Source organism: Populus trichocarpa, chromosome 2, assembly GCF_000002775.5.
Source record: "Populus trichocarpa isolate Nisqually-1 chromosome 2, P.trichocarpa_v4.1, whole genome shotgun sequence".
Taxonomy (NCBI): domain Eukaryota; kingdom Viridiplantae; phylum Streptophyta; class Magnoliopsida; order Malpighiales; family Salicaceae; genus Populus; species Populus trichocarpa.
Window position 1 is genome coordinate 22,920,087 of NC_037286.2, and position 101,473 is coordinate 23,021,559.

Sequence of the window (101,473 nt, forward strand, 5' to 3'; positions counted from 1 at the left end):
AATGGATTTCCAGAGTAATCGCTATGATTTATCTTAACTTGTACTATCCACCGGTTCAGTTTTTATCACTGTTGTGCTTTTGAGATGAAGGAGCTCCATCATGGCAAATAAAACGAAGAATACTTCATGTTTTTCAGACTCAGTTGATCACCGTGTCAATCTAAAGTTGATCATTTTATATGTTGTTTCATTTGAAAAAAGTTCCTTAAACTTGACCATGTTTTGTCTCACCGGGGTTCTACCGGGTTGATCAAGTCGCGGGTTAATGACGGTCATTTGGATTTGAGCAGGTTAATATTTAAAACAATTTTGAAGTGAAACTTAGCCTAAGAGCTATAATTATGCCATGTAGCCCTAAACAAGACACACAGGAGGTAAAAAAAAACAAAACCACAACTGGTTTGCACATTTCCAGTTCAATAAAGTAAGATTTCTATGGAGTTTTATGTACCAGTTCAAAGCAATGAGAAGGATTCCAGGGATAACAACAGAAGGTTGGCAAAGAGTTGTTGGGGCGTTGTTAATGGAGGAGACTTTTCATGCTGTAAATCTTGATTCTATCCACATACTTACTGAAATGATCATCTCAGATTCTTGCATAGCTAGGTTTGAAAGATATGTATCGTTTGAAATGGGCATAAGCCTCCAAAACCATGCTTTCAGATGGGAACTTGGTGTTCCTAAGAAGCTAGCCATACTGTCATCATTCTTAGGGCTCACAAATATTTTCGAGGAAATGATGTGACGGATTTCCTGTGCCCTACGGTGCCCGAAGTTTCTTCATAAAATATCAATTGCTTGGGCCATACGTAGTCTCTCTAGACTCATTATTTGAACCCACCATTTTGGACGTTCTTCAAAACAAATTAAGTTTTTGTAGTTAAAGTTTGAAAATACAAGTTTTAATAATAAAAATTAAGTAACTTTTGAATTTATATTTAGCCTAAAAACATATTTAATTGTATCGTATTATAAAGTAAAACGAAGGATAAGAACAAAAAGATCATGAAAACTACAGTATAACTTTTTTTTAAATGAAAAATACAAATTTAAAACATGTTTTCTTTTCTCTAACACAAATGAAGGATCATCATCATCTTCAAGGGGTCGCTGGCTTAATGAGCATTTCAATTCGAACATGAAAATTGACAAGGTTTAGCACAAGTGATTAGAACTTGTTCAAAGATACTCAAAGGCCCTAATTGAGTTCAGATTGTGTTAATTTAGCCTTGTACCTTGATGAACAATACACATTAGATTGTTTTTTAGGGTTTTATTTTTTTTTAATTAACATGGATGTCCGGGCCAGTTTGCGCACACTTCGACTAATCTCACGGGCCCTGAAGTTAACGATCATGTAAGCTTCCAGTGGCTATTATATTAGCAACCACATGGCTCGAACTTGAGATCACAAAAGAAGTAAATCTCTTGATCCCAAACTCTTACTACTAGACCACCTGCTAGATGGTTTATATATATGTAAGCATGAGAATTGCTAAAATCATGATGATAATGATAATGATGGAAAAAAAATTATGATACCCAAATTATAATTAATAATATTCACGACATCAGAAATAAACATGAAAAAAAAGAAATAAATAAGAAAAAATCACATATAATTCCAAAAAAAAAATTAAGAAGTTTAGTAATAGTTATAGCTTTAATATCATAGAATTTATCAATGATGAGGGGGGGTGTTCATTGATTCAAACAATGGTATGATTTAACACCAACTACTATGATATATAGAATAATTACTTTTGATATTTTATTGTGAAAGGGAAAGAAAATTCAAGCTCAACACGTGAATTATATTGTGAAATCTTCTTCGTTTCATCACCCATATTATCAACATCAAATCTATTTTCAGTAGGCCTCTTTTTTATATATATAAAATATTTAGGATTGCAGTACTGCAAACCATGTTTTTTAAATGTTTAAAAAAAATTGCTAAAAATTAATATTTTTTAATGTTTTGGATCGTTTTAATGCGTTGATCTCAAAAATAATTTTTAAAAAATAAAAAAAAATATCATTTTGATACATTCTAGGTACAAAAAACACTTTGAAAAGCAACCGCAACCATACTCCAAGCACTTGAAAGCAACCGCAACCATACTTCCAAGCAAATGATGCAAGGTTCTTTCAAGCCATTATATTTGACCAATTATATTAAAATTAATTATATCAAATGTATTATCATCAAAATCCTTCAAGAAATCCCATGTATATTGAGTGTTTTGATCTTAAGATATAACAGATATCATAAATTCAATGGTTATAGTTTATTTTTTTCCATGGGACTAATACTTTAAGATATATAAAAGTTAACGAGTAGCCTTGAAATTCCGGTTGAACATTATCCAAAAACATTTAATATAGACTCAATTTTCATTATATTAAGTTAAAAAAAAAAAGAATATCCAATATCAAAATAAATTTTTATCGCAAAACAGATAATTGTAAAGATGGATTTGGAGCATTGAGTGATTATTAAGTTAAACATACTAGTGGTTTAATTAAGAGTGTTTAAATAACTTTGAAGGATGTAACTCAACGGTTAGGTTCTGAATTTGTTTTTTAAAAATTATTAGTTCGAGTTCCATAAAATTCAGGGTCACTAGAAGCTTGCATGGTCATTAACTTTAGGGTTTGTAGGATTAGTCGAGATACATGTAAACTAGTCCGGATATTTTTTTAAAAAAAAAAAGTATTTAAATAATAACCTAGACATTAATACTTTAATGCCTTAATTTTATCTGCAGAACCCGGGATCGTAAAGTATTCCGGAGCAGGAATAAATGATAATTAATGAGTGATTTGCCCTTTGATTCTCAGTGGACATCACGAGACTGAAATGAAGAAAATAATTGAGGAAATGAAAAGCAGGGATCGATCGTGACAAGAAAAATAATAGGCGTTGAAAAATATTTTTGGCTAGCTAGCTGTTTTTGTTGCTTGTAAACATTTTCTGCTACCTATTGCCCTATATATCCTATAATTATATATATAGATATCTGATTCTCTTACTGGATTATTTGGAAGTTGTGGAAGAAGCCAAGCTTGAATTGCAGCTGTCTATATATATATATATATATATATATATTATCAATTTTAAATTAGTGTGTGGTAGATGGATAGATTAGTAGATGTTATGACGTTGGTTTTGCATACATTATATCCACCTAAGTGCTAAAATAATAGTTATAAAATTCGGCTCGGTATCATGGGTAACTCATGGATTTGAAGTTAGTGTTCGATATTGAAATAACAATTATGTTTTTAAAGTGTTTTTTATTTAGAAATAATATTTTTTAAATTTATTTTAATATTTATTTAGACAAAACAACTATATAAAATTACTCTGGAAAGATGAACAAACTTGGAGAAGTTATTATAATAAATTTAAAGACATGACATGGTTAAACATTTTTTTTTTCTTTGCCCCATTTTACTTGTTATAAGGAGCGGTGCTCGGTGTTTTAGATTATAGTTATTACATTCAGTTCGGCTTTATTTATCAATCTAGTGATTCATTAACCTCGAGTCTAGTTTAAGTTGTTTTTTTCAAACCAGTTTGAATATTGATTTAGTTAAATTTTAATGACCTAGTAGATTAATCTATGACCTGGCTAAGCACGAGTGATACCTAACCAAGTTAATTTTAAAATATTTTTTTTATTTTTATTCAAAACAATATCATTTTATTAAAATAACATAAATTTGAAACCAAAACTTTGATTATTCCTGTGTAGGGTTATGATGATTAGTAACCATTGGATAAAGGGTAACGGTAACAACATTAATTGAATCTTGGAAGGTTAATCCAATATTTACGAATTTTTTTACATACTAATTATTGTCACTTTTTATGTGAAAATCTTTATCAAAGCATTAAAAAAATCGAAAATATAGAAGAAAAAAAATTGAAAAACACTTAAATGTAAAAGTGTGAATAATCGGGTCCTGGGGACACCTCGGCCCTGCCTTCCAATTTTTCTATTAATTAATTCCTTTTTTCTAATTTTTATATGGTTGCATTGCAATCCATATTTTATGGATAGAATATTCACATTCGACAAATGACTATCTCATGAGGATTTTATTATTATTATTATTATTATTATTATTATTATTATTATTATACCTTACTTTGTATGTTAAACTTTAAACAACAATTTTTTCCTTCAATTTTTTTAAAGAGCTGGAGTACTGTCCATTATAGTTATCATAACCATTGTTTTAAAACCCATCCTGTTAAGCTGGCTCAGGGGTATAACCGGGTCGGGTGTAAAAAAAAGGTTCAAACTAATATTGATCATTCAAGATCCGGTCAAAAACTCGGTTACAACTCATTAACTATTTTTTATAATAAAAACAATGTCATTTTAATTTATAAAAAAAAAATGAGGGTCGACCCAGGATGACCTGGTGACCCAAGCCTCGGGTCGACCCAGGATGACCTAGTGATCCGAGCCTCGGGCCGAGTCAACCACCATGCCAAGTTTATAACTGACATGCAGATTGATCTAAAAAAGAACTTGAACGGGTGGTTGTTGGGTTAACATTTTTTAAAATTAAAATAATAATATCTTATTTGTTTTTATAAGACATTGACTTAGTCGAGTTTCATCGAATTATTAAAAACTTAGATAGACCAACTCGATTTAGTTGAATCAATTTTTTTTCGATTCAACTAGAAATCTAAATTAGACCAAGCTTCAAATGCTGGATTTATTTAATACTTCCGGTAACCTATTTTTTAATAACAATGTCATCCATGAAAGTTATTTGATAAAATTATTTGTACATGTTTGAAATCAAATTGTTATTGATCATCAATTATTCAAATAAAATAAAAGGTTCAAGATTTATTTATTTATTTATTTATTTGAAACACATAAAGAATGTGTTGAGAATATGTTGGTGGGGGCCAAGCTAACTTCCATGGTGAATATGATGTCCCGTGATGATGATGTTGCGATTTGTTTTAGCTTTGAGATCATAGGGCCAGTAGGAGTCGTCACGCGTCTGCTGTGACAGACGGTCCAATTATAAACGGATATCTTTCAAATTCAAAGGGGCCCACCAACCATGAATAATGTGGATGTTGGCCCTACCCAAACCTAGCTAATCAGCAGCACCGCTCATAGTTGTTAAAAAATTAGAATGGGTTAAAAATATTTTTTAAAAAATATATTAAAATAATATATTTTTATTTTTAATTTTTTTTTAATTAAATAGCGTAGAAAAACAACTTAAAAAATTAATTTAAAATTAAAAGAACTTAAAAAAATAAAGTATAATTGAACGTCAATATTAAACATCATAAATAAAAATTATTATATAAAATCTGACTTGAATTGAATTTTAAATTGAATAAAAAAATATTAATCCGATAAAAAAATAATTAATCTGTAGCCTGGTTGATTGTGAAAAAACAAGCTACCCCAAATTACTTAACTTAGCATAAAGTTATTAATTTCAATCCATTTGCTCAAGACTTGAATTTTAGGGTAAGTAAATTAACTCGAGTTAATAAAAGTAATATTATTTTATTTAAAATAAAATAAGGTAACATCATTTTGAAATTAAACAAAAAATCAAACTGAGTTTTGACCGGATCACGGTTTAACCCATCAGATAAACTTTATGTTATTTTATTTTATATTTAGTTTGGATTATAGAATTTGAATCGACCCATTAAACTGATCACCGAATCTCAGAGGATCTTTGCTTCAAAACGAGCATAAATGCTCCTTTTATTATTGATTTGATTTTTTTTATTAAACTGTTTTGTTGCCTATATGCCTAACTTTTATAATTGAGGTGGGCGCATCAACTTTACTTTAAATTTATATTCCACGATACCGTCTAATTTACTTTACATGGGAATTAATTGTGACCAAAGAAGAATAAGTGGAATGTTTTATAGTATTATTTGTTTTTTTAAATTAAATCGTTAACATAATTAAAGATCCTCAGCTGCCTCCAGCATTAAGCCAACAACACAATCTCCCATTGGGGTTGGCACATTCCCATGGAGCTTTAAGAGCATTATCATGAATGTCAAATCATTAATTGTAAACAGTTGGCGTTGATTTGATGTAAATATTCTTTCTTTTTCTTTTTCTTTTTTTTTTATTAATGTGTGGGTGTGCATGTCAGCTTGGACGTATCTCGACTAATCCCCACGAGTCTTGTAATTAATAATCAGGTAAGTCTCTAGTAGCCATCAATATTAGCAAGTATAAGGCACAAACCTGAAACCACAGAAGAAGCAAATTTCTTTGTCTAAAACTCTTACCATTAGACCACCTACTAGATGGTTATTTTTTTTTAATCATTAAAGACTCAAATGTTAGTCATGTTTTTGAGTAATTCTCAAATAAATGAATTAATTTTAAAAAAATTAAAAAAAAAACTAAAACAATATCTTTAAAAATAGTTGGCCGAAATATATTTTCTTTTAACAAACTCTTCTAATTATAAACAACCATTCAAAAGTTTAAAAAGTTACATAAAACAAATGAGTTCTTAGAATTTAATTTTAATTTAAAATTTAAAATTCATTTTAAAATCTTCTAAATGTAATGATATGTGACAAGTATTGAGTGGACGGAAAGCTTCTAAGACCTATGTATGCGAAGATTTAGAGAAGATTTAGGTTGCTCAATTTCTCAATGTTGGACCGTCTTCTTGGATAATATCTCCATGATTAGAGTCCCTCTAGGCTAGGTTTTGTAATCTACCTTTACTTTTTCTATATAACGGTAAATTGAATTTGACATTGCATGGTAAGGTCACGAGACCTATAGTAAGCTAGCTAGTGTTAATACAAGATATATAGGGTCATAATTAGTAGAAACTTCATCGGAAAAACTCATTTTCCACGCCAATATAAATAATACAGCTACTAGCTTATATTATAAGAATTTGTTTGAAAATATAATACAAACCATGTTTTTTTAAAATTTAATTTTTTTTTATTTAAAATAAATTTTTTTATATATTTTTATATTATTTTGATATGCTGATGTCAAAATAATTTTAAAAAAATAAAAAAATTTAATTTGATGTATTTCTAAATGAAAAGTACTTTGAATCGCCATCACTATCACAATTACAGACACACTTTAAGTTAATAATATAAATAAATAAAACAAGAAAGACACACCTAAACATTTTCTTCTAAAAATATAATTATAAGACTTGATTTGAAATATTTTCTATTCAATTATCATGTGAATTTAAAAATCATCACATTAAATTGATTAATTATTTTTATTAAAACGAGAATGCTTTATTTTTTTTATTTTTTTTGACTTGGTTGAGTTTAATCCCGTCACTATTTTTATCTAATTCAATTAAAAATTTAATTTTAATTTTTTAAAGTTAATTTAACAATTAAAATTGTGATGAAAAATACCCGACGTTGTCGTAGAGACATTGGAAACGAGAGGCGATAGTTACTTATGTATTCAAACGGTGCCGTTTTAGTAGTAACATGAATCCAGCTTCAGAGCTGCTTGTCATGGCCGGAGTGAAATAAATCAGAGCGTGGGTGGCTAAGATTTTACCAGGTGCTACGTGGCAAGATCAGGACGGGCAAGTGCAGCACAAAACAATGGTGGTCCCTGATGAGGACAACTGCTCTTTATTCTCCCATACCACACCTGGCTGGCATCCACCGCCGGTCTTTTCTAATCACAACCAAAGGGCCCTGCCCCTTGTTCAATGGAACAAAATCATTGAACATGTTTTTTTTTTTTTACTTAGTGAGTAGTGAAAATAAATAATTCTTCATTTCACGGATCTTTAAATTAAAAAATAATTATAATTTAATAAATTCTGAATATTAGTTATTCTAATATTATTGTTAGTGCTTGTTACTGCAAGAAGTGTTTTTGTAAAAAAATTAATTTTTTTTATTTTAAATTAACATGTTTTTTTATGTTTTTAGATTATTTTGATGTGCGAATGGTAAAAATAATTTTTAAAAAATAAAAAAAAATATTATTTTAATGTGTTTTAAAATGAAAAACATTTTGAAAAACAACTATTATCACACTCTCAAACATCTAAGCTAAACTAACTTAACTAGTATAAATCAAAACTAAACAAATAACTCTAATCTAACTAGGAAATCAATTTAAAAATAACATCAGAATTTCAAACCATTAACTTCTAAATCTAATTTGAATAAGAAAACAATTTCAACTAGTTATTACTAACTAATTAATTATCGAATCAGACTTATACAACTCACACCAATATTTTTTATTTGATAATATGTTAGAAATTGTTTTTTAAAGTGTTTTTTTAGAAATATATAATAATAAAAATCATAAATAAAAATTAATATGAAACAAAAACAAAATTCAAAATTCTTTTAAAACGTTTTTTAAATAGAAAAATAAACACAGCGAAAATCGATGTACAGAGTTTCTATGCTAAAAGCCAGAAAAGTTGCCAAAATGCTACACTATTGGCATGCTCAAAAACAAAAGCTTCCAGCTTGGGATTGTGTGCTAAGCTGGCACCAGCTTTGGGTCTTTAGCTCCCCCAGTAATTGCCAACGCGTCCCCTCACCTCCCCGTCTCTTCTTCTCTCACAAGCAAAACTCCTCTCTCTCTCTCTCTCTCTATATATATATATATATACATGTAGCTTTCCACATAAACCCTATCACCACCGCTCACAACACTCGCATCAAACACTTGTCTCCTCTCCCCTTTGTCTCTCCCTCTCTCGAGTCTTGATATAACTAAGAAATGGGGCTGTTCTGCAATGGATTCTCTCTGTTTCTGATAGTTTGCTCCATGGTGGTGGTTGCTTCTGGTAGTTTCTATCAGGATTTTGACTTGACATGGGGCGACCACCGTGCAAAGATATTCAACGGAGGACAGCTCCTCTCCCTGTCTCTAGACAAGGTTTCTGGGTCTGGATTCCAGTCCAAGAAGGAATACTTGTTTGGGAGGATTGATATGCAGCTCAAACTTGTTGCCGGCAACTCTGCTGGCACTGTAACAGCCTACTACGTACGTATATGATTACAAGCAAAAGAAAAAAGAATAGCTTAACCCTTAATTTCTTAATATATTATATATATAAGTAAACTATACCATATACAGTCACATTCAAACTAGAATGAATTTGAAAGCAACTTGCTACGAAGTAGTGTTCATTGCCTTCAGCTAACGCATAGAATAGGTCACGAGAATGATACACATAGGAATGTTTGTTTTTATGTTTTATTTTTATTTTAAATTAACATTATTTTTAATATTTTTAGATATTTTAATGTGCTAATAACAAAAATATTATTTCCCAGTAAAAAATATTTAAAAAATAATTATTGCTACGAAAAACTCCCATTAACGTGGGAAAGAAAAAGGTCACACACACATCCATTTTTTCGAGAAAAAATGCCTTCACTATAGAGGGGCCGGGGAAACATCAAAGGCATTAACTTTACGTCAACAACTTGTTTAAATAACCAATTCATTTTACATATGCAGTTCACTGCAGAGGGGAAAGAAAAGGGTCATCCACACCAAATACTTGTAAAAATAGGGCATAGTTTTTAAAACCAGAAGAGAATTGTTTTTTAAATTGTTTGGATGTGATTAAAATGGTTGAATTGGATTTTACAAGCAAAAGGGATAGATTGAATAGATTGATATTCATGATTTATGATTTTAATTTATATTAAACGTCTAACTGGTAGTATTTTATTTGTGTTTTTTGTTTTTTTTTTTCATGCAGTTGTCTTCTCAAGGAGCAACACATGACGAGATCGACTTCGAGTTCTTGGGGAACCTCAGCGGCGACCCTTACATTTTGCACACTAATGTGTTCACTCAGGGGAAGGGAAACAGAGAGCAGCAATTCTATCTCTGGTTTGACCCCACAAGAAACTTCCACACTTACTCCATCATCTGGAGCCAACAACACATCATGTAAGTAATATTCAATCGCCTCTTCGATCTGGCTGTTTCTACTGTTCTTGAGTTCTTGATCGGCTGTCATCGTCTCTTTTCAGTTTCTTGGTGGATAATTTTCCCATAAGGGTGTTCAAGAATGCCGAATCAATTGGAGTTCCTTTCCCCAAGAGCCAGCCCATGAGGATTTACTCCAGCCTCTGGAACGCCGATGACTGGGCTACAAGAGGCGGGTTGGTGAAGACGGACTGGACGAAGGCACCCTTTACAGCTTACTACAGAAACTTCAAAGCTGATGCCTGTACTTGGTCCTATGGCACTTCTTCCTGTGGTTCCAGGTCTTCCAGTTCTTTCTCTGATCGTGCATGGCATACCAACGCCCTCGATGCTCCAAGCAGAAGAAGACTGAGATGGGTCCAGAAATACTTCATGATTTACAACTACTGCGCTGACCTAAAACGCTTCCCTCAAGGTCTCCCTCCTGAGTGCAGACGCTCAAGATTCTGAGAGGTTCATGGATCATGAAACCTTTCTTGAAATTTATGATATCCGAGCCCATGGTTGAAGATACATTGCATATACCCTGCACTCCACGCTACAGTTGGCCTGATTCAAGGCCAAAATAAAATCCAATTCTTTTGTTTTTGTTTTTATAATTACCTACCTTTTTCATGTTGTTGATGGCTGTAAATTCTACCCCAGATAATAAAGCTTCTTGTTTGAGTTTAGTTTTTCTAAATATCAGTTGTTATATGTGTTATTTTCTTTCCAAAAAAAATAGTTCACTTAAAAGTTGAAGGAATTAAATGTTTCCTCAAGAAAAAATTTGGACTGTCAGATTGGTGCATGAACGTAACCACTGTATGTTACATGTCAATTACAGAACAGGAGGTTGGCAGGTTGCTCTGAACAAGAAGAGAATGGCAGAAGAAAGTTATTTCCCGTTACAGGAAAAAAAAAAAAAAAAATTCGTTCTGAAACATGTCTGTCCAACATTATCTTGTTTCGTTGATAGTAGCATCTCTAACATAATTCAGTGCACCGCTCACTCGCCTGTATCTCTGTTGAGCAGCCTTTCTGCAGAGCATCTAATAGGAATGGCCAAACTGACATTCACATCCGATTAATTTAGTTATAAAGGTGGAGGTGAATCGAATTTATATATATATATATATATATATATATATATATATATATATATATATATATATATAATTTATGATATTTTTAACTCTTAATAAATATCTAGAAATAATTTGGACAAAATCAACTTCCGGACCTAGATCAGGCTCTAGGTTAACAACTATGCATAAATCGAACAGTTCTGTTCCACGAAAATTCCTGTGCTGTTTTATCCGGAAAGAAACGAACGCCAAGGTGAACTTCACATTGACTGTTGCTGGAAAATCACAAAATCTACTACGTACACAACAAAAGAATAGAAATCCCCTGAACAAATTATATTTTCTTATTTTCATTCTCTTGGGATCAAACTTGAAAAACTGAAGCTGCTGTGTACAACTCACTGAGTAACATCTTTAAGCAACTGTTAAACGCATCTCTGCAAAAAATTTGTAGCAAACAACAAATTTGATCTGTCTGTGATGTACTCAGGAGGCAGGCATAAGGGCAAAAATACACCAAACCAAACAATCATAATCATACAAAGTGCATCATTTGTCTTGATTAGGCTTTGCTTCAAACGTCTGCATGTGGAATGACTCTTTCGTCCACTCCATTTGCGAAACTAACTCGTGGTCGCTCTCCACACTGCGTGGAAATAACAAGAATCACAGTTATTATACAGTAATATCTTCCTAGGAAGAGCATCAGAGAAGAACAAGTTTAAATGCTTGTAATGCTATCCAGTACTTACTGTGATTCTGCAGTGGATGCTGAGATCATAATTCATTCCTTTAAGCCGTGTTTTTGCTAGTTCTTCTGCTTCAGATGCTTTCCTGCAGGCTTCTTTCACCTGAATCAAGAAATGATAAAATTTAGAACACATGTTCCATGTGTTCGAGTAAAATGCAATGGAAGGAAAAATAACAGGGAAATTCAACATCAGAACGTCTGTATTCTTAACTGTAAGCAACATATAGGAAGTGGCAACACGATCTAAACCTAAGGTGAACACCCTTGTAAAACATGCAGCCACGCAAGTAATGCTGCTGCAACTACCTCAGCTTATTTAGATAAAATAGTCAAGAGGAAACTAGATTACAGCACAAGTAAAGACTGGATTACAGCTCAAGTAGTGAAGAGTAAAGCAAGTCCAATGATGCTTGATCGGCCATAAAACAACGTTTAATAATTTTAACACTTCATAACTTTTTTCCCAGTTTCTTTTTTTCCAGCATGTTCAGTAGCTCGACAGATACCGACTCTACTGATGCTGCACCGGTGGCTACCAATTTTAAAACCAGGATGCATCTAGCAGTATTGGAGCGCCCACTAACATCACTTAAATAAAGAACAAACCACTCGTGGAATAAATATCGTTATTATGGGGACAGGGTAGCTAGGACCATCCCCAGTGCTAAAGAAAGTTGAGATTTTTCCTCAAGGATTAAGAAACTATAATGAGAAGAAAGTGACTGTCCACAGCATTGTTCTGAATGTAAAAGGACAAACCAGCTGATCTATTCGCTTAAATATAATCACAAATGGACCAATCAAGCAGGCCTACTGGTTTGTCATCCCTTTGATGAGTTCACCTTACCAGTATAATCTTAACCCATAGAGTTTGTATTTTGAACAATTAACTTGTAGAAGCTCAATCATCTTTCTATTGCTGTATTGCTTAATTCCATAAACAAAAGCAAGAAAGCCACTTAATTAGGAAGACGCTCAATAGATCATCCTCGTTACATGGACAGAATATTAAGAAAAAACTTCAAATTCGACAGACTTGAAACAAATGCGGCTCAGCAAGTGACTACCATATATTAAATCATAGATCCTTCACGTTTACTGTGAAGCAGGCCTCTTATAAAATACATGTGCACCACTGCCATATATAAATGATATTGTTCTAAGACATGATAATTAGATATGACTGCAACAAATCTTAAAACTCCTGAGAAGGACACTTCTAGCCATCGAGTAAGGTTTCTGCCTTTTTTCTTTCCTTCTTTTTAGAAAAAAGCAACACGGTAAGGTCACAGGCAATGTTAAAGTGGAAAACCCTGTAATTCTCAATGACATAGATTTCCATTCGAGATGATTTCTCAATTTTGTTTTAAGTTGATGTGGTCTGGTAAAAATGGAAATATGTTTATAGTTTGAGCATAACAAAGTGATATCATAGGATCTAGCAAACGCCTAAATGTACTCATCACAAGGTTTAGGAGATAGACTCTGTTAAAGCATTTAGAGCAAAGAGATCAAAATATTTTACAGTATATTACTTGTTATTGTAGATAGAAAGAGTGGGAAGAATGACTCAAAGCATATTGAGCTCATTCAGTATTTACCTGATCAGTACAGACAGCAAGGTGATCATCGGAACCAGATGTTGATTTCTCCAGTAAAGTCCTCAGGTGAGAGAGTTCATTGATCAAATCATAGGCCACTTCTTCAGCATCTTGCATCTGATTTTTTGAGAACTCAAATGCCCTTTCTGCATGGAGGCGAAAGGAAGCACAGTTTAAGCATTCGCAACTTCCTCTGCATCCTCTTGGATTTCTCTTAAGAATACTCCTCTTGGGTCCAAGAGGAGGAATTCCCGAGGGATCGGAGACTTCAACTTGGGATGAGTCTGCTTCCTCTGGCTTTGCACAATTAGTTAGTTTCAATACTGATGCCATACAGCCCCCTTCATTAACGACAGGTAATTCAGGTGCCCCTGAGTTCAGGCTACATTCAGAGACAAAACATAATGACATAGGTGGTGAGCAGCTTCCATGAACTGAAGGCACAATATCAAGGACAGCCTCTAACTGCTTATCTTTATCTGATATAACATCTGCTGTAATCTCCTTTTCTGGTGAGCCAAGTGATACTGGAGTTTTGGAGTTGTGTTCAGCAGATGTTGAATCTGGTTGAGCATCATTATATGCATCATTGGTAGCTGTCACAGCGATTTGCCCAGTACGTGAAGGGCCAGAATCACATTTCACAAGATAACATTCTCCATCAGACTTCTCAATGGGATTCTCATTACGGTAAGAAGTTGATAGTTGTGAGAGTAGAGAGACTGGATATTCTTCTGAGCGCTTCTCAAGTTTTGGATAATGAACATTTCCCAAAGCACCTGAGCAAATTATTTTCAAGAATGGTTAGCTTAGTGATATTTAAGCCCCAAATGAACTCCCGCGATCTTCTGATGCAATTAACCATATAACCGTTGGCATAAAGGAGAGAGATTACCAGAACTGTCTTTGGTGATATCCATCAGATATGGAAGCAATCTTCTATAGCTGAATGAGCTTGGAGTCTTAAATAGCTTCAGCTGTGAGCATGGATTTAAACCCTATTCCAATGTGAAATGCAGCTTACATTAGTGAAGAAAAAAAGAGGAATGAGAAGATTTGCGACTATGACACAGCATCATTAGTCAACTTGTATAATTAGAGAATTTATGACAGTCTCGTACAATCAAATATCAAACAACATATACACTTATTATGCCTGCAAATAAGCTATCCTCAAGGGCTCCTCATGATAAATTACCAATTTTCTTTTAGAAATCTTGGAGTCCATTATGTTATCACCAGCAAATCTATTGCTTCTGGGGGTTGTTTCATCCAATGGCCTCCCAATAACTCGATCAACTCTCTTTGAGACACATTTAACTCTGCTATTCACATTGGTGTAGGCCTCTGGTTTATCAAAAATATCACTATCCCGTGGAGTGACTGGGGTCAGCTGGATAGACTCTTCATTTGAGTCATCACTTTTTTCCAAAACACCACCTTTAAGATCAACTTCCTTCTTCGTGTGACAAGTCCTGCTGATTCTTTCAGTATCGAACAAATCAGGGCCTATATGATTTAGACCAACAGCTTCAGAAGGATGCATCGTGTCAATTTCTTCTACACCTACAGTGTCATATGCTGTAGTATGATCAAAATGTCGACCATCTTCATCACTTTCATTTAATTGGTGCTTCTCCTTGATCAACGAGAAGCTCTGCCTTGCATCCATAACATCTTGATAATAACAAGAAATCCCAACATCAGTTCTTTCCATCTCTTCGCTATTAACAGGATTTGTATCAGTAGAACAACCAACAAAACAAGAAGCGTGCACAGTTAAAGATGCCCCTATCTCAATTTTTCCGTTCTCTTCATTCACAAGAGGCTTCGAACAACAATCATCGTTCACTGAGTTGTGGCTATTAAAACTCACGCAACAATCCTTCTCTGAACTAAGTTGTTCAAGAGATGTTACATTTAAGTCACTGGCACCAGATGAGCCATTGACAAGAAATTGTACACAATGTGGCTGAGTATCAGAATCACCAGCATTACCCTCCAAGGAACTGTCTCTCTGGGAGTGATGCATCGATATTCCTGGACCACCCTCTGTGTTTGGGCAGTTAGTTTTCTTGGGAGCACCTATGGAAACCAATCATAATGAAATTTAACGTTATAGTTTGGTTAACAATATACTTATCAGTTATCTCCAATGATTCTACAAACAGGTGGAAAATAGAGAAGAGTAGAGAAGTTACAAGAGTCATTTTTGACCATATCCATCAGATATGGAAGCAATCTTCTATAGCTTATTGAACCTGGGGCCTTGAATACCTTAAGCCGAGACCACGGCCTATGGACCTATTCCAGAAATCCAACACTAGCTTAAATTAACAAGACGTCATGATAGACTAATCACCACAAAATCATTCGAAACAAGAAAAAACAAAATCATGTTCAAGTAAATGAAGATTTCAAAGGGCCACTTACAACTTTGGTTGCAGAATTACTGTCAATGTCCTTCTTCTCAGACCCCCTTTTCAGCACCCTTCCGATAGATAGCTCCTGAGAAGCTTGTCCCGTTTCCTTCGAATTTCTGCCTTCATTTTCAGCGAATCCATAACTCAACATCTCTGCATCAGGAGGTGTTCCTTTCATACATTCTTCATTCAAAATCTCACCATTGGAAATATTGATGTCATCCTCCATGATCTGCTCTTTGCAGGAATACCCCACGTCTTCTTTCACGTCCAAAGAATCAGCAAGTTTTGTACTTGGGAAATTCTGGGAATCACAAAGAATCCCCTGATTTTCCTCCTTATCAGATCCCTTTATGCCTTGTTTGTCAACAGCGCTTGGGACTGGAGAGAAAACCCTTCTGGTGCGAAGATCTTTCATTAAAATGGAAGACCAGTCATCTGTATCGGCAGAATCACCATTTCTTGTCCTTCGGGACCTCTTGTTAAGCGATTGCGACAGTACCCCGTGGTGTTTACTGTCAGTGCAGATCCCTATCCCCATGTAGGGAGGGGATGGGTCACTTCGTTTGTTGGGGATGAGCTTTGGAGCTTCTTCTTCTGTCATGGCTGAGGGATTCAGGGATAGGGTAGGAGAGGAAGCTATTGAGAGATTCTGTAGAGAGCGGGAGATGGAATTGGGCGGGATTAGACGGGTTATATATATATTGACGGCGGGAAAGTAACGAGTTGTGGCGGGAAATGAGATCGGGTCGGATCTTTATTGAGAACATGCTTTCAAGTCTTCTGGGCCGGTGGGCTGTTCTAGATATGACATCTACATTCGGATAGGGTTTTTAATTAAATATATTGATTTGAATGAATTTTTAGTGATTTAATTGATTAATACTAACAAAATTAAATTTAATAAAATAAAAATATTTAATTTTTATTTGTTTAGTTTAAAAAATTTTATGATTAAAAATTTTACTTTGTGGCTTTTTCATGGTTATCTTTCTATAGAGTAATCATGTTTATTAGCTTGACAAGTCTTTCTTGTTTTTTTTTCAATTTTATCATTTGATTTTTGGTTATTGGGCATTAAGCTTCGTTATTTGTTTCACTTTCCTTTTTATAGATTATTTTGATCTCATATCCTAGGTAATAAATTAGTTAAGTTAATTCGGGTTGACTCATATTTTTTTCTTGATGTTTTTATTTTATGAAATTGATTTTTTTTATTTTATCATGGGGGATTAAATCATTGGTCCTTGATCTTTTGTTATTTTTATGCTTTCCTTTCCATGGGGTTATCCCAAGTGTAGTTTAGTCAAGTTAACTTGAGTTGACTCGTTTTTTTTTTTCTAGTGTTTTTTTATGTAACTTTGGTCTTTTTTATGTTCTTTTTTAATTTTAATTTCATTTTTTATCCATACCTTACATCGCAAGTAATGAGCTAGTTAAGTTAACCCAGGTTGACTCAACTTTTTTTCTTTTACGTTTCTTTTTTTGAAATTGATTTTTTTTTTAACTTCATCATTTGACATTGGATTATTGGATCTTGAACTTTATAATTTTTTTTTACTTTCTTTTATGTTGGGTTAACCCAATTTCATATATCAAAACATGTGTTAGTTAAGTTAACATTGATTTACTTGAATTATCATTATCTAGACATATTTTTTTATGTTAGGAAAAAAATAACTTGACCCGCGAGAAATCATGAGCCATCATTCAAGTAGTTGTTAAACATGGTAAGGCATAATGGATCCATCTTGGAAAATCGAGATTCGAAACCTAAATAAAGTAGTGGTTCTAGTTGAATCAAACCAGACATTAACTTGATGAAACAAGGCTGATCCACCCAGTTTTTAATAATCTATCTGACCATATTAAACCCGATCAAGTCAGCATTAATATTTAAAAAACTAAACTATATTATCTTTTTAATAAAAATAATTGACTTGAGTTAATCCATTAACTTTTGAGTTGATGGTAATCCTTTCCTCTTTAAATCAAATCTGACAACTATGCTGAAGTCAAGTTGCTAGACAAATATTTTACAGGTTTCATTCTATTGATGACCATTGGCCTTTATTGTTACATTAATCATTTTAATTTTTGAATTAAAATGAATTTTTATTTTATTTGATGCAATATGATATGTATTAATTCCCTAGCATAATACTAGTTTATTGCACGCACTTTCACCGTGGGTTGGACAAAAAATAATATTTAGACCATAATAATTTTTTTAGCATTGTTATTAATCTCAGTACAATGATTCCAATGTAAAAACCATTGACCTAACTATTTGTTAAGCTCGGGTTTTAAATTAAATCCCGTGGGAGTTGTCATGATATGACATTGCCAGCTAGAAAAGTCCAAATGAGAAATATCAAAGGAAAGAAAAGAAACAGGTTGGGCTAGCCATAGTCAGTCCGTCAAACCTGTGACTCGAGTTATGAATTTCATTAGGTTGAGTTATTATTATTTATTCTACTATACTATAAAGTATAAAAATTAATTTACCATTAACCCAATACTTAAGAATAAGATTAAATAAAAAAATTGAAAAAAAAATATTAAGAAAAAGGGGCAAAAAAACCAAGAAAAAAATAATAAAAAATCCCACATTAAAGGATTACGTTGGGAAAAAAACCCAAAAAAATAATAAAAAAAAATAAACCCAAATGAAGAATAAAAAAATCCTAGTGGCTTAACATAACAAAACCAAGTCTCATGGGTCTAAGAGAAACCCAACAAGTCTGGGATACTTTAAAAATATAAAAGAGATAAATGACAAGTTATCTATCTTTTTCAAAAAAAAAAAAAAAAACTATATGACTTTTGAAAACAAACATTGTGACCAACCTCGAACCTGCGACCTCATCTTCACTTAGCTAGCATCAACCAACTAGGTGAGCGTTTGGAAACGCGGTTGTACTCGTGCTTTCAATTTGTTTTTTGTTAAAAATTATTTGTTTGTATGTTTTGGATCGTTTTGATGCGCTGATCTCAAAAATAATTTTTAAAAAATAAAAAAAAATATCATTTTGAAGCATTTCGGTACGAAAAGTTCTTTAAAAAATAACCACAACCACAATCTCAAACAGACCCTAAACTACAACATAATTTGTTATAAACCGACTAAATACCATATTAGGTTAATTAACTATTCATAATATGAACACAGTTAAATTGAACCCATGCATTTTTTAGCTGTATTGATAATGCAAATAGGAAAATAATTGTAGGATAATAGTTTTAAATTCATGAATTGCATTTCAACAACAACTCATTCTTATGATTACTAATGATTTTGCATGCACCCATCAATTTGTTTTTTTTATATCCTCAAATTCGAAGAAACATTGATTAAATAAATCAAAGAAACAAGAAGAAACAAACAAGCATAGCACTAATCTAATTGATGATTCCTTATATTCATGTTTTAATTTTTTTTAATGTTAATATTAATATCCGTGTGTGTTGTATGGGCGCTGGTTATTTGGTTTCTACTTCAATACAAGCCACAAAGTACACATCAACAAGTCTATTATTATAACAATTAACTAATCTACGAGCCTCTTATCATAACCCATTATTTTATGCAAAATCATCCCCAATATTCAAAAGTCTTAATAAAAATACAAAAGAATAATAATAATAAATAAATAAATATCAATCGTGACAGAACGCATCTGAGCTTGCAGTATCATCCTTTTTAAATTTAGCTCCTCACACATAGCGACGTAAACATGTTACATCAGGATTAAAACAGGTTTGTTTTTAATATTTTGTATTTAAAAATATATTTAAAAAATATTTTTATTAAATTTTAAAATTTATTTTTCATATTAATACATTAAAACAATTTAAAAATAATTAAAAATAATTAAAAATTAAAAAAATCAAAATTCTTTAAAAAAACTCTTAAAAAGAATCTCTAAGGAATACAATTCGCAGCCACTGCTCCTAATCGTCACTGCAAACGTCACCTTTCCTTCTACTTATATTATTTAAGGAAGCATTCCCGTGTACGCAGGTGCTTGTAGTTAGTCTTACTAGTAGCTTGAGCAAACAAAACCATTTGCTGATCACTCCATCTAGTCAAACTCACCAGACTCCAGTCTTCCGCCGCCACAGAAGCAATCACCATGGCGGTGCAACCTCACTTCCTTCTGTTAACCTATCCCGCACAAGGCCACATAAATCCTGCCCTCCAATTCGCCAAGGGTCTGACACGTATTGGTGCTCTCGTCACCCTTGTTACCTCTCTCTCTGCCGGCCGCCGCATGTCCAAAACTTTGTTTCCTGACGGTTTGTCATTCGTTACCTTTTCAGATGGATATGACGACGGGTTTAAACCTGAAGATGACAGAGATCATTTCACGTCTGAGCTCAAACGTCGAGGCTCACAGACTCTCAATGAGCTTATCGTAGATAGTGCAAAAGAAGGAAAGCCCGTCACTTGTTTGGTTTACACGATGCTTCTACATTGGGCATCTGAGGTGGCACGCGCACAGCATCTCCCAGCAGCACTTCTTTGGATCCAGCCTGCAACTGTCTTTGACATCTATTACTATTACTTCAATGGTTATGGTGATATCTTCAATAATTGCAAGGACACTTCGTATGCTATTGAATTACCAGGGCTCCCACCACTTGCTAGCCGTGACCTTCCCTCGTTTGTACTTCCTTCAAATACTTATACTTTTGCACTCCAGATGTTTCAAGAGCAGCTGGAGCAGCTCAGCCAAGAAACCAACCCAAAAGTGCTTGTCAACTCTTTCGATGCATTGGAATTGGGAGCTATGAATGCCACTGAAAAGTTCAACTTGATTGGAATCGGGCCATTGATCCCATCTGCTTTCTTGGATGGAAAAGATCCGTTGGATAAATCCTTTGGAGGGGATATTTTCCACGGCTCCGAGGATTACACTGAATGGTTGAACTCAAAGACTAAATCATCAGTTGTTTATGTATCTTTTGGGAGCATTTTGGTGTTATCGAAGCGACAAATTGAGGAGATTGCTCGTGGATTGGTAGATAGTGGTCTTACATTCCTGTGGGTCATAAGGGATGAACAGAAGAAGAACGAAGTGAAAGAAGAAGAAGAAGAAGAAGAAGAGGATCATCTGAGGGCCTGTAGAGAGGCGATATTGGAAAGGCAAGGGATGATAGTGCCATGGTGTTGTCAAGTGGAGGTTTTGTCCCATCCTTCGATAGGATGTTTTGTGACACACTGTGGGTGGAACTCAACTCTGGAGAGCTTGGTTTGTGAGGTTCCAGTTGTGGCATTTCCTCACTGGACAGATCAAGGAACAAATGCCAAGCTGATTGCAGACGTGTGGAAGACAGGAGTGAGGGTGGTGGCTAACGAAGAAGGGATAGTCGAAGGCGATGAGATTAAGAGGTGCTTGGATCTGGTTATGGCACATGGAAAGACGGGAGAAGACATCAGAAAGAACGCCAAGAAATGGAAAGATCTAGCAAGAGATGCTGTCAAGGAAGGAGGTTCCTCGGATAAGAATCTAAAGGCTTTTGTGCAGGATGTTGGCGAGGGCTGTTTCTAGCTTGCCAGTGCCCTTCAGGCCACCATAAGCACCATCTTGGATGGGTCCTTTCTAATTCTGCTGCCATCAATTCGATGATTACGTCGTGAATTTGAGATGATGTGATTGTTTTGAGACAGACAAAAAACAGTTGTAAGAAAGAGATACGTCTCTTATGTCTTAAACAATAAAAATTCACTTGTTTTAATAATCTTTTTTTTTTTGTTTTTATTTATTTATTATTCTTCAACTAACATTTATTTTTATTATTTCTGTATTTATCCATTCTATTTTAAAATATTAATCAAACACAGCCCATTAATTAAAGAACAAAGTACGAGGCATAGAGTTAACGAAGTCTCTCTTTTGAATAAAACAATCGGAGGTGTTGAAAACAGTCGTCTATCTATGATATTTGTATTACATGATATATTTATGCTATCTAACATAACTTAGGATAATATATATATTGTAAGTCGTTGCGAGTCAAAAATTTTAAAACACGATTAAGACAGCCTTACTTATATAATTTATATTTTTTTATCTTTATATTTAATAATTCATAAATTAAGTATTTATTTTTATTTTATTTAAAAATATCTCAAGTTCAAAGTTTTATTAGAAGGTTTCTATTAAATTTCTTTTCCATAATAAAATTTTTGTTTATTTTCTAGAGAGAAAGGAAGATAAGTACTATGATATAAAATATAAAAATCATGAATCATCATTCAAGTAGTTGTTAAACATGGTTAGGTATAATGGATCCATCTTGAAAAATCAAGGTTTGAAACCTGAGTGGTTCTAGTTAAATCAACCCAAACATTAACTTAATGAAATAAGACTGATCTGTCCAGGTTTTAATAATCTATTTGACCATATCAAACTTGATCAAGTCAATATTAATATTTAAAAAACTTATTTATTTATTTTTTTTAATAAAAATAATTACCTGAATTAATCTTTTAACTCTTGAGTTGATCTAATGACATGGGAAACCAAGTTTTTTCCAAGCAAGTCTTTGAATCAAATTTGACAACTATGCTCGAGTGAAGTTGCTAGACAAATTTTTTACAGGTTTTATTCTATTAACGACCACTGGCCTTTATTATTACATTAATCATTTTAATTTTTGGATTAAAATTATTTTATTTTATTTTATGCAATATGATATTGATTTGTATTAATTCTCTAGCATAATACTACTTTATTACACACACTTTCACCGTGGGTTGGATAAAAAATAATATTTAGACCATAAGAACTTTTTTAGCGTGGTTATTAAATTCAGTACAATGGTTCCAACGTAAAAATCATTAACCCAATTGTTTGCTAAGCTCGGATTTTAAATTAAATCTCGTGGAGTTTACCATGATATGACCTTGTCAGCTGAGAAAGTCCAAATGAAAAATATCAAGGAAAAGAAAAGAAATAAGTTGGGCTACCTCTAGTCAGCCAGTCAAACCTGCGAATTAGGTTACAAACTTCACTAAGTTGAATTATTATTATTTATTTTATTATATGATAAAAGTACAAAAATTAATTTACCATCAACCCAATACTTAAGAATAAGATTAAATAAAAATTCTATATTAAATAATAGAATTGAAAAAAAAAAGATTATGAAAAGGGGGAAAAAACCAAGAAAAAACAATAAAAAATCCCATATTAGAGGATTAAGTTGGAAAAAAAACCCAAAAGATTAAAAAATAAAAGAATTTAAAAAAGTCAAATGACCAATAAAAAAAAGCTTTAGCGGCTTAACATAACAAAACCAAGGCTCATGGATCTAAAAAAAACTCGTAAGTCTAGGCTACTTTTTTTAAAAAAATAAAAGATAAATGACAGGTTATCTATTTTTTTTAAAAAAAAAAAAATCATACGACTTTTGAAAACAAACATTGTGACTAATCTCAAACCCGCGACCTCATTTTTACTCGGCTAATGTGAACCAACTAAACTACAACACAATTTGTTATAAAACGACTAAATACCATATTGGGTTAATTAATTATTCATAACATGAACATAGTTAAATTGAACCCATGTAATTTTTTTTTTTTTTTGTAATTTTTAGTTGTATTGATAATGCAAATAGGAAAATAATTGTAGAATAATAGTTTTAAATTCATGAATTGCATTTCAACAACAACTCATTCTTACTATTACTAATGATTTTGCATGCACCCATCAATTTGTTTTTTTTTTTTGAATGATTTTTTAAAGGTGTCTTAATAAATTTTCTTAAATATTGATTTTAAGATTTAAACTTAAAATATAAAACTTGTACACTAAATCATTAACCCGCGATACGTTACGAGTCAAGTCAATTTTTTCTTGAACGTAAGAATAATATTCAAACGTTGCTATTTTTTTTCTGTTGGAAAAAAATTTAATAATGCAAGTGTTGACTCGATATAACCAGGTTCACTTTACAGGTCCAAAATTAACTCGGACGACCTATAAAAATATAATTTGACTAAAAAAATTCAAGATGACATCTTTTTTTTAATATTAAGCTAATAACATATTAGATTGCATTGGATCAATATGTCAAATCCGTGACTCGGGTTATAAGACTATGATAACTCTATGAAAAACAAATCAAAACAAATTATAAAGCCCAATTCTCAATCAACCCAATGTGAAAGGATGAAATTGAGAAAAAAAATCAATTAAAAAAATAACTTAAAAAAATGACTCGAGTTAACCCAACAAACATTTGACATAAGTCATAAAATTAAGATAACCATATAGAAAGTAAATCGAAGTAAATTACGAATTTCAATTCTCAATAAGCCTAGTGTTGAGGAATGAGATTTAAAAAAGGAAATCAAATAAGAAAAGAGCATAAAAACAACATGAATTAATCCACCAAACTCATGACTCAAGTTATAAGACAAAGATAACTTCGTATAAAAAAAATAAAAACAACAACCTGATTTAACCAGGGTTAGCTTGCCGAATCCACGAGTCTAGTTGTGAAATTGAAATAACTCTATAGAAAACAAATCAAAACAAATTATGAAACTCAATTTTCAATTAACCCTGTCCGACGCAATGTTGAACGATGTAATTTATAAAAAAATTTAATTAAAAAAGACAAAAAAAAAACATGCTGAGTCAACATGGGTTAACTCGTTAAGCATTATTGTTTGGTTATGAGACTGAGATAACCTAATAAAAAGCAAATTAAAATAGATCATGAAGTCTAGTTTTCAATCAAACACAATATTAAAAGATGAAATTGGGACGGACGGAAGTAATTTTTTTAAAAAAAACCGTGTCCATTAGGTTAACCTGCAACTTGGGTCTAGGGAACAATCCAAAAAAAACAAATTCAATGTTGAAGGATTCATGACCCGGGTCATGAGACCGAAATAACATTTTAGAAAAAAAATTAAAAAAAATAATCTGATTTAACCAGGTTTAAAATGTCAAAACCTGCGACCCTAGTCGCGAGACGAATATATTCTCATAGAAAACAAATCAAAACAAATTACAAAGGTCAATTCCCAACAAATCCAATGTTAAATGATGAAATTGAAAAAAAAATCAATTGAAAAAAAGACACAAAAAATAACTCAAGTCAACTCAGGTTAACCCGTTAAGCCCTATTCTAGGGTTATGAGGCCCGAATAATCTAATAAAAAACAAAAAAAATCATGAAACCTAATTCTCAATCAACCCAATATTAAATGATGAGATTGATAAAAAAAAAGTTAATTAAAAAAAACATGAGTCAACCGAGTTAACCCTCTAAACCCGTGATCCGTATCATGAAAATAAAATAAGTTAACAAAGAATAAATTTAATATTAAATGATGTAATTAATCAAATAAACATTGATTAAAAAAATCAAGGAAACAAAAAGAAACAAACAAGCATAGCACTAATCTAATTCATGATTCCCTATATTCATCTTTTAATTTTTTTTAATGTTAATATTAATATCCATGTGTGCTGTGTGGGCGCTGGTTATTTGGTTTCTACTTCAATACAAGCCATAAAGTACACATCAACAAGTCTATTATTATAACAATTAACTAATCTAAATTGTGCTAGCAAGTAGCAACCACTTCACATCGACCAGCCTCTTATCATAACCATTATTTTATGCAAAATCATCCCTAATATTCAAAACTGTTAATAAAAATACAAAAAAATAACAATAATAAATAAATAAATATCAATCGAGACAGAACACATCTGAGCTTGCCGTTTCATCCTTTTAAAATTCAGCTCCACGTACATTGCGTCATAAACATGTCACATCAAAATTAAAGCTTTTTTGTTTTTGCATTTAAAAAAAAATTAAAAAAATTAAATTTTTTTATTTTTTTTAAATTAATATTTTTTATGTTTTCAAGTAATTTTGATGTGCTGATATCAAAAATAATTTTTTAAAAATAAAAAAAATATTATTTTAATACATTTATAAGTAAAAAACACTTTAAAAAATAACAACAACCATATTTTCAAACACGCTCTAAAACATGTTTGTTCTTCGTGATCTAATAATTATTGTTTTTTAAAGATTTTTTATTTAAAAATATATTAAAATAATATTTTTTATTAAAATTTAAAATTTATTTTTATATTAACAAAACAAAACAATCTAAAAATATTAAAAAATAATAATTTAAAATTAAAAAGTCTTTTTAAACACAAAAATAAAGAATCTTCGCAGCTACTGCTCCCAATCGTCACTACAAACGTCACCTTTCGCTCCTACTTCTATTATTTAAGGAAGCCTACGCAAGTGCTTGTAGTTAGTCTTACACTAGTAGCCTTTTCCCTCGTAATTTCTGGCTAGAGCAAACAAAACCATTTGCTGATCACTCCATCTAGTCAAACTCACCACCCCAGTCTTCCGCCGCCACAGAAGCAATCACCATGGCGGTGCAACCTCACTTCCTTCTGTTAACCTATCCCGCACAAGGCCACATAAATCCTGCCCTCCAATTCGCCAAGGGTCTGACACGTATTGGTGCTCTCGTCACCCTTGTTACCTCTCTCTCTGCCGGCCGCCGCATGTCCAAAACTTTGTTTCCTGACGGTTTGTCATTCGTTACCTTTTCAGATGGATATGACGACGGGCTTAAACCTGAAGATGACAGAGAACATTTCAAGTCTGAGCTCAAACGTCGAGGCTCACAGACTCTCAATGAGCTTATCGTAGATAGTGCAAAAGAAGGAAAGCCCGTCACTTGTTTGGTTTACACGATGTTTCTACATTGGGCAGCTGAGGTGGCACGCGCACAGCATCTCCCAGCAGCACTTCTTTGGATTCAGCTTGCAACTGTCTTTGACATCTATTACTATTACTTCAATGGTTATGGTGATATCTTCAATAATTGCAAGGACACTTCGTATGCTATTGAATTACCAGGGCTCCCACCACTTGCTAGCCGTGACCTTCCCTCGTTGGTACTTCCTTCAAATACTTATGCTTGGGCACTCCAGATGTTTCAAGAGCAGCTGGAGCAGCTCAGCCAAGAAGCCAACCCAAAAGTGCTTGTCAACTCTTTCGATGCATTGGAATTGGGAGCTATGAATGCCACTGAAAAGTTCAACTTGACTGGAATCGGGCCATTGATCCCATCTGCTTTCTTGGATGGAAAAGATCCGTTGGATAAATCCTTTGGAGGGGATATTTTCCACGGCTCCGAGGATTACACTGAATGGTTGAACTCAAAGACTAAATCATCAGTGGTTTATGTATCTTTTGGGAGCATTTTGGTGTTATCGAAGCGACAAATGGAGGAGATTGCTCGTGGATTGGTAGATAGTGATCTTCCATTCCTGTGGGTCATAAGGGATGAACAGAATAAGAACGAAGTGAAAGAAGAAGAAGAAGAGGATCATCTGAGGGCCTGTAGAGAGGCGATATTGGAAAGGCAAGGGATGATAGTGCCATGGTGTTGTCAAGTGGGGGTTTTGTCCCATCCTTCGATAGGATGTTTTGTGACACACTGTGGGTGGAACTCAACTCTGGAGAGCTTGGTTTGTGAGGTTCCAGTTGTGGCATTTCCTCACTGGACAGATCAAGGAACAAATGCCAAGCTGATTGCAGACGTGTGGAAGACAGGAGTGAGGGTGGTGGCTAACGAAGAAGGGATAGTCGAAGGCGATGAGATTAAGAGGTGCTTGGATCTGGTTATGGCACATGGAAAGACGGGAGAAGACATCAGAAAGAACGCCAAGAAATGGAAAGATCTAGCAAGAGATGCTGTCAAGGAAGGAGGTTCCTCGGATAAGAATCTAAAGGCTTTTGTGCAGGATGTTGGCGAGGGCTGTTTCTAGCTTGCCAGTGCCCTTCAGGCCACCATAAGCACCATCTTGGATGGGTCCTTTCTAATTCTGCTGCGATCAATTCGATGATTACGTGACTTTGAGATAATGTAATTGTTTTGAGACAGACAAAAAACAGTTGTAAGAAAGAGACACGTCTCTTATGTCTTAAACAATAAAAATTCACTTGTTTAAATAATATTTTTTTTTGTTTTTATATCTTTGTTTTTTTTTTTCTTCAACTAACATTTATTTTTATTATTTCTGTACTTATCCATTCTATTTTAAAATATTAAGCATACACAACCCATTGATTAGGAACAAAGTAAACGAAGTTTCTCTTGAATTAAACAATTATATGTGTTGAAAACAATCATCTATCTATAATATTTGTATTACATGATATATTTATGCTATCTAACATAACTTAATATAATATGTATATTATAAGTTGTTGCGAGTCAAGATTTTTTAACAGGATATACACAATCTTACTTAATTTATAAATTAAGTATTTACTTTTATTTTTTTTAGAAATATCTTACCTATATACTTTATATTTTTATATTTAATAATTTATAAATTAAGTATTTGCTTTTATTTTATTTAGAAATATTTCGGTTTTAAAATTCTTTTTTTTTTATTAACATGGGTATCCGAGTCAGGGTGAGCGCACATCGACTAATCTCACGGGCCCTGAAGTTAACGACTATACAAGCCGTCAATGACCATCATATTAGCAACCACAAGACTCGAACCTGAAATCACAAGAGAAATAAACCTCTTGATCTCAAGCTCTTACCACGAGTATCAGTTTTAAAATTCATAATAGGAGGTAGATTTCTATTAAATTTCTTTTACATAATAAAAAAAGATTTATCCATTTCATAAAGGAAGGAAAGTAAGTTCTATTGTGATATAAGATATAAAAATTAAACTTAACATTAATTATACAACCGCCTCTAAAAACAAATTCATGGAATTTAGCAATATAAATCAACCAATAAATAAATTTAATCCGCTTGAGTTCAAAAAAAATTAAATAAATAACGTTTATAACTTGTAAAAATATCAAAAATTAATTTAAATACAATTATAAACTAAAACTCAACCCAACTACATTCATCAACACAGTTAAAAAAAAAAAAAAAAAAAAAAGACTAAGCTCCTTCTCTGCATTCTAAAACAACTTGTTTTCTTTCTTCCCACTACAGGGAAAAAAAAAAAAAAAAAACCTTCCACTCTACAACAACATTTGTAAATGCTGTAGATCAAAAGAATCATCCAATACAAAATCCAACTTCCTAGCCAATCTATTTTTGTTTGATGTAAGTTGGCAAATCTGGAAGCGAATAAACCAAAGTTACAACAGGACGCAGAAGCAGCATAACGTGTGAGATCGTGAGCCCTAATACAATCCATGAATGAAAAAATAACAGCTTCTAATAATTAACAGCTCATTATCCCATCAATAACTCGGAGCCAATAATTCTCAACCTAGAGAAGTCTCAGATGTGCAGTATCATTCAGGCCTTTAATCTGCCAACCTGTTTTCCAAGAGTGCTGCAACACAGTCACTGAAGAATCTTCTATGCAGATCTTGTGCATCATTACTGGGCTGCACCCCAGGAGGCCTGTGAGCAGACACTTGATAGGAATTGAATGCGTGAAAACGCCCACGCATGAAGAGACTGCGGAGGATGAGTTCCTGTTATTCAAATCAGGGAGCAAATGTTGGTGGCTGGCTTCCCTAAGAGAGACCTCATCCTCACCCTCGTGATTGCCTGTAGAAGTCACATGTTGTAGCCTACTCTTACCAGACTTTTTCCTTGTGAGGCCCTGTCGGTGCCTATGAAGCATATCCCAATGAGAAGGCAGTGGTAGAAGAGGCCCATCTCTGTCATGAGAGAACCCTTGGCTCTCAGTTTGATGGTGCATCAACAAATCTGATCTCAGCTTTTCAGGCAGTCCCAGGACTGTTCCATTTAGGAACTGAACCATCCTAAATTCGACTTGCCTAAGTGATTCTCCAGATGGTGCACAGAAGTCAGGCCGAAAATTTTCGAGCAGGCTCTGAACTTCAGGTGTATATATTTCTGAGCGGGAGCAACCCTCCCAAAGCCCCATACTCATCTCCATTAGTGCATCTGCTGGTCGTATTTGCTCCTCGGCAAAATTCATTTCCTGAAAGATTTTTATATATGGACAATTCACTCAACTGCATAACACAAGCTGTAGAGGAAAATATTCCTAGTGATATCAAAGCTGCTTTGAGATTAGATGTAGAAGGCCCGTCTTAAACAGAGTTCCTCTTGAATGAAACAACTCAATATAAGAAAATAAAAATCTTCCTAGCCAATCTATTGGTCACAACTCACAAACCAATGATGAGGGGATGCATTATCATTGACAAGCAAACAAATACATTCTATAACTACAATTTATCCCTTTCATATTTCAAAATCAGATATAAAAGGATTGGCAGTTTGAGAAACGTGAGTGAAGATGCAAAGGAAAAAAATTCTAGTATTTCACAGCTGATGTACCTAGAAACAAAAACGAGATACATTATGAAAATCATAAGTGAACAAACACAATCAAAATTTCTAACTTTTTTCTTTCTCTATTTTTCTGGGTTTTGTTTTTTTTTTTTTGGTGAACAAAATCTCATCATTTCTGTCCAAATTTGATGCAGGAGCATTCCTAATAATAGAAAAAAAAAATATTATGAAAAACAAATGAGGGATAAATGGTGCTGAATAAGATTCAGGACAGATGAAAATTCTCATAACAGGCTCCGATTTTAGGATTAACTTAAAAGGCAGAACATTATTAATTCTGCAGAAAACACTAGGCAATCCATATATGAATTGAAGGCTACGCGAATCTGGTTTCCAATGCTTCAAACAGTGTGAATCAGAACTTCGTAGAGGGAGTGATCACATTTAACTCCCTGGTGTGCAGGCAGTTGGGAAATCCGAAATCTCTCCCAAACATTAACCTTAACTCGCATAATTCTATCTTTTATCTCAACAACCAGCGCATGAAACTTTGACAATTAAGCAGAATATCACATCAATTCTTGCCTAGTTTGAATGGTCAGAGTTTGCTTCAATAAAATCAACATCTAGGACTAGAAACAAATGATGACAGCCTTGGTAGAAAATCTGCCACCTTGAAGATTATATCACCTTCTAGTCACTGGCTAGTTTAAATTTCATGTCTAGATGAGATGTGTATGTTCTGTTATTTTCATAGCTTAGAGGTTTTGCTCCAAGTATAAATATCATGCTTGTTTACATCATTGTAGAGAGAGTTGAAGTTGAATAAAATCAAATTGAGCTTGTTCAGCTTGGATGTTAGCTTTGCATCTCTTTGCTGGATTCCATTAAGTTGTGAGCTATCTTGAACTCTAAATTCTAAGGTGTGGGATTTCCCTGTCCTCCGACTTTGCGAGTATAACCCTATTTATTCTCTAGAGTGGTGATTTTCTTTATCACTAACAGAGTGGAATATCCATCCTACAAACTAACCAGAATCTTCTTGAAATCCTCCCCCACCCCCACCAAAAACAGCATCGGTGCTTAATTCATTCTAAGTGGTGTTTGAATTCCATCCTCAGCACCTCCATTCCATCCATCCCCATCATCTAAACTAACCAGAATGTCATTAGAACATAGCCTCCGTAGTTTTCCGGTACCAAAATCATTACTAGTTTAATCACTGATCAAAGACGTAAATCTCAACCATTAAGTGCCTCTCTTTCTCTCTTCGGAAAACCTTCCTCAATCAGTGACGGATTCCTCTAGGAATCAGCTCCAGTCTGGATCCCTCACTCGAAATAAATGAAAAACTAACCCTTTATTTCTCCTAAAATTACACATTTCACTATAATATTCCTAAGAAATATTCCGCTAAATTTTGAAAGGAATTTGATTGACAAATGATCACATGCAAGAACAAGCAATCAATCATGCTTTCAACGACTATTAATTACATTTGATGCAATCCCTTTTTACCATTAGAATCTTAATACAATGTTACCAATACCATTTACCCTTTGTTTGTCAGTAAGTATAATGGACAAACGTTGACACCCATTACCATACTTCTAGCTCTGATAATATTTACCTGGCAGATGGAGACAGCCATTGATCTAGCACGATTCAAGGGCGATGAATAAACGGAATGGAAGCTGACCCTTTGAGAGTTGAAGAAGACAGCAAGAGCCCTGGCTTGTCGCTGCCCTTTGGGAGTCAATTCAGCCACGTGGCACCTTCCACCGACTAAATCAGGCCTCAGATCGAGCTCGCACTCTCCATGACTGATCAAAAACACCTCCAAAACACCAACCTCGTCATCGGAGGAGAAAGGAGGCGGGGGCGGGGGAGGGAGCGGCGCGAGGACGTTGTAAGGGTCCCACACCTTGATAGAAGGACCGAGCTTTGGGGTGCCTAGAGATGAGAGTTGAGGGGAGAGAGGCGATGCTGATGCGTAACAGGGCAGCATCTCTGGCTCTTGTTGTAGAACCTTGTTGTGTAAATTATTGTTGTTTTCGATGATTCCTCTATCGTTAGGCTGTTCCAGCTCTTCTTCTTCGTCCTCCTCGTCTTTCTCTTCTTCTTCTTCTTCGCTTGCTTCTTCTTCCTCGTCATCATCTTGAGTTGCATGTGTGGACTGGGTGGAACCCATGATTATATGTGATTCAATTCAATGGACTCAGGGGTGATTTCGATTTGGATTTCGGAAATGCATTATTACAGAAACGAGTGAGTGAGTGAGAGACAGAGATCGATGATATGATGACATGGTGATGTTTAAGTGCTATTTTATGTAAGAAGCAATGAAAGTGATGCAAGAAGATTTTCAAGTAAAATTATTTATTTTTATTCTATTTAGTTTTATTTTTTTATTTAATTTAATAAATTAAATATTATATTTGATAATTTTATTATTTATTTAATTTAAAAATCCTATAGTAACTCTATAATTATTTATTAGTATTTTTTTTACCTACAGGACATAGCTAAGACTAATATTAATATGATTGTTTAACATATATTTTAGTTTATGACTTGGAGAGAAAATATTCAATGAAAAAAATTAAAATTAAAGTTTTTATATAGTGTTCATATTCAACAATATTATGTATCCCGTTTGTTTGCTGGAAAGTAATTTTTTTTTTGCAAAATGAATTCCGGAAAAAGTAAATTCCGGGAAAGTATTTTTCGATGTTTGGTAGTGTAATGGAAAATAAGTTGGAAAATATTTTCTAGTGTTTGGTAATGTTATGAAAATGAGCTGGAAAATAACTTATTAATGTTTTATTTTTTTCAAGTTTACTAAAATAATGAGGAACAAATCTTATAAATTGTTGAATAAGAATGAAATTGAAAAACAATATAATTTTATAAATTATCTCAAATAAAATAAATAATAATCAAAATAATAAAGATCAAATAAAAAATAAAAAAATTGAAAGATGAAGAAATTAAAATAATAATAATTAATATTTCATAAATTATTTCAAATAAAATAAGTAGCAATTAAAAGAATGAGGACCTTGATAGATAACAAATTTTAATTAAAAAATAATAAGGGAAAAGCAAAATAAAAATGAGGACCAAAATTAATATAAAAATTAAATTATAAGGGATGAAATTGAAAAACAAATATTCAAAATATATATATATATTAGCAATCAAAAGTTTGATGACCAAATTTGATATAATCGGCAAATAATATGACATTTCTAAATTTTTCACAACTTCCGGAAAGTGTTTTCTGTCCAAAATAAAAGGAAAACACTTTCCTGGAAATCAAACTAAATTTTTCTTTAACTGGAAAGTGTTTTCCGTTGATCAACTTTTCTAATGACAAGCAAACACAGGAAAGTTTGAAAAATAGTTTCTTGAAAACCACTTTCTAAAAAACAAACACCCATTTCTCACTATCTTTTCAAGTTGTTTTCATTTGCATTGATTGATGTTAAAGTTAAATGATTAATGCTTTGTATTTAAATAACCATGATTGAAAAAAAAATGACATAGAAATATGTGTTCTGTATAAAAAATGAAGATATCTATTTTTAGAAAAGAAATATTAAAGAAATAGTAATATAAGACATGCAAAAACAGGTAGTAAAATTAATTTAGTTTATAGATGTGAAAACTCTAAAAAATTATATGAGGAGTTATCACGAATTCATATAATATTAGCATTGGGATAGCTTCTTGATTGAAATGGGTACCAGAAAAATTTTAGCGATCCTATTTATGATGAGATAAACATAACTTGGTATTCTCTGCTAATTTATGATATTTTTATTTTGATGATAATCATGTTAATAATGATAGCATAATATCAATAGTGTTTTCATTGATAAATTAGAGATTAAGTGCAAATACAATATAGAAAATGCTCAACAACAAAAAATTAATTTGGGTTATATTGATACTTTTGATTACGAATTTATTACTATCATAAAGATAAATTTGTTTAAGAATTATAAAGATATAATACATATTAATGAAACAGGTTTGAAGTTTGCGGTTTATTATCCTGGAAATAAATGGAATAAAAATAACCTATCAATTATTGTTTTTTTATGCAAATTTTAATATAAATGGATTGAAGTTAATATCTAATTTTTTTATGCATTTAAAGCAGGGTAAGAAAAGAGGCTGGAGAGTCTTAATTTCCATGAGATTGAAGCAAGAACAATTTGATATCGAAAACGAGTTATTTCCAGCCTAGGAAACTGATGCAAAATGATTTTTATAAAAAAAATATTTGTTTTTTTTTTTATCCTTACCTGGTCTAGGAAAAAAATTCTCATGTATGATGTTTTTAGGTTTTTTTTATTTAGTTTGAGAGATTAGATATTGTGCTTGGTAATTTTATTTTTTCATAGGAATCTCCAGAATAACACTTTAACTATTTATTAGGATTTTTTCTCTGACTAGTATAAACAGGATTCTTTAATTTGTATTTCAGCAAATTATTTTTGAAGAGAAAATTTTTAATAATAAAATATTGAGTTTAAATTTTCGTGTCTTGGCAATATTTTTTCTTATATTATTTCTATATACATCATAAAAATAGTTGTTATATTTTATTCAGGAATTAACTTGAGAAAAGACACATGTCACTGGATTATTATATAAATCCACGGGTTACAGCTCAAACCAAGTAAGATATTTTTATTAACCCGTGTTGTTTAATTCTTTTAAAAAATCATTGGAATTGATGCGGTCGAGTTTGGATGAGTATAACCAGGCTAACTAAATTTCATCGATCAATTTTTTTTTAGTTGAATCAATTTAAAATTTGATTCAAATCAAATTATGAATAACAAATTTCTTGTTCAGGTTTAGAACTACCACAGTAGATCTCTTGAGTATATATAATCTGATTTGTTTTTTTCTTCTCTTTTTTTTTTTTTTTTAATTGGATTTCCAGGAAACAGAACACAATCCTCATTCCTCTCTATTTCATGGCTGACATGGGCCTCTAAATCATTTCTTCTCATGATCCATTCATCCAAATGAAACTTCACACCTTAGGCCTTCGTTGGTTTGGGCTGTACGGTGTTATGGTTCGGAACCGAACGGCACCGCATTTAAGGACAGTGGTTAGTTATAACTCAGTCCTTGCAGTTTTTTAGAACTAATTAACCAGTCCCCATAGCAGTGTTAGAAATAATTGAAGAGTTCCTTGACTTATGTTGACCATCCTTAAGTTTGTAGTTTTTTTTTTTTTTTCAAAAATACCTCTTTTTTTGGTAGTAGAAATTTTCAGTTTTACCTAATTCTCTGTTTTTTAAGAAAGAAAAAAAGAAAACAAGTTAAAAATAAAAATAAAAATAATAAAATGGATAAATTAAATAAATTTAAAGTTACACATATTAAATACATAATTTTAAAAACTATAAAGATTAATTAATTGTTTTTGTTAAACTAAATGGTCAAAATTATAATTTACTGTTTAAAATATTATAAAAAAAGTAAAGTGACCTACTCAATCTAGTTTTATCTAGTCAATATCGTGTCCAAATCAATTAAAAAAAGAATTTAAATTAAGTTTCGAGTATTAGATTTTCTGAGTCAACTCATGAAAGCAAAGTCGAGCTAACACCACTATAATATTATTCAAATCAAATTCATCCACTATCAAAACACAAACAAAAAGTCATATAAAATTTGGGATCTTTTTAATCCTTCAGCACCGTTATTTGGAAAGCTGCCTCTATGTTCATAAAAAGTAGTATTAAATAAACATAGATTAATGATTAAAGCAATTAATTATCAACAATATACTTATAATTACCATCAGCGTGAAGCTACCTTAATGATCTAAGAATATTAATAATTAATACATCTACATGGAATTTTATATGCTTAGGATCATCGAGTTGTCTCCACAATCTTAATAAGATGACAACCTAGTTATTTCTCTAATGACCCAATTATTTGTAATTATGACTTAGTTTAATAATAATATTATCCTTTTTTCCCTCTTTCCATGGCCTTGTCTTGAATTTTTTAGGTTAGGTGAGCTTCCATTGATAATAACAGTTGATGCACATCAAGACCCACTACCACAAAAATTTGTGATTCGCAAGCTGGACATCTAGATGGTGATCTAGTGGTAAAAACTTGAAACTAAGAGATTTGCTCCCTCTATGGTCTTAGGTTCGAGCCCTGTGGTTGCTCATATGATGGCCACTGGAGGCTTACATGGTTGTTAACTTTAGGGCCCGTGGGATTAGTCGAGATACGCGCAAGCTGGCCTGGACACCCACGTTAAACTAAAAAAAAAAATTGTAATCCTGGTTTTCTTCTTAATTTTCCAATTGCTATTGTTTTGTAGTTGCAGATTTTTTTTAAAAAAAATTAAAATTTATGATTGGTATTGAATGTTTTTTTTACACCCAACTCAAGTTAAAAAACGAGTCAGCCAAATCCAAAACTGGCCATTAAATTAGGTTGGGTTTAGTAGAAGTGCTCCAGTTTATTGGAGGGTGTTTGAAAGTGTGGTTGCGGTTGTTTTTCAAAATATTTTTTACTCGGAAAAACATCAAAATAATATTTTTTTTATTTTTAAAAGATTATTTTTGACATTAGCGCATCAAAATGATCTTAAAACACCAAAAAATATTAATCTAAAATAAAAAAATAATTTTTTTTAATTTTTTTTAAAAACACTTTAAAAACACAAAAATAAACATGATTTAAATAAACATATCCACCATCACCAGCAATCATGGAGTGCAAGTCTTGGAAAGGAAGCATTGAACGTTAGGATAGGAAGTATTAGTAAATATAATAACATATTTCCATTATTTAGAGCTTGTAATGTTTTTTTAATTAATATGGATGTTCAAATCAACTTACACGCATCTCGATTAATTTTACAGGTCCTGAAGTTAACAATCATGTAAATCTCTAATAACCTTGAGATTTGTAAAACTCGAATTAGTAATTTTTAGAAAACAAACCTAGAACTCTATACTTATTTAAAGCTTGGATTTTTGCTTTTGGCCATCTTTGAATTATATATATTCTTTGTACTCTAAACCCAACAAATTGAGACGAAATATTTCCTTATATATATATAAAAATAAAATAAAATAAAATAGAGACGGAATTGACAGGAATGCTTATTTAATTACTTGTACTTTTCGTTCAAATTTGAATCATAAAAGAGGTACGTAGTAAAAATATAATTTCCATGGATATATTAATTTAATTCAAATGTAGATGACTTTATTTAGGATCCGATCACTAAAGAATTTAGTTTTGTATTCAAAATATAATTTAATTAAAAATATAATGTTGAAAAGCACCCTTATATAGTTGAATAAATAAAATAAATTTAGAAAAGAGCTCCTAGGGCAGAGGCTATGGGGTAGTCTTTTTAAAAGTCCACTTTCACATAAAATCTGATCCAAAGGATAATAAATAAATATGATCGAAATGCATGGTCGGTCCAGCAATCAAGATTTCGTGAGAATCCGAATCATGTTGATGGCACTACTCCCTTTCACATTTATTATTATTATTATTATTATTATTATTATTATTACTGTTTACTCAGATTCATTTCCACAGTGCTACAGCTGGCTTGAAATTTCTTTTTACAACAATTGTTTTTGAAATTAATATAATTAAGTTTCATCTCTACTTAGCTAGATTAATTGAGTTTGATTATGTTAATTTTTAAATCAATTTAAAATAAAACTCGATTTAAATTAAGTTTTAAATTAACAAATTACTAGATTTATCTCCGTTATAAAAACATGTTAATTTTTAGGATAAACAAAACTCAATCCCCAACCTATATAGTAAATCACAAATCAATCCTCAACTTTCAACATTATGTAGAATTTGGCTCAAAATTCATTAGGAGAACTCATTAATTCATCCCTTAGTTTAGCACTAAAATTCCATTATTTAATTAATTTCATTATTTAATTATGCTAGCTGAAATTTTAGATTCAGCTCACTTCATTTTCTTACAAAATTTAAATTCCCAACAACACAATTAAAATGAGATATAGAAGATAGCAATCTCGACATTTCCTTCACCATTCTAATGCCACTATTATAAAACTCGAATGATTTTGATAGGTCAATTCAGAACTTGGTTGACTTGAAATCTCGATCAATTTATACTTAACAAAAAATAAAAAAATAAATTGATTTGAATAACTTGGTTAAAATTAATTAATTTTTTTCAAAATAATATGATTTTAACTTATTTTTTTATTTAAAAAAATAATCTGGGTCAAGCCTACAATGCAAAAGTTGTTGCCCGTTACCACATTTGTTTTATAACATGTGATTCCAACTTTATCCAGACTCGATCTTGAATAAAGTTTAATAACTATGAAAAAAACCTTCATCACTAAAACAAATGGAAAAAAAAAAAAAAAACTGTACACAATGAGCCTTCCTGACAAAATAGCATCTTAAATAAAAAGTTTCTTCTAGAATCTGAATGTCCATTAAAAATAATGTCCATTAAAAAATATGGTTAATATGGTAATTTTCAAAGAATGATGTTTTGATATTGAAGTCCTTCTCAATCATTTTTCAGAGATTTGTTTTTCATAAATTATAAAATGTCAATATTGTACACAAATTTTTTTTTTTTTTTGGAATAAATCCGCGATGAATTTGTATTTATCCCTTGTTTTCTATTCGGGAAATGATGCAACTAACACGAAATTAACACAAAGGAGCCATAGCTTCCTTCCATTGGAGAATCATTAAATAAGACAGGTCATAGTGCCGTAAGCCATGTTCATACTCTCTCTCTCTCTCTCTCTCTCTGCATGGAAATGTGTCTGATATAACCACAACAACGGTTAATTTGCCTCCTCTCCCACTTAAACACCAAGCCTTTCGATAGATCCATCAAAGCCTCCTTCTCTACGTCCAAGGTCTGTGCTGCAGACATGCCCAGATCCTATTTAGCCAGGTAATTAATTTGCTGTTTTATCCAAAACATCTGCTTCTTCATGAGCGCTAGCATGCCCATAAACATTACTAGCCATGCCATTTTATCCCCTCGTTTTCTAATTATCTTCTGCTGAAAACTATAGAGGGCTCAAGTTTATTGCTGATGATGTGTTGAGGAAGCAAGGAAGAAATTATTATTCAACTGGTGGTTGCAGAAGGTAAGTTCATCATCTTCCCAGCTAGCTTATTTATAGATCACTCATGACTCTAAATTGGAGTTGCAAGTGATGTTTTCTTGATTCATACCATTTGTGTATATATACATGGTTGATGTTAAACCAAATTTAAAGCTTAATTTTCTGGATGAGTTTCTAAGAATTCTTGGTTGAATCATCCCAGGATTCATGCCTGATCATCACCTTGATTAGTTAATTAGCTAGGCTCACGAGTAATGCTATTTTTTAAAAAAATTCCTTTTGAATTTCTCGTGGGAAGATTTCCGCCATTGAATATATTCTGCTGAATGGGATTTGATTTAAAAAAAAACGTATTTATTGGATGTGTATGAATCTTATAATAAAAAAGAATTTCTTGAAATGATTTCGAAAAACTCTGTAGTAAAATTGATTAATTCCTTGCTCTGATTCCTCAGTTTATGTGTGTGGATGAATTGACACCGTTTGGGAATACGGGTGTAAATCTCGTTTCTAAAACAATTTAATTTATTTTGCTAAAATTTAATATATTTTATATGTTTTAAATCGTTGTAATATCCTGATATCAAAAATAATTTTAAAAAAATAAAATAAAAATTATTGACATGTATTTCAGCGTGAAAAATTATTTAAAAAGGAATCACAACTACAACCACACTGTAAACAAAATTAATAAATCCTAAACCTCCTTTTACTCAACCTAGTTCATATAAAAAGTTAATTGTTGCAATTTTCAGTCTTATCTTATTAATTGATTTTTTTTTTTATTAACGCTACCAGTCTAGGTATCCCGGTGAGGACGTGAGAAATATTTTAAAAATTATGAATAATTTATTCACGAGTCACCTTCAAGTTATAAAAACAAAACAGAGTTGACTAACAGCCTCCACCACGCGGGCAAGCTTTTGCAACGTGATGTTTGCTCAGAAAATTGCCATAAATGTTGCATCCTTCCATGTTCTCATTCCGCTGATCTAGCTAGGCCACCACTTTTACAACTCTTATGGCCAAAATGCCTGCCTATTCTTGTTCACAAATCCTTTCAAGAGTACTGGTGGGCAAATTAGATGCAACCTTGTTTTGATGGACATTTTTCTGCGCAAATATATATATTTTCTGATGGGCAAAAAAAATAAAATAAAATATATATATATATATATATATATATATATATATATATATATATATATATATATATTCATTAGACAAATCGATCTAACTTTGTAGGTTAACCCGAGAACTTGTTGATCCAAAACTTGACATGAATATCTAACCGATCTAACTTTATAGGTCAACTCGAGAATTTGTTTACCCAAAACTTGACATGGGTTGGAGTTGTGATTGAACTGGATTGATAATTAACCTATGTAAACTCAAAAATGATCTGATAAGGATTAGATTAATACAATCAAACCGGATTCAAATCTGGTCGAAACCCAATTAATTACTTATTTTATTTTTTATTTTTTTATATTTAAAATAATATAATCATCTTTAAGATGTAATTAGATTGATTCACCTATTTTCTAAATTGAAAAGACGTACGTCAATATCAAAGCAATATTCAGTACAAAACACAAATTTGTATTAGCATATTGTTTATTGAGCTTTGCGCGCACACATCTTTTATCTCCGAGCAGGCTAGAAGGCAAGGTGGCTTTAATAACAGGAGGTGCGAGTGGCATTGGCAAGACCGCAGCCCACGAATTCATCAAGCATGGAGCACAAGTCATAATCGCTGACATGGATTCACAAATTGGTCCACAAGCTGCCAAAGAGCTGGGTCCTGCAGCCCACTTTGTCCAGTGCGACGTCACAGTGGAGGCTCAGCTGGAAAAGGCAGTGATGATTGCCATGACAGACTATGGGAAACTTGACATAATGTACAACAACGCAGGGGTAGCAGGGCCATCTTTTCCACCGAGCATTGCAGACCTTGATCTAGATGAATTTGACAAGGTCATGCAAGTCAATGTCAGAGGCACGGTGGCGGGGATAAAGCACGCCGCACGAGCGATGATGCCTGCAGGCTCAGGGTGTATTCTCTGCACATCTAGTATCAGTGGACTCATTGGCGGGGCTGGCTCGCATTCCTACTCAGTGTCAAAATCTACAGTCCCTGGGATTGTCAAGTCTGTGGCCAGCGAGCTATGCAGGAATGGGATTAGGATCAACTGCATTTCACCGGGTCCGATTCCGACCCCACTCTCCTTGGCTCAGATAGGCCTGATTTATCCACGCGCCACCCAAGAACAGTTGGTTGAGATCGTGAATGGGCTAGGGCAGCTGAAGGGGGCTAAGTGTGAAGAAGCAGATGTGGCCGAAGCTGCACTGTATTTGGCATCAGATGAAGCAAAGTACGTAACTGGGCATAACCTTGTTGTGGATGGAGGGTTCACCTGCTTTAAAGATCTTCCATTCCCTTCTCCTCATGAGATTCTGTAACTGATATTTTCCATTTTCACACCTTTTGGCTTGATCATCAATCACTTTGAGGTGTTTTTTTTTTTTTAAATATGAGTGTTTGAATTAATTTATATAAACTTTGATTAATTTTCCAGACTCTAAAATTAACCAATATATAAACCTTCAAAATTTATATTACTCGAACTTATTTCTTGTGAACCTTAAAAAACAACTGCATGAAAACCCATAAAGGCCATAATATAATATAAATTTATAGGGAGTGCGGTGAGATTTGCTATTTAAAATGTTTTAAATTTAAAAATATATTAAAATAATATTTATTTTTATTTTTTAAAAATTATTTATAACATCACTTAATTAAAAAAAAATATTTTAAACAAAAAAAAATAGATTTTTTTATCCTAAATACTGCTATTGGTAGCATACCAAAAACCATTCATGCTAAAAGTTCAAACCATTAATTATCATGACATTCCAGGACATCGTTATATATTACTAGCTTACAAGTGTTAAATTTCGTTTTCTTGGCATTTTCTTAATGATATAGAGAGATCCATAGAATCAGAAAATATTGGTAGTTTGGTATTATATTGCTGTAGGAGTTAGTTTTTCAAATTATTATTTGTTTTAAAATATATTAAAATAATATTTTTTATTTTTAAAATTTATTTTTAATATCAATACATTTAAACAATTTAAAAATATATATATTTTTTAATTTTTAAAAAGAACAGCAAAAACAAATGGTTTAATCTCTAGGGTAGGGGTGATCATTTTCGGTTTGGTTCGGTTTTTATAAAAAAAAACCAAACCGATTTTTTTTTTTAAAAAAACCAAAATCGGTTCAAACAGACCGGTTTCGGTTCGGTTTTTTAGGACAAAAATCAGTTCAAACTGGTTTGGCTCAGTTTTGGCTAGGTTTTTTCCGGTTTGGCTCGGTTTTGACTCGGTTTGGCTCGGTTTTTTTTCAGTTTGGATTCGATTTGATTCAGTTTTTTTGGTTTCAGGCTTCTAAAACCGAACCGGTTGATTTTTTTAAAATTTTAATCGGTTTTTTTTCACAGTTAGGTTTTTTCAGTTTTTTTTTTTAGTTTTCTCAGTTTTTTGGTTTTTTTGCTCACCCTCGTGTGTGAGTGGAACTCATGATTTTAAAAACTACCTGAAAAAAAAAGGGTTTTTTTTATAAATTATACTTACTTATCCTTAAATCATCAAACATACAAAATTGATTTAATTATCAGGCTATCCTTTGTTTCATGAGAAATTTGTTTTGCAAAATCATCGAAGACTCATATTTTATTAGTTAGAAAAATTCATTTTTGTTTGAAGTTTTCCACGACTTCATATTATATATATATAATTTATTAAATAATATAATAAATCATGATATATATTATATACAACCAAACATTATATTATAAATTTAATAAAGTCCAAAGCATAACCCATTGGCTATTCGAAGAGCTTTTCCTTGTTTGCAAGAGAGGAATTGTCGGCCTTGGTAGCCTTGACCGACATCGAGGTCCACGTGGGAAATATTTTTTTCAACCCCTTAGACTTTGAAAAGCAACCAGGACGCTCTAAACAAACTCTATTGGCACAGTTGATTTTCATGACAGGATCTTTCTCTACCGTTTGATTTATCCTACAGGATCTAACGTGAGGAATTTATTAACACGGTTTACAATCCCCGCCATCGGATTCAGCTGAAACCACGGGAGGGTTCTAAAATTAATAGAGTAAATTACTCTTTCAGTCCTTCAGTTTTTGACTCGGTTACAACTCAGTTCTTCTTACCTGAAAACATGTAACCCAATCCCCTAGACTCACTCTTGATTATTTTTTTTATTTTTGAAATCTCAATTTGACAATTTAAATGGAAAAAATTATTATCCACCTGGTCTCTTCACACATACATAACCTAGTCTTATGTAACTTGTTTGGGATTATAGTAATATTGGCGGTTCAAAATATTTTTCGCTTAGAAATACATCAAAATAATATTTTTTTATTTTTAAAATTTATTTTTGAGATTAGCACATCAAAACGATTTAAAAATATAATTTTTTTTTAAAATTTTAAAAAACATAATTTGCACCACATCAACCGACTAGCTTTTGTTGGTGCTTCTTGCTAGCAGCAATTTCTCCTCCTTTTTTATAATCTTAAATTAAAGTATTTTTTATTCTTCGTGTCATTAAAAAATAATTATTTAAAAAAATAATTTTGTCAAAGTTTTAACTATTTATTGTAATTATTTGTTGTTTTATCTTTTCTTTTTTTAATATATTGACTTTTTAAATGATTAAATGAGATTGACATAAATCATAATATTATAATTCATTTATTTAAATAGTTAAATTATTTAGTATCCGTTTATTTATGCTGGCAATCATTGTTGGCCGCAAAAACAGACAAGCACTTTAGTCCAAGGTTTAGAGAAAATTGAAAATGAGTAAAAAGGACTAATTTATAACTTTTCAAATATGAAGCATTGAATTTAATACTATATTAATTAAAAATGAAAAAAAGGTAAAGACCAGACCGAGATTGAGGGAAAGAAAGAAGGAAAGGCGCCGCCGTGCTGGTTTTCGTTTAAATTTTTCGAATCGCATTTTGCTTCCTCTGGCGCCGCCTTCGTGCTGGTTCTCGTTTTCGATTTGTCTTTTTCTGCCTCTGGCGTTCCTGCGCAGCTCGAAAGTTTTCTACCTTTCGCTTTCATTTCTTCTCTAGATCTCTCTAGAGCAATCCATCCATCGGCTTTCTCATTCATTTCTAGCATTGCTACTACGTTTCTCTCTCGAAGGTACTTGTTTCTCTGCTCGTATTGTTATCGATCTTGTCGTCCTTTTGATCATCAATCTGTCTTCTGCTAGATTTTTCCCCGAAATGATCGATTGACTCGGTAAATAATTCGTTCTTTTTGCTTGCTAGATAGATACCGTTGCAACACAGGAAAGTTCTCTTATTTGTCGACTCGAAACTGCAACGCTAACACACTATTATGGCAAACGCATTGCAATTTTCGGCGACCGTACAAGCTGCCTCCCCTGTTTTCTCCAAGAGGATGCATGGCCAATCTTTACGGCACAGGCCGTCGCCGCCGCTTAATTATAATTTAGTGGCTACAAGTTTGGTACTGTCAAAAAGAAGTCGTAGAGCCTTTAAAGTGAGCTGTGAGGCAGCCAGTGTTGATCTACTTGAAACGAACAAAATCGATAATGAAGCCGAGAAGAAAATAACATGCGTAATGAAGTTCGGTGGTTCTTCGGTGGCGTCTGCCGAGAGAATGAGAGAAGTGGCTGAACTTATACTTAGCTTTCCAAATGAGAGCCCTGTCATTGTACTTTCTGCCATGGGAAAGACCACTAACAAACTTTTGCTGGTATGCCTGCCTGCCTGCCTGTACTTTGATTTTCTGTTGTTTTATTTATTTTTCGAGGGGAATTTTTTTTTAATATGGTCAACTTAATTATAGGCTGGAGAGAAGGCTGTTAGTTGCGGTGTTACTAATGTAGATAGTATTGAAGAGCTGAGTTTCATAAAGGAATTGCATAACCGGTGAGGATTTTGATTTTTGCTTCTTTTTTACTTTTATTATTGTTCCATGAACCATAAAATTCAATTGATATTATTCTATCATATCAGGACCGTGAAGGAACTGGAAGTAGACGAGTCGGTTATTGCAAGTGAGTATCTGTTGGCACTCATTTGTTTTTAATGCTTCAAACTTGGTCTGCAGCCGAAAAGTATTATGAAGTTCTTCTACTTTTTAGATAGATAGTATTGTAGCTGTAATTTATAAACTATTATAGAGGCAGGGAGGGGGAATCGTAGAATCAAGTTGTTCTTGTAATTACAAAGCCAGCGATGCTAGGACTCATACTATTTCCTTTATCAATTCTTTAGCCTCATGGACAAGTGGAAACCTCTCATGCTGCTCCTTTTGCAGAACACTTGGAGGAATTAGAGCAGCTGTTGAAGGGAATTGCTATGATGAAAGAGTTGACTCCACGCACTAGAGATTACCTTGTTTCTTTTGGGGAGTGCATGTCCACAAGGATTTTTGCTGCATATATGAATAAAATTGGTGCTAAAGCTCGCCAAGTACGCAGTTCTCTTCTTCTCTCCCCTTTTCCTTTTTTAAACCATCTTAATCTGAATGATTGTTGTCATTGCTTGTAAAGATTTCTTGCTAAGCTGCTTATTGAATCCACATGCCTACAACGACAACTAGATATTTTAAATCAAACATCTGTTGATCTCCATTTTCTGTAATTGCTTATACAGTAATCATTCAACCACGCTGAAAAACAGCAGCAGAACAATTTGTTTGGAGTCTACTCATACTTGGTTCCACTTTCTTTCAATTATAAATGTAGTGTAAGGTTTCGGATAGAGAACTTGGAGAGAGAAGAGGGAGACAGACAGACAGCTTGATAGGAATTTTATATGTTTTATGGATCAAATGGATGGTATTATCTATCATAAACTAAGGGGGTGCATGGGCAAAATATAAGATTTTCTCAGATTGTGTCATTTGACTATATGATTGGAAAGGTTTTAACAATCACGTGTTTAATGTGAATTCTTAATCCAGTATAATAAATTACCAATCATGGTAGCCTCATATTTCAACACAAATAAAAAGATGTAAAATCAATAACAATTAAAAGTTTCAAGGGTTTGCCATGTAATATGTTTATACTATTCAGTGATTAAATTTTAATAGAATGAAATAAACCTTATATCTTTTGTTTCTTATTGGAACAATTGTACGTAGCAGTAATCAAGATAAAGAATCACCTGGACTATGGTAACTAGTTTTGGAAGAGGAGTGCAGCTATTGCTCAAAGCTGCTTAAAAACTTTTCTGATCTACTCAGATTTGTGGTATTATTATGCCACGAAAAATATCCAAATTGTTAATATATGATACTAAAGATGGATCAAAGATGACAGTAGACCTATAGTTTCCTCTCATGAAGATTTGGTGTATTTTAGATGGAGAAAAGTGAAGATAAAAGTGCATTGCAGTACTGCAGTCATTTTATAAATAACAAGACGCCCATGGTGTTACTATTTTGGGATTTTACTGTGACATGAACACTATCCTGATGACAGCACTATAATATGTTGTATTTTCCCCTTCTGTTTTGCAGTATGATGCTTTCGAAATTGGTTTTATCACCACAGATGACTTCACAAATGCAGACATTCTTGAAGCAACTTATCCGGCTGTTGCAAAGAGTTTGCATGGAGACTGGATTAGTGATCCTGCAATTCCTATTGTTACCGGCTTCCTTGGAAAGGTCTTTCCCCTAGCTAATTGCTCAGCAGGACACCTTGTTTGTGAAATTAATGAACTCAGTTTTAGTGAGAGTTTCTGGATAGCTCATCATAGTGTTTTTTTATATTTCTAATTGCAGGGATGGAGATCCTGTGCTATTACTACATTAGGTCGTGGTGGTAGTGATTTGACAGCCACAACCATTGGAAAAGCATTAGGTTTGAGTGAGATTCAGGTAATTGCAGACACTGGAAGTTTGCAGTACATAGTGCAGCTCCAAGGAATTTTTCCATAACTTCCCCTCCCAAATACAACAAATCGCATCAATATTAAGTCCTCCATTTGTTTATTTAGTCAGATTTTATTAATTAATATAAAAAGCTAAAGAGAAAGCTGACCATTAAAAACACAAGATCCAGTAACCTGAACAACATCACAAGTCTGTTCATCTAGGAGACAAGTGATGGCTGAACTCACTAAAGCACCATTACCTCAAGCACCACAGGAAAGAAAGCCCAAAACCCAAGAATAAACTCTGGTGTCTGCCACAAGAAATCATAGCAAAAAGCAAGATCATTCCCCCCCCCCCCTCCCCCACTCCAGCTGCTGTCATTATCCTCTTGTCACTCAGCCTTAATTCCCGCAGCTCTAGTTTTCTTAAAATGCCAATACAACTATCCATCCAAACCACCAACACTACCATCTCCTTTGGCACCAACATCAGCACTACCTCAATACTGCAGCCTAATCTACCAGCGAACACAAACACCAATACACCCACACCACTTTGCAGTTAGTCAATACCACCACCTAAGTCCTCATAGCCTAGCCCTCCAAAACCATAAAACCACCAATCTAAACAACACCACCACTCCCAAACCACCAGCACCACCACTCAATCCTCAATGACTGCTGCCCATCATATTCAGCAACACAAGAAATCACACCACCTTCTCCACAACCCGAGACCATTGACTCCACCAGCCTTACCGCCACCTCACTACCAGTCAAAATACCAAAGCACTAACACCTCCAGTGAAACCCAAATGTAAAGCATAAAATGCCATAGATGGTTTTAATTTCAAGCAAGAGAGGGAAGAAAAGGAGGACAGGAAACCTAGATCCAAGAACAAGGATAGGAAACTCAGATCTGAAGACTATCAAAATTATGAAAAAAGTGAGAGAGAAGAGAATAGAGACAGAAGGAGAGGAACCAACTAGAACTAATATTCACTGTTTTTCCATAATCCATACAGATATTGGGAAAAGATGGCCGTGTCTCAACTGCATGCACATGCTTGACATTATTCCTGTTTCTTATATTTTCTGTGACTATCTTTCTTCATTCATGAGTGCATTTACAAATGAAATGTAAGCATGCAAGAGAATGCTTTTTCTGGAAAATATAGAACTGTGCTGAATTTGATGGAAGCCTCTTGAATCTATTTCTGTAGAAATTACATTTTTTTTTTATTGAAATCAGATTAATACTTTTATCTATTATAGGTGTGGAAGGATGTTGATGGTGTTTTGACATGTGATCCTAATATATATCCACATGCTGAACCTGTGCCATACTTGACATTTGATGAGGCAGCAGAACTAGCATATTTTGGCGCGCAGGTATCATAATTTAAATGTCCTATCCAACCATACATGAGGACTTTACATTTCCCTTTTTTTGGCTTTGGGGGGGGGGGGGGGGTGGATGAGCAAATTCTAGCGGAAGTAGAAACAGACAGCCTAAGCAAGCATGTCTTCTCTAACCTTTTTGTTTGTACATTTCTGCAGGTCTTGCATCCGCAATCCATGAGGCCTGCCAGGGAGGCTGATATTCCTGTTAGGGTTAAAAATTCTTACAATCCGAATGCTCCTGGAACTCTTATCACCAGAGCACGAGATATGAGTAAGGTTTGTATTTGATGATTTTAAATGATTGTAATGTGAAGAACTTAGAATAAAATTAATCTTTCTTTGTCCTAATTTCAGGCAGTACTAACTAGCATTGTTTTGAAACGGAATGTTACTATGTTGGATATTGCTAGCACCCGCATGCTTGGCCAATTTGGTTTTCTTGCTAAGGTTAGCAGCTAAAATTGGATTCTGATCCCTCTTTCCCTCAAATATGCCAGCTGTTGGTTTATGCTTCTCATTGCTATAAATTTTATCCTTTCAGGTGTTTTCAACCTTTGAAGATTTGGGAATATCAGTGGATGTTGTAGCTACCAGCGAAGTCAGTATCTCCTTGACACTCGATCCATCAAAGCTTTGGAGTAGAGAGCTGATTCAGCAGGCAAGCGTATGGTGTCTTTATTTTAGTTATGATTTATATATTGGTATTATTCTCCAGCATGATATATTATTCGTGTCTACTCTTGGCATTCAATCTCATCTGTTGTTGTATTCCTTAAACAGGAACTCGACCATGTTGTTGAGGAGCTTGAGAAAATTGCTGTAGTCAATCTCCTGCAGCGTAGATCAATAATCTCTCTCATTGGGAATGTCCAGAGGTCCTCTCTGATATTAGAGAAGGTGCTCCATTGCACTTTTCTTCTTGGTTTTTGATGAGATGTGTCTTTTGAAAACTTGTTTCTGCTTTGGGTGAAAAAAGGATTCTTTTTTTTTTCCTCCTGTCCTCTAACTACAAATCTATTCAAGTATCATCTAGATTGCTTTTGTTCGGTGATGAGAATCCTGTCTCTTCTTTTGGATCTTTTAGTTTTTGTCCCCCTCATTCTCTTGAAGTCTAACATGTTGGGTTAGTGAATCATGGTAAATGCTTTGTTAAAATTGATAAAACCGAACCAGCAGCAACTTCAAAATGATGAAGTGGGATAGATAGATTTTTTTAAAAAATGCTTTTCAGTCATTTTTTTTTTTTAAAAAATCATAGCTCAGCATAAATCTTACATGACCTGGAAGGAAGTTTCAAAGGACACTTGGTTGTTATATTGAAGCATAGTCTTATGCTACAACTTTTTTCTTAATATATTTTACAGCAGTGTTAGGAATGCTGTGGTGAAGGGTTTGAACCTCATCTTTCTATTTATTTGCCTCTTCATTTCTGTTAATTATTGGATTGATGTCATGGCAGGCCTTCCATGTTCTTCGTACTCTTGGAGTCAATGTTCAGATGATATCACAGGGTGCTTCGAAGGTATCACATCTCGACTATGATTTCCTTTGCATGTCTTTTTTAGTATGTAATGCACATTTTACAGCTTTAGAACCCAAGAATAGGCTTGTGAGCACCTCTCATGCACATTATATTCCTTCAAAGGATCCAGGAGCCGCCTTAAATGGGGGCATCCGGCTCATTAAGCGTGGAGCTCGAATGCTTCTAAGCGATTTGATGATTGTCGTGATCAAGTAACTCGCCATTTTGGTTTTTTCTTACCAGGTTAATATCTCATTAATTGTGAATGACGATGAAGCAGAGCAGTGTGTCAAGAGTCTCCACAAAGCTTTCTTTGAAACTGACATCTCTGAATTAGAGTGGGAGTGTGTATCTGGTAATGGTTCTGCCTCAACATGATGAAGTCGTCATTGATTCTTTTTTCAATTAGATTTCTTAATTACAATGAGAATGTGTTGGCAATGTCTGTCTCAACGTGATCATGATCATTGATTTTCCTGTTTTAATCCTTTTGACCTAGATATTCATTCAATATCTGATTTTACATAGATCAGGGAATTGTTTCCCTCCTAAGATTAAGATGTAGCCAATTTTGTACGTTGAATCCCTCCAGGGTTGATCTAGCCAAGTTTGGACTGATCGAGTGGATCAATTAGACTTGATTTGATTAATATTTTTTTTGGATCAAATTAAAACTCGGATTGGATCGGACTCTAAATTATGAATTTTTTGGGTCACTTTACTGGTCCGGACCGAGTTTAATAACTATTTCAAAATATATAAAATATCTGCAAGAACGGCATTCTGGATTTTATTTGCTTTTGTGATAGCCATCTAGTTGTTCTAGAATAGAAGGAAATTTTTTTTAAGATGTTTTAATTATATCAATAGTTTATTTTGTTATTTTTAATTAATTGTAAAATAACTTTTAGTCTTTACATAGATGATATATCATTGATGAAAAGAGATTATGCCTTAATATGGCATATTTTAGATTTTAAAAAGCATTTATTTTATTTTAAAATATTTCTATTTATTGAAAATAATCATATTTTAGAAGGTACTTTTACTAAAAAGCCGCAAATTTTATTTATATTTAAATTCATTTTGAGTTTGTAGGTTAGAAGTGGAGTTATTGAGGAGGTTTCTATGGTTTTTTTTTCAGGTGTTTTTAGGTGAAAAATAGGTTCAAAGTTGGGTTTTCGGATCCAAATTTCCCAGGCCCTAATTTTTTCGATCATTGAATATAGTCGAAATTTGTTTTAATAGAGTAAACATTACCTGTCTAAATAGACGACGTGTTATTTATTTGTTTGCTTTTAAAAAGAAGCAAACAAACAATGTCGTCTGCTTGAGTTAAAAAAACACACGCGGACTTGGACTTTTGAGTTCATGGGCGCGCTTAGACTCTTACCTTTTTAGGGTCAGGCCATGGGCCTCATCGTCTAAGAAAGCTCAAGAGCCTAGGCTTGACAATGTTGGCTTTTCCTTTCTCTTTCTTTCTCCTAAATTAATTTTTTTTGGAATATCTTTTATATTTTTTTAACATTCTAAATTAAATCCTTTTTGTAATAAAGCAATTACAATGATAGTTTAAAAATCACATGATGATACCTTGCTTTTCAAATAAGTAAGTTCGAAGGTTTTAATAGTAATGTTAATAATTATTTTATAAATAATTATATGTGAAACTAATATGTATATTTTTTTTAAAAAATCTCTCATAAATATTTAATGATACTTAAATAACTTTTTTTTTTATTTTAAAATATTTATTTATTTTTTTTAAAATTAACTATTCCTTTACTTTCATATTCAGTACCATAAATTTATCAAAATATAATTTTTAATTTCTTTTCTATTCGAACTTATTTTTCAAATCAGGATAAGTCTTTATAAAAAACCATACTATTAATAAAAAAATAATTATATATATATATTAAAAAAGAAACACTTAAACAAAAACAAATTTAGCTAGAGGAACTTTTTGAAAAGATTTATAGAAAAAAATAGTTTAATCGAATTGGCCTCAACAATTTCTTGAAAAAAATTAATTATAACTTTTTTGAAACTTTTTCATGTCAAAAATGCATTGTTTCTTAATTTGTTATGAAAATAATTATGTCTTCATGTATCATATAAATTGACTTATGTACACATACCAAAGTTTTATTTTATAATACAAAATTTAAAATTAAAGAAATAAAAATTAATAGCATAAATACTACCGTGGGAATAACAAGAAACAACTTCTATATTATGGTATCTCGGACATCACTTAGAATCAAGATTGTCAATTCTGTTTTTGATAAGTATTTTTATTTATTAATTGAAACGAAATGTTTCAATTTTAAAACATTTCAGCATGTCATTTCAAGATTGTAATATATATATTAATTTCAGCTATTACATCAATGCGATTATTAAAGTAAAATGGAACTTGAACATCACAGATGCCAATCAAGATCACTGGCCCAATCAAGTCAATCATAAAGTATAAACAGTGTATTCTCCATGTGTGTGTGTGTGTGTGTAATTGACTGGTAAGCTCATGGCTTGCAAATACAAGGACATAGGTCAGAGTCTTGTAGGCACCCGCTTCATCAGGAAGAAAATATAATGAAAGAAATGATGAAGTGAGGAATTCAATTGCCCGCTCCTTCAATACCATTTTAGAAGGTTCAAGATAGTTTCATGAACTAATAATCTCAAACTGAAGACTTCAACCACCGTGCTATGCAATAACATCCAGACATGTAACCACAGTATAGTTATTCCACCACTTTTATCAATACAATTGTTAATTATACTTGATCATAAAGTTCATGAACAAGCCAATTTACCTTAGATTGCTAATCCTAGAGACTATAGAATCCGAACTGTGGTTGGAATGTGACTTCAGTGATGGTGATAGTGCTGGTAATCATTATGATGAACATATAGATATGCTCAAGTTCCGATCAAAGACCGCACAAGGGAATGGAATTACGAGCAGAGATTTTTCAAATTGAATTAAAAATTTAAAACCACTCGTACCTTGAGGATCTGAGTATTTATGGTCTATGCAGAAAGTTCAATACTGTTGAACTTCCAAGACGCTAGAATAAAGATACTGGAAAGTTCAATGCATCTAGAAAGAAGGTTCCAGATAGCTTTGTAACAGAAGCCGTTTTAATTCCGTACTTCGAACCATGATCAAAATACACTGCATCTAAGAACTTCTTTCAACTCTAAGATGAACTGAAATACCACTCTAAATCAATTCTTGCACACACCTCCTTAAGAAAGCTTAGATTACTAGATCAAAGTTCCAAGATTGTACCTTATAAAGAACAGACAAGAGCCAGGGATGGAAGGCGGAAGGTGATGTTGCGGCAGTGCAGCATGCAAGACAGCAAGAGAGAAGAGGGAAGATTGGAGGGGGAGGTTGTGAAAGACAAGATGCTGATTGTAATTGTTTTGGTTGGGAACTTGAGATGAGACTGTGCGAGGAAGAGAAATTAGGGATTGGTTTTTGGTACAGACTTCAAACTTGAGAGAAGAAGAGCTTTTATACGTAGGTGGTTTAGTTAATGAAATCGAACTTTAAGCCCGAAACGGTATATATGGAAGGAGACTGGAAAGTTCTGCCTGAAATTTGTCTGGAAATTTCTGGAATAAGAGACCGAGATTTTAAGTGAGGTGAAAATTATTCTGTTTTGTTTCATTTCTTGAACTGGTACGAGATGTTCCGGTCATTCCGGCCGAAATGGAACGAATTTATAAAGAATTCGTTTCAGACAACCCGATCTCATAAATATCCAAACCCGAATCCGCCCCGTTTTATAAAATATCCAAACCCGTAACCTCCCCGGCTAAAGTATAAAAACCAAAACACACCACATTTTCTCATTAGGGTTTCAGAAAAAAAAAACAAACAGCAGCCATGGCTTGCACGATAGACTTACGCTTCCTTGACGAAGGCTTCGGCGGCAAGACCTACAAGCGTAAACGCGAACATGAAGCGCTTCAACTAATCACCACCGAAACCACAACCGCCGATGCATCGATGGAGATCGACGCACCACCGGCAAAGCGATCGGCAATACCTTCAACGGATAATCCAGACAAACCGGTAGCCGTGGGAAAGCCAACATACGATGGGGTCATCGCAGGGAAGGTGTCTGGACGGAACTGGAAGCAACCGAGGAAACAGAGAGCGTCGGCGAAGCAAGTGAGCAAGAGGGGCACGAATTTCGAGGAGAGGCAGAAGGAGAAGGAGATAAAGAAAGCATACAGAGAGAGGAAGAATGAGTTGAAGGAGGAGATTAGGAAGAATAAGGTGGAGAAGAGGAAGATGAGAGAAGAAAGAGAGAAGAGGAAGCAGGAGAATATATTGAGGTCTGGTACTAAGTTGCAGAAGATCACTAACCCTAAAACTCTCAAGAAGATTGCTAAGTCTAAGGATAGGAAGATGCTTAAGGTTGTGCCTGATGAGCTTGTTAACAACAACAAGAAGAAGAATGCTAACAAGAAGGATTAGGGTTATTTTTTTCTTCTGGGTTTTATGCTAATCTTTTCCTACTGTTTATGTTTTTATCTTAGATTCACTGCAAGAATCTTTTTTTTGTTTTTTCTGGAGAGTTTTGGTGTTCAAATCTAATGTGGGCATTCAATGGAAATGCTTACTGTATCCTAAAGATTTGGAAATGGCAACACAGTCAAATTCTTGCTTGCTTCAATGGTTTTCTTTAGGTTTTTTACTGTGGAGAACAATGCATAGAGAGTTAAGGATGACAGAATTCTGTATACAATTGAATTAACAATGTTTCCAGTCCATGAAAAGAGAGTGAGTGTAAAAGAAGGCGAGGTTCGAGCCCGTGCTGGCGTTTTTCTGGTTTAACAACATTACATGATAAGAGAGTGAGTGAGAAGGCAGCATCAAGCACAATTATGCAGGAAGGCCGATTCTTGGTTGGCAAACTCGGTGGGTTTCAATGGGGTCGGTTCCCAATTTCCCCTCGATTGTGCACCTGGGCCTAGTGGCCCTGTGATTGCCAAAAAATAGGCCGGCAACATCAGTTGTCGTCACGACATCAGCTCAGGTTGTCGGTCCTTTCTGAATGCTGACTTTCTTCAATACAACGTAATAGATAGCAAATCCTGTGTTCGTATGTATAATCCATTTCTTCTTTCTCAAAAGAGGCTGCAAGGATTGGTAAAAAGCAACGCGATAGAGATGGATTTTTTGCCAAGAGTTGCACCTTCCAGAAGAATCTGTTCACTCTTCAGCTATAACATTGCTCGTGCAATCTTGGAGAAAGGAAAGTAGAGCCTCCCTAAGTTAACGCCCTCAGCATTCACCAATAATCCCCGCAGGAGCAAGACCCATCTCTAAAATGATGGAACCTGTTTGAATCCCTGACTGTAATTTCCCTTCCAACGATTTTTGAGATCACCTTGATCGCAGCATGGCAGTCTGTACAAGCTCGCAAGTTCTTCATCACTAGGATTGGTGATCCCTCTGGAGTATTGATTAGTGCGAATGCTATTGCTAAGCGTTCACTGTGATATTTAAGAGAGTCAATTTTGCTTTCTTTATCCACGTTCTGGTGGGCACAACTGATATCAGGATCGTACCCTTCCTTTTCCATTTGCTCTGCCAACATTTCAATCTTTCGTAGGATTTCCAACTGCTGTGGGTGTTTGTCATCATTTGCAGAAAAAACATGGACCTTATGTTTAATTTCAACCCAACTATATGCGGGAAGCTTACGGACTCCTCGATCCCTCATTGCCTTCTTCACTTTAACTACACTGTCCCATTGACCAGCTTCTGCAAAGATATTGGACATGGTGACATAAGGGGCAGCATCTCTAAGCACCTTCATATTAAAAAGTTGACCAGCTGCTTTTCTAGCCAGCGCGTAGTTCTTATGAATCCTACACGAGTTCAAAACAGATGTCCACACGATCTCATCCAGTTCAAATGGCATCTGACCCATGAGCTTCTCTGCTTCATCAAATCGTCCACTCCGACACAATGCATCGACCATGGCCGTGTAGTGTTCTCTCTTAGGAGCTAGATTATAGACACCACTCATGTCATTGAAGTATTTCAATCCTTCTTCAACTAATCTGCAGTGGCTGCAAGCAGTTAAAATGCACAGGAAGCTAACTGAATCAGGTTGATAACCTGACATAATCATCTCTTCGAAAGATTTAAGTGTGCCCTTGCCATCTCCATTTTGTGCATATGCCGACAATAAAGCGTTCCAAGTAACTACGTTCCTTTCTGACATTTCTTCAAAAGTTTTAATTGCATCTTTAATAGAGGCACAGTTTGCATACATGTCCACCAGCGCACATCCTGAATAAACATTCATGAAACCTGATCTGATTACGCAAGAATGTAACTGTTTCCCCAGTAAAATTGAAGCCAGATTAGCAGAGGCTTTTAAGACACAGGCAAAAGTAGCCTGGTCAGCACTTACATTAGCTCTGCGCATCTCATAAAACAGTTTCAGGCCATTTTCATGGAGTCCTCTCTGAACATTAGCTGAAATCATGGCTGTCCATGGAACCGTGCTTCTACTGCTCAGTCTCAAAAATATCCTGTCAGCTTCCTCAAATTTGCCACACTTAGCATACATGTCAACCAAAGAATTTGAAATACGAAAATCTGGATCAGCCATTGAAACAACGACCTGGGCATGAAGTTGCCGACCCATTTGCAAATCTAATGAACTTGCAGCTATGCTTAACATGGTTGGAAAAGGGAAATTCTTGCGATCAAAAGTTGTAAACTGAAGTTCCTGAAAAAGATCAATTGATTCTTTTACTTTTCCGACCCAAGCATATGCTGTGATGATCACGTTGTAAGAAACACCATCCAACTCCGGCATCTCATTAAAAAGCTTCCTCACTTCATTCACACAATCATGTTTTGAGTAAAAATCAAGGAACGCATTCCCCACAAACACATTCCTAATAAAACTGGTCTTCACAACAAAACCATGGATTTGTTGCCCAAATGCTGTGTCATCTAACCCTACACTGGCACTTATAACTGCTGCAAAAGTAAAATCGGAAGGCTTGAAACCTAAATTTTGCATTTCCACAAAAAGCTCAATCGCTTCTTCATTCAACCCATTGTTTGCATACCCTGTTATCATCACATTAAAAGAAACAGAATCCCATCCACACATTTCCAAAAAGAGCCGACGAGCTGAATCTAGGCCACCTGTTTTAAAATAAGAATCAAGCAATGTATTGCAAACTCTATGGTTCAGATGGTGACCAAGTTTGACAATCTGGGCATGAGCCTGATATAATTCTTTGGCCACTTCGAGGTCATTGCACCCAGTTAAAAGAGTTATATAGGTGACATAATCAGGCTGAGAACCGGACCTATGCATCTCGGCAAAAAGCTTAAACGCATCTCCAAAACGATTACTCTTCGAATACGCACCAATCATAGTTGTCCATGCGACTACAGTGCGTTCGTCCGTATCGTCAAAAATTCTTCTAGCAACTGTAAGATTGCCCGATTTGACGTATCCAGAAATAATAATGTCTATAGAGAATGAGTTTCTGTTAGGCATTTGATCAAGCAATTGGCGTGCTTGACATAACTGCCCTCTTTCGGAAAGATCCTTGATCATGAAATTGAAGCGGCTCGTGATGGGGTCGAAACCCGTTTTAACGATTCTGGCATCGATGCAGGTCTGGAGAGTTTGACGTGAAGAGGCTCCATGTAGGGTTTTGAGTTGATTTGCCCTGAATGGTGGTGCTTTCACTTTCATGGAAGAACAAAAGAAGAAGAAGAAGAAAAGAAAAGTTATTCGCGCCGTGGCCTCTTAATTTAACCGTTGCAAGGGATTATTTCATTCAGAAATTAACATTAAAATTAAATGAAATTAAATTGAAAAAAACAAACTAATGGATACTTGCATGGTGAATTGATAAATTTGCCTTTCATTAACAAAGCTAAATCACTTGATTTAGGGGAATATAGTCTTTTACACATGTACTTTTTCATTTTTTTTTAATTTTCTTAATTTATTTGAGTTTTTTCAATTTATTCTCAATATTTTATTTTATTTTATTTTTATATTAATTTTATTTTTAATTAATATTTTTAATCCTTTGATTTATTTATTTTTCTTCATTTTTTCCTTCAATATTTTATTTAATCTAATATCCAATTTTAATTCTTATTTTTTTTTTATCATTTTCTTAATTTGTTTTCCATTTAAACTCTAATTATTTTCTTTCATTTATTTTTTGTAAAATGTTTAGTCCTTATTGTTTTAATTGTCAATTTTTTCTAATTAAAAATTTCACTTTGTTATTTTTTCATGTTTATATTTTATGGAGTAATTTTAATATGATGACCCAAGCCACTAGTTTCAAAAATTAATCTGGTTTAAGTTTGTTTTTTTTTAATTCTTTTTAAAAATATATTAATTTTTAATTTTATTAATAGACATTGATTTGTTGGGTCTTAAGTTTTATAATTTGTTCAGCTTTTCTTTTCATGGAGTTATTATTTTTATTTCGTATATCATATTGCAAGTTAATCGAGTTAGTAACTCGAGTTTTTTTTTTATGAAATTGGCTTCATTTTTTTAATTTTATTCTCTACTATTAAATTAATTTTTCACTTCTCATCATAACACATTTATACCTTACTAAATTGCAAGCACTACTAAATAATAGTTTGCTAAAGAATATAGATATTTTGAAGGCATGACTTAGAAAATTCACGATTCAAAGCTTCGATTTTAAGTTGAATTAAAAAAAATATTAACTCTATGAAACCTAATTGTTTCAATTAGAATTTTAAAAATTTAATTTACCCAACTAAATTCATTCCTAATTTAATTAGTTCAATTCCAATAATTTTTTTTTTAAATACTAATTTAATATAAATTATTACTTTAGACCGATTCGTAATTCAGAAACTCTAAAAAAGATTTCCATGAGACCCCGAACTAGTTGACCAACTAAAGCTCAAAACAAAAGTCTTCAAATGGCTTGGTTTTGCTGCTGATGGTTGCTTGTTTCTCTTGAAATGTCTGTCACAGCCCGATCCCAAAATCAGTAGAGGAAGAAGAAGAAGAGAAGAGAGAATGGGAGGAGGTGTATTTTACTACATATTCTCATCAGCAGCACTGATAACACTAGCACTCTACCATCTCATCTCCACCACCACCGCCTACCTCAAATCTCCACACGCTTACATCGCCAAACCCTACTACCCTTTCTCCTCCTCCCATCGCTTTAAATACCTCCAGCTTTACCTCCTAATCCTCTGCCTCCTCGTTGCCTTCGCTCACCAAACCCTAGTTTCCTCCGACTCCGACCCTCTACTCAAGGGGAGTACACCTGTCCACCGCTTCACCTCTCTCCAATCCGCCGCCGTCCTCTTCCTCTTCCTCATCCTCTCCCTTTCTCTCCTCATCTCCGACTCCACTTCCCTCCTCCCTCTCCCTTCCGATCTCTTCTTCGCCCTCGCCTCCGCCGTCTTCTTCCTCCAGTCCTCATCCTCCGCCTCCTCCGCCTCTGTCCAGACCTCCGATCTCCAAGCCAAATGCGACTCCGTCTCCGCCCAAATCTCCGCCCTCGCCGCCCTCCTCTGCCTGATCCTCGCTTGCCAGCCTAGAATGTTCGTTGCGGATGTGGGATTGGGCGGGGCTGTTTGCTTGCAGGGACTCTGGATGCTCCAGACCGGACTCTCGCTTTACGTGGACGCGTTTATTCCGGATGGTTGCCACAAATTGCTGGATGTGGTGAGTGGTGTGGAGGGATCGACGAAGTGTGAGTTGGAGGATTCTAGATTGAGAGCGGTGGCTATTTTGGATCTGGTTTTTGTGGTTCATGTCATGTTTGTGGTGCTCATTGTTATGGTTACTTATGGTGTTATTGCTAAGAGTTATGGGGTTCGAAGATTAGGAGGATCTTACGAGGCTTTGCCTACTGCTGCTTCTTCAGTTGCTGATTCTTCTTCTAATCATATTCAAATGAAGGCCTTGACAGGCACGCAGGCCTGATCTTTGGTTAGTTCATTCTTTCTTTCCTTCTATTTTGATATGAGACGATGATGATGGTTATGCTACGTGGGAATTGAAGAAGAAAGAAAGTTACTGTATCACTTCTTTTTACATTTTACGTTGAGTGATTGAATGAGACATTGTAACCTCCTGAAACTTGACCAGTTTTTGTGTATACAAACCCTTTTGCTTTTTTATTCGGTAGCTCTGTTTCTTTATATCCAATTGTGTTGATTTTTGAATATTTGTGTGTGTTTCTTGATTTCTTACTTGGTTAGCATGCCTTTCAATGACTATACTCAATTCTTCTTCAGTAGATTTTACTAGGTGTTTTGAGGTTCGAGTAAGGTGAAACTTGTTTCTGTTATCCAGATATCCAGCTGTTGCTCCTGCATTTTTCTTTTCCTGCCCAAGATTGCATTTTGTAACAATGAGTAAGCTGATAGGCACACTATTCAGATTTTGAGATTTGTGGTTGCCAGATTATGAACTATGTTGTATCCCTTGAATGTAACTTTATAGAGAAGGCAATGCACAATGAAATACTTGGGATGACGCATTGATAATTGATGCTGCTGCCTTCCTACACTCCTTTTGTGCCTGGCATCTTAAATTTAACGCCATGATATAAAAGAACTATGACTTGTTGGCTTCTCAAGAGTATCTACTAGGTTTGTTATATGGTCATTACAGAATTTTATTGTCCCAGGATCAACATAGGTGTGTCAAAAAGTCTTTCAGGAAAGTGATAGAATTCTCATGCTGGTGTGGTGGTTTCTAGGTTGTGATCAGGGCAAAGATTTTCAAGGCTGAATACAAAGGCAATAGATTATATAATATCAACTTGTAGTGAGTACTAGCGTTTCCTTGGGATATTGACCCTGTTAAAGGACTGTTGAATTGGTTGTCTTTCTATGTTTCCCTCTACGGCCATCATTATTTTTAAAGGCAAGGTCGTTTTCTTGTTGCTATGTTTGCTCTCTGAGTTGAATGCGCCAAGCCTCAATCATTCTCTTTTGGAGTACATTCTTGGTGCTTCCTTGGGGCCACCTGATGGATAGCTACCTTCCCCGGGATGTCTTTGAGGTTGTCTATAGTTAGACTTGTTATTTTTATTTTTGGAAGCACTTAGACTCTTGAATTTGTTGAAGGTCTTTGGGTGTTCTATCATCATATGATCCAGATTACCAACTGGTGAACAGTTCACTTTTGGCGGAACTAGCTGAATCAATTTATCCTTCTAGAGAGTCAATAGAATGAGGAGAACGTTTAAGTTTTTTGAGTGACTTGTCTAATTTCTCTATGATGTCTTGCTTCCTCATACTTTAATTTGTCCAGTGGACAAATTGGGCAGTTAGCATAGAAAATTAAAAAAATTCTCCAATTAACATGGCAGCAAAAAGATTTGACGAAGTAGTATACTTTTGAATGTCGTGATCTTAAACCACAACATTAATTGATGTCACACAACCGTGAAATATACAAAAACTTAATTGATGTCTTGTTCTAAACCACCGACATCAATTAAGTTCCCCAGTAAACAACTATTGAAGAAAGAGCTGGAGTGTTTAGTTATGGGAAAGAGATGCTGGTCTGAATTTATGAGGGGTAAGAGAGGGTAGAGGTCGGGGCAGGGACAATTCTCATGAACATGTGGAGTGTGGAGTAAATGCTGGTTTGTAAATAATGTCTAAAGGATGTTGATTTCTGTCACCACCACACAAAGAAAAGTAGAGGCAGAGAAGAGTTCATCATATATCATTCTAATCATCCTCTGTGTAGAAAACGTGTTGGGTATGAGAATGGTTAGAAGCGTGGGCTTGTTATTTTTTGAGAGAGAAGAGGGTTGAAAACCATTCCACTTATCCGCCAAAAACTAATTGAAGAATAGGATGTAATAACTTGCACGAGGAAGAAAGTCAAATGAGGATTTGATAATTTAGGTAATCTGTGAGTGAGAAGACAAATCAAGGATGAAAATTTATGAAAATTTAATTGATTTTGAGTTTAGAATTGTGATTTCAATTAAATTTTTTGTTGATGTTTTGAATAGTAATATTTATTATGTATTTTTTTTTTAAATCATGATATTTAGTAAAATTCATGTTTATGTTTATCAAACGTGCAAGGTGAAAATATATTATTTCATTAATTTTTTTAAAAAATAATGTTATTTTTACAAAAAAATTTAATTATTGTGTTAATTAAAAAAAAAACCTTAGTTTGTTTAATTTCCTCGCAAGGTAACGAGATAAAAATTTAACATGTTTGGTCAGCATAAACGGAGACGACGAAACTTAATTTTGTCTGTCCCCGACACATACAGAAATTGCTTATATAATTTCTAAAATTACAAGTCATGTCCATCAAGGTCATCGATTCTGCACGGATTGTTTTTTACCATTGTATTTGATGAAACAAAAATAGGATAAAACACCTTTGAAAGTATAGAAATATTCAGATATTTTCAATGATTCTTTTAATAGAAAAAATTTAAATCATGTAAGGATTGATTTTATGTAATTCAATCGACTTGATAAGTTTAAAGGTAACTTGGACAATCAGTAAAAATATATTTTAATTAAAAATATCAATTAAAAAAAAAATCGGGTCAGCTTAGGTCAACTTGTTAAATTCACGACTTGAGTTATCAGACAAAGTATATCAAAATAAATTATATATGAAGGTCAATTTTCAATTAACTCAAAATTAAAGAATGAAATTGAAAAAAATAATCAATAAAAAAAATAAAAAAAAATAAGTTAACTCTGAGTTAATTTGTCAAATTCATTACTTGAGTTATGAGATTGTGATAACTCTATAAAAAATAAATTGAAACAAATTATAAAGCTCAATTTTCAATTAATCTAATGTTAAATGATGAAATTGAGAAAAAAAAAACAATGAAAAAAAAGACACAAAAAACAACATGAGTCAACTCAAATTAACTCACCAAACCTATGATCTGGGTTAAAGAAATAATTAGAAAATAAAACAGCAACTACAAAAATGAGTAATAACCCCCAGTAAAGACTGCTATGATTCAATTCAACGTTTTGTTCGTTTGAGTTTGATTGTGTCATAGCTTTATAATTAATATTAATTCAGATTAGGTTATTGGTTGGTGAACTGCATTGTTGATATTGACTCCAAAATAAAAATGGTAGGTACAACTAGTCCGTGAATAGCAAGCCATCGTACTCTAAAAATTAGATAAGTTTGATCTATAGTCATTGGGCCCTCCTAACCTAAAAAGATCAATTAAATTCATCAAGTTGTTCCAAAGGATCAAAACGACCGGTTATTAAGGGAATTTCTTATTAGCTCTCTATAAAATATTCATTTGGACGAGGGCTTCCAAATACATCATAAGCTAAACCTGTGCTGACGAATACCAACCTGCAATGAACAGGGAAGGTATGGTAATGGTATGAATGACCCAATATCGAATGTTGGTAATAATATCAGCAAAAGAACGTTCTCCTGTGCTTCTAGACATGAGACCGAGATAAACTCATAAAAAGCAAATAAAAAAAATGTGTTAACGCGTCTATTCGACTTTCCTCACTACAGGTTGACTAATTGTTTTTCTAACGCAGAATGTGTTGGTGTTATTAACGTGTTTTTTGATATTGAGTAAAAAATATAATCGTGAATCAAAAAGTCGATGTTAGAATGTGTAGGTGTTATTAACACGTTTTTAGATATTGAGTAAAAATTATAATTATGAATTAAAAAGTCGATATTTGCATATAATCAACTATAGTAAAAATTATATGCGTTAATAAATACATGTAAGATCTTAAACTAATTTTTAATGTAGCAAAAGAATAGAACACTGTTGTAATTATTACAATGAAACATCATTTTCTTAGTCGTTGTATAATATGTTTTTTAAAAAAAGTGTAAAGAAAAAAAAATTACAAAAAATGAAGATAAGAAAAAAAATGGTGATAAATAGGTTAAGTATAAAATGATAAAAATATCAAATATAAAGAGAGAAAAAAAAACTTGTTTTCTAAAAAAAATAAAAATGATAATGATAATTTTTCCATCACTACAGTAAAAAATTTATCAAAATTTATAATTATACTATTTCTACACAAAAAATCCTTTTTCTTTATAATAAATGAATAATTTATGCGTCGATTAATTAGTTTATAAATTATTTTTAAATTTAGATTTATGTGTAGCCTTGCTGCGCGCACCTACACGCCTAGGTTGTCCACGAGGAAACTGGAGCTCACAATATCAAATTAGATAATGACAACATTTATGTTTCCATAGAACACAACAGATACTCGACAAAGTGATTGATTAAGATGTCGTTTAGTTATTAGAAACGAAGAATTTTAATTTCAATATTATGTTTTCGAATAGTAATTGGATGAAATTTAAAAATAAATAATTATTAAAATATCGATATAATCAACCATGATTGTAATAAAAATAATAAGAGTGAATAATAATAATAATATAATTTTCTTGATAGAATTTATAAATTTCAAGAACGTTTTTTATTTATGGAAAAAAAATAACAATTTAGTAAAACTTTATTTTTCTATAGTGGGTTGTCTTTGATCGTTGAGAAAACAAATTCAATTTAGTTCTTGAATCTCATTCTTAAAGTTTTCTATTTTTATATTTTTAGTCCTTGTAATTTTAAAATTTTATGTTTTAATCCTAAATTTTATTTTTTTATATTTTAATCTCTAGATATTGAGATGAAAAAGATAAAGTTGCTAAAAATAAAGAGAAAAAGGTTTTAGACATTCACATTTTAACTAAAAATAATATTGATCTTGATGTTAACTGTTTTAAAAAAGTTCAATTAAGGTGATTTTTACCCTTTAATCATGTTAAAAAAATAAATTAAGGTCCATGATCTTTGTTTATTTTGTTTGGCTTTTTATTTAAACTGATTAAAGATTATTTTGGGAGTGTAAATGAGCTTATTATAGTATTTATGATTTTTTGGAGTTTCTTTTTTTGTTAAAACAAGTTGAAATTTAAGTTTTAGCTGTTGAAAATTCATGTTATTAATAAAAAAATTCATCAAAACAAGAAAAAAAAATGCATAAATAAGAAATGAGGATTTTGACTAAATAAATAAATTATTTTCTCCAAAATCTTAATCTTTTAAACTCTTTCAAATATTTATTTTAATTGCTTCAAAATTAAATAAAAATTAACTTTGAAAATAGTTGCCATGCCTCTATTTTTTCCTTCTATTTAATAGTTTATTGCATATATATTATCATGAACTAGCAAGATACTTTGTAATCAAAACTTATAAAACTTTTTAATATATATCTATCTTTTACTTTTTACTAAATAAATCAATTTTCACTCTAGTCTTTAATTAACATTAATATTTTTTTTATATAATTTATTAATTTATATATTTTTTAATTTTTTATATTAAACGTATGCACTATTTTTTCACTTCTTAATTAAAAACAAATTATGATATAAAAAAACACATTCGTAACTTCAGTATCTACCCTTTTTTTTATATATTAAAAATTAACTTTAAATACCGCTGAACTTTTTCAAAGGGACAAAGGATTTCTGAAAGGAATATAATGTTTCGCTAAATCACCTGTAAACAACAACGAAACCATCCATCCTTGTATCTTGCATTTCTCAAAAATACATGCTAAGATGTAGTTAATACCATTAATGATTCCTTATGCACCCACCAGGTTCTGCAAAACAATAGGGAAGCTTCTTCGAGGTAATGGCATGGAAAATGAGCAGAGTTCTATCCCCTTGCTGAATTCATATTGTTCATCTTGGTCATGCTGAACGGATGGTATGATACTTGTCATCATTGCCGATACGTTGTGTCTTCTCTGTGAGAAAACTGCTCTTTGTATCGGCGAGAACAGCTAAATCCAACCATTATATCCTGCAAAATCAAAGCTGGTCAAGAACAGTGATGATTTGCGCAAGAAAAAACAGCTTCTGTGACTCACCTTGACATAACAGTACCTCAGTACAATCCCAACCACCTGCCATGACTTGGATATAATACAGCTTCTGTGACTCACCTTGACATAACAGTACCTCAGTACAATCCCAACCACCTGCCATGACTTGGATATAATACAGCTTCTGCAACCGAGCGGTTTAGATCGGAGTGTAATGAAACATGGAGTTATGCATTCTTGTTTCACCTCTTCAAGAATCACTGATGACACTGTGCAAAAGGGAAAGTTGATGGAAGAGCTAATTCTGCAGAGCAAGCAATACTAGTATTTTATAAGGGCAGGCAGGCAAGCATGAAGTTCTGCTATGCATTGAAAGACCCAATTTAGCAGTTGCGCTCTCGGTAGCTCCAGAAGAAGTTCAGCCTATGAATAATTAACAAAGAAAAGTAGATAAATAAATGTAAAAGACTGTTTAATTTTAAATTCCAAAGACAGCTTTAAGCAACCATAAATTTAAGTGATAGATTATATCAGTGCTGTGATTAATCAACCAAGAACAATAAATGTTAAAAGAAAAATTTTAAACTACTAATAGAGCTTTAAACAATCCTAAATATAACTGGTAGAGTATATCAGTTCATTATCTTGAATCCATAGAAGACAAAAGGAGTGAAAACTCAGACTACATTAATGATGTTGAAAGTGACCAGCATGGAAGAGCATAAAACATATTGTCTTCACTCCCCATTCTCCAGTTAAATCAAATTTAGGTCAAGAGTTTCCGTTTATTTCCTTTCTTCACCTCTACGGAGGCAAGGACATTCATGTTTATCACATCATTGAATGAGAGTATGAGTGTCAAAGAAGAGAGAACCAATCAATATCGGCACAATGCTACCTATCATAAAGGTAATCCCATAGGAAATCTTGTACAAATTACCTTTATTTGGTTTCCATCAAAAACCAAAGAGTTTCTGTGGATATCAGATGACATTGAATCTGCCATCAGCTTAAAAACCTTTTTACTCATATTTGTTTCCATGCCAACCATCTTTCCAGATGCGTAAATTCTCATTATCCCAATATCTGCTGCCATTCTCCTAATGTAAAGCTTCTTCAATAGAATTTCCATAGAGCAAGGCTCTTTTCCATATTGGCAACGCAAATTTTCTGTAAATTGCATTAAACTCCAAATATCTGTCTCTGCAGCTTTCTCAGCTTCATTAATAATTTCCATGGGGTTCTCCAGGGAATTTATGTAGTCAGAAGGGAGATGAGGGTTTATATTTAAATCAACCTGGCATTGAAAATCACAAACAAGGGATTAATTTGAGTTAAAAATCATTGCCAGTTATAAACTCAATAGATCTAATGCTACATTGCATTTTACACATCTGTCAACACTGGAAATTGGAGGTTCAATGAAAATTGGTAGTTACTTCAGTAATGTAGATTCGATTATGAGCTAACATATAACTCTGAGCTCAATAAAGATATTGCTATCAGAAATTATTCTCATCAACCAAGCTAACTAGTCAGGACAGTTGACATGTCCATGTTGAAATCAGTTTTCACTTTACACTTGTAACCAATTATTACTGTATCATACCAAAAGATTAGTGCTCCTGGTTATGCTTCTACCAATCAATTTTCACATTCTAAGAATGTGTTTGTTTAAGGGCGCACCTTTTGAAAAGTATGAAATTCATGCACAAACACATTCTAAAGCTTTCATGCTATAGTCTGCAAGGCCAGTCTCTTATTCTCTAATGACAAGCTCCCTGAATCTTTGTGCCTGTGTGAGAACTTATTGTTATATATATATATATATTTCTTTTTGATGAGTGTGTTCCAATTTCATTAGAGTTTTTATGAAGGTAAGATTTGAACCTAATAGCTCACCCCTCTGCCCTCTTGCTTATGCAAGCTACAAGCTCATTAGAACTTGTTCTTATTACAGAAACTCAAGAGCATGAGCACACATTTCTCAAGACACATAAAATGGAGATTTATTATTTTTTCTGTCAAGAGGAAGCTCCTTTCAGAATTTTCAAAACCCATTCTTTCATTAGAATCTCAACATAAGCAAAATGATGCCAAAGGAAATTTAGAAAATGGCACCCTAAATCCTCGTAGTTTCCGTATGTAGTTTGCTTACAGGTTAATAAAACTTAATTGTATTCTGACAGAAAATATGCCAGAGATTAAAGAAGTCACCTGTACTGACTGGTAAGGAACTGAAATTACACGGTGCTCGTCAACCTAAAAACAAAATTCAAGAGGGTTAAGGGAAACAAAAGCAGCAGCACAGAAATTTGAAGTTTAAACCAGGGACACTAGAAATATGACCCAATTACTAGTACATATACTGAATTCACTAGCGATCTTTTTGTAGAGCAGAAACTGTGCTGTTGGTTTCCTTGATCTATCCAATTAGACTAACACAACATGATGAAGACTGGAAACCGAAAAAGAACCAGAATGCAAAGATATCCAAAACATTAAATACATGACAATTAAACAAAGCTTCTTCTTTCTCATTGTATAAGATATAATAAAATCCATCATGAAGCAGACCTTGGACAAACTTTCGAAAAGCATTTCAAAGAAGAAATCAATTCCAACATTCCCAACATCCCCGGTCTGTTGCTCACCAAAGATGGTACCAAAGCCTCTTATACCCATGTCTCTCTCTGCAAGTTGGAAACCTCGGCCAAGTTCTTGGCATTCTTCTAGAGCTGCTAGCCTCTCCTGAAAAGTCAGATTGCAAAAGTTACTTGAAAATTGTAGTAATGATGATCATCTAGGTGAACTAACAAAAAGAAATGGATGTATTGCAGAGCATACCAGCGCTTGATCAGTTAACATTGACTTGTCAGGGTAAAATAAATGCGCATGAGCTTCCTTATCTGCCCTGCCCACTCTTCCACGCAACTATTGCAATAACATCAAAGATTGAAAACAAGATTAAAAATTTTCCAACAACAGCAAAAACAAGATAAAGAATTCTAGACACATTCCGGTTTCTTTGTTCCATAAATCATTGAAGCTACTTACTGGTTTTACATAATTGATATAAAGAGGTCAAGGGATGAAGAAAATAACTTAATTCCACAAACACTTATGCATTAGAGAGATCTACAAAGATAAATGCATAGTTTAGGAGGGAATAGGGAAGTGGAAAAGCCAATTTTTCTTCTACTTGTAGGAGACATGAGACTTATTTTGAGTAAATCTAATGCTATTTTTTAGAAGGTGGGGAAAAATAGCGAGGAGCAGAACATATATGAATGAGTTGTTAGCTTGGGGGCTGGAGCTGCAAACAAAGTGAAATAACATGCTTGAGATCTCATAGTTTTGAGAAGAGTTTTCAAAATAAACAAAAGAACGAAAGCTTTTGAATATTTTGTGAGCATTTTGAAGAAATGTCTAAACAATTATTAAACAAGAGAAAGCGAAGAGGGCAGAACCTGATACAATTGAGCTAGACCAAATAGTTGAACATCCTGAATTATGATGGTATTTGCATTTTGAATATCAAGCCCGCTTTCTACTATATTTGTGCATATAAGAATCTTAATTTCACCTTGTGCGAATTGCTCCATGGTGTCCTCTAGCAGCTTTGAGTATTGCTAAACACACAAAACAAGAAAACAAAATCACAATGTGTGGGAAACCAAAAAATAAGTTTGTATGCTGGGAAGAATTAAAACTAAAAAACCATAGAATCTGAGTTCTGATCAACACATGACTTTCCAGGTTAAGTCACTCTACTTTATGAATAGACCAAGAGAAAAGGTCCATATCCCCTTTTTTAAGGGGCGGGAGATGGCCACCCATAAGGAGTTAGTGCGGCCCGCACCAATTCATTCAAGAGGTGGTGCGCACCAACCCCTCATGTAGGAATTAGTGCACTCGTATAAACACCTGTCATTTACAGCATGAGTTGAGCACCAAGCAAGCAGCACACCAAGTCTCACTATGGAGACTAGATGGTTGGTGCATTCCATCCTCGTATTAACAAGGACTTCAATCTCTATATATTTCTGAACAGTGGCGCTACCTTTACTAACAAAAAGCTATTCCCTTTCTTTGTAACATGCTGCAGAAAAGTCACACCAAGGACCACGACTAGCAAACAGTAGCTAACAAGAAGGGTTAATGGTCTAACCATAATGCAATAGGAGATGTGACATGGAAGACTTGGAGTAGGGTTCGTTAAGGTGATACCTAGCTTGGCCTTAACCTTTCCTAATGAAATGAGTGCAAACAGGTGTCTTCTCAAGACACCCAGCAATCATGCTCCTACAATCATAACTCATTCAACTTGCAAAAAACATGAAGACAACCTAAATACATATATGCTAATACAACATAAATAAAACAAACAAGCAACCTAAACATGATTCCTAGAGACAAGCATTAAACAACAACAACAACAATAATAATAAGCGTGCAAATTTAAGACAAGGAAAAATCATATATAATAAAATAAGTTAATTTAAGTCATGAAGTTTTGAAAACAATTTTTAAGCTTAAGAGAGGAGAAAGAAGGTTTTCTTTAAAAAAAAAACATGGACTTGAAATTAACAGAAAGTTGCCTACTCACAAAGGAGAATCAAATACAACATAGTTCATTGTTCAAAACAGAAGGGAAGAAAAGGAGTCAATTTTTTAAGCAATGAAGTTCAGTAATTATACCTAGCTATGGTAACACACATTCAAACATGGAACTTTGGGTGGTCTAGGGTACTTTAGTATACCCGCACAAAGATGATTGCCAGTTAAACATATAACATTTTCTTATATAAAAAATTACCTGCCCATGTGCAACAGCTATTTCAACATTTGAAAATGATTGTTCAAGGAAATCCTTCACTTCTTCCAGCCCTGTTAGGTAAGAATGAAGTAGATATCCACATCATCAAAATGAGAAAATCAATCAACTTTTGAAGTATGCTAGGAAAACAAACCACAGAAAATGGCCAAATAATAAACTTTTTCATATTTAATTTTGGCTCTTACTTTTTGTGTTGATAGTTGTAAATGAAAACGTTTGGCAATGTACCAAACAAATCAGCTTATACTAAGTTTTGCAAAGAAGAAAATTCATTATCCTTGATACAGCCTAAGCAAGATGATAGATGAATAGAGTTATGTACCAAACAGGCGATTATATATGATTATTAGCTGTACCAATAGTATATTGTGCATGTTTAACCCTGTAATCCTATTTGTAGTATACAGAACAGGATTGAGAAGTCTTTGCCTAAGTATTCACTCATGTCCATCTTCTAGAGAAAGGTATGTATTCACTCTTTAGAGGGAGAGAGATGTGTTCCGAGACTGATTAAAATTCATTTTGCTTCAAAAAAAATAATAAAAAAAAGGTACGCAATACCTTTAATACGAGGCAAGACATAAAATACTTGACCACCACGGTCCAGCTCATATTTGATCGCTGATATTAGCCTCTCTTTACTGTATGCTGACAGATGAGTCTTTATAGGAACTCTTTCTGGAGGTGGAGTTGAAATTAAACTGAAAATGTAAGTAAATCATTAAGGTTATCAAATTATAGATCAGCAAACCAGTAATTTCAAAAAATGTTCTAGGAAGAAAAGATCCAAGTCTTCAAACAGTACAGTAATTTTTAATATCTTCAGATCATTATTTAGGTTGCATCCTATCTGGATTTATGTCCACAATAGATATCCGACAAAACATATTTCTATAGTAATAGACTTTTATAACACAATCAACTTAACAAAGAAGTGATCCTACATCATCTACAAGGATCCTATTTCAACATTGTATGCTTCCAATCTACAATGGTAACTAGAACACAAGAAAATGATTACAACGATTATGCATGTATGCGTACCATACCATTGCAGACTTTAGATGGTCCAAACTTCTGAGTTTTAATAATACAATACAAGATCCTAAAATCCTACTTCAATAAAGGACCAGAGTCAGTATTGCAAGCTCATCCATGATGATACATTTCATGTTAAGGGGAAATGACTTTCTAGCACTGACTTTAAATTTACATTTTACATGGTTCAGCTACTGGCCATTTAGAAACTCAATACTGCCTGGTTAGACTAAACTAGATGTCTGGATCCAGGATCTACTCTGGTAGCAAACTCAATACACATTTGCCTCAGTTATGTTACCTCGCATCCCGAAATCCAGTCAATGCTAAATAAAGTGTCCGAGGTATAGGAGTTGCAGTGAGAGTAAGAACATCGACTGAAGTTTTGAATGAAGCGATTTTCTCCTTCTGTTTGACACCAAATCTCTGGAAAGCAAAGAACATTACACATCCAGATCACAACAGAAACTATTTCAATACAATTTGCAAATAATGGGAAAAGATTAGGAAACTAGAGCTATCAAAATAAGTTCAAAAGTGTAGTCACACAAATTCTTGAGTGCATGCACAAGCAATGGATACTGCATGCCAAGCACCGACTTCATTGATTAGTTGGATAAAATATAACATTCAATTTAAAGTGTTGTGTAGCCTGAACATCCAATGACACCCAATTAACCTAACGACAAGTTCTTCATTTACATTGTAACAACTTCAACAGTGAAAAATATAAAGGAAAATATTAAATTTGAAAGAGCTCTAAAGCTTGAATGTCTACGACACCCAATAAAATGAAAATTGACATGCATGATTTGTTTTTAAATTAAAGATCAAATCTAACAGAGGTATGGTAGTTACGTCATGCAATTTGAACCTACTCTTGCATACATCACATTTTGACGCATCCACATGACGAATTTGAAATTTAGATACGTGTGTGTTTACATATAAGGAGCTTAAAGTCACACACCCTAGATTCTTTCTTTTCCTTCTCATTAGCAAAGTCATGGTTGATGGAAAAGTTACCTTTACCTTTTCTCTTATTAGTTGTCTAAAAGGATCTAGTAATGTACAGCAACAAGGCAAAGAACATAGCACATAATTGAAATATGCTTTGGAGGCAAACCTGTTCTTCATCCACCACAAGAAGACCTAGATTGTTATACACAACACGACTTCCAAGAAGTGAGTGAGTTCCCACGATAATGTCCAAATGACCATGTTTAGTCATTTCCAAGTACATCTCTTTCTCTGCTTTACTCTGCAGTAACAGGTCTGGCATTCTTAAAACCAAAGTAGTAATTATAAATCAAAAGAGCATACAACTGACGGTGAACTGTATGACTGATTCCAGAAATGGTTGTCAGACCTTCATAATCAGCCAATGAACGCTATATCAAGAGATATCTTGTCTGAATTTTGTTCATGTTAAACACGAATAAGAACATGAGCTAACTCTTAAGAAACACTGAATTGGCTAGAAAGATAAATTACATGCCTGAAACCGACTCAGAAGCGCAACCTTGATATGGGGATACTTGGAAAAGCGTTCTGAAATAACGTCAAAATGCTGTCTGGCTAGAACAATTGTTGGTGCTAAAACCATAGCTTGTTTTCCAGCTGAGACAACACAAAAGATGGCACGTAAAGCAACTTCTGTTTTACCAAACCCAACATCTCCACAAATTAATCGGTCCATTGGAGTTTCTCTCTCGGTTAAATCCCTCATGACGTCAATGAAAGCCTGGAACGAGTATCCAATTTGTGAGCACATGAAAAGAAAAGGTAGCAGAAAAGGACAACACTTGTTTAGATAAACTTGTTAAGTTTATTGTGTCATGTGTGATGAAATAATGGATGTTGAACCTGTGAGAAGGGAAAAGAAGGTGTTGAATTCTGTGAAAGCTATGGCTATATCTATGGCTGAGGCTTCCTATCCCCTCCAAACAAATGAAAAATAATTGTAAATGCGAACATCATCTCGACAGTAACTAGAAACAAAATTGGATTGTCTTGCACTACGCAAAGAGTATAGGCATTTCATTGACATAAACAAGGACGCGTAAGAAACCTCTCATCCAGATTTTAACAAGGCAGTGAAGTAAATATTTGCAAGATAGAGTAGCTACCTGCTTCTGATCTGGTGTGGGTTCGTAAGGAAACTGAGCAGAAAAGTCAACCATGGCAGGAGTCTTTGGGTAGGGAGGTCTCCTTTGTTTTAGCCTATGTAAATACAGCTCCATTAAGTCAACCACCATTTTCTGTATTGCAACCTTTCCTTTCGTCTTTCTCCTTTCCCAGGCACCATTGTCGCTCAATTTGCTCAAGGTCCGAGGCTTTTTCGTATCATTCGGGCTGGAAGGACATGGTAAAAAATCATGAAAAGATTTTTACATGCCAATTAGAGAATTCATACGGACTGTTTTGGCAACAGAATACACCAATGAACTTAACTAACAATTTAAAATAAATATCTTAACAAAACAAGCAACAATTTATCAAACATTACAATAAATAAGCAAGCTGGACATGTAAAATCAGTTCAAGAAAATAGAGAAAACATACAGATTATATCGATAAAGCATGCGAGAAGCTTGCTTAACAGGAAGCTTAGCCATCCCATCAGCATATTCAATGAACACATATTCAATAGCCTCGGAAGAACCCTTTGACATATCAAACTTAATCCCAACAAACCTCCCAATTCCCACCTTCTTATGCACAACATAATCCCCGGAACTAAGCGTATAAGGGTCCACCTTGTAACTGAAAACATCCCCTTCTTTTGCTACCCTGTCGCCTTTCAACTTCTGCAATCCTCTCTGCTGCTGCTCTTTCACCATCTGTATGTACTGATCAGCCTCCTCAGAGTCCATTATGGGCTTCGAGTTTGAGCCCTCTCTCTTCCCATGGTGTTGGCGCCGAATTCTCTCGTTGAGGATGGAGATGGGGTCCTGCTCCGACTCAATCTTGTATTTTGGGGTGGTGGTACGGCTGGAGAAGGGAAGTGCCGTTTGGGTGTGGGCGGCATTGGTGAGGGAAAACGATGGTCTGTGCTTGTGGCGACAAGGATACTTCAAAGAGAAAAGCTTCCGCGGCTTAGCAGAGGAGTTGAGCTTGAAGATAAGAGGTGTGGAGATGTCAAGAGAAGCCATTGAACTTGAAGATACGAGGGAGGAGGAGGACGTGTGTGTTTCAGTTCAGTTGAAGAATTGGGACATGTGTGTTTTCGTCAGTGGTTAGAAGAGGAGATAGATAGCCAATCACTGGAGGTCTTGGAGAGGTTTAAGACAGCATCAAATGTTTGGCATGGTTATATCAAAGATTGTGTGTCAACTTTTAATCCATTAGAGTTAATTATAACTTAGTCCCTATAGTTCTTGTAGTTTCATATAACGTAGTCCCTATAGTTTAATATAGTTGATTAATTAATCCTTGTGGTTTCAAACTAGTTGTGGACCCTTGCTGCATTGGAGGCTTTTTTTTTTTTTTTTATAAAACACGATGCGCAAGTGCAGCAAATGCGTTTCAAAGAAGAAAAACAAATTGGAGATTCGAGTTATATAGATTAATTTTATTTTAATTAGAGAATAAAAAAATAAACTATAATATCAAATGGATTAAATTAAAAAAAATAATCAAGATAACCCAAAAAAAAAATTATAAAAGAAAACAACGATGTAGTTTAATTTCCCGTCCATTAAATATGTAATGATGAAATTGGATGAAAAAAATGAACTAAACAAAATTGTCTCAAGTCAACTAGAGCCAACAAAACAAACTTGTAACCATGATAATTAGGGTCGGGCCAACATGGGTTATCTCACCAAATCCACTGCTCGGGTCATGAGATTAGAGTAACCCGATAAAAAACAAAACAACTCACAAAGCTTTTTTTTTAATAAAAAAAAATCTCAACTCGCATTAACTTTTCAAATATGTGACTCTAATTATTATATTGAAAGTATCCTATTTAAAAAAACTATAAAACTCAATTCCTAATCAATCAAATGTTGAAAGATTAAATTGAAAAAAGAATTACAATTATACAAAAGAATTAAAAAAATAATAATTAAAAGAATGAGAATCAAAATTGAAGTACAAAATAAATTTTATATTTGATTGAATGATGAAATTGAAAAGAAAAATCAATTTAACAAAAGGAAAAAAAAAATTAAGAGAATGAGGATAAAATTAAAATAAGATCATCCACATTATTTGTTTGGGAAGATTATTATCTAGTTGTAACATACTCACACCTGATTACTCAAAAAAACTCATTATCGCAAGCTCGACTACATCAATGTCACCCGAAAGCTGCAAGAGCCTCCTACACGCTAACATGTGCCAACAATTTTTTGTTTTTTAATTTTTATATTTAGTTAAATATCAAATTTTCTCTAAGTTGAACTAATAATAATAATTAAAAAAAACATTATAAAAGGATGAAAAACCCCTTAATACTAGTTCTAATTTTTTTGCTTTTGAACGCGTTAAGGTTGTTTTACTGTATTTTATTTTTTTTATTCGATCAAATATCAAATTGCCCTCACATCTAGCATAATAATAACAAAAAAACCATTATAAAAATATAAAAAATCCATTATTATACCATCTTTTAAATGGATAGTTTATTATTAACAATATCTCAGTTTCATATCCAGATTATTAGATTATCAGGTCAACTCCAAAACAGTATCTTTTTGATTTTTTTTTTTAATGAAATGATATTGTTTTGGATAAAAATTAAAAGAAAAAAACTGAAACAATGCGAATTTAATCTTCTTTTCTATTATCATTTGGTTATTACTCATGGAAAAACCCTGGTAATTTATCAGATGAAGACGTCTGCAGAAGGTTATCTGTACAAAAGGAAAGCTGTTTCTTGGAACAACTGCTATAAGATAACGCTAACCCATACATATACTTTAATGTCGTCTGTTCCAGAACCATGGCCAGCATCGACCACCTCTGCATCCACCCGTTCAAAATATGACCAGCTGGGGTTAAATGGACGATAACGTCCAGGTGATTACACATAGTATATCATGCCAACTTCAATAAGGCTGATGTGAGGAATGTTCAGTGCCACAGCCGGGCCCCTGCAATTCTTCCGAAGAAATGAATACCCGATATCAATAGCTAGTTTTTTAAGGAAAGAGGAAGTTCTCCTAGCCTTCACATATGAATGCCCCATTATGTAGGCTGCCCCTGCTTCCTTTGCCTGGATCAGATCCATCAGCTCTTCCCTGACTGCAGGATCCATCCCGGGATTTGATGGCAGCTGAAACCTGACATGGCGCCTTCTGATATGAAGATTGTCATCGTCGTAAGCAGATTGCAAGCTCTGGAGGGTTAAGGATCTGCTATTTTGGATAGAGTCATCAATGCTAAGAAAGTCTTGCTCGGATACTATTAAACTCAAGCTAGATTGGACAGGTCTGGTGCTCATAACAGCCATCCTGCCATCAAGGGATGAACTCTCAGATGAAGAGAACTGTGGTTGTTCAACTGCTTCCATCTGAATGAACTCTGCTATGCTCTGTATAAGCATGTTCTCAAAGTCACCATCATCCCTCTGGATGTCCTTGTAACCATACCTCACTATGCACCTATACATGCGATATGGTCTTGGGCATACTCGACCAATGAGGAAGCGTTCTTCAGGGGAAACATATGGAACAGGAACTGATTTGACACAAACAAAAACTAGAACCTTGTGAAATGCAGGGAGATTTGTTACAAAGTGTGAGAAGATTGCTGGAACTCCAGTGGCCAATTCAGAGTATATGAGACCTATTCCCGGTACACGGACAATGCCAAGACTGGGGCCCAAGCCCAGTAACCATTTTAATGAAACTTTGTTGTGCAGATCAAAGTTGTACTTCTTGCGAGTCCCGTAATGCCAAATGTACATAATGAACATAAAAATGGCTGAGAGCACAAGAGGGGCCCATCCTCCCAGGGGCACTTTCATGAGGGCTGCAGACAAGTAGACACCCTCAATGAACCCAAAGAATAGAAGGAAAAGCACAGCCAGAATGACACTCTTCTGCCAAACGAAGATTATGACAAGTGCCATCAGAAATGTTGTGACAAACATAACTGTCATGCAAGCAAGTCCTGGGAACCAACAAACAAACATGATCACTACAAATATTCAACCATGATCATATGCCTAAAAAAAGATAGTCATTAGCCTAATAAAAGTAAGTAAACGGGAGAAAAGAATGTCTTCCATGCCTCTGTTGACAAACCGGCAGAGAGACTTATCCGGCAACTATGGCCTCAATATGACAACCCAGGAAAATGGACATACATTGTCCTAAAAAGTTTAGAAAGAATCACCAGAATGAAAAATTAAGAGGCAGCGAGCAGTGACGAGAGCATTTCTACCTAACTTGTGCAGCTGAACTCCTCAATGCTTCACATATAGCAATAAATTGCACAGCTGAACTGAAAATCTTATTTCTCTTAAATGAGGATACGGCTATACTAAAGGGCATAATTGCATATACTTGCCACCTAACCATCAGATGATTGAGGAAAGGAATGACATAGCATGATATGGATAGAGGAATGGCTTACCATAAGCATTTCCAATCAAAGTTGTGTCTTGAAATCCAACAGTTACAGCAAGAGTAAGGATCATGAGGATCCAGTTTATTTCTGGGATGTAGATCTGCCCATATATGTGTTTCGAAGTGTGAACAACTTTAACTCGTGGAAAACATCCAAGGGCATGGCATTGTTTAACAATAGAGAAAGTGGCAGTGATAACAGCCTGACTCCCAACAATAGCAGCAAGGGTGGCAATAATGCATAAAGGCCAGAATAACTTGTCTGCAATATACAATTACACATCAAATTAAACCAGCTCCAATAGGACAGCAAATTTCTGGAATAATTGTTACTCAATGTCACGTTGAATACCAGGTATCGAGTCATAGAAACTGTTTGGAATGGATTTGGGATTTATAGACAGAAATGCAGCCTGGCCCATGTATTGTACAACCAAACAAGGGTAAATTACCAATGCAAAAGCAAGCTGCACAGGCAAGAGCATCATTAAATTTATCACTTGGAAATACAATTGTAAGTAGCACCTCAGTCATAAATAACAAAGTTCGAGTTTTACACTCACCCTAATAGATAAGGCAGTGAAATGACCAAGATCAGCAAACATTGCTTCAGTGCCTGGTGAGACCCAGATAATTGTTGGTAATTAGTGCACTGACATTAGCTATGTACAAAACTAAATCAGTTATTTCATGTTTGGAGAGCTGAATAGTTTTCAACCAAACTCACAATGAAAAGTGACAATCGCATGCAACAAGCCAGTGTAAAATCATGCAAGGTCAATGTCCAGATCCAACATACCAGTTATGGAAAGAAGGACCCCTCCAAGTGAAATCCAACCTTCTTTACCAGTATGGTTGAAGAACTTTATAATGTAATGAGGCGACAAAGCATGAACAATCTTTGGGTTCCAATGTACAATGTTGTACAGTCCAATGGACAGAATTGACACCAACCAGATGATTACAATTGGTGCAAACATAAAGGCTACCTTGTGAGTGCCACAATGCTGCAGAGCAAAGAGGCCGACCAAAATGACACAGGCAAGCAAGACAAGTTCGCCTACCAAGAACAAGAAGCATAATTTGTCCAAAATGAGTATTACGAAGCCGTAAGGTGTAAAGAAATATTAAAATATTTGATAGACATCATAATGGAAATGTTGAAAGGACAAATTGGTAAGAATAACTAATTTACCATTAGTCAATTTATTGTTAGCTTCTTGTAGCCCAGATACTGCTGACAAAACTGCAACCACAAAACAAATTTGATATATAAATTTAATCAATGAACAAACTATTGAAGTCGAGAAAAGAAATGTTGATATTGCTACTTCTATGTAACAAGTTTCTGCAAGGTGAAGTAATGAAGAACCTGCTGAAGAATAATTCAAAAAGTCATAAAAAGAAAAGAAAATAAAACATAAAGTTAACTAGAATGCAGAAATTAAAACCCCTACTGCCATCAGCACCAATGCCAGTTGCTAATGAGATGACTAATGCCCACATAATAAAAGAAATTGAAGACATGTATCTGAGTGCTAGACTCCTTATTCTGAATTTGTGGGACTTTCATTAAATTAATTTACAAACCAAGTAAATAGTAATAGCAAGATCTATAAAAGGTCTTCCCTGCTTGTACATGCCTTGCAAGATAGAAGAGACAGCAAAATATGGAAGCAAAAAGATTTTCTTACAGCATTTCCAATGCTCAAAAGTTGGTAAGGACATGACACTCGTGCAGTTTCGGAAACACATAATTATTAGTAACTTAGCAATGCATTACCAGATATTGCTGGAGTAAGCACGCCATCACCAATGACCATGCTAGCACCAAACAAGACGACAATAAGTAGGGCAGTCCGAAGCCTTTTGTGCTTCTCCAGAAATCTCTTCAATGGAGAGGAGGCCATAGCCTGTGTTGAAGGGCCATACTTGTAGGATGAGAGCTCCTCATCAGCTGCTTGTTGATTGGGAAGTAAGCTCAACTTTGCATGCCTGCAAAGCAACGAGTAAAGAGCAAATGTGCCGCCTGACATAAATTAAAGTGTATCAGAAAAAGAGCATGGAATTAAAATTCATGTGAGAAATATTTGACAGGGAAGTTTTGTCTCACCTTCACCGTTGTCATCTGCGCTCAATACAATACAGACATACTTGATCAAAGGTATCAATGTAAAGGTCCAGAAAACCAAGGAAAATGCTCCAAATATTACTTCCTCAGTCTGGTGATTCTGCATCCTCCCAGCAAATATGTTTGTATAAACGTAAAGAGGTGAAGTACTTAGGTCTCCATACACTACCCCAAAGCTTTGATATGCCAATAGTAGATTCCTGGATAGAGTTACCCATGAAAGCTGCAAAATCATGCAAGTCAAGCTATGGCTCAAAGTCAAGGAAACTATTGAAATTTTAGCTCCATAAAAAATAGTACTCCTGTTTAATTTACTTCTGATGCCAGGAAATACAACCAGCCTGAATTGAGAACTAAAGGGAGGCAACAAGACTTGTTGAAAGCATGAGCGGCACACTTTGATTAGGCACATTAAAAAAAAAAATCATCTCTTTTCATTTATGGATTTTTATCTAATGATCCAGGGCATAATCCTGGACGAGAATAATAAAAATAAAAAAGAAGGCTACTCCCTTGCTTGATTTTTATTTTTACTAAATATTCTTAGAGTAATCTCTATGTTTTCAATTTAATCCATCATGTTACTCACTTGACTTTGCCATTGACTAAAACTATTTACGCTGAAACCATCGAATAAAAAAATTTCTCTCTTTATACATAAATGTTTTAAATAAATGATTATCAATGACTATGATGTGACAAAGAACTCGACCTCTATCATTTGGGTTCTTATGATTCAGCATATAACTTAACACAGAAGCATACAACCGCAAAAAATCCAGACATCAACCTATGTAAACCGTTCATATAATGCTTTAAAATAAGAACAAAGAGTAAAATATCATATCAGGTGGGGGGAGGTTTCAATTCTTGACTTCGTCAGCGAAAAATGCATTCTTGCTATGCCAAGAGTTATAAATCACATTGAAAAAAGAAGCTAATCTCACCAACATGAATAAAATAGAAAGAACTAATCAAAGGGCCAACGAAACACACAAGAAGTTGACTAAATAAAAGAAAATAAATCATTAAAACCAACTACTGTAGTTGAAAAATCATTTGTGTTTATCTTACAAAACAAAACAATATATAAAAACATGATAATACAGAGAGAGGGGCTGTTTGATTTCTGACAGTCAAACTCACTGAAATCCTTCAAATAAGATCTCAATGAAACTGTATGATGCATCCAATCCATCCATTTCACTGCTAAATCTTTACACAATCAATTACAAACTAACATCCATTTGAAAACTGCAACAAAAATCATTTCCCACTTCCTCTCTTTACATTTCTACTGATGATTGCTCAAACTATGAATCATATATAAAAACAATCAAGATAAACGATAGAAAAAATGAAATAGAGAGGGAGAGGAATAACGTGAGAGGGATTAGGAGAGCGTTGGACTCCAGATTGTGCCTCCATTGGCAGATGCAAAGCAGACGTGAACCTTAAGGAACTCTCTCTCTCTCTCTCTCTCTCTCTCTCTCTCTGAGCTTCTGAGAGGGGGTCTGGTTTTAGTGGAGCTCAGCAAGGAACAGGCAAGACACATCTGCCTAGTATTATTATTATTAACCTTAAATTATTATTGTTACTATTATTTAATTTAATGTTCGAAAACTCAATTATATTTGTATAGACTGATGTGATCTCAGTGACGACAAATATTATATTCTGGATTTGTGATATCAGGTATCATCATCATCTCCTCCTTCAATTTTCAAACTTCACTTGATTCGTGTTTTTTATGGTTAAATGTTGTCAAAAGGTTTACCCATCGCACGTGTTTAGCTTGTCATTTATTAAACACGTGTGAGCTGGATGTGTCCATTTGGTTAAACTAGTTAAACCTCGATTACTTTCATTGAGTTAACTCTGAGAATTTTTATCATTAAAAAATTATTTTATTTAAAAACAATAAAGTTATTTTAAAATTAATTAAATTAATTTAGCAAATTTATAATTATAATTTTAAAATCACTTAGTAGGTCAACGAGACTAGTAAACTAAGGTTATAACTAAACCAGATTTAAAGATAAAATAGAAAAAGACAAAGACTTAAGAGTGATTTGATCAAAAAAATCAGATTGAATTGTTAAAGCCTGGTTAAAAATCTTATTGTAACATATTAATTATTTATTTTAAAAAATTAATTCGAGTTGATTTAACAAATTTACAATTATAGTTTTAAAATCAGGTATGGTCCGACAGGTCGATCCGGGATCCAGTTAACCCGAGACTAGAATCGGAATAAGTTTTAAAAAAATTAAAAAAAAAACAAAGACTCAAGATGATTTAGTTAAAACTCGTAACTCGAGTCTTAATCCAGGTTCACTTTCAGACCGGATTTAAAACTTCACTCAAATCTTATCAGGTAAAATCCATGAGTGGATCTTATAAATACATTCTCGGTTGCTGTAACAGTGAGAACATAAGGTATAAAATCCAATTTTGATTTTTCTAATTAAGACTAGATTGAGACCTAGATTTGATTAGATTTCCAATAGAGTCGTACAAGCAATTGTTTATAGCAAACTAAGCTAGGTCAAAAAAAGAGGACCCATGGATCGATCTTAGTGACCCGGTGGGGCATGATATGGTGCTAGCCTGCTAGGTTTGACAACGAGAACCTAGCAGAGGCTGCATGAGGGGGACTGAATTAGGGCAAAAGGTTCCGATAAGACAAACGTAATTAATGGCTTGGGAATAATGCACAAACAATAATTCTCCCACCAAAATAGACAATTCTACAAAACAAATCCGAATCTGATATGTGACAAAAAGTAGTATGACTCAATAAAAAGCAAGTTTGTTGAAATAATACAAATCAAATTTTAAATAAAAAAATGACGGTTAAGTTAATATAATTTAATTAATTTGATAAATTTAAAAAATATAGGTAAAAATATAATTTGATTAAAATAATTTAATATAACAAGATATTGAATCGACCCAGTTCAACTTGGATTAATCTTTTAAATTTGTGACTCGGGTTATAAAACTATGAAAATTCTAAATAAAATGAATCAAAACAAATTATGAAATTCAATTCTCACCCTTTATTGAATAATAAAATTAAAAAAAATAATAGAAAGAGAATAAAATAAGTTTTCTAAACAAAGTTATGAATATAGAAAAAAAATATAAAAATACCATTAATGAGCCTATGATTTATTTTCTATATTTTTGTTCGACTATCAGCAGTTTTATAAGGTATCTTTGAATTTCAATTGCTCTAAAATTTTAACGTAAATATAATAATATGTCAAGAAACTCCTTATAAAATTTTAATCTAATCCAAAAGTCGGCTTGAGAGATGTGATTAATATTGTAAAACTGGATAATATTTTTATATAAAAAAAATAAAGAAAAAAACACCATTTGACCGAAATAGAATGGTCGGAACATAAACAGAACATTCCAGTTGAAATTTAGATGGAATTTCCATAATAGACTGAGATGAAATTTATTCTAGTTTATTTTATTTTTTGAATTGAAACAAGATATACCATCCATTTCAAATGAAATATAATTTATAACTTGATAAAAAATAAAATTATTAAACCTAATTCATCCATTTTAAAAAATCAAGTTATTAAACCATGGTTAAAAGTTATCAAACCTCCATCACAAATTAGATATGTTAATCATAATCGGTTAAAATCAAATCATTTAAAAAAAATAAAATTAAATTTTATATAATCACAAGTTAACTTGTTAAGTTCCACAAGTTTAACCTGTCAATACAGGTTTAATAACACTAGATACCATGTATATACAAAATCACGCACATCTCAAATTTCACTTTGATAATATTAGCAACAAATAATGGCTTACAAATGATTATCAATACATTTATGATAAAATAACATAAAAAAATGTGAAAATAATACAACATAGCTGTTCTTTTATACACTTACTACAAACAGCTAAACATGTTCTCTGAGCTCTCAAAAAAGGGAAGAAACACTTGAAATAAACGATTGAAGTATCACAAAAATCACTCTCCCAAATACTTTTGAAGGAACACAAGGTTGTTTTACCTGGTTGCTCTAAATAACTGGCTTCCAAGGGTCACTGTTGGGGTTCCTTCCCCCATGACCGTCGTCAAGTTCCTCTCCTTCTCAAGTATACGATCAAGTTCCATTACCACATAACTCATTAGTGGTCTCCTATCACTTGAAGGTTCCACACATTGAAGCATCAACTGTATAAACTCTTCCATGCCTTCTGCAGTGAAGCTACTCCCCAATCTGTGGTCGACGATGCTGGAAAAATTGGTGTAGTCTTGAGTATTTTGCACCTAAATGAAAAGATAAGAAATCCGTTTTAGCTCAACACTGGTGACAATTGACTGATGCCTCACTAGCTGCAAGCTATATTGATTTCTGAAGTATGGACATGGTTAAAAAAAAATTGTTGGCATACAAAAGAAGCACATGTATGCTTCTTTTGAGCGCGCGCCCACAGTGAGATGATGAAAATCTGTGGCAATTATATTTTGCAACAGCAAGACAGTGATGAAAACAATCTTTATTCCCAATCCTGCCCATCCGCAGACATTCGCTAATTCAATCTAGTTGAACTAGTGAGAAATCAAACGAGCAAGTTACTTCAAAACATAAACATCACAGCATAATCTAAAGTGATGAAGACTGGTAAACTTACCCACTCGACCAGATTTTGGCTCGTCTCTGGAGATGGTTCTGTTGCTTCCTTGCCGCTTAGCAACTCTAGAAGGAATACACCAAAACTGAATACATCACTTTTTTCAGAAAATTGTCTGAACTCTCTCACCCTGCATTTGTAAATGCCATATGCGTGAAATGACAAACTATAATGCGTTAACAGCTGTATAGAACAAGGAAAGTTGAGGAGTAATACTCCGGGGCAAGAAATATCTCATCTGCTGTCACTTGTGTAGATGGGCCTGCAATATCAACTCTTCCCAGGAAATTACGAAGTCCTGCATCTGCAACTTTAGCTATGAAATTTTCATCCACGAGAACATTGGCTGTTTTGAAATTCTTGTGCAACAAACGGGGAGTTTGAGAGTGAAGGTGAGCCAAACCTGCAGCGTGGGATGAGATAAATGAGGTGGCATATGCACATTGAGACCATTCATACATGGAAAGAGGAACCTTTCACAAATATTAAATCTTACAAACTCAAAGCATTTTGCAAAACCAATATTGATATTCCTTTCTCCCCCCCCCCCCCCCCTCCCCTTTCTAGATTTTTGTACTGATCACTGGCATTGTATATAAAGAAAAGAAAAACTGATACCAGGAAAGCCAAAATGCTCACTGATTTTGCAGAGGATCACCTTTAGCAGCCCCAAGAGCGATTGGAAGTCTATTCTTGAATTCTAGCTTCCCCTCCAAAGTTTGACCAACTCCTGCAAAGAAAACATCATGACTCTATTGTAACTGAGAATCAACTATTATGGATACAGGGTCTGTATACATGGAACCAAGGACAAGATAACAAGAGGAAACTGTTGGAAATGGCAATGTTGCATATCACATGATAATGCATGGAAAATTTACAGCTATATGTCTCATGGATGCTTAAATGGACAAGAGCAGTATAGAAACATAATAAACAAGAAAATTCTATACAACATACAGATCAAGTAAAAGTGGTGACTGGATAGAGAGTTACCATACAAATGATTGGAAACACTCCCACTAGAGATATACTCGTATACAAGAAACTGCAAGTTATTTTCCTGGCAGTAGCCCAAAAGTGTCACAAGATTCCGATGCTGAATAGATGACAGGTAGCGCACCTGATATTCAAGAAGCCAGTCCTGTTAGATCAAAACTTGGACAATGTGACAATAGAGATAATATAACAGGCATGCATGAATGACTATCAAGGACAGCATAAACGAAATTCATAAGCTAGTTTTAGGTTCTTATAACAAAAGAACTCAGATACTACACAATTGAAGATGAGTTGTCCAGCAAAAGGATCGACCCATATAAATTGGGGGGGGCGGGGGGGGGGGGGGCGGGGGAAGGCTTCATTGAATAGCTTGGAGTTATATTAAGGCAATAACCAGGCTATGGCATAAAACAACATGCAATAGATTAACTTAAGAATTAAGAGGAACAAAAAGCTCAAATGATGTATGTAATAAGTATTTAAATTTATTATCCATTCATCATAAAATTTGGCGTGCTAAGCTAGTATCACGATCTCTGCCACTGTTCATGGCAGCATTAATGATGAAAGGAAAATTGGAGTCGTTCATTAGGAATGTTTCACCTGTATGACTGAAACTCGATTCTTTCAGCAAGTGATGCTTACCTCATCAACAAATTCCGGACTAGGAGCTCCAGGTCTCTTTTTGATGGCCACAATCATCCCATTATTAAGCAAACCCTTGTATACCTCCCCAAATTTTCCTAACCCGATCAAATTTTTCTCACTAAAACCTTTCGTGGCCAGACCCAATTCTTCCATCTCAAAACGCCTTGCTTCTTGTGATGACAACTCGATCCCTGCATGCCTTCCTACTGCAGGTAAACAGAAAAACAGCCACATTTACCATTTAATCACTTGCTTGCGAACCTCGCTTGAAAGATATATGATACAACCGTTACCTTGAATAGATGTTTCAGAAGATCCTGTCTCAGAAGTTCTTGACACAGTCTTTTTGTGATATAAGCACCAAAGAACAAAAATAACTACCCCCGCCAATGCCATGACTCCTGCAGCACCTCCCAGTATGGCTGCAAGAGTCCTTGACATTTAGTATAGGAACCACTTCAGCTATGCTGTAAGGTTTTAGTCCAATATGAGACAATATACATGGAACCTGGAGGGAAAAAAAGCAGATGAGCAATAATGAAGAAAAGAAAATCCCAGCACAAAAGGACGCAGCATTCGCGGTAACTATGGATGATGGAAACAAATAACACTGCAACATTAGTGCAGGAATTGATAATTCTTATAGTCAAATAGTTGTCTAGTCCCTGAAAAAGATCTTCTTAGGAGTCCACCATAAAGAAAATAACTGTTTAAAAAGTGAGCTAAGCGAAATGTTGAATCCCAATAGCAAATAACCTTTGACAGGAAAACTCCAGGATTCTAATCATGTGGTTAAACCCTTACCAATCAAATCAAACACACTATCAAGTTTATTCAAACCAGCAACTGCTACCTACCAGACTAGCAAAAGAGATGAGAAAAGTGTCAAAACTGAAACCCCTTGAGATTAAAAAGAAAATCTGAAATCTTCTAACCTGTATTCACAGATAAATTGAGCAGCCAGATCCCCAGAAACCTCAGCTTCATTTGCCAATGACAAATGGATCAGTTTTCCAATGACACGATCACCAAAATCAAAATCCACCCCACATTCCCAGCAACAAGTTCTCCAAAAAAAAAAGTAAAGAAAAGAAACCCCAGATGGTAAAAATGAACAAAGCTTAAAGGTCTGGTCTAAAAAGAAACAAACTGCTACTGATGCAGGAAAGAAAGAAAGAATGAAATCAATCAGCAACTTGCTGTACGTTTTTTCTTTAAATTAATATTAAGAAATAATAAAGAAGAGAATCATCGTTGGATACAGTACAAACATTGCCGACAGAAAGTGCCCTCGCGCCGACAACGCGACCAGGGGAGAGATGACTTATTACTACTCCCTCCTATGACTACTCCCTCGCCCTCACTACCAAACTCAAACAACAAAAACCCATTACTCTAAATATTCTAAATCACAAATATTCCTTTACTATACACACAAAAAAAAATCTTTACTTTAATTAAAAAACAAAACCCCATGTTCTTATTCTTTTTTCGTTAAGCTCAGCTAAAGTGGAAAACTCTTATTATCAAGCCCAAAAAAAACACTTGGATTTTTGAAATAAATAAGATTGAACAAGAAACAGACAGAGCTGTTGTTGTTGTCGTCATCATTGTTGTTGTTGTAGAAGAAGTAGTTTATTTTTTGTGTGGGCTGTAAAGCAGTACAATTGTTGTCTGCTACTGCAAGTTGTAAGAGTTTATCTTGAATGTCCTCCCTGTAACAGGGCCATCTCATCTTGGCTGTCTCTTGTCTGTACATATTTACGACATTTACTATACGACAAGGATAACGAACATGAGATAAAAGATAGAGAAAGGACAGAGAAAACCTTAACGTGTTACAAGAGCATCTCCAAGGGAATATACAGAGCTAAATTGGTAATAAGATTTTTTAAATAGAATAAATATATTATTTTTTATATATGTATTTTAATGGAAAAAAACTATTTAATAAAACTAATTGTATTTTAATATATTTAATATTGATATAATTATTTATTAATAATAACTAATTAAAACAACTCTAATCAAAACTTTTTTATATATAAAAATCTATTAAATAAATTTTTAGCTCTTTTAACCAACATATAATATTTTTCAACTTAGAAATGCTATTTTGGATATTCAATATATCTCTCTTTGAAGCTATAAAAATAAGGGATAAAAGCTAAAAACTTTTATTCTTTTTTAAGCTTTTATTTCTGCTTTTTCATTGGAGATGTCCTAACATAAGTTTAAAAATTTTTATTTTATCAATTTTACTTTAAATAGGATAGACAACGGTATACAACATCAGTCATTTATTATTAGTAATAAACTCAAAAAACAAAACTAGATAACTGATAGGTTGTTTAAAACTAATTATCTACTATTATTGAATTTAATTATAGTATTTGATTTTAAGAATTTATATATTTGAAAATGTTAAAATTCAAATTATTTTGTTTCCTATATAACCCTTGTTATATTCATTTTATTTCTTCAAATGTTTTTTTTAAAGAATGTTAGATGGGTATTTTGGAATAATTACTTTTAATATTAAATTTTTTTATTTGGAATTGTAAATTAGAGAAGCTCGACTCTTATTTATTTTTGTAGCTTTTTAGAGATTGAATTCAATTATCTAGTATTATTGAATTCGTTTGGTTTTAAATCAATTAATAAATAAGTTAAATTTACATGTTTGGAAAAGATAAAATTTAAATCATTTTGTGTTTTATATTACTCTTGTTACATTCATCTTATTTTTTCAAATGTTTTTTTTTAAGAATGCTAGATGTGTATTTTGAAAAAATTAATTTTATTATTAAATTTTCTTATTTGAAATTGTAAATAAGAGGAGTTGACGTCTGATTTACTTTTGTAGCTTTTTAGAGATTGAATTTAATTATCTACTATTATTAAATTTAATTATAATGTTTGATTTTATTTCAATTAATAAATAAGTTGAATTCACATGTTTGAAAAAGATAAAATTCAAATTATTTTGTTTTCTATATTACCAGCATTATATTCATCTTAATTTTTCAAAGGTCTTTAAAAAAGAAGCACTAAATGAGTATTTTGAAAAAGTTAGTTTCAATATTAAATCGTTGTTATTTGAAATTGTAAATAGAGGGATGGACCTCTAATTTACTTTAGTAGCTTTTTTAGAAATTAAATTCCATTTAGAATTTTAATTCTTAATACTCAATAGGCTTCCAAACATAAGATTTCATTAAAATCTGTTAATTAAATTTAATTCAAAGGGTTCCAAACATATTGTGAGTTAATTAATTTATGGATTATTAGATCAATTATTTTTATTAAAACAATATTTTTTTATTTAGAATTAGATTGAATTTGATTGAATTAATAAAATTAATAAAAATCTAACTAGATTTTACTAATTTAATATTTTTTAATTTAATTTAAAATCTAACTTATCAAAGGATTTAATAACTATTATAAAGAGAGAGAGAAATATAAAGGAGAGAACTGAGAACAGATTCGAAGCCACCAGCCAGCTAGGTTAACATTATTACTACTTCTTACTTAAAAAAATGCCATATTAAATATTAATTAATATTTTTAATTTTATTTATTATTGCTGTCTTCTCGTTACAGGTATAACCAGCAAACGGACTCTGGGTCGTCGCCAATTCATAAGTTAAAAATCTGCGTTGGCGACGGTTACTTTCAGAAAACATCTCCATAAACATGCAATGATGGTATTTATTTTCAGCATGATAAACTATTCAGACGATCATTGTGTTAGGATCGCAGGTGGTCTGATCTTTGCCCATTGGAGGCAAAACACAATATTTAACGTCGTGGTTCAGTACTTGTTACGTCCACAGTGCAGCCAATATTATTATAGGAGAGAAAACAATAAAACTACAACAATGGAGGAGGGAGGAATCATCATCTCTACTCGACTCCCAACTCTCTCTCACTGCAGTGCTGCTTGTGGCAGCCGCTGCTGCTGCTGCTCTCTGGCAGCTCACTCCTCTTTTTTCCTCTCTTTGCTTGGGTCTATTTAGAGGCTAAGATGGCCACAATGATGGTATTTATTTTCAGCATTTACCTTATCAGCAAAGTATGGAAGGTTATCATGGGGATGCTTCGCAAAGTACCTTGCAAAATAGCCTCTAGTCAAGCTGCATTCAAGAATGCCAGTATATAGGTTTCTAATCAAATCGTGGATGGATGAGTATAGATGCGCAGACTTAACCTGTTTGAATACAATTTAAAATAGCAGCAGTAAGATTATTAATCATAAGGAGTACAGACAGACCTTACGTTCATCAGCTACAATTGGTAGATTGAGACGATATTGTGCAGACATTGCAACTTCAATCTTCTCACCATTGCCATTTTCTGTTTTTTTTTCCGAACATCTGTAGCATAAATCTTTAAAAAGGTTACAAGAAATATATATATATATATATATAATATTAAGACTATAATGCGCTGGCAGGGAACTTGTTTTGTATGTGCTTGCGAGGCCCTTGGTTCAGCAGCAACCGTCATCTTGTATTGATTTTTGCCTTGTACACCATTTCATTAAGGATAAATGTTTGGCATTTCAGGCCAATTGAAGGTAAATTTTATGACAAATTCAGAGTTTTTCAAGTACCCGAAAGTAGGTAAAAGCATAAACCATAGTGGAAAAAAATTTTCTTCATCTTTTACTTGAAATATAAATATATGCGTGTGGCTAGCGCATAAGACAATAACCAAGCACAAATAAGAGAATTTAAACCACATTGGATTTACGAGCAACATAGAATTTGAAAGCCTTAAACATATGACAAAATCAAGTGCACTAAAACTACCTTCCTGGGGAATTGAGAGTTCGCATGCATTCAAGATTTACATTCATGAACGGAACTGAAGAGCCAATGAGCTCGTGGCATGTCCTCCCTCCCCAGAAGAGTTCTTTGGTTCAAGTTTCTAACTATTATTAATGAAAGAGGAGGAAAAATGGTGCTCAAAATTGCGCAGAAATCAATTAAGTAAAATACGATATCAAGATCTGTCCAGAGATGCTTGGAAGCACAACTGTCAACTGCATACAAGTATTTGATCAATTAGAGCTGGAACGAGGCTGGATTGGAACAGATATGGTGGAGAAGAAAACACATCTTCCAAAGACAGTGTCAAGAATTAGCAAAACCCTGCTTTGCCTTGAGGACGAGCTCTTCAGTTGTGGTGCCAATAATCTCATTAGCACGTTTTAGCCCAACACAGAAATATCGTCCGAGAGAATCCTGTATTCAAATTTACTTCCTGGTCAGAGGAAAAGATAACAACTTGCGTGCACGGAAGATAGCATGGAAAATTCATGCTTACGCCTAAGACTAGTTTTATCCAATAGCAATAATGTTCTCAAAATTCAAAAATTTCTATGCGTGACATGGTTAGTGTGCATGATTTTCAAAAAGGTGTCTCCCAAATGTACCAAGTCCAGTTTAATGCTTAGCCAAATGCCGATTTAACTTTTATCCAATCATCTTTCAGATATACAGGTAGATTTCTCAGGGGTCCTGTATTTTTAGTCTCCGTGGAAGCCATTTGTTGCCTCAACAAATTGAAATACTCGGGTAGCAGAAGCTTTTGACAAACTTATTTAGATGATGCAAAAGATGCCTGCTTATCCAACTGGTCCTTATTGGATGTCTATATGTGGAATGATATCAACATCAATTAGCTAAGATAAAAACTGTAAATTCCGATTTCGATCTATCAAATTCAGTCAAGAGAACTGTTTCTTACCCGAGCAACAATGCCCAGCTTCTCTAACTTTTCAACTGCATCATCCACATCAAAATTACAGCTCTCACCAAACTCTTCTTTAATCAGTTCCTCGCAACGCAAATCCAAATCCTGTTTCACATTATAACAAAGTTATACCTAAGAGACAGTGCAAGGGAGATTTTGTCCTCCAATGATCAAGATTCAAGAACAATAAACAAAAATAGAAAGAGGAAGAAGTGGTCCATACCTGCCTAGTAGCTTTGCCTTGTTCCATCAATATAAAGAAGGAAATAATAACCTCTTTGACCTGAAAAATGAATTAATTTAAGCATCTGTTACTTTATAGTTAACAACAAGAAGTCCCCAATCCTGGATCATTCACCAATAAGACACTGATTACTTCATACATATCTTAGGGAGCACTTGCTCAGTACTTCTGGAGTATATTCTCCCTCCCTCACAAAAGTGGGGTTCACAGGCTGCCAGTATACTCTTGAGCATCAATTTGGTACATGCTTTAGAGAGAGAGAGAGAGCAATTTGGCATCTTCTTTCATTTAATATGTAATCATACTAAAACAGCCCATGCACATGAAAAACGAGAGGATTTGTAAAAGAAAAGGTGATAGTTTGAATCATGATCACCAACTGAATCTCCAGTCCTCCTTTCCCTCACTCCCATGTCCAAACTCCTCACCCGAACAAGAATATTAATTAGTCAACTACATGTTATGAATAGTTACAGCTATCTTCTTCAGAAGTTACTGTTAATAGAACCATTGTACACATTATATAGCTCATTGAAAGGAACAAAAAATAAATTCTTGCAAAGAACTAAAAAGTGAACATATTGTAAAGTAACTAGAAAAGAAATCATGAAGCTTGAAGCTCACTTCCTGTTGAATCACATCATCACACAGGTGAAGAAGAGTACCCCTTCCACTATCTAGTTGTTTATCATACATGGACTGTGTAATCAAGTTTTGATATGCAGCCAAATTTTGCTGGAACCTGCAGGTAGTTGAAAAAAAATTAGCCGCATCAGTAATTAAAAAAAAAAGTTGAAGGAATGAAGGACATTTAAATCTAGAAAGAACATGTCATGTGACAGACAGAGGAGACTAGCTAAGTATTCAGTCTTGAAATGGGAAGCAGCAATAATGTTTGCAGTGTGCAGTCAGGATAACAAGATTTTGGTGAATGTGGCTATGAAATCTTAAAAAGAAATTGGAATAAACTCGAGCTTGACATTACAACGAGGGAATTTACGACAAGTCAACCCCCTCCATTGATGGAATGGATACCCCAAATTATGCGCGCTCCTAAAGCATTGCATAAATGAAGTGCCAAAGGTAAAATAGCAGTTTGAAGAAAATTGGTCGACTGACCCATAGTTTTAAAATGTTACAAATCCCCAAGAAATTCTGCATAGATTATCATAGCAATTATAATGGGAGAATAAAATAAGACTAAGACCAATGGGCGTTTAGCTCAATGGTACTCATTCTTATGAATATGGGAGAGTTGGTGATGAGGAACCAGCCACAAGATCGCAAACTAGAGAAAAACTGAATATCAAGGTAATGGTGTGGCACACAAGAAGGAAACTAAAATAACAAAGTTGAAGTCGCATTTCTTTCTAAAACATATACTCTTAAAAAAATCTATCTTGTGGAACTGCATCAGTGGGCAGGTCTCACATTTGAGTCCTGCTCTTGCCACCTAAGAACCAAAGAAAGAAAGGAAGGATGGTAACATGTAACAAAATGTTCAGAATCAATCCAAATCATCCAGTGAACCTTCATTAGATCCACAACCAATTTGCCACATGCATAGTGATAAAAATGAACAGCACATAATGATATTCTAGGAATCAAAAATGGTTAAAAAAAAGTAATGGGAGAGAGAGAGAGAGAGACTTAACGTGAAGTATGTTTTAGCACAGTAACCAACAACTGTGGAAAGGACAGCAAAAATGACCCAAAGATCAGCCTTGGGCATTTCGACTGAACCAATCACAGCAACCTGCAAAGAAAGACATGTTAAGTACATTTGAACAAAATAATTGAAAGCCAAAGTGCAGTCAACTGAAGCAACTTTATTCATGAAACTCACTAGCCCAACTACAGCAGAAACCAGGAACTTGACCCAGTCCATTGGAGTTAACCCAGGGTTCTTCTTTTCAGGCTGTTGAAAAAGAGAGGATGTACATGAAGTCAGGTGGATCTCTTAGATATGGGGCAGCAAATACATACTAGAATCAAAAAAGAGATAAGCGGAGAGCAGTTAAAATCTCACAAGAACTATTTCCATATCAGCCATTGGAATGTTTTTGAAATGTTTCACATATACCCCCCGTTCAGTTTTTGATTTTGTGGGTGCCGGCCTGGAAAAATGTCATCAATGCCAATAAATTAGATATGATCTTTTAAGGATTGGTTTCCATGCAGAATGCTTCGAAGAACAAGTTTGGCATTCCATCTCACTCTCCCAACAGATAAAATAAACAATACATTAAATTTAAGGAATATTGTGTGTGCACTTACATAGAAGTGTGTGTGGTTGGGTGGGTTCAAGGAATTTAGGGGGTGGCCTCCCCCAGCAAATTTTAAAAAATTTAAGAAAATTTAAAAAATTTCCCAATGTTGCATAAAATTTTAGATAAATTCTATGAAATAGGCCCCCCAAATGCCACATCCTGGATCCATCCCTAAGTGGGTGGGTGGCTAGGTGTGGGCATGCATGTGTGTGTATGCAAATGTTGTGGCAAATGAGTCATTTCGACATGAAATTAATGGATCCTTATTGGTTTCTTAACATAGATCTAAAGGATGGTGAAATGAAACATCAATGTGAAAAGTAGGTTTCTTTATTTCCTTTAGCAATATAGGTCGTAAAGTTTCAGAGAGACAATTTAGATAATTTTTCAGATAAATGAAAATAAGAAATACCTGTAAACGACTATGATCCTATCAAATGTAGGTTCCTGTATTGTAGTCTTGCTCAGCAAATTGCTGACACTGGAGGAACAAGGAAGAAGTAGGAATGTCATAACATAGGATAACCACAAGTGATTCAATACATGCAACTTAAGCAAGCACACACTTCTCAGGTGTTTGTGTCATTGTGTATGTATAATACTATAATACTTGCCTTTTGGCATTCATTATAACATTTTTTTTCCCATTTTGTCCGAACAAAAGACATAGTAACTGATTGGATATCATAAATACAACCATGATTGATTTACTTGGTCATATAACAACAGACACAGATCTGGAGCAAGAATTTCAAGGTTCAAACTTTTGCTTAAATTCAAGCATCTTGACCAGAATGTAATTTTTGGCTTAACTATAGTATACTTGCAGAACTAAATTATAATTTATATGAAGTGATATTTAAGTCAATAAAGAGATTTAAAAAGCATGACCAGGAAAGATGTTAATTAAGTCAATAAAGAGATTTAAAAAGCATGACCAGGAAAGATGTTAATTAAGTCAATAAAGAGATTTAAAAAGCATGACCAGGAAAGATGTTAAGTGCTCATCATAAGTTTCACTTTTCTCAAACTTCCGTTCATGAGCATGGAAGAGAGGGGGGGTTTATTTGACAAAACACAGCATACAACCTTAAATCCATTTTTTCCAGTCGGAGTCTTTCAACAAACAAATCATCCTGATCAGCTTCAGAGTTAAGGTCATCATCCTTCTTTTGATCATTCTTGCGCTGTCCACTTGACTTTCTTGCAAAAACAATATCTAGCCTGCAAGCACCAAAAACCCGGAAAGAATTGAAAAAAGATGAGGAATACATAAAACAATTTAAATTGCCAGGCATGAAGGGAACAGTGTTCATATTGAAAATAATTTACATGCCAAATGTCACTTTTCAAACAGTCAGTTCAAGTTTAGGAACATTAATGGGAAATAATTGCATGTCTCCTGATTACCATTATAAGCTTGTAAGGAAAATGATCATTTTTTTAATTTCATTTGATATGGTTAAATACTATTCGTGCATTTGCCTATAGAAAGATGCAAACTATTTTAGATCTACTCCCTAAAATTATGTCCAGTCATATATTAGTTACAACAAAGTTTTTACATCATCGGCAGGAAATTTCTTACCGGGTTACTCTTAAAAGAAATCCCCAAAACCGTCCAATCAGCATGTCCACTTTCTCCATGAAAAAATAATCTGTTGTTCTATCAATTCCAATCCCACGCCGAAAGATAATGTACTAAAAATAAGTAATGATAAAGATTAGTTTCCTTGGATGAAATATAATAAGAAAAGAAAACTCAATATCTATCATAAGTGTTGTAATCATCAATTTAAGACCTATCTGCACTTCATTTAATACATTTCCATTCACTAAAGAACATTCAACCACAATAACATTGGACAGTCATTAAGATCATGAAAGTTATTGCATCATATGGGTCAATATTGGTCAAGTGAGTGAGCATGCATCATTCGTCAAGGTTCTAGTTATCAAGAAAACTGAAGTCAAATTCCCTAACCTATGTCGCCGATTAAAGCCATTACCTTCTTAAAGACCCAAACAAGTTGAAATGAACTATTTGACGATAAGCATAAGATAAAATTAAGAAACAGAGGACCCTGCATCTAAAATTTTAACAAATACAAAAATAGATAAACAAAAGGTATCCTTGAAACTGAAATTGCTTTGGATATTTTTTCTTTACAGTGTGGCTCGTTTCTGCCTGGTGTATTTGCTTTCAGAAGGAGTATGATTCATTTTACGATGGTAGAAGAGTTCACTAGAGTTACACTGAGCATGTCACTTCATCAGCTAAAGATCCTAAATTCTAACAGTTCCATCTGATCCAGCATCATGCAAGGCCAGGAAACAGCTTTGGTTCCAAAAGCAGTGACTTTCTCTTTCGCATGGAAAAGAAAATAGCACAATGTGGCAGAAGCAAAAAACATGAGATTTGGATACCTACAACTGAAAATGTTTTAAATTATCTTTCATTTCACAACTCCAGGTAACAACAAAGTCAATTGCAAAATTATGCTCTATCGAGATAAGGGAATTAGAGTTTAGAAAGTTGCTGCAATATGCCATGGCTTGAGCAAATGGTTTAGGCAAAGTTCCAAGACGATAGTGAGCAACGCGGAGCATTAAGCGTGAAAAATAATAATTAACTCATGGCAGCTGTTTGAGACACAAGTCACACAAAAATGAAGCGGCATTGTTAAGGCCAAAATTCACATGAAAGTATGGGCTCTGGTAGTGCAATCCCCCTTCATGGTATAGTGATCCACAACTGATTCGGATATTTTGAAACTTTTATAAGACTTATAAATATTGTTTAACCTCAAACTTTCACGGTTTGCATCAATTATTTCTTAAATTGCAGTGAAGTGCAAAGTGCAAGGCCTAGTGCAGAAAATCAAAGAAATTTAGAAGTTGCAATGGCATATATATTGAACAAGATTGCATGCAAGCATAATAAGGAGTGTTTGGTATTGCAGTTGCTAGTGCTTTTCACTGGTTTTGACATGTGACTAGGAGCCAACCATTCCACATGTTGCACAGGCATCAAGAGGCCACAACAACAGGGAAAATTTGTGTTGATTGATGCTCACAAAGGCAGTCATGTACAGAAGGTTTTCAAATGATCAGCGTTGTTTAAAGTTCAATTTAGTGCAATACCTTATCAGCAAAGTCAGGGAGGTTTTCACGGGGATGATCATTAAAGTAAGCCTTCAAAAGTTTCTTGTCAAGCTGCACAGAAGGAAAAAAGAAAAAGGATAGTGGAACAGAAAATTTGAAGATGCATGAAAATATCCATGGAACACACCAAAAAAAAAAGTCTAAGCATGCTTGCATCTCTTCAAAATGAAATTACTCAAAGGCATGTGATCACAAACCTTGGACTCGTCAACTTTGATGGGAAGATTTAGAAGATATTGTCCTGAGAGTGCAACATCAATCTCTTCATCGGTTGTTATCTTGAAGTTGCTCTTATCCATCACCTTTTTATAAATCAAGCAGAAAAATAAATTGACAGCAGAATTATTTACCATCTTGATTTGATTCTCTGCTACATCTTGTCTAACAACCGAATCGCCTCTCTTCAATTTATTATAGTTTAAAGTTGCAAAAAAGCTCTAGCTTTTGTTTTTCTTTCAGAAAAGAAAAGGTCATCCTACTCCCTTCTTAACCATGACAACAACTAGTGTTACTTGTTTCATTCCATGCATGTCCAAACTCACCCACCCGACATGAAGTAACAACAGGTGCCAAACCTGAAATAAGTAAGTCAAGAAATTCTGTTCAAGTACATCAATTTCCTCAGGAGATAGATTCTGCTGCTCCAATTTCTTAGCCCCAGACACAGGGTCAAACAGCGAATACAATTGCTGGAGACAAAACATAAATGTGAAAAACATCTTGATTTGACAAAGCTATTGCAGTGTATAGTCTGAAATGAATAAAAACAACCAAAAAATAACCAGTACCATCAAATCCTCAAACTGCAGAAGATACCAAGCTCGTATGGTGTACTCAACTCTCTTACATAGTTTCAGAAACTCAGTCCTGTCAGAACCATGTTCTGCAACAAAAAATGTTGAAGTTTTTTTCAGAATTCTCATGTCAGTTGCAAAGATTGAGTCCGTTACTAATTAAATTAAACATAAAACAGATTCACATTCTCTTTCTTTCCCTTTCACATTCACATTCACAATAGAAGAGAAACAATCTGAAATCTGGTCTAATGGACCCAATTGTCAGAAATTTGAGAAAACAAAGGAAACCCACAATTCTATTCTATATATCTATGTGTAAAAAGAAAAAAGAAAGAAACTTGAGGAAAAAGATGATACATTACATACCAATGAGGTTGGCCAAGGTCATGATGAGCTTTGGTTTCAGAATTGGAATCACTGATTCCCTTTCCAATCTTATCATCTCCTTCTTCTTTCTCTCCATTGCTCCCTCAAAAACAAAACAAATCCAAACCCAATTCTTCTTCAAAAACCAGCCTTGTTTCTGGGAATTTTAGAAAGAAAGTAGCGTGAAGCTGAGGAGATTCTAATTTCTAGCTTTGTATGAAAACAAAGAAAAGGATTTTTTTTCCAAAACCAAAGACCAAAAAAAAAAAAGTAAATGAAGGGTTTGTTTCGGTTATGATTTGATGACTGAATCACTTCAGTTTACTTTGTGTGATCCATTAACTTTTCCTTCATCTCTTTCACCACCTAGACCAGCCCGTCCTCTTCGGAGGGAAATTTCATTTATTTTTATTTTTACTTTTACTGTTTAGACTAGAGTGAGGGACTCGATTGAAACAATTCAAAGAGTATAGGGACGGATGCGGGATAAGTTAAGTCTGTCTGTACTCTGTCGGATGTCGGTGGCCCTTCCCCTTATGTTTGTACTAGTTTTACTTCGCCACCTGTGTTGTCTTTGCAGCAGCGGGAGGAACTTTTTATTTAATTATTGTTACAAGGGTGTAAAAAAAAACCGGCTAATATGAAATATTTGTATTATCTAACTTAATTTAGATTTTATTTGAAATTGAGGTTAAACTGCACTTTAAAAAAAAATTATTTTTTAGTTTTAATTTAATTTTTTTAATTTTTATATCATTTTGATGAGAAACATTAAAAAAATTAAAAAAAATTATTTTAATAGATTTTCAAACTAAAAATATTTTAAAAATCAACTTTTAACACATTTTCAAACAAACTCTTAATCTATTAAAGTGAGATAATATAGCTATTACATATAATAATAAGTTAAAAAATCTAATAAATAGATATCAAGACTCAGATGATGGGTTAGAATTTTTAAAACTCGGTTAACCTGACTCAGCTTATATGTCTTATATTTTATTTTTAAATTTGATAGTTTGTGGATTAAATATTTATTTTTATTTTATTTATAAATGTTTCAACTTCAAAATTCTGATTAGTAAGCTTATTATTAAATTTATTTAACGTAGCAAAAATAGAGGTTTTGTCTCTTTACTGGAGGGGAGGAGGGGGTAACTAAAATTTAATGGTGATATAATGTGTGAAAATTGGACTTAACATTAGAGGTGTCATGATTTCAACAATCCAAGTTTTAGGTAAGTCTTTAAATGCAAACCTGTGAAAATTAACAATTTAAGCCTAACGCATGGATATCTGTATTATTTATAAAACAAATCTAGTCCTAGCCTGATACGATATATCTAACCTGCTCGGGTCAAAAAAATTAAATGGTTTGATTTATAATTTATAAAATATTATAAGTTAGGTTGAATGTAATTATAAGTTCAAACCCTAGCCAATTATATCCATTGACACTCGTATTTAGTATTGATAGACACGGTTACAATAATTAGTGTCTTACCTGGTAGAAAGTTCAAGTAAGGGATTATCGAATCAACTTGGATCATTTTTTTTTATCAAAAACAATGTTATTTTTTCAAAAAAAAAATTGGTTTTGACCCCATTGATTTTGAACAGGTCAATCATATAGTGGATTAATGCATCAGGTCACCCAGGTTTAATTAAGTCAATGTTAAAATCGGTTCAAATTAAAACCTGGACATATCAGGCTTTGAATCACATATTTGCCAAGTCAACCCATCAAATCATAATAGGTTTGGTAACTAAATTTTTTTTTTATATAG

At 33.7% G+C, this 101,473-nt stretch overlaps 14 protein-coding genes across 25 annotated transcripts; 7 read left to right on the plus strand and 7 right to left on the minus strand.

Moving 5' to 3' along the window:
• The first annotated feature begins 8,670 nt into the window (after positions 1–8,670).
• LOC7488597 (xyloglucan endotransglucosylase/hydrolase 2) lies at positions 8,671–10,686 on the plus strand. The gene is made up of 3 exons (XM_002301716.4): positions 8,671–9,044; positions 9,772–9,965; positions 10,049–10,686. Exons 1-3 carry the CDS (start codon positions 8,778–8,780, stop codon positions 10,452–10,454), a joined length of 867 nt encoding a protein of 288 aa, XP_002301752.1. The 5' UTR covers positions 8,671–8,777; the 3' UTR covers positions 10,455–10,686.
• Positions 10,687–11,397: 711 nt separating this feature from the next.
• LOC7488598 (uncharacterized) lies at positions 11,398–16,561 on the minus strand. Its single transcript, XM_002302974.4, has 7 exons — positions 15,857–16,561; positions 15,625–15,727; positions 14,622–15,508; positions 14,319–14,421; positions 13,424–14,202; positions 11,824–11,922; positions 11,398–11,717 (listed from the first exon to the last, which is right to left on the minus strand). The coding sequence occupies exons 1-7, from the start codon at positions 16,448–16,450 to the stop codon at positions 11,646–11,648; spliced, it is 2,637 nt and encodes an 878-aa protein (XP_002303010.2). The 5' UTR covers positions 16,451–16,561; the 3' UTR covers positions 11,398–11,645.
• Positions 16,562–19,863: 3,302 nt separating this feature from the next.
• Positions 19,864–21,591, plus strand: LOC7462444 (phloretin 4'-O-glucosyltransferase). Its single transcript, XM_002301717.4, has one exon. It carries the CDS (start codon positions 19,983–19,985, stop codon positions 21,399–21,401), a length of 1,419 nt encoding a protein of 472 aa, XP_002301753.1. The 5' UTR covers positions 19,864–19,982; the 3' UTR covers positions 21,402–21,591.
• A 4,562-nt stretch (positions 21,592–26,153) lies between these two features.
• On the plus strand, positions 26,154–27,870 carry LOC7488599 (phloretin 4'-O-glucosyltransferase-like). The gene has a single exon (XM_052450558.1). The coding sequence runs from the start codon at positions 26,274–26,276 to the stop codon at positions 27,681–27,683; it is 1,410 nt and encodes a 469-aa protein (XP_052306518.1). The 5' UTR covers positions 26,154–26,273; the 3' UTR covers positions 27,684–27,870.
• Positions 27,871–28,915: 1,045 nt separating this feature from the next.
• On the minus strand, positions 28,916–32,489 carry LOC7488600 (uncharacterized). The gene is made up of 2 exons (XM_002302975.4): positions 31,803–32,489; positions 28,916–29,855 (listed from the first exon to the last, which is right to left on the minus strand). Exons 1-2 carry the CDS (start codon positions 32,361–32,363, stop codon positions 29,169–29,171), a joined length of 1,248 nt encoding a protein of 415 aa, XP_002303011.1. The 5' UTR covers positions 32,364–32,489; the 3' UTR covers positions 28,916–29,168.
• Positions 32,490–38,883: 6,394 nt separating this feature from the next.
• LOC7462445 (zerumbone synthase) lies at positions 38,884–41,950 on the plus strand. Its single transcript, XM_002301719.4, has 3 exons — positions 38,884–39,155; positions 39,280–39,354; positions 40,992–41,950. Exons 1-3 carry the CDS (start codon positions 39,133–39,135, stop codon positions 41,794–41,796), a joined length of 903 nt encoding a protein of 300 aa, XP_002301755.4. The 5' UTR covers positions 38,884–39,132; the 3' UTR covers positions 41,797–41,950.
• Positions 41,951–44,295: 2,345 nt separating this feature from the next.
• LOC7488601 (aspartokinase 2, chloroplastic) lies at positions 44,296–50,874 on the plus strand. 3 transcript variants are annotated; one of them, XM_002301720.4, is made up of 14 exons: positions 44,296–44,584; positions 44,713–45,163; positions 45,257–45,339; positions 45,427–45,467; positions 45,731–45,885; positions 46,940–47,089; positions 47,207–47,302; positions 48,574–48,690; positions 48,859–48,978; positions 49,057–49,149; positions 49,244–49,366; positions 49,483–49,599; positions 50,162–50,224; positions 50,468–50,874. In XM_002301720.4, the coding sequence occupies exons 2-14, from the start codon at positions 44,783–44,785 to the stop codon at positions 50,600–50,602; spliced, it is 1,674 nt and encodes a 557-aa protein (XP_002301756.4). In that variant the 5' UTR covers positions 44,296–44,584; positions 44,713–44,782; the 3' UTR covers positions 50,603–50,874. The 3 variants fall into 3 exon arrangements, with proteins under 3 accessions (XP_002301756.4, XP_024451963.2, XP_024451964.2); XM_024596195.2 differs by having other exon boundaries at positions 44,717–45,163; XM_024596196.2 differs by having other exon boundaries at positions 44,297–44,584; positions 49,244–49,360.
• Positions 50,875–54,080: 3,206 nt separating this feature from the next.
• Positions 54,081–54,924, plus strand: LOC7488602 (uncharacterized). The gene has a single exon (XM_002301721.4). The coding sequence runs from the start codon at positions 54,129–54,131 to the stop codon at positions 54,723–54,725; it is 597 nt and encodes a 198-aa protein (XP_002301757.2). The 5' UTR covers positions 54,081–54,128; the 3' UTR covers positions 54,726–54,924.
• On the minus strand, positions 54,909–58,120 carry LOC7488603 (putative pentatricopeptide repeat-containing protein At2g01510). Its single transcript, XM_002302976.4, has one exon. It carries the CDS (start codon positions 57,985–57,987, stop codon positions 55,543–55,545), a length of 2,445 nt encoding a protein of 814 aa, XP_002303012.4. The 5' UTR covers positions 57,988–58,120; the 3' UTR covers positions 54,909–55,542.
• Positions 58,121–59,155: 1,035 nt separating this feature from the next.
• On the plus strand, positions 59,156–61,213 carry LOC7462446 (uncharacterized). 4 transcript variants are annotated; one of them, XM_024596179.2, is made up of 2 exons: positions 59,156–60,243; positions 60,931–61,213. In XM_024596179.2, exon 1 carries the CDS (start codon positions 59,317–59,319, stop codon positions 60,235–60,237), a length of 921 nt encoding a protein of 306 aa, XP_024451947.2. In that variant the 5' UTR covers positions 59,156–59,316; the 3' UTR covers positions 60,238–60,243; positions 60,931–61,213. The 4 variants fall into 4 exon arrangements, with proteins under 4 accessions (XP_024451947.2, XP_024451946.2, XP_024451948.2 ...); XM_024596178.2 differs by having other exon boundaries at positions 60,947–61,213; XM_024596180.2 differs by having other exon boundaries at positions 61,019–61,213.
• A 4,512-nt stretch (positions 61,214–65,725) lies between these two features.
• On the minus strand, positions 65,726–75,351 carry LOC7462386 (ATP-dependent DNA helicase At3g02060, chloroplastic). 4 transcript variants are annotated; one of them, XM_052450231.1, is made up of 14 exons: positions 74,614–75,351; positions 74,178–74,403; positions 73,571–73,792; positions 73,175–73,309; positions 72,350–72,474; positions 71,572–71,711; positions 70,990–71,060; positions 69,641–69,802; positions 69,018–69,104; positions 68,748–68,921; positions 68,388–68,432; positions 67,111–67,467; positions 66,216–66,593; positions 65,726–66,148 (listed from the first exon to the last, which is right to left on the minus strand). In XM_052450231.1, the coding sequence occupies exons 1-13, from the start codon at positions 75,201–75,203 to the stop codon at positions 66,492–66,494; spliced, it is 2,436 nt and encodes an 811-aa protein (XP_052306191.1). In that variant the 5' UTR covers positions 75,204–75,351; the 3' UTR covers positions 65,726–66,148; positions 66,216–66,491. The 4 variants fall into 4 exon arrangements, with proteins under 4 accessions (XP_052306191.1, XP_052306189.1, XP_052306190.1 ...); XM_052450229.1 differs by having other exon boundaries at positions 66,291–66,593; positions 73,547–73,792; XM_052450230.1 differs by having other exon boundaries at positions 65,726–66,215; positions 66,291–66,593; positions 73,547–73,792.
• Positions 75,352–76,809: 1,458 nt separating this feature from the next.
• LOC7462448 (potassium transporter 4) lies at positions 76,810–82,421 on the minus strand. 3 transcript variants are annotated; one of them, XM_002302978.4, is made up of 9 exons: positions 82,144–82,420; positions 80,743–80,983; positions 80,413–80,658; positions 79,825–79,875; positions 79,429–79,689; positions 79,193–79,245; positions 78,982–79,096; positions 78,637–78,891; positions 76,810–78,171 (listed from the first exon to the last, which is right to left on the minus strand). In XM_002302978.4, exons 1-9 carry the CDS (start codon positions 82,186–82,188, stop codon positions 77,081–77,083), a joined length of 2,358 nt encoding a protein of 785 aa, XP_002303014.1. In that variant the 5' UTR covers positions 82,189–82,420; the 3' UTR covers positions 76,810–77,080. The 3 variants fall into 3 exon arrangements, with proteins under 3 accessions (XP_002303014.1, XP_024450941.1, XP_024450942.1); XM_024595173.2 differs by having other exon boundaries at positions 80,743–82,421; XM_024595174.2 differs by having other exon boundaries at positions 80,413–80,624; positions 80,743–82,417.
• Positions 82,422–84,555: 2,134 nt separating this feature from the next.
• LOC7462449 (receptor-like protein kinase HERK 1) lies at positions 84,556–88,880 on the minus strand. Of its 2 annotated transcripts, none has more exons than XM_052450893.1 (8): positions 88,017–88,880; positions 87,375–87,589; positions 87,079–87,284; positions 86,428–86,554; positions 86,090–86,161; positions 85,648–85,834; positions 85,432–85,561; positions 84,556–85,066 (listed from the first exon to the last, which is right to left on the minus strand). In XM_052450893.1, exons 2-8 carry the CDS (start codon positions 87,520–87,522, stop codon positions 84,803–84,805), a joined length of 1,134 nt encoding a protein of 377 aa, XP_052306853.1. In that variant the 5' UTR covers positions 87,523–87,589; positions 88,017–88,880; the 3' UTR covers positions 84,556–84,802. The 2 variants fall into 2 exon arrangements, with proteins under 2 accessions (XP_052306853.1, XP_002303015.1); XM_002302979.4 differs by having other exon boundaries at positions 87,079–87,287; positions 88,017–88,876.
• A 2,930-nt stretch (positions 88,881–91,810) lies between these two features.
• Positions 91,811–100,073, minus strand: LOC7462450 (uncharacterized). Its single transcript, XM_002302980.4, has 15 exons — positions 99,687–100,073; positions 99,312–99,406; positions 99,099–99,212; positions 98,721–98,825; positions 98,503–98,574; positions 96,947–97,059; positions 96,448–96,582; positions 95,771–95,839; positions 95,118–95,205; positions 94,935–95,006; positions 94,744–94,844; positions 93,713–93,830; positions 93,068–93,127; positions 92,839–92,949; positions 91,811–92,333 (listed from the first exon to the last, which is right to left on the minus strand). The coding sequence occupies exons 1-15, from the start codon at positions 99,781–99,783 to the stop codon at positions 92,223–92,225; spliced, it is 1,461 nt and encodes a 486-aa protein (XP_002303016.1). The 5' UTR covers positions 99,784–100,073; the 3' UTR covers positions 91,811–92,222.
• Positions 100,074–101,473: the final 1,400 nt, after the last annotated feature.

Excerpts from the sequence above, each read along its gene's own strand:
- LOC7488597 (XM_002301716.4), top strand. The coding sequence starts at position 8,778 with ATGGGGCTGTTCTGCAATGGATTCTCTCTGTTTCTGATAGTTTGCTCC. Across the intron at positions 9,045-9,771 it reads GCACTGTAACAGCCTACTAC|TTGTCTTCTCAAGGAGCAAC; the intron begins GTACGTATATGA and ends TTTTTCATGCAG. Across the intron at positions 9,966-10,048 it reads TGGAGCCAACAACACATCAT|TTTCTTGGTGGATAATTTTC; the intron begins GTAAGTAATATT and ends GTCTCTTTTCAG.
- LOC7488598 (XM_002302974.4), bottom strand. The coding sequence starts at position 16,450 with ATGACAGAAGAAGAAGCTCCAAAGCTCATCCCCAACAAACGAAGTGAC. Across the intron at positions 15,509-15,624 it reads TATGGTCAAAAATGACTCTT|GTGCTCCCAAGAAAACTAAC; the intron begins GTAACTTCTCTA and ends TGGTTTCCATAG. Across the intron at positions 14,422-14,621 it reads AGATTTCTAAAAGAAAATTG|GGTTTAAATCCATGCTCACA; the intron begins GTAATTTATCAT and ends ACATTGGAATAG.
- LOC7462444 (XM_002301717.4), top strand. The coding sequence starts at position 19,983 with ATGGCGGTGCAACCTCACTTCCTTCTGTTAACCTATCCCGCACAAGGC.
- LOC7488599 (XM_052450558.1), top strand. The coding sequence starts at position 26,274 with ATGGCGGTGCAACCTCACTTCCTTCTGTTAACCTATCCCGCACAAGGC.
- LOC7488600 (XM_002302975.4), bottom strand. The coding sequence starts at position 32,363 with ATGGGTTCCACCCAGTCCACACATGCAACTCAAGATGATGACGAGGAA. Across the intron at positions 29,856-31,802 it reads TGGCTGTCTCCATCTGCCAG|GAAATGAATTTTGCCGAGGA; the intron begins GTAAATATTATC and ends AAAATCTTTCAG.
- LOC7462445 (XM_002301719.4), top strand. The coding sequence starts at position 39,133 with ATGCCCAGATCCTATTTAGCCAG. Across the intron at positions 39,156-39,279 it reads CCCAGATCCTATTTAGCCAG|AGGGCTCAAGTTTATTGCTG; the intron begins GTAATTAATTTG and ends TGAAAACTATAG. Across the intron at positions 39,355-40,991 it reads TCAACTGGTGGTTGCAGAAG|GCTAGAAGGCAAGGTGGCTT; the intron begins GTAAGTTCATCA and ends ATCTCCGAGCAG.
- LOC7488601 (XM_002301720.4), top strand. The coding sequence starts at position 44,783 with ATGGCAAACGCATTGCAATTTTCGGCGACCGTACAAGCTGCCTCCCCT. Across the intron at positions 45,886-46,939 it reads TTGGTGCTAAAGCTCGCCAA|TATGATGCTTTCGAAATTGG; the intron begins GTACGCAGTTCT and ends TCTGTTTTGCAG. Across the intron at positions 49,367-49,482 it reads AGCTGATTCAGCAGGCAAGC|GAACTCGACCATGTTGTTGA; the intron begins GTATGGTGTCTT and ends TTCCTTAAACAG.
- LOC7488602 (XM_002301721.4), top strand. The coding sequence starts at position 54,129 with ATGGCTTGCACGATAGACTTACGCTTCCTTGACGAAGGCTTCGGCGGC.
- LOC7488603 (XM_002302976.4), bottom strand. The coding sequence starts at position 57,987 with ATGAAAGTGAAAGCACCACCATTCAGGGCAAATCAACTCAAAACCCTA.
- LOC7462446 (XM_024596179.2), top strand. The coding sequence starts at position 59,317 with ATGGGAGGAGGTGTATTTTACTACATATTCTCATCAGCAGCACTGATA.
- LOC7462386 (XM_052450229.1), bottom strand. The coding sequence starts at position 75,203 with ATGGCTTCTCTTGACATCTCCACACCTCTTATCTTCAAGCTCAACTCC. Across the intron at positions 71,061-71,571 it reads TGTCTTGCCTCGTATTAAAG|GGCTGGAAGAAGTGAAGGAT; the intron begins GTATTGCGTACC and ends CTTACCTAACAG. Across the intron at positions 69,803-70,989 it reads TAGCTGTTGCACATGGGCAG|CAATACTCAAAGCTGCTAGA; the intron begins GTAATTTTTTAT and ends TTGTGTGTTTAG.
- LOC7462448 (XM_024595173.2), bottom strand. The coding sequence starts at position 81,172 with ATGTGCCTAATCAAAGTGTGCCGCTCATGCTTTCAACAAGTCTTGTTG. Across the intron at positions 78,892-78,981 it reads TTTCTATGACTCGATACCTG|ACAAGTTATTCTGGCCTTTA; the intron begins GTATTCAACGTG and ends TGTATATTGCAG. Across the intron at positions 78,172-78,636 it reads TTTGATTGGAAATGCTTATG|GACTTGCTTGCATGACAGTT; the intron begins GTAAGCCATTCC and ends GTTGGTTCCCAG.
- LOC7462449 (XM_002302979.4), bottom strand. The coding sequence starts at position 87,522 with ATGTCAAGGACTCTTGCAGCCATACTGGGAGGTGCTGCAGGAGTCATG. Across the intron at positions 87,288-87,374 it reads TTCTGAAACATCTATTCAAG|TAGGAAGGCATGCAGGGATC; the intron begins GTAACGGTTGTA and ends GTTTACCTGCAG. Across the intron at positions 85,835-86,089 it reads CGCTCTTGGGGCTGCTAAAG|GTTTGGCTCACCTTCACTCT; the intron begins GTGATCCTCTGC and ends CCCACGCTGCAG.
- LOC7462450 (XM_002302980.4), bottom strand. The coding sequence starts at position 99,783 with ATGGAGAGAAAGAAGAAGGAGATGATAAGATTGGAAAGGGAATCAGTG. Across the intron at positions 96,583-96,946 it reads TTTCTTTTAAGAGTAACCCG|GCTAGATATTGTTTTTGCAA; the intron begins GTAAGAAATTTC and ends TGGTGCTTGCAG. Across the intron at positions 92,334-92,838 it reads AGCTGGGCATTGTTGCTCGG|GATTCTCTCGGACGATATTT; the intron begins GTAAGAAACAGT and ends ATTTGAATACAG.